Here is a 123167-nt window from a genome sequence, read left to right as displayed (position 1 = left end):
CACCATGCAAGAAGTCTGATTAATCAGAAGCTCTACAGCTTTAATTGGCAAAAATAACTGTTAAGGGCTTGGATTGTGTTGACTGCTTTGGTAACAATGTGACGATTATAATAAATGGCTGTAAAACAAACCTCAACTTGCAATTACAGAACAGTGGTGAAGCGTCGTCCAGTGTAATGCATCATAATAGGCATGCACAGCCACTCACTGAGATAGCATTCAGTGGCCTTTTGGAACCCATTGATTCCTTCCACTATTAATCCCAGTCATCTGGAATTTCGATGTGCACCAATGCTGGCATTTAATCAATATGAACGTTGGGTTATGCACAATGTATCATTGCATTGGTGAGAACATATCCCCATAAGTAAGATCAAGTTTCTGCTCGTGTCTCATTCAAGTACCCTTTGACCCCACCAGGAAAGAAGATTTATGAGACAGCTCCTATCCTTGATTTCACTCAGCTATGACCCAATTTTCAAACTATATGTATATTTAAAATAGCTCAAAATTATTCATACCCCTGGCAGAGTTAGATTTTCACTGAGTCAAGAACTTTGTTTCCGACAGGTAGTGAGAAAACCATCAACCAAAAGATAGTAACACATTGAAAAGGTTTATCCAATTTGAAAAAAAAAGGCTCGTCAAAACTTAGATTATGGAAAACTCTCCAAGTTGTCCCAGTAAAGTCTAAAGTCTGTAATGTCTGATGTAAACAGTTCATCAAATCCATGGCATATGTGATCATTAAACCTTGCATTACTGTAGTTTAGGAATCCCAACCTGTATTGTTTGACAAAATTTCCACATGGACATTTAGTAATTATTTTTCATTTATCATTTTAATAACTACTAAAGGCTACTATTACTGGAAAATTGTCAAATTTAATATTTACTCCCTCTTTAAATATAAATAGGTATTGATGCCAAATTAACAACCTATTCCTGTGTTCAAAGTGTCCACTCCTTCTCTATATATTTCACTACATAGGTAATGGGGACTTTTCTTCTTGTAACTCTGCACTGGAAGGTTTTTAATAGTATTGAGGAACCATTTAAAACATTTGTTTTCAATTCTAAAGAGTAGAAATGTTCAAATGCTCAGTATAAATTACAAGGTAATGAATTAGGCACCTTGTTGTAAGAAACTGAAAGAGTTTAGAACTTTTAAGGAGACAGAGCAGGTTGTGGTTTTCTAATTTGTTATTTCCAGAAAGAAGTATTCTTTAAAGCTAAGTTGCATCTATGTTGTTTAGAAAGGATACAAAGTCATGTAATATAATGCTCATTTGGAGAGACATCCATGTGGTCTTGTTGGGACATCAGTTGTTTAACCCTTGAAATGTTCTTCAGGTGGTAGAAGGCTGACTTTGTAATGGTCTTTATGTGTTCCAGAGGGCTTTGCCGTCTCAGACATAATATCTCTAATTAGCTGCATTTCATTTTACTTTGGACATAAAAATTAACAGAACTGTTCTGAGCTACACGCAGAACAAAGCTGAAAAGTGAAAGCTATTATATGAAAGCTCTTAACCTATTTATTTTTGTTTGTGTAAAAACAATCTGCTTTGTATGAGTAAGGAAAAATAAATGCCTCCACTGATGTCCAATCAGCCTCTACCAAACGGCATCACACAAAACTCGAGTCTCTCCACTGTTTTCTTTGAGCAGAACTGGTGTTTGGGGGGAAACAGAGGCGATTTTCATGTGCAAATGTCAGTCAGTCCGCTTGCAGCAATCACAGGCCCCGTCTTCTCCAGAGATTGGGGCTCGAGACACAGCCTGAATAATTTAGCAGCGCTGTGCCACCGTGCTTTGGGGTCACAGCCTTCTAAAGTGATGACAGAGAGACGTCGGCTGACTTCCCCCTCCCGTTCGCTCCCCATTACCACTTATTTACCGTTCATGATTCCACGCAGACAAAGCAAAAGGCCTCACTGGGGAGGGGAAATCATTGGCGCTGGATAAACTGTGTCATAAACCAGAGCACGGCCAAACAATGACATTTTCAGAGTATCCCCAGGTCAGAGGCGATGCCCACCTGTGCTACGCTGTGAAGGAACCACATGTGGCGCACATGATCACTCAAAACCACAGCCACAGACAAAAGACACAAGGACACTCCGGGAGACAAAAGGTCGAGAAGAGAGACACAGTGGGGACAGATGTCAGACTGAAATCCTTACCAATGTAAAGGTGTGGATTAAGATTCAGATAGTGATCGCAAGAACCCACCCAAATCTTCCCCTTCCAGAGAAGTAGAGATTACAGTGATTTTCACACCATGACAAGGGAAAGAACAGAGACGAAGAGGACAGAGTGAGAGAAATTGATCCGATCTTCCGTACATTTCCATCATTCGGAGAGAGATGGACTGCTTTCGGTCTGACAAGGGGGGGTCATCACTCGTCTGAGGTGGGGGATCTGACAGCAACATGACGAGGATGAATGGACTGTCTGTCCGTCCTAACCAAAACACATGCTGCTGGAGAAATTATACATTTATCTGCCTCGTGTTTTCTTTCTGTCATTGCAATCCCTTCTCATCCTGATTTCAATTAAGCTTTAGGTTTTCCTTTTCTTTTTTTTTCATTGTGATTGTTTTGCTCAGCATTCTACAATTTAATGTTTATGTTTCCTAAAGCACCTTGGAATTGTGTTTAAATGACGTTTTATTTGTATGTTTGTTTTTTCCCTCATTACAACCACAAGCTTCAACTTATTTTATTGTGATTTTAAATAGCAAAAAAAACTGTGCTTAATAGTATAATGTGAGGCAATAAAATCAACTGTTTCTTATGTTTTACGAATGAAAATCTAAAATGTGCATTTGGCATTTATATTCAGCCCCATTTATTCTGATGCTCTTAATTGACATCTAAGAGTGAAAATTGTCTTCAATAGTCACTTAAGTGGTCAATAGAGTCCGTCTGATAGTCTCAGTTTAAATCCAGTTTTTCTGTGAAGGCCTCAAAAAATTTGTTAGAAAAGAACAGTGAAGAAACAGCATCTGAAAGGCCATTGACACGTCAGGAGTAAAGACCTATAATCTGCTAACCTACCAAGACAACGTCGTCCACCTGAGCTGATATGAGATACCCATTGTAACTGTAGAGAAGCTGCACAAATCCACTGTTCAAATGGAAGAATCTGTTGACACAATTGGCACTGGCAAATATGACAAATCTACATAATCAAATATTTTTTAAAACTGGATTATAACAAAAAACAACAACAGATGACTTCTTAAAGTAAAAGAAGAGCGAAGGTGTGATGGGTGTGGAACCAGCAGCTGTGCATTTGTGATGCAGGAGGATGTTCCCATGGCAATGCTCCTTGTTGTAGCGTATTAGACCAGCTGTTGAGGAGCAGGACAGCTAGGAATCAGGGAGGGATTAGCGGCATCTTCGCTTTCTTTTGACTCAACCTCCTGTTTAATTTGTAGTCATTCACTGCAGCGATACACTCAGTCAAGTTGAATGAGTTCTGATCTAAACTGGGTTGTGAAAACTTGAGTTTTTCTCTGGCGTTTCAGTTTGACCTCATGTCTTAGAAAACACATTTCAAGGGCAAGCAGATTGGATGGGAGGACACCAGAGCTCTCTTTTGAATTATGGTGAGTGATCATTTGGTGAATGATGGCTGGTCGCTGTTGAGCAGCGTGTGATGAATGGTGCAGCGCAAGAATTAGACTTTCTCATTCCTCTGCACTCTATTTATCTGCCTTTCTCTGTAACACCAACCACATTTTTAATAGTTGCAATTCCTGCTTCCTTTTCCATCCATACACCAATATGTTTTCAAACTCACTTTATGTATTTTTGCTTTTATTGTATGGCCTGTTGCTGACTAGAGTAAGCAGTATGAATAATATGTTATTTTTATATCAATTAATTTATCAAATTATTACATGCATTTTGATAATATCATGTTCTGGTCATTTTTCAAGCCGGGCAACAAAGTCATGCGGACATTAGGACCCAGGCGGAAGTTGAACTCTGTTGCTACAACGTGGTTGTTGAGGTTTTTTTGCATTCGACTCAACAAATGTGTTGAGCAGAGAGAAAATTTAACAGTGAATGATGTAATTTTGACACTCCTGGTCCTGATATAAACAATAGGTACCATTGAAATGAACGATTTCAGCCTGCAGTGAGCTGCAAAACAATATAATTATCAAAATACCTGAGTGACAAAATATTTGTATCTCTCCTCAGAACCAAACTCAATATTATCTAAATTATATAAAAACATTTGTGAAAATTCCCTTCACTTACTAGACTTACTTTTATTTTGTTAATAATCTTGCGTCATTCTTTTTGTCTGTCCAATTCTGTCTTTAAAGGAATTGGATTTTCCAACCCGACCACAACTCTACAGGTAAGTTACTCATGACCTTTAAATTGTGCTGAATTATGAAGATAAGATACATATTTTTAGAACTGTGAATTTACTAGCCTATTTTCCCAGCACTTAGGTTTTGTTTCATAGTTTTAAAAAAGCCTTCCCTGGTTTGATTTATATGGCCATCAAACTTTATAATGCCAGTTACTTTATGGTTCGAGGTACATACAGATAAGTAGTTGAGAATATGTCTTGTCTATTGGATTGATAACATCCTATTTCATGCTTGGATTACACCATGGAGAGATTTTACTGCTAAGCAGCATATAGTGCTGTGACAGTCATGCTTCTTCTGACCAGGCAAGTTGTGTATTCATGCAGAAACTGTGACACATTTCTGGATATACTGTATTTTGACCCAAAGGTTATGGAAAATTGTCCAAAAATGACTTAAAATAAGTTTGGGATCTAGACTCCTATGATAAACTGAAGCCTTTTCAATAAAGAGATGATAGATGGTGCTTCTGAAAATGAAATGCTTTCATGTTCTGACAATAAACCATATTTGCACAATAAATGATTTCGTTCATATAATATGAATATTATCTTGCTAAAGCATAAAAAGTTTTGGTTGTGATACATATTTTGAAGTAACATGTTAGTATACTGTTCAAATAAGCAATTTATCAGCAAAGTATAAGCAATTAACCCAACGCTGTATGTCTAAACCCATAAAAATGCCAGATCAAAGCCACCCGATCTATAAACAATAAAGGAGTATTGGAAGGAAAATAAACTTTTTCTAAAATACACTAGTTTGAAAGTCACGCTGGATGTCATGCAAAAAAATGTACCATTGAAATAAAAGGATTTTCACGCCATGAATATTTCATAAATTCTCATGCCTGGATATGGAGATGTAAAGAGCTTTTTTTTTTCATTTAAAGAAGATGGGCTGTCACTGACAAGAAAGGGAAGCTTCCTTCCTGAAGCCCATGTGGGAGAGACAGAGTGACCATGGAGGGATGACCAGGAGAAGGGTTGGGGTGACCGGGGAGTACACCATAGCCTTGAGGCAGGAGTGAGTGTGGTTTTTTTAACCAACTGCCAGGGTTTCAATTTAACAGCAAGTTGCCCGCGGCACCCTGTGAGAGAACGACAGAATTAAAGAGACAACAAGGAACAGCAGCTGCCACACCTTTCTGATCAATTAAAAGGTGAAGCGAGAAGTGTTTTGATGAAAAACCAGGCGCATAAGTACATGGGAAATAACCTGGGTTTCTGTTGAAATGCAGAAAACATGTTGCTCTACACATGCTAACTGAACTATTTTTTTTTTTTTTTTTTAAGAATATGTGAGAGTCTTAATTTGACAATAAGGGCATTTAGCATCTCTTTGAAAGTCTTTGTTTCCTTTATTACGGCAAACACACCAGGAGACCAATTTTCCCCGTTTCTAATTGGCATTCCCTGTTGCATAATGTTTCTAACTGACTGATCAGGTATCAGAGATGGACTTCTTTGTATAAATGCAGTTTGAATAATTCATACTTGGCTGTCAGAGCGGGAGAGAAGGGGGCATTTTAGAAATCAGCTTGCTATGGCCCTGACCATGAATAATTGATCCAAACTGATTAAAGTTTGCCATGATTACCCCTCACCTCCCCAACAGATGAAGCGCCACACCTGTGTTTGCTGTCTCTTTAGTAAATCTCCTCATTCTCACCCGCCTCTCCATCAAACCTTTTTCGTTTACCCACCCCATTGTGTGTGAAGGAATGCACTACACTTTAGCACAACTGCCTGTTAGATATTATATTTTTTGAGAACACAAGCTTAATTTTATGCACAGAAACCAACACTGCGTGAGATTTTCTCCAGCTTCCTGATGCAAAAAAGTGTCATTAATCAATTCTATCTGCCGTCTCTTAATTTAATACATTTCTGCTCCTGCAGTACAGAGGGGAAAAAAAGACATATTTCTCCTCCTTTCCCCCTTCAGGCCTTGAATCTTTTGCCTCAAAGCGAGTGTTAATTGCTATTGGCATCTTGTCTTATACTTTGTAACAATTATGGATACTGCGCTCCAAGCAGATCTGCACTAATCAACCCGACCGCATTTGAAACAACTTCGACACAGAGAGAGAGAGAGAGCTGTTTCTCACTTTTCTTAACCTTCAAAGCCCACCTGAGGATGCCACTTTGATCTGCGCTACTCAGCCAGCGAAAGAGAGAAAGAAAGAATGAAAAAAAGAATGAAAGAAAGAAAGGAACCATGACAGAGAGCAACTTAAAGGAGGGGAAAAGCAGGGAACTGAAGGCAGTGGGAGAGAGTGACAGCTAATGACAGAAGCTACAAGTTGTGACCTTTAGAGCAACCACACAAGCATGACGAGCCAGGCTCAAGGTGACAGAGAAACCGCCTGCCTGTGGAGGAGGACGCTGGAGGATAACAAAGCTCTTTGGGTCTGTGGTTTAGGAGTCATGGGGCAGCAGTGGTAATGGAGATTAGTGCTACATGTGTGATCAATAACCCTGTAATTTTAACCACAGAGACATGGCAGAACCATGTCAACACATATAAAGCTTAACAGAGAGACAGATTAAGTTGTATGTATTTTTTGCGCCAACACATGCTGTTATTATTTCATTTTTTTTTCATCAGTTATTTTGGAATGATGTGTAAAGAAAAAATTACTGCATGAGGAATTCTTGTTAGAAAGTTAAAGTGGTTTGTAAAATAATTGTAATATTTTTGTCACCTTACAACCTCTATAATGTGTTTATTCATGTGACACACCAACACAGCGTTACAGAACGTAATATCTGAACTGATGAGACAAAAGACAAACCTTTTTTTGAGGATTTGCATGTCATTACATTGGGTGTTAAAAATATAACATAATTTTGCAAAAAGAAGAAGGAAATACAAACAAAATAGCAAAAGAAAAGCAAGAGAAAAATAAAAGCATATCAAGTTTACAAAAAGGGAAAAGTATAGAACTACATATTGGTTCTCCATGTTTAATAAGAATAAGAATTTATAAACTAGTAGGGATTTTTCTGGATTCTTGATCTGATAAAACTAGATGTTGGTTCTCCATGTTTGACTCTATAAAGCAGATGGTCCTCAGTGTTGATCTAGGTAATGAGTAGTTTCTCTAGATTAGTTTCTCTGGATTCTAAGTTTTTTCTAATTCCTGTTCTGGGTTGAGTGAAGCATTGATATGATTTTAATGATATGATTTTAAAATTAAATTGCAACTTGAGTCAAGATAACGCAGGTATTGAGGTCACTGTTTCACCTGTGCACTCCACGGTGTGTGACCTCCAGTCTACGGGGTTTTAAAAAGAAAGTAGAAGGGGTAGAAGAAATGGGGGTGTACTGGGAGGATGTGCCCAGCTCTAATCCCCGGTGAAGGTTTTCAACTGGCCTGGCGCTCTGTCTGTCCTGTCAGCTCTGAGCAAACACCCCATCCTGAAAAGGAAGAAGGAAGGGAAAAAACTCCCAGATAGCATCACACACGGCTGGCCAGGGCCTCACCAGCAGTCCGCCTGTCTGCTCTCCCCTCCACAGAGCCTTCATAAGAGATGGGAGGAATACTAAGAGAGCAGGCATAGATTTTCTGCAGGAGGCTGTGCGTGTGGGTAAGGGTTCGGGGGATTGGGGGCGGTAGAGAGGCGGCTGTGGGAGAGTGGTGGGCTTGACTGCTCGCATCAAACTCCCCTCCCTTTCTCTCACCCCCTCTTGTTCTCTCCTCCTCTTCTTCTCATCTCCTCGGCTCTGGAGGGACCCTCTGTTTGTCAGCCAGGCAGTGGAGCGTCTCCCTCTAACCCGACCTCCTCCCATTTCTCTATCTTTTCACCTCCTTCCCCGTCTCCTTCTCCTTTCTCGATTTCTTCTTCTCTCTCTGAATCTACACACCTCCTTTTGCTCTGTTTAGTTTTTCTTTTGCCACAATCCTTGATGTTTTCCCCCCTCAAGACTTAAAAAATAACTGCTTCTTTTCTCCTTCTCTAATGGAGAGTTTGCAGAAGAATTCAATGAAGACCAAAGATCCAATTATGACGGACAGTGACTGATAAGCTTTGATAAGTCTCTATGAGCAGAGATTAATGAGATTCAAAGGAAGAAAATCTGATGCAAAGAGTTCAGTCAGTAAGGGAACAAATACACATAAATGCTGAGAAATGATGACAGAAACATGCTGCGCTGCTAGTTCCTGTATATTTAGCAAGCAAATCACAGATTGAGGCTGAAAGAGAGGATGATGAATCGAGTTAATGAAATAAAATAGCTTTTCAATCATGCTCTAATTTATTGATGATGATTGTGTAGTCAGATAGAGAAATGGATCAGATGTGTAAAATGACTCAGCTATGGATCAGACTTGAATCACATTGATTATTTGCTAGTAGAACTTTAAAATCAATGTTCACATATCCATACAATCTGACTGAGCTTTAGCCAAAGAAGAATAGACTAAAATGTCAGTCTTTAGATGCGCAGTCCTGGCAGAGAGAATCCTGAGAACATTTCAAAAAAATGAGGGATCCACACAGTATTAGCTCAGAAGTCTAAATACATTTGTATGCCGCACAGTTCAGATTCTAAATTCTAAAAATGATATGAAAACAAAAAAAAACCCATGTATGACAAGTGTTAATCTTTTCTGTCTTAGTTACAAATCACATTGAATTTACATTGCCTTGTGAAAAAATACATTCAAGAGGATTTGAACAAGGCGAAAAAACACTCTATTCAAATATCAGTGATCATAAACTGCTTTATGTTTAGTTTTTTACAACTCCAGTAATAGCGATGTTGGATCTGAAGAATACCAGCTCGACATTAAAAAGATCTAAGGTAGGAGTTTCATTGTGAAGGTGCAAATGTTTGACAGAGAAGAAGAATTCGAGGAATAAAGACAATTCCTTTGGCCCTACCCAAGACTGAATCCAGAAGGTTTCAATGTTTTAGAGCTTAAATTTGTCTCATAGATCAGCTCCAGCGTGAATGTTTTCGCTGACAGATGTCCCCTTTCCTTCATCTTCATCTTTCTTCCAGACTTCTCTGTTCCTCCTCTCCATCCCCAGCCTCAGTTTTCATCATCAATCAGCTCAAGCGTGCTCCACATGTGTGCTGAGATCAGAGGGAGAGTGGAGGGTTTCTATTGATTTCTGACACTGTGGGATGACAAGTTTAGTCTCATTTTATCCTGCTTACATCTGATTTGTTGCAAACAATACAAAAAAACAATACAAGATTCGGAAAAACAAAACATTTTCAGCATGCTGTCTTTCGGTATGTGCTCCTGTATTTCACTCAACATCTTTTATTTCTTAGGAATACTTTTGTTCAGGTTTGTGCTTGCTGAAATGCCCAAGGCAGTCCATCGGGGCGCGCAGCTAAGCTGCCATGTCAGATTGCAGCAAATGCCGAAACAAGAAGAGGTTGACTCACAGTGGCACTCTGTGAATGTGGCCCCCCTGCGGATGAAGTCCATCATGCCTGCAGATGTGGCCTGCAGCTGGGGCAGGTGGATCACAAACTGCCACAACAAGGGAGGAACTTAAGATGGAGGAAACGAGTGACACTGGCAACATGAAACCTCCCAGAGGGCTGCTTCCTTACACCACAGGATACAAACCCGGCAGACCAGAAGCCGGCTCTGTTTCAGAACTGACAACATTTACTTGTTTAATCTGTGACTTCTGACCTCTTCCCTGCTCCGGCAGACGCCGCTTTCCAAACTTTTTCACATTTTGCCAAGTTACAGCCACAAACCTCAGTGTGTTTAATTGGAATTTTATGTGATAGATCAGCCCAAAGTGGTGTGGAATTGCAAAGTGGAAGGTGTCGACAGAATGCTTAAAATATTCTTCCAAAAAAAAAAAGAAAAGAAAAGAAAATCGTGGCATTAATTTGTGTTCAACCTTCTTCACTCTGACGTCCCTAAATCAAATCTGGGACGATCAATTCCCCTCGGAATTGACCAAATTACTAGAGTCATACTGTGCATAAATTAATCACAGTTTAAATCCAGCTGCTCTATCAATTGCTCTGAACAAACAGCATCAGGAAGACCAAGGAACAGGACAGGTAAGAGAGAATGCTGGGAAAAAGTTTTAAAGCAGAGTTAGGTTGTAAAACAAAATAACAAACTTACAATGTCTCAGAATTCATCATTTAGTCCATCATTTAGTATATTACAAGTGCAATCCTAACAAGACAAGGGCGTCACGATAAATCTGCAATGAGAGAGTTAGTCAAAATAGTAACTGGAACTGCAGAGAGCCAGCCCTTAGGTAGTCGAATCTATTGGGAAGCCAACTATTAGTTGTGTGCTCCATAACTCTGGCCTTAATGAAGCAGAGAAAAAAGTCCCATTTCGATTTTTGCTGCAAGCCATGTAGGTAAGACAGCAAACTTAGAAAAAGAAAATCTAAATGAACAAACTGGAATATTTCTTTCTACATAAAAAAAAAAAACACTGCATGTAGAGAAGAAATACACGCTACACTGAGCGCAGCATCTCCACAGTGAAACATATTGGTCGCAGTATTATGCTGTGGGCACGCTTTTCCGAGCTTTAACTAATTTTTCTTCCACTTCACAACTATGCACTGCAGTGTGTTAATCCATCATGTTAAATCTTAACCAAAAAAAACATTAACATTTATAGCTTTACCTGGAAATGTTTGAAGGATGTAAATCATTTTGCAAGGAACTTTAAAGCTCTGAGGCACACAAGTTGCCATGTTCGATTTTCAAATGGGTTTCTTGTCCTGGACCAGACCTGACAGATTTGTTTCTTCTGTTGGACTCGTTTGCTTACCCAGGTGTGTAGCTGTTTTTATCCTTAAGTGTTTGACGCATGTATAAATCAGCCTGATGCATAAATCAGACTCCTGGCTGGAGTCAGTCTGATGTGGACGTTAATGGCTGTCTGTAAACTGGCCTGCCAAGCCTTGTTAAACCCACACCAAAGCCCTTTGCATCCTTTTTATACCATCAACAAAACCTCCTCCTTCCCCTGAAACTATTTATCCACCTTTCAATTCATGTCGCTTTTCATCTAATGTTTTTGTTTTCTTTCTGTCTTCTTGTTCGACCCTCTGTGTCCTCTGAAAGATGCATTTAGATGTGTGGCAGCTTGCTTTTTTCCCCCCTCACAGCCCAATGATTATGTTGTGAAGCTCTCTTTGACATTTTTCCCAACATGAAAGGGGGACAAATTTCAACCGAGAGCTTCAAGATACTTCAAGAATCATCTTTTTCCTTAGTGTACCTCCTTATTCTCCCCATAAATTCTTATTTGCCTGTTGTGGAAGCTGAATATCGGGAAGCTGAACATCGGGAGTCTTTCTGCGTTTCTTTTTTCCATCATGTCTTATCAACGCTCTTGGTTTTCATGTTCTCCCTGGGAGAGTCTCTGTTTCCTGGCTGGAAGTCCGTGTCCTTCTTCTGGGTGTAGCTGGGATCGGCTCGCACCTTGCTGACACCGACTCCTCAGCAGACAGCTTCTCTCACATGGGCTCAGGTGGCTGACTGGCAGCTGTCCGCATGGATAAAACAGAGCAGGACACACACTGTACTGCAAGTCACCATCACTTCTGTTCTAACACCTTTGATACTGCCACCCCGCTTTGGTTTGTTTTCTTAATATATATATATATATATATATATCTTTCTTAAACTTTTAGCTTGTCAATTTTTTCCAAGAACCATGTTAAAAAGGAAAAAAAAACAGAAAAACAAATACACTTGTAACACATAAATTGTGGTCAAGTTTATCTTAAAACCTTTCCTCTTTTAGGCCAGGACGAATTATCACAATTCTTGCTAAAAGGCAGGGGATTGTTGTTATAAGTTCTTCAAAATTCAAAATGTTACTTTATGTTAAAGTTACTGTAACTTTTTGTGATTTGGGAAAGCCTAGAAGACTATGTTAGAGACAAAAATATAAATCTTGTGTTTTCGGCTCATATTTTATAATCTAATTTAATTGAATCAAATTTCTTAGTTACTTGTTTTGTTCATGTGCTTGTGATGTTTTTTTTTTTGTTTGTTTTATCAAAACAGTTTATATTGTAAGTGGGAGCTTGGATCTCAATGAGAAAACCTGTAGAAATAAAAGTCAAATTAAAGACATTTTGAAAGTTTCTGTTAAATTGTGAGTTAAATGAAGGAAAAAGAAGAAAGCTTGCAAGCATGATAGCCGAATTGTGAATTACAGATTTGGCAGGAACCTGTTGCTTTTTGGTGAGTTCTACAAATATCTATCACATTACAAGAGGGTAAAAAATGTGTGGAAACAAGACTTCATATAAAAAGATTTGGCCAAAATGGATCTTCCAACTTGACAAAAACCTTATAGAAGCAGAGGAATTATTTACAAAGTGGCTAATAGAAGTTAACCTCAATATTCTGGAGAGAGAAGCTCCCAAATATTGAAGTGAAGTGTGTGAGAGCAAGGTGAGCTATAATCTGGCCTTACAGAAACTACTGTGAGAAGCTTTTGAAAGCATGTCTACTATTAAGAAAACGCACGTAAACTTCTGAATTTGAAGAAAGTTAAAGAAATCTTTAAAACAGTCGCACTTTTTTCTGATATTTACCTATCATATATCATTTTGGTATTTCTAACTGAAAACAACAAAATATAGTAAAGTGTAGTACATACCCACTTGTACAGTGTATCCAAATACCTGGTTTTAACTGTGTCAATGGAGTAAATTTTATCCCATTCACCCCAAGATGATTTAATTACTGGTTTTAATAAAGACGACTTTGACTCAAACACTTGAAAAATAGTCAGCCACGGGAAAGGAGAATTCAGTCACGAGGGTCCAGAACAAGCCAGTGGCTGATGAAGACAAATGTGTAAACACATGTTGGCAGAATTGCTTTTTGGTTGAGCGTGAATCGGCCACACTCAGGAGGGCAGAAAGATGGAGTTGTGATTTATAGTTTTGTGCTGTCCCCGGACCACCACTGTCTGCTGCCTCCCACCACTGTAATTACAACCTGTGTCTATTAGAATAGTCCCGCTGCCCACAAACGCATCGGCTCAGCTGAGAGGACGGGAGGGGAAGAATCACCTCCCCTTAAGAAAGCGTTGGTATTCAACCTGCGTTCTCGCCAAAAACAACAGGAGTGCAGAAAGAACGCAGATGATTAGACAAAGGTCAAAAAGAAACATGCAGAAAGGCTGGGCGAACTTAAAACATGCATTTTAAGATCCAAACCTCCAGTTACAGCTGGTGATGCATGTAAATGTATTCAGGGGCAGCATATGTATATCTCATAAAAATCCTTTGAAAGTATAAATGTTCATTCAGTCAGGCAATCAAATGTTTATTGATTTATCCCACCTATCTGAAAAACAAAGAGCTTGTCATTATTGTAGTAGAGCTCCATTTTAAACCATATCAAGATCAATCTTGAGTTTTTGTTTGTTTGGGGGTTTTTTTATGAAGATTCTCTTGTAAATCTCTTACACTTGTTTCACGTTACATTTCTCACATTTCAGCATTCACTCCAACAATGCTATTCGGATACATTTAATGAAATGAACTCGGTTCACTTTAACTGGGACATCACAGCATCTCCTAGTGGAGGAATGCAGAGCTGTTTTTAGGTCTCTTGGAAAACGCTCTGCTGGCATGAGTTAAGTCTCTCACATACAGTGCAGCGCACATTCATTAACCCTTCTGGTGAAGATATGCATATTAATCCTATAAACACATGCATCATGAGTAAAACTGAGAAAAAGTCAGTCTTTACAATGACAAGGACAGTCTCATGGCAGGAGTAAAATATTTATTTTTTTGTGTGGTGTGTGTGTGTGTGTGTGTGTGTGGGCGTGTGTGTGTGACAAATTACAGGTATTTACACTTTTAACAATTCTTTAGAATTTAGTGAATTATAGATTTTTTATTTTTTTATTTTTTTTTGTAACTTGATCAGGGTTTCTTACTTATCCATTATAACATAAAACAGACTCCTGTTCCCTTCCACCACTGGTCACCAGACTGAATGAGGACCCATATTTGTTTTTGCCATCTTGCTCTTGACAATATGATGATGGTAGGAGGACTGAAAAAAAAAACAGAGTTTCCTGCTACAGGACTGCTGTAGCAGGAAACACTGACATACTTGGCTCACTAGTGGGGCTGCTCTTTCTCAACAAGATACCTTTCTGGAGCTGGAAGAACAGAATTCATGCTTGCTCTGATTTAAGATTTCTTGTAGGTTGTTTTTTGAGACATAATCCAAAGATTTTATTTTTTCCTTTTGTGATGTCAGACAAAAGTTGTGGGAAAACAAATTAGCCAGTTTAACCTGGTTGATGAGGATTGAGGCCAGACAGCTCTATGAGGACAAAGCAGCAGTATATTAGAACACACATTATTGCTCAGTTTTTCTTTTACATTACTCAGTGTGACGTTGTGCTACCATAATAAAAACTAAGTTTATTTTAAGGTTGTTCACACATTTTCCTGAGGCTAACAACCTATGTATGTTTCAGAGAATTGCTTTATGCCTCACTTCTTGCTGCTATAAAACAGAGTCGTCACACAGTTCACAATTAAAAGCTTGACCAGCCTAAACATCTATATTGTTAAGTTAACTTTCCAATAATACTTGTTTTTTCAAAATGGCCTCTTTCTTTTCTCTCTCCCTCATAAAGTGCAGGATTGTTCTCCCTATAAAAAGGGACTGATCACCTTTTACTTTTTTCCCTGGAACTCTGAACTGATAATGAGAGCTGGCGGTGGGCTCTGGTCACTGTCATTTATGCTGTAATTGGCCTGAAGGTGCAAAGGGCAGTCTTGCATCAAAGAGCACCAAGAACTAAGTGGCTTGCAGTCACAGAGATAAAAGAATACAATGCAAAGGAGGATTCTTAAACTTCTTCACTTGAGTCACTGTTTAAATGCAACAAACTGTTCAACAAACAATATATTTGGGGGTCCGAGCAACAATTGGTCAAGTGAAACTTAAAAAGTAAAAACATGGACATTTAAACCAAAGTTTCAATTCTTTAAATCTTGATGAGTTTATTACATTCTTCTACCATAACATGTATATTTTAGATTGGTTAAATAGCCTTGAATCCCATGCCAGTAGTATCCCCAAGTCATCAAAATGCACGAATATTTTTATGACCCCATAAAGAGTTATGCTCAAAACAACTGTTGTTGTTTTATATGTAAACCTGAAAAGGGGGATATCCCACAAAGATGTGAGATTTTAAAAAGTGAAGGCAGCAGAGCAGGATAACACCAGGTGTTGTGCAGCATCAACATCCACACTGTTAAAACAAATCTGTATCTGATGTCTTCATATACCTTCATTTAAATTAATTCTTTAATAAAAAACCCAGAAGCTGAGTTGCCCCTTATGCAAGTCGACTGATGAGGGCCCACTCACCATGGAGATAGCAAAATGGATTATGAAGGGCTACAGTGTTTGAACACATTCATGTATATATGAATAATTAAATTTACTTATTTAAAAATGTATGATTTTTTTAATATATGTAATTTCTGATTAGTTAGCTTTTATTAGTGGTAAATGTGTTTAACTCTGAATGTAAGTCTGTCTTTTCTGTCCTACATGTCTTTGTAGGTGTGTAACTGAAAAGTTATCTGACTATCTGAGTAGTTTGATATGTCTTATTGATGGTGGCATTCTGCTTCTACTGTTCAACTATCAAATCCACTACACAACTAATTCTAACTTGGCTTTTTGGAAGAGAGAAGAAGCACTGTAGTGGAAGAAAAATGTAAAAAACAAAAAACAAAAACAAAAAACTCTATTTCCTTCACTTCTGAAGGAAATAGACATGTCAGATTATAATTGATTATAAATAATCAACATTCAGTTTTGAATAAGACGTTTACTCTGTTCACCATTCTTGAGTTAAATGGTAAAACCAAAAATTCAAACCAATACAAAAAAAGAAGAAAAGTTAATCAGGGTGGAATAAGTCAACCACTGAAAAAACAAAACTACAGGAGGACACACCATGTATCTGAAATTAAAATGAATTGTTTTTAGTCTCTGATAATTCATATTCAACAAAGCCTCTCCTCTTTTTACTTGTACAAATCACTCTTGTCTTGCTTGAACCAAACAAATTTACCAAACCTGTTTGAAATTTAAAACGATTCGACATGACCCAACGTGCTCCAACAGAACAGATTCTGTTGTGAGGTTGGATTCAGGGTCTTGTGAATGCCTGCACTTACAGAAAAAAGATGGTAGGGAGATGTTTGCACTGATACATCATAGCTCATTAGTGTAATAACCATGCTCTCGTCTGATCTATGTGACCACAGACTCGAGTGGTTAAGGCTGAATTTGTGACTTATTGATTCACACGGCTTATTAAAGGCATGAGTATCTTGCTGTACAGAAACATGTGAAGGCAGGATTACTGGGAAATAGGAGTATTGATCAGATCAAGAAGTAGAGGCTTACATTTCAAATTTCTTAAAAGACCCAAGATTGAAGGGAAAGAGCAATGTTTTTTTCTGAGATATAGGGAAATATTCTGATAAGTCACACACTGATAAATGCTACAAAAGGCATTTATCATTGCTATCAATAAAGCACATTATTCAGGTGAGTGTGAATGTTGATTAGTAAGGCTCACAAAATTATTGTTATTGTTATTGCTCACAAAATTAATACTTGTGTATTTATTTTGCTGATTTTGTTGGTCCCGGTTCAAGAAATAACCCTTTGGCATCCAACAGCCAATTACTGTAAACTCCACAAAAACTTGTCAGTGCAGCAAATGTCATCCTTCAAATTAGGAATAATTAATGGCTGATTTTTTTTTTTTTTGTTTGTTTGTTTGTTTGTTTTTTCAAGGGTAGTAAAACATTTATAGCTCCAGTTCAGATTGTTGTTATACCTTTCTTCTAAAGTAGCGATTAAGCATCCAAGACTGAATTCAATATAATCTGTCAGGTAGTTTATGATGAATCGCTTTCAATTTGGTTTAATATTGCTTGGTATCATTTGTTAAAATCCAGACTTTTAGTGTGTACTTATGCCGTTTTAAAGACCACTTGTAGAGGTACACAAGATGCTCCATTTTGTGCCATAACTACTCATAATGATTTAGTGCTCCTGTCCTTAACTCATTCAATCTCAGGCTTTGTCAAGCTACAACAAAATGACTTGTAGAACGTCAAGTAAATATATTTCAAAAAGTGCTTAGTTCCTGATTCATTGTCTAATTACAGTTGCTGGGATTTTCCGGTAGGTGGCGCCGTCGTTTCACGTTCTATCTTGTTTTGGGCGTCATGTGTGACGTAATCAGGAAGAGAAAAGTCACTTTAGCAGTACCCTTCTCAACCTGCAGGAAGCTTAAAAGCTAAATAAAAACAAACCGTTTAACAGCGCTCAAAGCTTAAGTGAAAGGATACAGGTCGGTTTAGTCACTTTTAATAACTGATTCTTTAGCTTGTTATGTAGCTGCTACGCCTTTTAACAAAGGTCTTGTTCGATTATTGTCGCAGGGTCTCGATGTTCATCGTTCACCAGGCTTGCAAATAGATTTTTTTTGTTGTGGAGAATGTCGTCTTGCCGAACAAGATCGTGGATGTTTGCTGCTGCCGCAGTGACTGTATTTCTATTGGATACAGTTCTTTTCGCTGAAGCTAAGGTAAAAACAAACAAACAAACAAATAAACATAAAAAACAACAGGCTGATACTGGGTTACGATGCAGCAGAAGAGTGGATGAAAACGCAAAAGGTGCAGCCAAAGTAAAATGGAGATATGCTTAGTTATCGTGTTAGGTTCTGGACAAAACGTTTTTAAACATAAACTTTTATGAAACGTAGTTTTTAGTCAAGAGGAAGAACACGTCGTCCAAGTTTTTTTTTTTTTTTTATAACTTTTTATTATCCCATTAATAACTTGCATGCGTGTTGAGTTGATAAAAATATATATATATTTAGGAGGTTACTAGAAAACAACATAAATATGACAAGTGATTTAGGTTGAGATCCTGAGAATGTATCTTAAAAATAAAAGTTGATTTAAAAATATATCCTTATGGAAGTAATTTTATTTTACACTTAGAATTACTTTTATCTTTATGAATTTCCATAAATTTACTTCTTCTATCAGACTCATAACAGCCAAAGCAAAGACTATTAAATACGTTTTTAGAAACTAGTTTTACTACCGTGTTTGTGTTTGTCGATTTAAAAAAAAATACATATCAGTGATTTAATGTAAGTCATTAAAAACAAAAAAAGTAAAAGTTATTAATAACATTATTTGCCAATAAATATTTCTATTCACTGTATATAAGTTAGTAAAACCTTAAAGTTTTTTTGCTTAAGTATTTAATTTGTTTTTATGTAATTTAATTAACTGTTTTATGTTATAATTTGTATTATTATAGTATTTAAATATTTAAAAAACTTGTATTGATTGTTGATTTACAAAAAAATATTGTATAGATTCAGTAAAAAAATCTATCCTAACAAACTAAATCTATTAGTTTGTTAGTTTTTGTTAGTTAGCTAACCATGTTAGTGACCAATGTGCTCTATAGTAACATGTATTAAAAGAATATAAATTAATTTAGTACAACTGTGTAAAAACATTGATATTTTATGTAAGACTATAGGAAAGTCAAAGAAATGTTTTTATAGACGTGACCTCCACAAGTTTTCAGCACAGGCTGAATGTTGAATTGTAATTATATCTAAATAGATAAAGAAGGTTCCTCGGGTTATTCCTAAAGCTGAATTTGGCCACTGCCATCAAGTAATACTGCTGCTCACAGATCCTGTGTAACAATTGTCAACAATCCTGGCGTGGAATATTTAGCCTTTATTCCTCTGGCCCTGTTTCCGGTTTGTTGGTTGTGTACCATTGAACCAGTTTCAGTCCAGAATAATGTGTGTACCGGGACCAGTTGCAAAAGCTGTTGTGTTTGTTGGGATGTGGACCAGTTGGCCTCCAACTCTCAGGTTCATCTGTGATTTCTGCTGCTAGGGTTCAGCTCATTTGCCAACAAACATGAACATGCAACAGGATAATCAATGAAAATCATTTGTTAGGATTTTTCACATTGTTGTTGTTCTGTGATAGAAATTTCTTAATAGTAGAGGAATAATAGTGACATGGAGAACAGTTAAGTCCCTTTAAAGTTTCAATAAACTAGAAGTACAATCCTGACCCAGGTTTTTCTTACTTTCTGCAGAATTTTGAGGATGTCCGCTGCAAGTGCATCTGTCCGCCTTACAGGAACATCTCTGGGAATATCTATAACATAAATGTCACACAGAAAGATTGGTAAGAGGAGCCTTTTATTTATGTGAATTGGAAGTACACCAAGACCAGTAAGTCAGTTGTTGGTGAAGGTTTCTTGTTGCAGATTCGTGTCAAGTCCACAGAGAAAAAATTCAATATTTCTTGAAATAATGTGTGCCTTTTACTCTGTCATTAAATAGTTCTATTTAGTTTTATCCATGACAGAGTGAAAGGTAACTCTGTCCCACAGTTCGCAATTTAATTGATGTTGTATTCTAACGAGGATTCATGTAATTAATATACAACATAAACATGAGTATTCTTCCATTTTTTGACTTTTTCTTTGTTTTTTTTCTTATTTGATTTATGATTTTTCTCATCATATGCTGTCATAATCCATTATGAATGATATACTCAATGTTTCAGCTTCTACAACACCTGCAGATTTTGGGGTTATTGTAAATCAGTATTGATTTAATAGTTTGCATTCCTAAGCAAACTGTAAAGCTAGTTTATAATTTGTATTTTTTTATATGTTTCATTCCTCTAACAGATTTGTTTGTTTTTAGTTGAATTTTTGTTATCAAAAGTGGAAAGAGAAATAAATTTTTATTTTCTGGCTTATTTAATATCTCACACAAACCTGGCATTTTAACATGGGTATTTAGATTTTTGTAAATCTGTGTTTGATCATTTATTGCTTTTAGAATTGTATTTTATTTAGAAATGTACTAAACTGTTTTTCATTTGCTTTGTGTGATGTATTGAAGGACAAATAAGGCAAAAGATACATGAAATGTGCTTCTATCAGATTGATTACGGTAACCTGCTCTAGCAGTGTGTGTATGTTCTTGGGAAGGTTTAGAAGTTTGCTAATCTACAGGTGCATTGAAATCACCCACTAGTGCCAGAAAAAAAAAGAAAACACCAACCTGACAGGTTATATTTAACTTCAGTTCTTTTTATTTTACTGGAAACTTGCAGAATTCGTACATGTGATATATATATTATTATTATTATTTATTTTTATTTATTCATTTATTTTTTTGAATTTGTGAATATGTTTGTGAGTATGTTACCAGCTTTGCAAAATGAACACATATTGCAATAAATTTGCAGCAACTGCCTCCATGTTGTGGATCCCATGCCGGTTCCTGGCCATGATGTGGAAGCCTACTGTCTGCTGTGTGAGTGCAAGTATGAGGAGCGAAGCAGCAACACCATAAAGGTACAGAGTGGATTTATGCCAGATCTTTTCCAATCTTCAGCACGACAAACATCAATGGCACGCTTATTCTGTATGTCTACAGGTCTAGTGAAAGAAGATTTTTTTTTTGTCTTTTTAGTAAAAAGACTTAACATATAATAAATGGATTGAAGTATTAATGTTTAGTATGAAGTTTTTGTGTTAGTTGGTTCTCAGATTGGAGGTTTTCTTAGATCAGATCTCGCTCTTCCAATATTCCCCAGGTGACCATCATCATCTACCTGTCTGTCGTTGGGGCTCTGCTTCTCTACATGCTGTTTCTGCTGCTGGTTGATCCTCTGATCCGCAAACACGAACCCTACACTCAGCCTCTGCACAACGAGGAAGACTCTGAGGTAACAAGCAGCACACATAAAGAAAATTGTTGCGTTTCAGGGGTAATGTGAAGCTTTGGACTTACGAATAGTCCCTTCTTTTCAAATATGTCTCTGCTTATGTGTGTGTGTGTTTGTGTGTGTCTTCAGGAGATGCGTCCTCATGCAGACCCTGGGCTGGCCAGAGGAAACACGGTGCTGGAGCGGGTCGAGGGGGCACAGCAGCGCTGGAAGAAGCAGGTGCAGGAACAACGCAAGACAGTTTTTGACCGCCACAAGCTGCTGAGTTAAAACCTCGCTGCTGAACTTCAACCGTCCTCGGTGTCACAAATCACTCCTGGCTCAGTACTATTCCACCCTCACCAGCTGCACTATTTCAAAGCTAGCTTTTATTGATGTGCAATGCAACGTCTGTATAACTTAAAAACTTCAGACATGTTTATCTAACAAGCAGGTGGGTTATAATCTTGCACATCTTGTGATCTGAACTCTGTGACATGAGTTAAAATGCAGCTGTGAAAAAAAAACATGCTTTGCACATTCTTAAGAATAAATATATTCTCTGTTATTTTAAACTGCAGCAAAGCATGAAGTTTTGAATGTCTTTCGAAAATAATTTAACTGTTTTAGTGATTGATGTAATGAGTTTTCTGCCCGTAGTTCTCTTGTTGCATGAGTTTTAAAAGTTACCTCACAAAAAAAAGCACACTGAGTTAGTTCTAATCACAGTGCTGCGATGATTGCCAAATAGTCCTTATTTCTGATTTGGCATTTGTAATTTATTGGTCTGCTGCACTTGAGCATGTTCAGGTTTAATTTTGAGTTTTGTAACTTATTGGTGTTTTTTAACCTCAAGCTGTGCCTTTTTTCCTAATCTCTCTCACTTTGGGAAAATGGATTTTGTCAAAGCAAAACAAAGATTTGTGTTTTAAATTTCGGCCGTTTATCACTTTCTGGATGTAGCCGAGGCAGTCAGCCAAGTGATGCTATAAATTAGAAGCTTTGCAATTGTATGAAAACATTAAGGTTGAAGTTGCCATTTACAAGACAAGCATCCATAAATGCATTAAGGGTAAGTTCATAACAATTAGCCTTTCAATGAAGTTTTAAACAGATAACGAATTTGAAAACACATTTTTCTTATGCAGAGGCTTTAGAGCCACGCCTCTCTAGAACAAGCTGAGCTCAAACACAAAGAAAAGATTAATTTTGTCATTTTAGATATATTAACTCAAAAATCAAACATTTGTGCTTTTGCAAAGTAAACTTGCCAAGACCCTCAAATCTTAAATGTATATAATGAACTATTTTAGTCTGTGGTCTGTGCTGAAATTCAGTCATTTACGGGAGGGATCTCACAGTTTGAGGACCGAAAGCAACGACTTAATTTGCTGACTCTACCGGTGATGACGGTGGTTGTGATAGGAGAGCAAATGTTTCAGGTGAGAAAACATTCTTCTTACTCACATTCTGTATTTTGTGTCCTCCCAGACAGAGGACATGTTCATGGATGATATTATGAAATAAATAACAGAGTAGCACTCAACCACCCCAGGTAGAGCGCTAGCCTTTCAGAACTCTAAGCTGCTGGTTTTTTGTTGTTTTTTTTGCTGTCAATGCTCAAGTGTAATCCACATGTGTAACATAATCCAACATAACCAGCGATCGGTATTGTGTTCAGCTGTTTTGTGCTAAGTTTCTTGATTTTGTGTATCTTTCTTCATTTTTGAGATGGCAATTAAGATGACTGCAACGAGCAACACATTCCAAACACAACTGAGAAAGAAAATAGCATAAAAATAAAAAATCAATAGTGACGTATACCATTTAAAAAGGTTTGTTCTTTGGTCTAATATATGAATATATTTTATCTCCAGAAGTTAGTGTAGTAGAGCAACATTTACTTCTAAGAAGGGAAGATGAAATTGAGACCTTAAACTTTCAGTGGAGAATGTTTGAAAACTGTCACCAAAGAGCTGATTGGTGCGGCAGGATCAGGACGCCTCGTGGTTTTGAAAAGGGGATTTTTGCTTGTGTACCAAAGTTTCCCACTGGAGGATTTTTTTAACTGTCAAGAGTAAGGCTCATTTTCTCACAAAGCTTTATTTAATTCAACCTGCTTGTTGTCTTTACTCATTTAGTTTGTGTTAATAATTGTTATTGGAGTTAATTTAAATAATGCTGCTGTTGTTGCTTTTTATTTATTAATAGAAAAGATTGTAATGATTTAGTGCTATTGTGAGGCAATCCACAGGAAATATGTTTTTCTGCTGTTCAACAATCTCCACAAATTTCACTGTCAAATTTTTCTCTGCATAAATGGTAATTACTGATATGTTAAAAAAATATCCTCTATTTCAAAGATGTTCTACAAAATAATGTTAAGATATATTAAAGTTGTTCTGGTGGCATATGGTGACAAAATGCACAATTCACGTTTGCGTTATTTTTTTCCTTTAATTTCTTTTTACGTTTCTGTAATATTATCTCTACCCTCATGCGATCATTGTTCTCAGTGTCTTCACATTTAGCAGCTGCAAGTTCAATAAAGGAAAAACAAAGAAGCAATTCTCTTAACATTTTGTGATATTGATTTATTTTACTTTTGGGTTATATTTATTTATGAGCAATAGGGGGCGACAAAGTACACCACAAATAAGCTCTGCTGGCAAATTCACTAACATCTCAACTTACCTTTAAGAAAATTTCCACATTATATGAGATTTTATACTGCTTTATTGCTCCTGATGAAAAACTGCTTTTATTCAACATTCTAATTGTAAGGATCACATATAACATTTGCTGAATAAAAAGTTCTTTAAACTTGATAGGCTGTAACTAACCTCTGTACTGAGCCTATGAACAAATATATTTAAAATTAAAGAATCCCATTTAAGCATCCCACATAATCCATTTTATTTATAAAGTCATTAAACTAGAATGAAATACTGCTTATGCAGCATCATGTGTGGACATTGAAGTTTTTTTCAGGGTATTTGCAAAAATGTTGTACTGTACATATGAAATAAAATGGGAGTGGTAGAATCATGTTTTATTCAGAAGGACCAAAAGAACCTGAAGACATGGATGGAGGTAAAGAAAAGATAATCTTTGAATTAAACCTGACAGAGGTTTTAAAATAATTAATTAGGGGAATGACCCAAAACATAAAGTTAGAGCTACGTTAAAATAGTTCAGATTAAAGCGTTTTAGTCAGACTGACCATCATTTTCATTTGACTTCACAGTTAGCTTTATTTGGGGTTATCACACAAATTGGAAAAAGAAAATCGTTTGTGTTTGCAACATGGGGATAAATTAGTAGTTAGCTGTATTGCACATCTAAAGTATTCGTGTTGAAGAAGCTCTGTGTTTAGTTACAATGACAACTGTTGTCATGCCGAAGTCGTTTCATACATCTAATGTGTTATTTAAGAAAGTTTTCCACCTGCAGAAGAATGCACATCATTAAAAGCATGCTGGGTGACTTTCACATTATTTGGCCGCTTTGTTTTTATTTTTTGTTTTACAGTGTAGCGTTTCAGGCTAAGTTGCAGGTTCTTCTCCCGCTCGTATTGCTTTCTCACATCATTCACATTCGTCCTGCCCCTTCTACTACTGTCCTCCCCTTCTGACCCTCCCAACCATCCCCAAGCATGGCCTTCCAGTGCTTTACAGTCTAAATTTAAACATGCTGCACGGCCAACTGCTCCTCCAGCCAGTCTGGGCCTCTTTTATTTTTCTCCACTGAGGTGAGCTTTTTCTGTCCGGGGCCCTCGGCTTGGAGGAGAAGTCGGTGGCTCTGAGACGGGAGTTAGAGGGGAGAGAAGAAGGCGGCAGCTGGGGGGGAAACCACGCACACAAAAGGCTATTCTGGAGGCCTTCACTGAGGAAGATCTGCGCTGAACCAGAGTTTGGAATTTTACATCAACCCCTGATTTTATTTTTGTGGATTTTGTGGAAAGGTTGTGTAAGGCGAAGCCGTCAGGATGGCGACCAACGCGGATGCGGCCAAGCCGGTCATCATGAACGAGGAGGAACTAAAGAAGAAGCAGAGAGAGAAGCTGAAGCGACTTCAGGCCACAGGTGGCAACCCTCGACCTGCCAGGACCCTCTTCCTCTTCACCCTCAAAAACCCTTTCCGAAAGGCCTGCACCAAAATTGTGGAGTGGAAGTATCCTTTATAGACTGAAATATAAAGCACTAAACGCATTCATTAGGTTGTACAGTTATCGCGTCACATTTCCACCAGGGGATTGAATCAAGTTACTTTTAAATCTGTAATCAGGTGATCACTATATTATGAAGATTTCTGTAACGACCGTGGTTCAATATTTGTAAGCCTCTTGATTTTCTGTTAGAGCCAATTCATCCCAATCTGTCCCCATCTGGCACATAAAAGCAATCAGCTTCCTAATTAATGAGCTGAATGCCTTCAATTCTGCTGGTTTATGTGGAAAAATTACTGAAATACAAAAAGTCTGGTGAGATTTGGGAACCAAACGCAGGCTGCTGACTGTCAGGATGATGATTTATAACTCCTGTTGGGAGTTTCCTGCATTCAGCTTTGATTTTATACATTTTCATTCAGAATAACAGCAAAATATCATTGTTTATGTGATGGTGGCACTGGTTTTATGGCAGAAGATATTTATTTTACACCAGAAAAGAAATATCTCAAATTAGAATATCACATCAGATCAATAAAAGCACACTTTTTAACAGAAATGTGGGCTTAATTATAAGTGTGTTAAATACTTGTTTAAAAGTTATTTTCAAAAAAATACTTTTAATCTGACAGGCGAGAGCCATTGTAGCGTATATTCTGGTTTGTTGAACATGACTGCAGTTCATAAGATTGGGAATATTATAGGAATGCTATAAAATAAACCTTTTACATGCCTCGTTTATGGTCGGCTGTTTACTGTTGAACGTAATGCAAGAGGACAGATTCTATAAAAGGGGCAAATTGATCAGAACAAAGCATTTAGCTTTCATATACACTGACTTGTGCAGAAATAAACGTCTTACAGTCTGACTCAAAACATTTTTTCCCTGACGAACAGGCCCCGGTTTAAATGGCCTGTCATATTCTTGGGCTCTGCAGCTGTTCCTCCACATCACAGAAAGACATGATGCTGACCTGGCAGGGGAATTTTGTCGTAGAGCCCCCTATGGATGAGAATGAAGCATCACACCAGACAGGATTACATTCACTCCCAACAGCTATGCCAGAGAAGATTTAAGACCAGAGATCACTGCATCTCATCTGTTTGATATGCTTTGTAACACTATATAGATGTGACACAAAAAACCAGACCATTACTCACACATAAAGAAAGTTGTCTTTAAACTCATTGTTATGATCCTGAGCCTTCCTCACCCAGAACCTTTGAAATCATCATCCTGTTAACCATCTTTGCCAACTGTGTGGCTCTGGCTGTGTTCCTGCCCATGCCTGAAGAAGACAGCAACAACACCAACGCGAACTTGGTAAGCAGAACAAAGAACCTTTAAACGAGGAACAAGCCAAGAACATTTGCCAGGGTTTTAGTTATACTTGGACCTTGTGTTTCTGCCAAGTCAATGACTTTGCTGCCTGGTGAATCAGATTGCTATAGTTGTGTGTTGATTTGCTGGAGAGTAAGATGCTAAATGGCTAAGAGCTTCAGCGGCTCTTTGGTGCAAGAGCCAAGACCCATTTCTAAAGCTACCAGATACAATTCAGTTCTTTATTTGGCGTCCCATCTGCGTTTGTCCAGGGTCAATGAGAAGCTCTTTGTTCATCCTTGCATGATCTTATTATTTGTATTTTTGATCACTGACTTGTGAAGCAGTCAGTGCAAAAGCATACCAAGAAAAGTGGTGATCAGAAACCACACATATTTTGACAGTTTACAAGAATAAAGTGTGCATGTTTTCAATGCAGCCTAAACCAAAAGACTGCTTTTCAGTCTTTAACAACAGTATAGTTTGAGACAGATAATCTGTGAAAAATATTGAGCTCCTCTGCGCCCACCTCTTTGCACTGTCAATCACACTCAGGTACACGCTGCTCAAACTCGCCCCCTGGCTCTCTCCTAGGGAACTCCTACTTCCCCACAGTGGAGCCTGCAGTGAATGCGCAGGCTAGTTAGATGACGGCAGATAAACAGTTTTTCTGAAATTTTAATGGAGTTTGTTTCTCTGCCATTAGCACATTCAGCAGCATGTACACAAGTGTGATTGACAGCAAAATGATTTCCCCCCTGGCTGTGATTGGTTGGTGTATTTCTGCAAATGGCAGTAGGACCACAGGATAGAGGCAAATGAGCTCATTTTTTTTTCACAGATTATCTCATGTTATGCTGTCATGACATAGTGACAGTTTTAACAAATATGTAAAAAATTATATATATATATATATATATATATATATATATATATATATATATATATATATATATATATATATATATATATATATATATATATATACCAGGCCTGGGGTCTTTCTGCATGGAGTTTGCATGTTCTCCTTGTGCAAATTGAACACATATGTTGAATATGTTTAAAAAATTTTTTGAATTGTTATTGTTTTGATTTTTTTTAAGCACAGTTTTATCTGGACTCTGTCTTTGAGACTTGCATTGTGCTTATATGAAGTAGATGGCATCTGACACCTGCCTTCCTACATTAGATGAATACATTCTTCATAAACACGTCAGTCTTGTTGACATACAGTCATTTTACCTATTTTTAGTCCAATCCTGTTTCTTTGCCTGCCTTGCTGTGACCTGCCTCCTGCCAAAGCTTTCCTACTCCTCACCGTCATTCTTTAGACGGGAGAAAAGTAAGAAGATATGATTCACCCCCCCGCTGCTGTCAGAAGTAGGTCGAGTCAGAACGAGTCCAGAAATGTTTTCTCACGTAACCCAACACAGAAACACTAAAAAGTCGCAGCACTGAAACAAACGCAGATGTTCAGCTGACCACGTTTAGAAAATGCGTGACGTTTAGGAATTTGGCACAAGAATGTTACTAAATGTTTTGTTTCTGCCGAGTCGCAGCTCGGCGATGATGCCTGAATCTGACAAACCATGGGGGATTTACACCACAAATCAAATATATCCTTGTTTTATGAAGCCTGATTTTCTTTTTTTTATGAAGTCATGATACTTGAGGAAAACCAAGCTGCTCTGTTCTGTATGTTAAATGTCATAAATCACCTCCTGTCTTCGGTTTACACCAGCCCATAGTTAAATGTGTGTACAGGCTAAAAAACACAGAATTTTATTTTAGGGGAAAACTCAGATAAAATCTTAAGACATGACAACAAATACAAGTGTCTTTTTTAGGTTTTAAGTTCTGAGTCTTTGATATGATACTAAGAGAAATTTATGTGATAATTAAACCGTTTCAAATTGTCTGATTTCTTTTGTCTTATTGCAGGAAAGTCTGGAGTACATCTTCCTTATCATCTTCACGTTCGAGTGCTTCATGAAGATCATAGCGTATGGGCTGGTGTTCCATGAAGGGGCCTATTTAAGGAACTGTTGGAACATATTGGACTTTGTCATCGTTTTCATGGGGTAAGACGAGCTCTGTGCAGCAGCTTGATATGTCTTTTGCCAAAGAGCCTGTCCCCTTACTTTTACATAGGAAGTTAAAGGTAAAAATATTTATCTGTCTTTGTGATGCTTATTTTGTTCCAATATAAAAGACTGGATGTTTTAGATGTTTATGGTTTTTGTTATCTTCTCCTGCAGACTCTTCACCTTTGGCTTGGATACCATAAACATGATCGCAGGAGTGGAGAAGGAAAAGGGTGGGGGGTTTGACATGAAGGCACTGAGAGCGTTCAGAGTACTGCGGCCCCTTCGACTTGTTTCAGGCGTACCTAGTAAGAAACTGCATGTTTACGATGCATACAATGTATGTTTTCACTGTTTCCTGTTTTTGCTCAGCTAGGATTTGCAAAATCATTATCATTCCCAACATTTCTGAGATGATATCAGAGTAGTAAGTAATTTTTTTTTTTTCAAATTTATAAGTTTGCGCACACCAATATGCCTTTAAATTATTTTGGAACGCCCAAATGATGATGTTTTAACTTTTCATGTTTTTTTTGTCAGGTTAAAAAAAAACCAATTGAATCCCCAGCTGTCATGCTGTTGTAGAAGGAGATAGGTTTTCTGTCTCAAACATCGGTGTGTTTTGGTGCAAAATTTTGTTATCTAAGAAGAAATATAGAAAAATCTTGTGAAGATGCAGGCCAGTTTTGCTCATTAACGAACAGAGGTGGAAAAGTGTGCGAGAGCAAAGATACCTACAAACCTGATTCAGTTATCAGTTAGGAGGAATGGGCCCAAGTTCTTGAATTCTAACAAAATATATGGATGCTTCTAAATTTGAAAGGAGTCATATTTATTTTTATTTTTTTAGAAAGTGCCCCTCTCATTATTCTGGCAATAGAAAATAGAAGACCACCAGTAATCCTAAAGTAATCTCAAGCATGAGAAGGTTCAGTGTCTGCCCACTGTTTTTATAGACAGTGGGCTATATGTAGTTTCAATTAAACATCTGACACTCTTGAGAGAGATTTGCAGAAGTGCTTGAATAACCTGGTTCCGCTTTATCACTCATTTAGATAATTCAGTCGATAATTTCAATGTGGTTCAAGTTAATTGTGTGCAGACAAACCCTACAGCAAACGTTGTTCTCCTGTTAAATAAAATTAGCACTTTCTTTAAAAAGTCTTGCTACTTTAAACCTATTTAAAAGCTACTGAATATTTGTGCCAGTGTCACCACATTGGCACAAGTATTCAGGATTAGTGTTTCATTTGTTTGCAGCACAGCTCTCCCTAGACAGCGTAGGGAATCCGAGCAGATTGCAGAGCATCTCAAATGACATAAACACACAATAAGCAGTAGCAGCCAAACGTCTCTCTTTCACTGTGAGACATATTTGTGAGATCAACAAAATATCATGCACAACTTTCTATGCAGCTTTGCCAGCTGTACACCTGACATTGAGCTGCAGCTATGAGAAAATTGGTTGCGCAAATTGCAGTCGTGTGTCTCAGTGGAGCTGCAGCAGACATTAAGTTACAGACAGTACAAAGACGTGTTCTATCGGCTGATTCTGGACGTTTATGTTTTGAATCACAATAGAAAAACCGTTCAGAAAAACTTCTTGCTGCAAGGCAACAGTGCTACCAACTGCACCACTGTGCAGCCCTACATTCAAGCAATAATTTGCAATTGCAATATTGTAAATACTGATAATGTGATGATGAGTGCAAACAAATATATTGCCCAGTTTTACTTTGGAGTACTGGTAATAAATAAATGTTGGCTCTGTTTCCGGACACTTCACTGATCTCTTGTTTGGTTATACTTTCACTCTCAGGCCTTCAGGTGGTGATGAACTCCATCCTCAAAGCCATGCTGCCTCTGCTGCACATTGCCCTGCTGGTGTTCTTACTGGTCACCATCTACGCCATTATGGGACTGGAGTTGTTCAAATGCAAAATGCATAAGACCTGCTACTACACCGGCACAAGTATTCAACGAAGGACACATTTAGCCACATTACCCACAAGTCCCGACATCAGCTTCCCATACTGATGGCTCTTTCTTTCATCCACAGACATCTACGCAACAGCAGAAAATGAGCTGCCTGCTCCGTGTGCTCAGGCTGGATACGGACGCCGCTGCATAATCAATGGTTCAGAGTGCAGACCTAACTGGGAAGGTCCCAACAACGGCATCACTCACTTCGATAATATTGGCTTTGCAATGCTGACAGTTTACCAGTGCATCACCATGGAGGGATGGACCAAAGTCCTTTACTGGGTCAGTAACCTACAGCGGCATTCATGACTTCGCGTGTTATATGAGTTGTGACCGGTCTATGTTGACTGACGGTCTTGAGTTGTCTCTCAGGTGAATGATGCTATCGGAAACGAATGGCCCTGGCTCTATTTCGTTCCTCTCATCTTGCTGGGCTCCTTCTTTGTGCTTAATCTTGTCCTGGGTGTTCTTAGTGGGTAAGGCAGCTGTTGTGTTATTTCTACTCACACTTGTGCTTGTCCTGCTTCATCAGATAAATTAACACTTTCTTTACCCCTTTACTACTCAGAGAGTTTACCAAAGAGCGAGAGAAGGCCAGGTCACGAGGAGAGTATCAGAAGTTGAGGGAGCGTCAGCAGCTGGATGAAGACCTCCATGGTTACATGGAGTGGATCACTCATGCTGAAGTCCTTGATGCTGACAGAGAAGGCAAAGGTGAGCTCTCTGAACCACGGAGAGTGCCTTTCAGAATATGTCTTTCCAAATTTAGTTACCGGTATGTACATCCAGGGTTTAATGTATTTTACAAGGAGCTTGTGTAGTTACATAAGCTCTCAGTAAAATATAATAAAAAGTAGTTTATAACTGAAAAGAAGTAATGATGTCTTCACAAATATGAAAACTCATGTTTGGGAGAAACCAGGCACAGCTCCACTGAAGGTTTGGCAGTAATCCATGCCAAATCTTTCAGATTTTAATTTCTAAATATTTCTGAAAACTTCCCTTCACTTCATTGTGATGTGCTGCTTTGCCTTGATTTATCATATGAAGTCTCAAAAGTTTGCTGTTTTGTGACTCTTCAAACTTGTGACTATTTTTCAGGCCTTCTGCCTCTTACCAATGGAGACCCTGACGCAGACAGCCTGTATGACTTGGAAGGAAAGAGTCGTATCATCTACTATTAGTGAGCCTCTAACTTTGTAAATGTACCACCACTGGCATGGTGTTTTTATGGCTGTTTGGCAGTGATGACGGATTATTTTCATGTCTAGCCGGCTGGGCCTTCGCTGGAATCGTTTCTTCAGGATGAAGTGTCTGATTTACGTGAAAACCAAGAGCTTTTATTGGGCTGTGATGTTCCTCGTATTCCTCAACACGCTGACCATAGCCACAGAATACCACCAACAGCCTGACTCCCTGATGTCTCTGCAAGGTTAGTAATTCATTTTGTGTTTTCTTCAGATTTATTGCAAACATCTCGGTCTTAAAGTCTTTCTCTCTTCTTTTATCAGATGTAGTGAGCCGAATCCTGCTGGTGCTGTTTGTCTTTGAGATGCTGGTGAAGATGTACGCTCTGGGACCCAGAGCCTACTTCATGTCGCTGTTTAACCGTTTCGACTTCTTCGTCGTGCTCTGTGGTATTCTGGAGATGATCATGTTGTCTGCAGGAGCCGTGGCTCCCCTGGGTTTCTCCGTGCTCAGGTGTATTCGGCTACTGAGGATTTTCAAAGTCACAAAGTAGGTCTATCTTCTTCTAACGCCACTGCCCTGCAGGTTGGAACCGTACTCTGCCATCTCTAAACTGCTGTTGTAGGTACTGGACCTCACTAAGTAACCTGGTGGCCTCCCTCCTCAACTCCGTTCGCTCCATTGCTTCTCTGCTCCTCCTCCTCTTCCTCTTTATTGTCATCTTCTCACTCCTGGGAATGCAGGTGTTTGGAGGGAAGTTCAACTTTGATTACAACCGTCCCAGGCGCAGTAACTTTGACAACTTTCCTCAGGCCTTGATTAGTGTATTTCAGGTAAGGCTCATTAGGATGTCATTATTTAAAGCATCTCCAATGCAACATGAAGACATTTATTTTTATTTTTTTTTATAGATCCTTACAGGAGAGGAATGGACCAACATCATGTACAATGGTATAATGGCATATGGAGGGCCTGAGATTCCTGGGATTCTAGTTTCCATTTATTTCATTATCCTTTTCGTCTGTGGAAACTGTATCCTTCATGTCACACAATAATATTATCTTAATCTTAAAACATCAAATTACACCAATTAAGGGTTTTTTTTTTCATTTGTTTTCCTGAGCTTGTTGCGACCAGATATCCTCCTCAATGTATTCTTGGCCATTGCGGTGGACAACCTGGCAGAGGCTGAGAGTCTGACTTCGGCTCAGAAGGAAAAGGCAGAAGAGAAGATGAGAAAGAAGCTGCTAAGGTGAATAACATCAATAGATTGGAGCCATAAAAAACTGGGACAGAGTTGTGTCTGCACATTGCTATAGCTTATTAACTTTGCCTTTCATTTTGTCCCGTAGGTCCAAAATGCCTGAAAAGACTGATGAGGAGAGGGAGAGGATAGCAAAGAAACTGGCTGAGCAGAGGGCCAAAATGGAGGGAATGCCCACTACAGCCAAAGTTTGTATTCTCTCTGGTGTCATATTACACAGTAGGGAGTACAAATATATTTAGTTAACATTTATCTTTTTTTTTTTCTCAGCTCAAAATTGATGAATTTGAGTCAAATGTCAATGAAGTGAAGGATCCCTTTCCACCTGCTGATTTCCCAGGTAAGATGGAAAGGATTCTTTTTGACTCAAAACTTTTTCCGGTTGTATTACAATCTGGAATGCTGATGGGAGAAATTTACATATGTTTATTATCGCAGCTCTTAGTTGAACTATAAGCTTAGCTACCCCAGCTATTTCCTGTTTTCTGGTGATACAATGTTTGGGAGGTCATGGTAAAGATTTTTAGCCACTGATACTGATTACATGTATAGATGAGGTCCGATACTTCATTAAAATAATAATTTCATTAATCTTGCATGGTCTATCTGATCCAGCCTTACTGTGCTGCTCCAATACAGGGATAACTAGCACATCTTGCTCCTGCTGACAGTTTTAATGCGGCACATTTTGCTGACCAGCTATACATTAGCGCTAGCTTGTTTAATCTGTTTTGACATAAGATTATAAGCTATTTTAAGAGAGCGTCAGGTAGTGTAAAAACATTTTTAGAAAATGTTGTTTTCCTGCCTCACAAGCTTAGCACTTTGCCTTGAACGCTGTACAAATGAACTTCCTAAAGTTTCAGCTGCTACATAAATATGTTGTAGGTGATGACGAAGAGGAAGAACCTGAAATCCCAATCAGTCCTCGACCCCGACCAATGGCCGATCTGCAGCTCAAGGAAGAAGCCGTTCCTTTGCCAGAAGCTAGCTCCTTTTTTATATTTGGACCTCAGAACAAGTATGATGATTCAACCTGCTCCTAAGATTCACATAGCATTCCGTTAAATTTTGCAGTTCGATATCCTTAATTTTCTACTTGGTATCCAGGTTCCGTAAACTGTGTTACAAGATTATCAATGCTTCGTCCTTCACCAACCTCATCCTCCTCTTCATCCTGCTCTCGTCCATCTCGCTGGCAGCTGAAGATCCCATCGATCCAAAATCCTACAGAAACCAGGTGGCATGCAGGCGTAATGCAAAGTGCTGGACCGTAGCTACAGGATAACAAATGACTGACAGCTGTTATTCTTTATGCTTTTTCTCAGATCTTAGCCTACGCTGATATTGTCTTCACAACTGTTTTCACCATTGAGATTGTGCTGAAGGTAGATTCAAGATTTAATCTATCATATAAAATCATTAACACAAGTGAGCCACTGTCTTATTTAAAAAAGCTAACGTAACAATATTTTACATTTCGGTCAGATGCAATGTAAAATTGATCCAGAGATTACAGTAATAGCCAATAATTATCCCTAAGGAGGAAAATTGTCTAAAATAGGCACAATGTTTGTTTTTTAAGTGTAAATACATGCAAATATGATTCAGCACTGCTGTGTGTAACTGCGCTGTTCTCTGTGGCAGATGACTGTGTATGGCGCGTTCATGCACGAAGGCTCTTTTTGTCGGAACTCGTTCAACATCCTGGATCTGATTGTGGTCACAGTGTCACTCCTGTCTATGGGAATGGAGTGAGTTTACATTTAACAATCACTCAGTTAGGAAGAGAAACTAAGGGACTCCTTACAGCCGTTTATAATCCTAAAACCAGAACAGTGGTTCTGGTAAACACACAATTAAGAATTAAAGTTCTTAATTGTGTGTCGTTTGCAGATCCAGCGCCATCTCTGTGGTGAAGATTCTCAGGGTGTTGAGGGTGCTGAGGCCACTCAGAGCCATCAACAGAGCAAAAGGTTTAAAGGTAAATAAAGTAGTGACACTTAAAGGTAACAATGATCCACTGAAAGCGAAATAACTTCAATATCTCAGAAAACATGCACCTTTTGGTAGTTTTCTGTCATTCAAGACTTTTCTGAAGTTTCATGAGATGAATATAAGAGAACATAGAACAGTAAGAGGACTTGAGTGATGGAAAACAAATACATCATCAATTTTACAACTTAAACTATCCAGAGATCTTAGAACCATTTACACTGCTTGTGACAAAAAAGCTTAAATTATTGCAGCATTCAGCTGCACCAAATGTGTTTCTCTAATGCGTATGAGGCAACAACGCTCCTTTTTCACCCAATGAATGTGTCACCAGAACATTTAATATAAGTGAGCCATGCCATTGCTGTGCAAAACACAGCAGTAGTAAATGGAAGCAGCTAAAAGTCACATTTTTATGAAAAATAAATTTATTGTTCACTCTTCCTTAAGAGTGAACAATAAATTTTACTAAAAAAAATCCAACTCCAGTTAGTTTTCTCAACATGTCATCTTTTCACAAAAAGTCACATAAGTAGTCTTTTTTTTTTCCCCTCCAGGGGATCTTTTGTGGGCTCTAGTGTCCCTTATTCGAAAGTAGGCTGACAGGAAAGGGGAAAAGATATGCAGCAAACGTCGGTCGGGTCTCGAACCCACGACCGCCACATCGAGGACTGAAGGCCTCCAAATGTGGGTCGCGCTATCCCCTACGCCACCACAGCACGCCACCACAAGTAGTCTTTTAAAGGGAAATCAAATAAACGATTTATAATCAATATTTCCGCTCATGCACAGGAAACAGTTTCAGCTGTTGCTAATAACTGTGACACAATATGCAGGAGAAAGATTTTGAGAGAGTGGTTTACTGCAGCAAATGTTTAGTAATGACTGGGACGTCACAAAAAGCAAAAACATCATCCAACTTTATGCTCACAAACAATACCCATGGTTGCAACTGTTGGCTCGATACTGATTCCATTAGTTTCCATTTGTTTGTGTTTTTTTTAGCCAAAATTTATTTTTTCATGAAACTGGGACAAAATTACTTTTGAGAGCTTGAGAGTTTATGCTTACTGTATTCTTTTCTATATTGCCAAAAAAACAGTCACACAACAGTTTGTTATGTTGGGTATGGGTTTTATTTTGCCAAGAAAACAATCAGCATTTTCTTTAAAGCAATAGACAAACCCAGCATATAGCATCTTCTCTATAAAGTTAATTAACTTTTTTACTGTCATTTTACTTTTAGCTGTTCTCAGGATTTATTGTTTTTGCCCCTTCTTCTTTTTTCACAGCATGTGGTCCAATGTGTGTTTGTGGCCATCAAGACAATCGGCAACATTGTCCTGGTCACCATGCTGCTGAATTTCATGTTTGCCTGCATTGGAGTGCAGCTCTTCAAGGTAACTTATTTTAAAATAGTGCTTACTTGGTAAGCTTCAGCAAAGGCCACATTTCTAAATCGGTCTACAGCACCATGAAAGCCTCGCATCTTGAAGATTAAATTAGTTGCTCATCTCTTCTCTCCCAGGGCAAATTCTACAGCTGCACAGACCCGACCAAAGTGACGGCAGAGGACTGCCAGTAAGGCAAACACCGACTTACCATAGACTTGATTTATCAGAGCTGTAATGTTACCACTCTCTTTGCACGTTCATAGGGGATATTACATAAAGCATATGGAAAACTCCCTGCAAGACACAGTTCTGGCGAAAAGGCAGTGGATAAACAATGACTTTAACTTTGACAACGTGCTCAACGGGATGCTGGCTCTGTTCACCGTCTCAACGTTTGAGGGCTGGCCCAAGTGAGCTCGGGATATATTTTGATTTAAAAAACCGAGTCATTGTTTTGGTGATTTGTTGGTCAGGGAATTAAATTAACTGACTGTCTCTTATCTTTGTCCCGTTCCTTTTCTTCGTTATTAGGCTTCTTTATAGAGCCATAGACTCAGCAGAAGAAGACATGGGTCCAGTCTATAACAACCGTGTGGACGTGTCCATCTTCTTCATTATCTACATCATTCTCATCGCCTTCTTCATGATGAACATCTTTGTGGGCTTTGTCATCGTCACCTTTCAGGAGCAGGGAGAGCAGGAGTACAAGAACTGCGAGCTCGACAAGAACCAGGTTTGCTGTTCTGAGTGGGTTTTTTTTTGTTGGTTCTACAGAATCAGAAAGATGACAATGCCTTGCATAAGTACTGGAATTTTATCTGACAGAACATCACAAAAGACATGAGATAGCAGTTTGAAAGTTCAACAAATAGCTACTTTTTATCTCATCTTATCAGAGGACTTCCTTTCTTTTTGCTGCATCCGAAAAGAATGCAGTTTCCATTATCAATTGGAAACTGAACATTTCTTCTGTCCTTTAGCTTTCTTTTTCAACTTTTTTGTTCCACATTTATACTTGGATAAATTACACACAGGTGGGCTGACTTCTGAAGGCAGTTGATTAAACTGGATTTTTTTAGGGGTATTGGAATAAATGGGACTGAATATCAAATGCACTGCACACTTTTCAGATTTTTATTTGTCAAAAATCTTGGTATTCATGTATCATTTGTCTTCCACATCACAATTATGCACCACTTTGTGTTGGTGTTTTGTATAAAATTCAAGTAAGATGGCTATAAACTGGTGGTTGTAATCTGTAACTCAGGCGTGGACTCACAGATTATTTAATCTTCGACACTCACTTCCTGTCTGTCCTGTCCCCCCTCAGCGTCAGTGTGTGCAGTACGCTCTGAAGGCTCGCCCACTTCGGTGCTACATCCCAAAAAACCCTTACCAATACAGAGTGTGGTACATCGTCACCTCCTGCTACTTTGAGTACCTCATGTTCTTCCTAATTATGCTGAACACATTGTGCTTAGGGATGCAGGTGAGTTGGAGTGTTTCACATGGTCTTTGTGTCCCAGATTCGCAGAGCTTGGTTTTTAATTAGCTTCTGTTCTGCCCAAACTTAAACACCCACAATGTCATTCAAAATACTGCTCGATATTATTGCAAATTGTAGATTTTGCTCGATTTGACAACAATATAGGCCTAAAACCTGCGCAATATATCGCATTGAAATCTTCAATTGTGGCACTCATGTTTTAGTAGCTTTGTTGCGTTTGTTCAGATTTGTTCTTTTTATTGACTTCGGTTTTTGTTCCCCATTTTTTTCGTTGCATGTTCTGACAATTATTTCCTCCAGTTTTGGATGCTTTGTAACTGGAAGGATTTTCTCTCTTACTTTATTTTACTTTTGGACAGTGGCAAAAATATATTGTTTTTACAGCTGAGAGCGTCTTGTTAGGATCTCAAAAAATATCTGAACTTTGACCCCAGCTTGCAGAGGAGTTTCATTGGAGGCTTCATAGATGCAGAGCAGGACCAAAGAGCAGAGAGAGAAACCCAGACTCCAAATCTAGTTGTTCTCCCGCAGCAATAATATTGTGACCTCCCTAAAAAATGGCCTAAGTAATTTTTTGCTGAAAGTTGTTTTTTTGGGGGCGGGGGTTCTGATTCATCTTTTAGCAAGAAAGAGGTAGTGACTACTTTGCCAAATTTACTTTTGGAAAAGAAAAAAAATGACTTAGGTGATTACTTTTGGAAGGTGACGATATGCTATAAAAGATTTACCGTATGTGTCTTTCTGCCACACTGTCATAAATGTTTGAAATGTCGCACGTTTTGCATCTTCCAGAATCTGATCTTTTGAATTAAATTTCTAATCAAATTAAGGGGTTTTCCTCCCATCTGAACAGCACTGCAACCAGTCGAATTATGTTACCAAGCTGTCAGACACTCTGAACCTGATCTTCACTGTGCTCTTCACCGTGGAGATGATACTTAAGCTCATGGCCTTCAAAGTGAGGGTGAGTACTCTAATGTTTCCTGTTCTTATAAAGAGATCCCCAGTACTGATCCGTATGATTCGTCTCTCTCTGCAGGGCTATTTTGGAGATCCCTGGAACGTCTTTGATTTCATAATAGTCATCGGTAGCGTTGTTGACGTCATCCTGAGTGAAGTTGATGTGAGTATATGTGACACACCAGCACATATATTTCATGGCAAACTTAAAGAACTCTACGTTTTTCAGGTTGCTGTTGCAGGTGCTGTTTGTTGAAGTCCCTGGCGTTCTCAGCCTACAGTTTGATATGAGAAATTTATTTGTTGATCTGAGGTTTTTTGACGTTTTGCCTTTATCACGTTGCTTTGTTTCTAGAGCTCCTTTGTACTGATTCACTTCCATCCCAGCGGCACAATAATTTTTGCTATCACTCATTTCACTCTTGTTAAAAATTGCGCACATCGTGTATGTCCTCTGAACATCTGAAAAGAACACAACTCCAGTTAGGAAATTAATTAATTTAATGTTTTTGTCGCAGCAGAATTGTGTCAATTTTTGTCTTTTTGTTGCACCTCCAACTATGATTGTACTGTGCTGTCCTTGTTTGATGCACAAACTGGCCACAAAAATTCCCCTCCGCCCCATTTTTTTTTTTTTTTTTTTGCAAATTTCTCCAGTTCCTCTTCATCATTCTATCCACATGCCCCATCACTCCTCTCTCTGTCCTTCATCCTCCTCACTCCTCATATGTCTATCCTCCACAGGCCGCCCTGATCTCCAGTGGAGGACTGTACTGTCTTCATGGCTGTGCTGTAAATATCTGCACCGCTGCATGAGCCTTGCTGTGTGAGCACTCTGCTGCGTTCTCAACTAAAACACTACTCTCTCTTTCACCTTCGCACTCTCTCTTCACTCTGACGAGTCGCTGCTTTTGGTTGCGTTTGTTGATGTAAAAGAGTAAATGTGAGACAAACCTCATTCAGCCTCAAATATTCAGCAGCAAGTTAGTTTGTACAATTTGCATCAGCAAGTTAAGAGCTCATAACTGCTTGACTGGTAGAACGAACATGCTATTTTATTGATGCAAATTGTGTTGATTTGTTTCATTTCGCATGGGTTACAAGTTTAAATCCACCAAAATACAATATATGATATTAATAAAAGTTGGTGAATTAACAACGTTACCTCCCTTAAAAGTTGTGAATCTACAGTTACCAGGCCGGCTACTGATGTCTCAGCCTTGCAAAAATATTCATAACCACTGAACTCTTCCATAATTTGCCTTGCTACAACCATAAAGCTCAAGTGTATTTTAGGAAGATTCCATGAGACGCATCAAAACATAGTACGGTACAATTGCAATGTAAAACAAATATGAAACACAATTTTCATTAATGAAAATTAAAAAAAATTGTAGAGCATGTTCTAAAAGCACATTTTGTAGCAGCTTTGCACATCAGGAAACTTTTGTGCAACAGTTCAAGCTCAGTCAGGTTGAGCAGAGATCATTTTGTTAGACTTGCTACTGGTTTTTGCTTGGATTTATATCTGGACTTTGACTGGGTCGCTCTCATGTAGGAATATAGTTTGAGTGAAACCATCCCCTGGTAGCTCTGGTTGTATATTTTAAGTTGTTTTCCTGCTGATTGATGACGGTGGACCTCAGGCTCAAATCTTTTAACAGTCTGCTACACGTCTTTTTATTTTTTTCCAGAACTCCCCTGTATCACTTGCGTCATCAACTCTAGCCAACGTCAACAGAGTGTCCCCACCTGAGCTGTGGATTTCTGAAGCCCCTCCAGAGTTATCATGAGCCTCTTGGCTGCTTCTCTGATTAGCACTGTCTTTGAGCAGCTGGTTAGTTTAGGTGGACATCCATTACTTTAACTTTTCAGCTGACCAGGGTTTTGTGGGATGCTTTAACCTGAGATCTTCACAGAACAGCTGTACTACTACTTTTATTTAATTCCTAACAAGGGGACTCCTATGAATAAAGTGACGTTTAAAGATAATTAATTGGCCTGGATTTTCTTCAGGGGTATATCTCTGAATTGGGGCTAAACAAGGACAGCCAGAGATAAAATCCCCAAAAAAGTACACTGAACTTTGTTATTACAGAAGGACAATGTGTAAAAAAGTTAAAGAGTTGTGGATACTTTTGCGGGGAAGCATATTAAATGAGGACTGATTCATGCACCACTTCCTCTTTTCAGGAGACAGATCCTATGGAAGAAATTGCGGTAAGTTAGTATCTCCTCATTTAAAAGCCACTTTTTTGTGGTTTTCCTCTCCGAAGCAGCTGTCCTCTTGTCCACAGGCTTCTGAAAACGCCTCGGTCTCCATCACATTCTTCCGACTCTTCCGTGTTATGCGTTTAGTCAAGCTGCTGAACCGTTCGGAGGGCATCCGTAACCTGCTCTGGACCTTCATCAAGTCTTTCCAGGTTTAGTTCTCATCCTCTCATTTTCTCATCATCATTTCATTTCCATTTGCCGCAGTATTTTCTGACCCGTCTGTTTTCTGTCTTCAGGCTCTCCCTCATGTAGCTCTCCTCATTGTGATGCTCTTTTTCATTTATGCTGTGATCGGGATGCAGGTACAGCCGTCAGTGTTAATTCTGCTAAAGACAAAACTTTGTGGGTTGTTATTATGTATCTGGATCACGGGGGCCAACACGATGTGGATCTAATTTGCATGGCAACAACCTACAGATCTTTGGAAAGGTAGCCTTAGTGGACGGCACCCAAATCAACCGCAACAACAACTTCCAGACATTCCCTCAGGCCGTTCTGATGTTATTCCGGTTGGTACCTTCTCCAAAATGTGTTTCTGATATTTAAAGCCTGAGCCAATGTCTGACTGTTCAAAGTGTGTTTATGTATCCAGATGTGCGACTGGTGAGGCTTGGCAGGATGTCATGATGGCGTCGATGTACGGCAAGAAGTGTGACCCCAAATCTGACTTCCTGCCAGGAGAAGAGAACACCTGCGGGTCCAACTTTGCTGTCTTTTACTTCCTCAGCTTCTACTGTCTCTGTGCCTTCCTGGTCAGAAACAGCTTCATCTTTAACGCTCCTCCTTTCTTTAACCATTCTTACTTAAGCAAAAATCACAATATAAAAGTGAAAGTAGAAGTGGCTGTAGACACAGTTACCTGCTTTCCATCCTAATCCAGATCCTCAATCTGTTTGTTGCTGTCATCATGGACAACTTTGACTATCTCACCCGTGATTGGTCTCTTCTTGGTCCACACCATCTGGACGAGTTCAAGAAAATCTGGGCAGAATACGACCCCGAGGCCACGTGAGTCTGGATACTATTGAAACTTTCACGTTGCATATTTATCTATGTAAAATAAAAATGATGCATTAGTAGGAAATAAAATGTCTCTCTTATCTGAAGAGGGAGAATCAAACATCTGGATGTGGTGACGCTGCTGCGACGGATCCAGCCTCCTCTGGGCTTCGGCAAGTTCTGTCCTCATCGCGCTGCGTGCAAGGTACACTCATCCAGAAACCTGTGCTACATGCAACAGTTTACAGTTTAGGCCTAACCATTTATTTGAGGTTCGTGATACATAATGTCAATGATTGGTGAAAACAAGAATTAGGAGCAGAACTTTGAATTTATTGCAGTTTGTGCGTCAACCCCACAAGATCAATATGCAAACAGGCACAAATGAAACACTACTAATATCTGATGAAATGTTGGAAAGCTATTAATAATCTTCTAGTATATTTACACCTGGATATTTTGACCACTTCTTTTTTGTTAGTACAGTACCAACTTTCAAGGATAGTCAATACATCTCGTGTAGGTAAAGGGTTTTGAACAATTCCTCTTGGTTATGATTAGCCTCATTTGTCCGCGCCAAAACCAGATTTGCTTTATTTTTGGGATCCTGCTGAAAAACCTGGTTTTATCAAGGTTTTAGGTGAAGCTGAAAATCCCAACCTTTGTCTTCATTATTATGAGCACGGATGCACTAGTACCACTGGTAGCAAATCGGCCATCGTGATGCTCCCACCTATGGAAGTAAATATGTGCCATCAGAATTTGAATAAAAAATACCTCTGAAATTTGAATGTTGTATATATTTTTAACCTAAAAAATAATTCAATGTCATTATTTTTGCAGTAAAAAAAAATTCGGTGTAATTTTTTTTACATGGTTGCAATTTTCAGTTATTAAAAAAATTCACATTCCTATTTCAAAGTGATCAAATTTTCAATATACATATTTTTCACAGTTTAAATTTTCAGTGTTAAAAAATTCAGCATATAAAAAATTCAACTTTTCAAAATTCAAATGCAATATTTTCGTTGTCCTCCAATTCAACTTGCTCAAATTCGCCGTCTCAAATTCAGCGTCTAAAAATTCGCTGTCTCAAATTCAGCGTCTAAAAATTCGCTGTAAAAATGGCCAAGGTTACTTCAGGTCACAGACATTAGCAATGGATGTCCGAGTCCAACATCCACCTAATCACGTGACACAACCGTCATATTGAAGAAATACCAGCATCACCCAGGCTGGCGACCATGGAGGCGAACGCAAACCCAACGGTGAGTTTAATGCTTTCATATTTCTATAGTATATTTTATTTTGTGCATGAAGTTTGATACATTATCTTAAAGCCTGATTTAAAACACGGGTTGGGCCGTTGTTAATCTTACAAATTGTAGATTTATTTGTGTTTTATATAGTTTCTATAATTTTAATGAGAGAAGAGCACAGTAGGATTGCCATCCCTTTCGTAAAATACGGAATCGCCCCGTAACGAGACGCGATTTGTTCGGTATTTCTGTATGTCCGACAGTTACGCCTATCACACGCATATAAACATTTAGTGTAACAATAATTACAAAAATAAAACACAAGACATGTTAAGCTCAGCTAATGTGGCGGGAGCTAGTAAGGACCCCAGAACGCTTTGGACCATTGATGATGTCACGGTTGCCTAGAAACACTAGGGTGCAAAAGAGGGTTAGCAGTCGTGGTGAGCCGTTCTCAACCTGCGTCTTTTTAAAACGTCCTCAACCGATACTCTACCATGTCCTAGCAAAGATACAGGAAAGGGAAGACACACATGCCAGGCTGAACAGTGTCAGTGAGGATGAATACTAGCAATTTAAAAAAAAAAATTAAGAGGGAAACTGAAGAAATTATACTGTCTCTTTATTCTTTAAAACTTACGGTACTGCAGTTTTAGTTTCTCTAGTGAAATAGAATGACACTTTCCATCTGCTAGATCCTTATTTTAATTTCTGAAAGGTGGGAACCCTACAGCACAGAGCTTTCCTGAGTAAAAGTGATCATTCTCATGAAGTGTAAATTTCTTTTTAACTAATCCTTTTTCAACTGCTACTTTGTCTTTTATATATTTTGTGACTACAGGGTAGTCAGGATGCTATTGTTGAATCTGCAAGCCACTTACTTAATTTACTAACTGAAAGACCACGGAGTGGAGGAAGAGGAGACATGATGAAATTCTGGACTGGATGGGAAAATCTGCCAGCAAGTCTGTCTGTGGAGATTGTTCGTGGAAACTACAAAACACTAAGAATTCCTTGTCACTACTGGAATTACAATTCTTTCAGTGAGGAGTTTGTAGCATGCATTTCTCTCATGCAGTCTGGCTTTGAGTGATGACCTGTTAAAACAAAATAAATAAAAAACAATCTACATTTAAGCTGTAGCAGTTCTTTGTTTGTGAATCAGTTTGTTAAAACAAAACAGTTTTGTTGAAATGTAGAATCAATTCAATTTTCTGATTTTGTCAGATCACAAGTTCGATACATATGATCATATGTATTACTCATTAGAGCGACAACATTGCTGTTACTCTAATTACTCTAGTTTTGTCAAATTCAAAACTAGAGGAACTAGAATAACACAATGTTCAGAGTAGATATTTCATTTCTCTGAGTCAGTACTGTTTGTACAGGCAGTTTTAAATATGAAACTGAAATAGTTTTTTATGCAAAATTTTATTGGATGTACTTAGATGAGTTCATATATGCTTTAAGTATTAGAAAATAAACAACAAAAGACAAAACTTTTTCTGATTCTTATAATTCAAAAGCAATACAACAATGTACAAATGTACCTAATGGGTTCCTTTTGAGTAAAGAAAAAAAACAAACAAATTACAAATTTAGAACATTTTTGTTCTCTGACATGTCTACCATAAAAGCACTAAAATTCACCTCTGTGGTAACATGATCAGCATTTTGCTTTACATTTCATAAATGGTGAATTTTTAAACTGGCACGGAAGCGTATTGCTGTCACAGGAAAAAAAATTGAGCGCTATCACGTTATAACGTCATATGTATCTTATTAAAATGTGATAGTTATCTTGTTAAAACATGATTGCCTTCTGGTGATTTTGGTTGCTTGGTTACAAACAGCCGTTTGCCGTTATTCAGCTATTGTTATTAAATAAAAATCTGAACATAAAATGTTCAGCAAATACATCTGAGCCTCCGTTATAATCTTTATAACCTCTGTCAAGGCACCGTGGGGTTCAGGAATTGGATGATGTGTACCAAGAACCCAGAGCAGGTTAGGAGTCATGTTGCTTCAGTTCAAGTGGGTGATTGTCCCAGCCACTGCAGAAAGTATCCAGATCATCCTGCAGACATGGCAGGAAGACATAATGGCAACAGAAGAGGAGTGCTTCATTTGAAATGTCCAGGTATCCCTCTTCTTTAAGGTAGTGTAGCACGTCATAATAGATGCGTTACAGCCGTCCACAGATCTCTCCACAGTCGCTCAGTCCTTCAATTATGGAGTAATAAACGATTAAAAACTGCCCTTCAAATCTCATCATATTGAAGACCACACAAAGCTAATGTTACTATAGACATTCAAAAGCATCACATATTGAAACTTGTCATTTGTACAAACCTTTGATTGTGCACACTCTTCCCAGATATAAAACTGCTTCTTCCTGCTCCAAACGATCACGGAGTCTATCAAAAATATGATTCAGCAAATGTTCCTTGAAAAGAGAAAAAGAAAAAACATTTAATAAATTGTCAGTAAAATAAAAAAGTATTTTGACATCAGTAGGTCAGCATTGAGAAGTCACAGTAATCTAAATTAAATTATGATATTTAATCTAAAATAAGTTAACAGATGTACTTACAAGCATATATTTTCTTGAAAATGAGTTAAAATCAACTGAAAAAACAAAGGTGGTTGTTTATAGTGTTGCTAGATAACAGAACGAGATTTTAGGCAAAGTAAAAAGAATGTAAATTAATATTGTATATCAACAATTGTCAGATAAGAGAAGCAGTATTTTGGATGATGTTGTAATGAAGTCACCTGAACAATACGGTAGCTGATCAGAATGGGGTTGTGGTTATAATTAATGTCGGAAAGTGTTCACAGCCCTCTTTGAAGCACACAAAGCCATATTAGCGGTAGCATCTCCTGAAAAATTACGACTTTACTAAGACTGCCTGTCTCAGTCTCACCTAAGACAACATACAAACAACCCAGAATGTCGCCACCCATCAGTTCTCTTTAAAGATTCTAGACTTGACCCAAGTGGTATTTCTTTTTGAAATAAAACTGGGGAAATTGGACGTGGGACAGCGGGGAGGGGCTGGGGGTGCTAGGAGGTAGCGAGATGTAATATGCCGGCACTACACGGTGTAAGATTAACAACGGCCCAACCCGTGTTTTAAATCAGGCTTTAAGATAATGTATCAAACTTCATGCACAAAATAAAATATACTATAGAAATATGAAAGCATTAAACTCACCGTTGGGTTTGCGTTCGCCTCCATGGTCGCCAGCCTGGGTGATGCTGGTATTTCTTCAATATGACGGTTGTGTCACGTGATTAGGTGGATGTTGGAATCGGACATCCATTGCTAATGTCTGTGACCTGAAGTAACCTTGGCCATTTTTACAGCGAATTTTTAGACGCTGAATTTGAGACAGCGAATTTTTAGACGCTGAATTTGAGACAGCGAATTTTTAGACGCTGAATTTGAGACGGCGAATTTGAGCAAGTTGAATTGGAGGACAACGAAAATATTGCATTTGAATTTTGAAAAGTTGAATTTTTTATATACTGAATTTTTTAACACTGAAAATTTAAACTGTGAAAAATATGTATATTGAAAATTTGATCACTTTGAAATAGGAATGTGAATTTTTTTAATAACTGAAAATTGCAACCATGTAAAAAAAATTACACCGAATTTTTTTTTACTGCAAAAATAATGACATTGAATTATTTTTTAGGTTAAAAATATATACAACATTCAAATTTCAGAGGTATTTTTTATTCAAATTCTGATGGCACATATTTACTTCCATACCCACCACCATGCTCAACAGTTGTGTTCTTAGTTTGAAAGTCTTTCCTTGACTTCTCCAAATACATTTGTAGTCAAAGTAAGGAAACAAGTCGTTCCCCATCTCCTTTGATCACAACACATTTCTCCTGGAAACATTTGTCTTGCGTCACTTGGGCGGCACCCTCTCAGTCGCGGCCTTCTGTTCCAAAACACCAACATTTCCAATAAAGGCCGTGGGTGGTTACAGGTGGGTTTTGGATTTGTGCGCACTTCCCAATTGATATATTTATTGTAAAAGTAGTGACAAAATAATAACTAAAAACGTCTTGTAACTTTGTCGAAACGAAAAATAATCTCAATTTAGCCTTTGAAGGTATAAAAAAGTGGTTTGAATTTATGAAAAAGTGGGCAAAAAATCATTTTACAAAACCTCCTGTCTACACCAGACAGTTGCCAAACAACTATTAATTACTTAAATCTGGGATTTAATTACTTAGATAATTAAGTAATTATTTAATAAGTAATTAAATCCCATAATTGTTAGGGTCTAACAATTATCAACGTAATCTGAACAATTCCAAATATAAAATTTAATTACAAATTTTGGTTCTAAATTTACTTAAACATATTCTAACTCCCCAAAGAGCAAAACTAAATTGGTAGAAATTATAAACTACAAACATTTAGCATAAATGGCCACACCACAATTGTTTCACTCTGGACACTAATGTGACACTAATGTTTGATCAACTGGAGGCTCAAACTGATGTTTGGTTGTTCTTGAACATCCACGTTTCTTTCAGGGTACTAGTTTGCACCCTACTCACTCATCAAATATGGTTTTAAAATAGATAAAGTGCCTGCAAACTTGACCCCTATCTATGTGGATTAAAGGAGTTTCACATAAAGTCAAAGCTGTGCATCAAATTAAAATTTTTAAACATTTGAAATTTTTGCTTCAGGAAAAAGCAATTCCAGGAACAACCAATTCCTTTTTCCTGGAAAAGGAATTGCTCATATTCATAACTGGAAGCTCCAAACAGAGTGAATTATTTTCCCCCCGATGCGTTCTTGTAGACGAAAATGTAAAACAGAAGAAGACAGATTCTCGTTCTTCTGTCTGCAGCGCTTGGTTGGGATGAACATGCCCCTCAACAGCGATGGCACCGTCACGTTCAACGCCACCTTGTTCGCTCTGGTCAGGACGGCACTAAAAATCAAAACTGAAGGTGCGGCACATCAAAAAGCTGTTCAAGTCATAACAAGAAGAAATTCACTCCTTCAAATTTCACCCGTTACTGCGTTTTCTTTCTCAAACACTTTTTACAGGAAACTTTGAGCAGGCCAACGAGGAGCTTAGAGCGATTATAAAGAAAATCTGGAAACGCACCAGCATGAAACTGCTGGACCAGGTCATCCCGCCTATAGGAGGTCAGTCTGTGGACGCAGATAGGTGCTTTACGAAAAAATCCCCAACTGCTCACGTAGACAGATCTGTGATCTACAGATGACGAGGTGACTGTGGGGAAATTCTACGCAACATTTCTGCTCCAAGACCATTTACGAAAGTTCCTGAAACGCCAGGAGGAGTATTACGGCTACCGTCCATCGAAGAAGAGCGCCTCGGGTCCAGAGATTCAGGTTGCTTGAAGAGATCTTATTAACTTACTATCTTCGTAAACATGGGGAGGATCTTACTTTCAGTTTCTTGCCACTTTCTGTTAATTTTCTAGGCGGGCTTGAGGAGCATAGAGGAAGAAGCAGCTCCAGAGATGCACAGGGCAATTTCAGGAGACTTGCAGAATGAGGAAGAAACGGACAGAGCGATGGACGAGGCTGCAGAAGAAACCATTTATCAGGTAGGAGACCCATTTCCCAACAGAGCACAGCGATTGCTAACATGTAATCTTGCATGACTGTGTTGGTTGCTCTTTTACATTTTCCGACTTAAGTTAAGAAATCGGGAACACTTCATTTGAAGGGTTGTGCTGCATAAGACTGACATTACACTGTCAGTGTATTGTTACGTCATGAATATAAGACAACACCTGTCATGATCATGAAAGAGTCTTTGTGAATGTTTGACTGTTGGTTTGAAGCGTTATTCGTAAATAGTGAGACTTTTAATTCAAAGTTTATACTTTTAATGTAAGTTTTAATGCATAATGCGTAAAAATGTATAGTTACCAAGTAATGCTAAGTTCTAATGCACTTTTAATGCAACTTTTAATGTATATTTGCAAGGAAAGTGTCATTATTTACTGAGACACTTAATGACAACATTCATGAAAACTTGTTCATGTTTATGACATAAAACAACACTGACAGTGTATTGTTAGTCTTATGCACACCCCTTCAAATAAAGTGTTACCAGAAATCTTTCTGATTGAGATGATATGATATTTGTGGCATTCACACTCTGTAAATCAGTGGTAACTGCATTTCATCACTTTACCTGCTTTTGCGATCGGTGTCTCCAGCGTTCTCACGGCCTGTTCGGCAACCAAGTCGAATCCTTCTCTGCCAAGGCCACCGACGCTCAGAGCTCCCAGATGACCCACCAGCGGCCCCTCCAGTTCTCAGAGAGCCAGTCTGAGTCTCCCCCCAACTCCTCTGCCCTGGCGCCCGGCGCAGACTTTTTCCCCACAACAGCACCAAAAAGCAACACAAACAACAACGCCTTCGCAGAGTGAGTAGCAAAGCAACACACGCTCCGATCCTGCTGGATATGTGTGATAAAGATTGTTTTTTTTTTGTCTGATTGCTTTTAATGTTTATGTTTCAGATTTTTCTTTGACAGAGAAGCCAGTCCAGATGAGTTCTATAATCCCTCTGAGGACGAAGAACCAGGTACGACAGAGACGTGTCTGCACAGCCTTCACATACAGCGCTGTGCTCCTGAGTTCTTTCCCATTTTGTCACAATGCAAACACACACTTTATTGTGTTGCATCAATAAAATATGACAGACCAAAAGAAATTAGTACGTCCTTTTGAAGTGGAGGAACATGATTCCTACACCGTATAAAATCCTGAAAGGAGGAAGTGATTTTGTATCCAGCCCCCCTTTACTCTGAAACACTTTGAAAAAAATACAGCCATATATGGCTTAAAATGTCATATAATTCATGAATGAGTTCACCTCCATGTGGTTTAATCTAAGTGTAAATGCATAAATGTGAAAGATAAAATATAGCTAATGACAAATCAACCCTAAAAAATTTGTTTTTCAACATTTTATTCATTTTTCAGACCTAAGACACTCCTGGAACTTCACAGTGAAAACAAACAAAACACAGGTATCTTTTTCCTAAACTCATACGTGATATTGTGACATTTGTGATGTAAACGGAGTTTAAATTTCATATATGATTACATGTCTTCTGCAGTTCCCTTATGAGCCTGAGTGGATGGAGAGTCGGAGTCGGAGCTCAAAGACTGCAGCCGATCAGCTTGTCCAGGAGGTGAGGAGGGAAACTCATTCACTTTAATCTTTATCACTTCTGTAACGGATCAACATTTTTGGTCACGATTTAGGTTTGGTTTTAAAATGTTTAGGAACCAAAGCCTAAAGTCTAATATGCAGGAGAGAGAGTTGGATTGTCTATGTTATTTGCACAACAATATGTATAAGTAAGGGTTGGACCAATCCTCCTTCCAACCCTAAATACAAATACAATTCCAACCCCCATTTTTTTGTCGTTTTTATTTAAAAAAGTTTCCTTTGACTTACCAACTGTTTTCTAGTTTATGCTCATTTATAACATAAGCTCTCAATAAAATACGTTGAAGATTGTGGTTGCTATCAAATGGATTTAGGGACGTGTCCCCTTAAATATTCATAATACTTTGACATTTTAACATTTGACTTTTATAAAAATAAAAAAAAATACAACAAGCTGAATTTTTCCCAATATGAATAAAACAACAGCGCTTGTTTTTTTCCCCATCAGGCCCTTGAAATGGGCGGTCTGGCCTCCTTGTCCAAAGATCCTGGTTTTGTCTCCGTAACTAAGAAGGAGATGGCCGACGCCATGCATATCCCCATTTCAGAGATGGAGGGCGTGGCGAGGGGCATCCTCAGCGAACGCTCCGACAGCATCCCCTCCGTCAAAAAACGACGTCCCGTCCCTGTAGCTCCACCCATCCCTGCTGGAGGAGGACAAAAACCCAGCCAGCCAGAGCCGGCGGTCAGAAAGAAGAGACGCCCGGTTCCCACAGTTCCCAGCCGAAGGAAACAAGATGACTCCGAAGTTTAGGTGTGTGTTCATTGAGTTTATGTGGATAAAGTGACTTCAGCTCGTCCACGTTGTATCACCAAGCTTGTTGCCCCTTTGACGATCTGTATCTGTTAGCCTGACTCCAGGTCAAACAGCAGGTTGGGGAAATTGGTTACACAGACATCTTTCAGATGTATGACTAATAAAAACAGAAAAAAATAACTTAAAGGAAGCTGATTGATACACTTCTTTTACCTTATTATTTAATGAGGATATCCATTCCACAGGTGGGATAGCTGAGTGAATAAGGAAAGTGTCTTACTGCAGCCTGACTGAAGGGGGCAGTGATGGTGAGCAAGGCTCAGTGTAAACTAAACAAATGGCAGCAGCCTGTTTTTGTGCTGCACTTGATAAGATGTTGGGAAAGTACTGTGGTAAGTAGAAACAGCTAGTTTTGTCTTCCTACCAGAAATCAAAAGTATTTCAAAGGTTGGAGCTTCAAACTGACTGTGATTGAAATTTCAGCAGGTTTTCTGTTTAAAACTGTTCTCAGCGGTTTATTGTAGCAACGTTTATCCTAAGTTCTAGCTGTAATAAACTGTTTGCCGTATAATCTATGTAGTAAAAAGTCACCATACAGTTATGGGTTGTATGTTTGTCCCTTAGATTAGATTTGATCCCTGAAGGGTTTTCAGCATACCTGGAGTATGGTTGCTTTCACTTGAAACTTCAGAGCCACATTTTTATTCACGTCAGTGTGGACTTTTGCCCTTGATTCATGTTTTGTGCTCAAATTCAGTCTTCTCTATTTTTGGTTATTGATATTGTCCTCTGATGTGCCTGCGTTTAACTGTCACACATCAGGTTTTAACGTCGGTGTAAAGCATTTTCAGCTTTACTCTCCCTTTACTTTGGATTTTGTACAGTAGTTTGATGTTTTCACTGTTACACCCTCATAAAAAACAAAACATCTAATCCAATATGTTTGTCTGTATGAGCATTGTTTCGTCCCTGGATACAAATAAAGAACCCTGACATGTGGATGCTTGGTTGCCGTCTCTGGAGGAGGGGTGTTAAAATGTCGTCTTCTTAAACTGAAAACAAAGCACGAGTTTGAAACAGAACGGCAGCTGATTGTTGACAGCACATTAATAAGTACAAAGACGAACGCACATGATTTCACTTTAGATTTATTGAAGCAAAGCCAACCAAACAGACATAATCATCTTATTCATGCTGAAGTGGTTTCAGGTGATAGTCCAACTTATTAGGTACTTTTGACATAATATTAAGTCAGGTTTCAAAAAGGTTCGAAATCTTCCTATAGCACTTTAAGCTACAGCCATTTTTACTGCTTTATTTAGTTGTCACACAGGGAATCGATCCACCACACAACTAAACACTCCTGATTGAGCTTTTAAAAATAGTTGCACATATAAAATGTAATTTGCTTTTAAGCACACAGAGGACAGGCAAAGGCTTTAAGCAAACAAACTGAGAGCCATAAACGGTATAAAAAAGGAACTTGCTTATTTTAAAGGCATTTTATTAACTGGTTAGTATAAATCCTACAGTTCACTAAAAAGCTTTGAGTCTCCTTGTACTTTATCATAATTCACTACAATAATGAACAATAATGGTCAAATTCAGAGAGGGTCGTTTCCATTAAATGTACAGAAATCTTAGGTTTTACTACAAAAAACACATACCAGCAAGAAAAGGTTTTATGAATGACTAAACTATAAAAAAAAATACAACCAAAAAAAAAAACAGAACTGAAGACTTACTGAATACATGATCTGTAACTATATAGAACAGTACTGAGCAGGCTCTTGTTACTCATTTGGATTCGGGTTGGCATCAGGATACTGCGACAGGTCAAAGGTGAGAACTTTGCTGATAACACAATCTCCTTGCTGTGAAACAGAGAACAAGAATCGCTTTCATTTCTTCAAGTAACCACTTAAATGTCATAGACACTCTAAAAATAAAGTTTCTTTACTTCAGTCCTGCCAACTTGTTAAATAAAAACTCTTTGGAGGGTAAAAATGCTCAGCAGAAAACTGGTGAGGCTGGACATCCTGATGCTGCAAATTACAATTAGCATTTGTTTTATATCGCGGCATCTAATCATGTGTGTGACTACAGTTGTTTAAAAACATCATAAAAAAGGTAACAAAGTGGCAAGGTGGTCAAATCTTCAAGAAACTACATTTAAGTTGTTTCAAAGTGGAAACAAGAGGAAAAAGTCTCAGATAAAACCTTGATTTTTTTAAAAGATTAAATTAAGCCATTTTAATGTTCCCAGTCACTTCTGATTATCTGATTTATTGTTGGGGTTTTTTGAACAACAAAAAAATTACCATTTACAAAACATTTATGTATCACAACTTTTACTGTTATTGTTGGAAGAAATAATCTCATGTCATCCTAATTCGGTCCAGTTCAAGTTACAATGCTAAATGTTACAGAAACGTATCAAAGCGAGTCACGACGTCAAAGCTTAATGTTTTGGAGTTTTTATCATTTATCATATCTACAAGGTGTCAGTGTTGTAATGTTTGATGGTCAGTGAAAAGGGAAACCTACCTCTGGATAAACGCCTATCAGAGAGTCAGCCTTGGTGTAGAACTCCTCCTTCAGAGAAATGACAATAGCTTGGAAGTTTTGTACTGACTGGTCTTTGATGTAATTGGCCACCTTGAGAAGAAAGAACATATATATATATTTTAATCACAAGCATCACTGATGAAAAGTCGGTGACAGTGAAATCTGAACGCACTTTGCCAATATTAGTGTTGTCCAGAGCGGCATCAATCTCATCCAGGACGAAGAACGGCGCCGGTTTGTAGCTGCAAGGACGCAGAAGAGATGTTAAAGAGGTGGACAGGAATCTACTTTCATCCAGGTCCTAAAAATATTTAAATATCACAAATACACCAAGCAGGATTCACCATGCTCATTACTTAATAGCGATTAAAACGCCCGCTTGTGTTGCTTTTTTTTGTCAGACCTGTGGATAGCAAAAAGCAGAGCCAGGGCAGCAACCGTCTTCTCTCCTCCAGACAAATTATCCATGGGTCTGAACCTTTTCCCTGGCGCCACACAGTTATAATTGATACCATCCAGATACGGTTCCTCTGGGTTTTCTGGGCCCAGAAAAGCCTGCAAAACAAGAGTGATTCAGATCTCAGACTAACTAGTCACCAGCCAATATCTATTTTCTGTGCAGCACAATGAGTGGCATTAAATATTGTTTTCCAATTAAGAAAGATAATCAACCAGCAGGAAGTTAAGAGCTGGGTTGTCTACAACAGTAAACGTGGCTGATAAATAATACAATCTTTACTGCAGTGATTTTGCTCCAGTAAAAGCGAAAACACACCTGGGCGCTGCTGTTGCGTGACAGAGCTTTGTAGATCTCATCGATGTTGGTGGCCACAGACTCGAAGCAGGTATTAAAACGATCAAACCTCTCTTTCTTGATCTGCTCGAAGGCTTGCTTTGCCTTTTTGGCTCTCTTACGAGCGGCCTCAAACTCTGAAATCCAACAGATAACATCATCAGAACGAGTTCCTTTTTGGACCATTCTAGGAATCTCGTCCTCTGGTCCCGTCTCCGTTTCGTCAACGAGGATCGTGTCCTCTCACCGTCACTGGTCTCCTGGAACTTGTCCCTGACGCTCTCCAGTTTTTCCATGGCCTTCATGTTGGGAGCGCTGATCCTCTGCAGGATGCTCTGCTGCTCGTTCAGACGCTGCTGCAGCGTGTTTGTCTCTGCTTTTATCTCCTCTTCTGACAATGCATCCTTTAGGAAATTACAAAGATGTCAAGTGGCTTATTTTTTATTTTAATAACTGAAATATTACATGTCTTTTATGTATATAAAAAAAACAGCTATCTCCTAAGCTTTCCAAAGCTTAGGAGATAAAAGTGGTTTACCCTGAGAAATTTGTGCAACATTTTTTTCAGAGTGGGAACTGCTTTATTATAAGATACAGGAAGTTCTTATGGTTTGAAAAGATGAATCTCTTAAATTATTTGGAGCATCTACCTTCAGATCTTCAGACAAGTTGCTGTAGTCGATTTCTATTAGAGCTTCTTTAGCCAGAACGCTGCTGGACGTCCTCTGACTGCTGGAGTCGTCTGTCTGAGAGCTTCCCTTCAACAGCAAGAAATAACCTTAATTTCTTTTCAAGTCCTGATTTTAAAAAACAACAACAACAACAAAAAAAGCTGTCCATTAAAGCAAACATCTTTGCCATGTCCTCATACTTCTCCCTGGCTGATATCATCCATGGTTCCAGAGCGAAGCGGCAGCCTGATGTCCTGCATCTTGCAGGCCTGCAGCAGGTTGTGGCGGTCACTGCGCTTCTGCTCCAGTTTGGTCTCGATGGCGGTGACCTCCTTCTGGAGCTGGGTCAGCTCTCTGGAAGGCAACAAACAGATTTAGAAAATGCACACTAAAACATTTTTATTTCATCTTGGTTTTAGTCAGCACTGACTTGTTGGCGCCTCCCAGTTTTTTGCGAATCTCCTCCATTTCGTGGTTTTTATCGTTGACTTCAGATTTCTTGGTGAGATGTTGGTTCTTCAGGTCCTGCAGCTGGGCCATCGTCTCATCAATGATTTTCATGTGTCTGTGCTCCTCCTGAGTAAAACCACAGATCACATTCGTCTTGATTTCCAGCTGAATCAATATAAAACCATTAATGCTGACTTTGAATATATTTTTGGACCTTCTTCAGGCGCTCTATCTCAGCCTCGTCTTTCTTAACAGTTTGCTCCCACATCATGACTTTCTCCTGGTCCTCCTTCAGCTGGTTCTTCTCATAGTCCACCTGGATTCCCAGACGGGTCTTCTGGGTTTCGAACTCGAGACTGAAATTAAACGACACCAGTCAAAAAAAACGTTTTGCTACCAGAGAAGTGACTTAAACTCTAAACTGACCGCTTCTTTGCGATTTCATTCTGCCTCTTCACTTTCTCCTCCTCAAATTCTCGGATGTTCCTCACTCCGATCTCCTTACAGAATTCAACAAACACCTCGTCCTCCACCTACAAGACAAACTCAGCCGCTAAACTACAGAGAGTCGTATGTAAAGCTGGTTTGAAGCGGGCTGTGTGCTCAGTCAGTCTCACCAGGTTCATGCGGTCTCGGAGGTCAGTGATCTCTCGCTCACGGGATTGGATAATCCTCTTGATGTCATTGATGCGAGGGCCAAAATTCGCAAGTTCACTCTCAAGTTTGGATTTCTCCTGCAAACAAGAAGTCAAACAAAAACATCAACAATAACAACAAAAAAAACACCTTAAAACCAACAATCACTACTCAAAAGTCCCAAAAGACAAAACAAGAGGCTCGGGGCGTACCTGCATGTTGAGGGAGAGGTGCCTGGTTTTGGTCTGCTCCAGGTCGCTCTGGGAGTATTTGAGTCTCATCTGCAGGCCGTGTGCCTGAGACTGCACCTGACGCAGTTCTGCCTCCTTCCTCTTTGCCTTCATTTGCTCCTGCAAAGAAAATCCGAAAGTAATTTATGCTAAAACAAGGTATAAATGAACTAAATATGCAATCAAATTCTTCTGAGTTGGTTACCTTTAGCTCCTCTGTAAGTTTTTCCTTCTTCTCCTTTAGTTTGTCCACCGCCTTCTCGTCCCAGCGTCTGGCCTTGGCCTTCAGGTCGCTGGCTCCTCCGGAGATGACTCCTGACTTCTGGAACAGCGTGCCGTCCAGGGCTACAGTCTGAACACAGGATAATAAAGACACATCAGCAAACTAACATCTTAAAATATCAACAGTTTTCTCATCCCAAACCAGGTTAACAACCTTGTGTCTGTAAGGCCCTCCGAAAGCGATCCTTCGTGCGTCCTCCACATTCTCACAAACCAGAGCGTTACCGCAAGCGTACTGAAGGGCTTTTTTGATGTGTGGCGGCTCGTAGCGGATCACGTCAATCACCAGCTTGGCCCCGCGCAGCTCTCTCAGCTTTTCATCTGTTGGTTTGACCTTAAGGGAAAAAAGGTTTTCTGCTCATTGGGTGATCAATATGAATGATAATTACCTCCAAAATTGCTGCTAAATCAGCAGTCTCCAACTCCGGTTTTTAAGGGCTACTGTCCTGTACCTTTTAGATGCCCCCTCCTGTTCTACACACCTGAATCGTACTAATGGCTCATCATCAGCACTCAGACGAACCTGATGATATGCTGAAGAGATAATTCAACCCTTTCATTCAGGTGTGTTGGAACAGGGAGACATCTAAAGGTTGCAGGACAGTGTCAGTGAGCAATAGAGACCTCCGTTCTAAATCTTTGAAAATGTACTTGTTTATAGTCCAAAATAAAATCTTTACTTTCCACTGTAATTACTTTTCCCTTGAGGTGTTATCTGTAGTGTAATATTCACCTCAAGATAGTCAAGAGGAAGGAAGGTCTCAGGCTCTCCTCTCTGCTCCTTGATGTACTGGATGCAGTCTCGGCCGGTTTTCTCTGAGTCGACGATGATGGCGTCCATGTTCTTGCCCAACACTTTGGTAACAGCGATCTGATATTTCTTCTGAGTGGGCTGGCACAGGTCGATCAGGCGGCCGTACTGAAAACACAACAGCAGGTGGTTTAATTCAAATATGCTCAGTTTTGGACAGCATGGGTTGATTTTGTACATTAGTAAATTACCACAGATCCGGGGTAAAGTCTCTTGATGCTCTCCATGATTTCTGCCTTGCGCTGCTGTCGACTGTTCTCCTGTCTGTCGATCCTGGCATCTCCCAGCTGCTCCATCACCTGAAGCAAATGGAGGTGGTCAGTCCCGTCCAGTCATGCTTTTCATGTCAATCAAGACCACACAAAATATTTATTAAACGGGAGAAGTGGAGTTTTGTTGTGGTTACTTACACACACAAAACAAGCTGTGCTCTACTCTGTGGAGCTGAAAATATCTCTACTTTTACTCCTCAGGTTACATTTGGAACTTTGGGAAAACGCACCACTGGTGTGGCTATCCATATAATTTTGTACATAGCTTGTTTTAAGGAATTGCAACCGACAAAGTTTTAAAAAATTATAAAAACAATAAAATAAAATCCACTACATTGAGGGGAACTTGTAAGGCGCACCAGAATATAAGCAGCTGATATCTCCGCCGCTCTTGTCCTTAATAAATCTGCTGGATTTATCATAAATTGACCAGCCCTTCATCTCCAGCGCCAAACCATGAATTCGTTCACACGGAGCTTTCATGCAGCGGCTCTATTTCCATCCTGTACTGCCAGATCGATGGCCCTCAAATTAAAAGCTGCATCATACGAGTTTGAAGAAAATTCTCAGTTGTGCCTGCTGCTAGCACATGCTTATTCTAAATGAAAATTAGTGCTTTCTTCTTTGATTTCAAATTTTGGATTCATTCAAGTTAAAGCTAAAAATAGCAATAAGCATCAGATCAGACAGGTAAAAGTTGAGCTGAAAAAAAAAAAGTTTAGATACAAATCTATTTGAGTACAAATACATTTTTATAAAACGTCTTTTAGAAAAAATAGGAAATAGGTACCCACATATTGTACAAAATATTATACTTTTGTGTCTTTCAGCTCTTCAGAAAGAAGCAACATTTTGCTCATCCCAATGTAAAACCAACAGGATTTCAAATTTGCTGAGACCCAAAACATTTAAAGACACCAGTGAGACACAGGCAGTACACACTGGCAAAATGATCCACGTTTACTTTTTGATGCAAGATTCTTAGATGTACAGAGAAGAAAGCCGTTCTCTACAGTTAAGCTAAAGGAAGCCTGTAGTGAACCTAAAGAAAAAGATCAAAACATATCAACTTCAACAAAAGTACAGAAGATTAAAAATGTGAACATGTTCAATGAGTAAAGCCAACACTGCTCTGTCTTCTCTGTTTTATTTACCTGATTAAGCTCCATGTTTATTTCATCAATTCTCCTCTTGGCCATCTCTACTTCCTCTGTCAGCTCCTCCTCCATGCGCTTCTGCTCATCAAGTGACTGTCTGAAGTTTAGCAATATAGAAATGTGTGAGTGAAGGAGCAAAACAAATCATACCAACAGCTCAATGAACCGTAGGAATCTGCTCAGAGAGCAAATACACCAGCGACGTACCTGCTGGTGGCGATGTAGTCCTCCAGCTTCTCAATACGCTTCTGGTTTTCTTCTATTTCACGAATCTTCTGCTTGATTTTGGCCTGAGAAAAAAGGAGACATTTGCAGAGTTTCATTAGTTCCTATGCAAATCTTTTTTATCTGAGAATTAAAAGAAGCTGTTGTCACTTTTTTTTTTTTTACCTCTGTCTCCACTTTCTTCCTCTCCTCCAAATCAAGGCGGTCCTGGTCAGCCTTCTGGTCCCGGTTGAACTTCTCCAGCTCCTGGGCCAGAGTGGCAGCACGCTTACTGGCCTCCTCCTTCAGGCGATGGTACTGCTTCACCTAGGGGGAAGGAGGAAAAGGGAATCAAGCCAATTGTTGTTGTTTTTTTCCTGAAAGCAAATAATGATATCAATAACTTAAGAAAACGTGCAAATTTCTTTTAAGAATGAGGAGATTAAATAAGCTGGAAGGGCAGAAAGTATTTTCTTGCATTACAAGTATTTATTCGGCTTCAAATGTTATAACATGCATGTGAACAAACTTCTCATTTGCTAATGGCATCTAGTGGTTTGACAGACGTTTTATTGAATAAAAGGACTAAGGAAGCTTTAAATCAAGTCGGACCTGGTTTTCCTCCAGTGTGAGGTCCTGGCCCTGGCTCTGAGCCTCCTCCTCCATTCTTTCCTCAAACTCCTGCTTGGCCAACTCCACCGCTCTCATCTCCTTATCCAGCTCATCCATGTCAGCTTTGCGCTTCTTGTACATCTTCTGGGCGTTCTGATGAGATTTTTTCGCCGCTTCAAGCTTTTTGATTTTGTGCGCCGTGTTCTCTTTGGCCTTGATGTACTGAGGCCTCTTTTGATTCAGCTCAGAGTCCTTTTCTCTGCAAATAGAATGAAAATAATTATTTCGCACTGATAAATTTTAGGGGTCAGGATCCAAGCATGCACACCCAGAAGGCTACCAGAACCACATGAGGACATACTTGATTTCTTTCTCGATGGTCTGCTGCTCCCTCATCAGCCTGCCCAACTCTTTCTTCTTGTCCTTCAGCTCCTCTTCAACGTGGTCCATCTTTTTACGGTCCTTGTCAATTTCTTTATTCCGCTGGCCGAGCTCTTTGTTCAGTTTCTCGATCTCGACCTCATTGTGGTACAACTTGAAGAGCTGTAACTGTACACTGGCTCTGGCTACCTCGTCTTTAAGGCGTTGGTATCGCTCAGCCTGACAAGGACGTCAAGAACAAGAGAGAAAATAATGTGTTTAGCTTTGCGGTCAATTTTTGTTTTTAGAACTTATTTAGGTTGAACTTTATGGCAGATTTAGATTTGATTTGCAGTAACAAAGGTGGTCTTGGAAGGAATGAAATATGCTAATCAGGCTTTCCCTAGTAGAAACATTTTTTGATTAATCATATGCAGATTTATTCACATTTTTTTAGCACAGCACTCTATTTTAACACATAAAAGAAAATCTGCCGTAGGTCCTTTGAAGTAGTTCTGAATCCAACAGAAAATTAAGACATGCATTTGATTTTTACTCAACTCAAAAAAGTCAGATTGAAAATAGCCGAAGTTATTACATTTTGTGCATTTAATTTTCTATATTTGACCAGTTCAACCCTGATCAGTGAAAAGCAGAGGAAAACCGACTCATTTTGATCTCTAGTCAGCTGCTTGATTGGTGAATCTCTATTTAAAATAAATACTTTCCAATGTCCTTGACAAGACTGGGTAGACGAGATTAGTCAGAATAAAAAAATACAATATTTAATTTTATCATAAAAAAAAAACTAGTTTTATCTCTAAAACCCAATCAGGAACATAGAATGAAAATAACGTTCATAGGTCTTTTAGCCAAGAGCAAATTGTAGACCCGGTCTAAATTTGAGATATTAAAATATTAAATATTGAACAAAATTGAGTTTGTTCATCTTATTTTATTTCAAAGAGCTTACCTCCTCTTTCTCCTGCTTGGCTTCTTTGCGCTCTGCAGCAATGTTTTTCTTGCGGTGATAATTGAACTGTGTGTCTTCTTCTGCTTTCACCATCTCCTTCTTCCTGCGGTCATACTCTTGTGCCAACTCCCCGGACCGTGAGATCTCCTCAAACAGCGCTGTTCGCTCTTTGGGGTTCTTCATGGCAATGGACTCCACAGCCCCCTTTTGTGTAATAAAACAAAACAAAAAACTCAGGTGAATAAAAGCAGTTGTCCAAAGAATGAAAGACAAAAATATTACCGCACCATAGAAATATGGTGTTAGCCAGGAATGAAACACTTAATCTAATTCACTTATAATCAAGTAATACCAAAAGTATGTTAGCTTTATACAAATGGTTTGCTACTGAAACGCTGTGAAGGAAGAGATTCACTAAACACTTACCTGAAAGACAAGAAAGTTTCTGGCTTTGATCAAAATGCCAAGTTTTTCCAGCTCCTCGCTGTATTCAGGTAGTCCAACCACTTTATTGTTTATGCGGTACTCAGATGAGGCCCCTAAGACAAACCGTGTTCTTTAGTTACAAAGCAAACATGGTAAGAACAACACACACGTTCTTCTTACCAGAATTATAATTGGTTAAGTAGACAATATTTGTCATGTTGTTCAAACAGAAAGATATGTAATGACAAAAAGCTGTTTCTTCACTATAAATATTACCAACACACAGTATATCTTCTCAATTTGTACATAATGACTTCTTACCAATAATGACCCGTGTGAAGGAACGCTCCTCTCCATTATTCTCTTGGTACACCATGCTGACAAACGCTCTGTTGGCAGCTGGCTTCCCCACAGGAGCTCCATGGATTAGATCCTTCAAAGTCTTAACACGCAGGTTACTCGTCTTTTCTGCCAACACAAAGCTGATGGCATCCATGAGGTTGGATTTACCTGCAATGAAGTGCATTTAAATTTTAAGTTGTGTTTCCACACCCTAAATGGATTTCCATTTGCTTCTTTCATATTAATGCATCACAAAGTTAAAATCTTTCATAGCTGCCATTTTTGTCACACCTTGCGTGTATCTGAGGCTATCCAAAAATTATCATCTCAACCTAAAATAAAGCTGCATTGTTTTCTGATTAAGCAAAATATACAATTTGTCCAGGAAAGACCACTGTCATACTCAAGATACAAAAATATTTCACAACTTTTTGTAAATCTCAGCGTTTTAGTAACATTCACAAAACTAAAGTGCATTAGGATCTTCTACATAACACCCTAACGCAATAACATGCAATCCGACAAGCTATTAAACAGATTACAACAACAAGGAAGTGCAAAATATTTAGTACCCGTATTACAAAATACACGCTCCAATGTTAGCAAAGTGTTTTACAATAAACCATACCTAACTGCTACAAGAATAAACAGCACAACGAGATGACACCGTGTTTACCGTTAGCCAATGGTAGCAAACAGTTTACATTTTTGCCTTAGCTCTCCATCATAACATACCCGATCCATTGGGTCCGATAATTGCTGTAAACTTGTGAAACGGTCCGATGATTTGTCGTCCCTTGTATGACTTGAAGTTTTCTATCTCTATGAGTTTTAAGTAGCCCATTTTTCTTGTTAATTAGCTAATATTTAGATGAAAATCTGCACGGACAATGTTAAAACAGTTAGCTAATGATGCTAGCAGGCAGTCTGCAGCGAGCAACTTGTCTAACACAAACGAACTGAACTTGTAAATGAATGAACGCTCCTGCTCAACATGTAGCTCACTTGCACATAAGTTACATTATGAAGTAAACGCAAAGTCTCTAACATAAAAACCGCGTAAAAAATCCTTGTCAAATTAAATCGGAACACTTGTAACAACAGAGCGCCATTTTACAATCTAACAGGAAAAGCTTGAGCGCGCGAGACTCGAAACCTCGCATTTTCTCGCGAGGTGGAGTTAAAAGCAACGTAACTGTGCGTCACATACATGAATGTTTGTGTTTGCTAATGCCATTTAAAATATAAAAAAATATTGTTACCTTTAAATTCTACCAATATATTTGTCTAATTACGTAAGTCTATTTTTAAGTTTAGAGAGACTTGTACCAAAAAAACGTGTTACCATGGTTACTAGGGCAGCCAAACCCAAACATAACACGGTGACAGCAACAACGTTCGGTTGATGTTAACTGCAATTTCCTACTTTTTATGCAGCAAGTATCTTACAGGTACGAGTGAAAATATGGATTTATTAGTTCTTCTAAGAAATTTGAAATGTAATTTAAAAGCTTTCTACAAGAGAGACAGAGAAGCCAATTAATCTGGTTTCTTTTTATCTTTCTTTTCTGAATGAAGAAAAAACATTTTCATAGAAACTCCACGGGATAAAGACGGCATACAGTTTAACTTAAACTGAAAAAGCTTTTTTTTTTACCTCTAACATACTGTATGAATTACCTACTGAATTAATTTAATAGTTTTTGTTTTGTTTTTTATTTGGAAAAGTGTTTCTTGTGCTTGAATCTGTTAGTAATGATGTCATTTCTTTGTTGTTTTTTATTTTTTTTTATTTTAGCCTTTTACATGTCAACAGCCATTACCATCTATAATAAGTCTGAAGAATTTGAATTAATATGAGTTACAACAACATCTTAGTTCCCTTTGGGATCAATAAAATAGTTTTGAATGTAGTTTTGTTTTTCAGAACCTGACTAGAAGCCACAAAAATGTATAAAGTGGACTTGCCTGTTGATGATTCAAAAGACAAGGTTGTGGAGGCCCGAAGGGCTGCAGAAAGAGCTCGCAAAGCCCGATTCTTCAATCCTCGCCTGCGTGTGATAGGCCTTGACCTGGATGCTCTAAACCAGCAAGTCCTGGATAATAAGTACAAGCGAGGCTGTGAGAAACAACGAGACAGGGATTTTGGTAACTACAAACATTCTTCTATGTCATTTGCTTCTGTCAGACTGCCAGAGGGTAGCTGTGGCTACAATGTCGTAGCTTTCCACCATTGGTTTGTGTGTGAATGGGTGAAAAAGCTTTGGATTTGTCTGGACTAGACAAAGAGCTACACAAGAACAGTTAATTTACCATTTATGAAGAAACTAGACAATGATAAAATTACATTTTATCACTAATAAATACAGATCATTTGTATATTTTTTAACTTATTTCAGATAACCTGAAGAGATGCCAAGATGAAGTGCTTCTTCTGCAAGATAGCAATGAGAAAGAGAAGCGGAAAGCTTTGCAAAAGGACCTGAACGAGTTCTGGGATTTACAGCAGCAAATGAAGATCTCTCATGATGTTGAGGTGAAGGGGGCGTACAACCTCACGATTCCAGAAACTGAACTGGGTCCTTCCAGCATGTATGTATTTGAGGTAAGATTGACATAGGTGTGTTTGAACGAGCAACAGCAGTAAATGCAATAAAGGTGGGAAATCACCTTGCTTTTTCTTTGCTTTTGTTTAATGTACAGGAGAAGATCGAGGACGGAAGGAAAGGGTGAAAGAGCAAATGAAACAAAAGAAAAAGATTTGGATGCTCAAGTGGATGATAAGAAAATGAGGGACAAGAGAAGCATAGAGGTGAAAAGAGCAAAACATGAACATGCACACACAAACACACACACACGTGTTTACCGATGAGCAGAATTAATACAAGAGCTGCTATAAATCACACAAACGTGCTTCATGGTTTTCCACAAACAATCACATCTTCCCACACAGTCCTCTCTGCCAGGTGACTTTGATGAATGCTCATCCCGAAGTGCTGTGTGAGTGTGTGGCTTGAGACCTATTTTCTGTGGGTAATAGCTAATGCAGTTGTAAAATCGAACACATCTCCGCACGCTTCACAGAGACGCTGTATAACAAGCAGCTGGTGAATCAAGACCTAATGTGGGCCCAGCAGAATGCACTCAAGAGGAGCGTAGAAAGCTGCCTCGTCTCACTCTGGAGCGACAATCAAGCCTTGGTACGCAACAAACACACAAACGCTCACGCACCGTCATTTGATGCAAATGTTTGAAGCCGAACCCAGTGGGGATTCTAAGCTGTGACAGAGGTTTCTCGGCTGGGACTTTCAAATTAGAATTGCAAACTAAAAATGTTAAGTGATGCCTACACACACTTGACACAGGAGGGAGGCAGTCGCATTGTTTGGTACCAACCAGCACGCACGGATGAACTAATATGATGTATGCATGGTTGTTATTTGAAAGCCCCCTCTTAGTTGCTCCCTCATTTGCCTGAGCACTCTTGTCTCAATTCCCCATTGAGTGAAATCCTTCTAAAGCCGTTAGGTCATGGCATTTTTCATGATAATTATGTAGTTTTCCTAATAACCACTCATGTCAATGATTTACCAGCAAATTTATCTTCCTGAGAGGATCACTTGGGAGAAAATGCAGCATACAGGTGCTTTTCAATGAATTAGAATGCTCTCAAAATTTATTTGATTCAGTAATGTAATTCAGAATGTAAAACTTATTATATAATTTCACGCAAATTAATCTATTTTTGTCAACCGTGGTGATTTTTTTTCCCCCACAAATAATGAAAACCAGAAATTTTGTCATTCATGCAAACTAGAATATCACAGAAAACCAATAAAATTATTTAAAAGATTTTTAATGACAAAATGTTATGCTTTAGCCAGAAAACAGCTGTCCAGCAAACAGTTATTGACACCTACACAAGGAGGGTAATAAAAAGTTACATGGAAGGAAAATACATTATACCACAAGTTGTCTTTGCTCACACCTCCGAATCATTGGATTCAAGTGTTCTCATCCACTCATGCCCTAAAGTGTATGAAGTCCTGCAATTACATGCTCCCAACATCGTGGGAAAAGTTTGGGAATGCACCCTTCTTACTCCAAATGCATCAGTGCTCATAACAATGCCCATAAAGACATGGATGAAGGTGTTTGGTGTGGAAGAAATTGACTGTTCTGCACACTATCCTCAAACCAGTATGAATTTGGTATGAATAAGAGTGAAGATTGTCAGACAGCCCTTCTCATCTAATACCAGTGTTTGACCTTACAAATGCATTCATGCAAGATTGGTCAAAAATCAAAACACGTCATTCTTTGATCAAAGCTTTCAAACGAGCTAAAGTTGTTACAGCTGCAAAGGGTTGTGGCTGTCAAGCTTATGTGAGTGAACATTTTACAGGTTTATAAAGACTCCTGTCTTCTTTTTTTGTTTTGTTTGTCGTAATCTTTGAGATATCTCTAGGAGAGTGGTGAGGCCTCATCCTATGTTGTTCCACACAGGCTGAGGAGCGAGCTCTGAACCTCAGGGAGCAGCGTACGAAGGAGGCGATGGATAATCTGATAGACATATGGCACACTGGGACATCTGACATGTTGACAGAGTCTGCAGAGGCAGCAGAGACCCATTTGGGAGGAGGGAGACCACCACATGTTTTGCCAGACAAGTGGAGGGGGATGAGCCTCAAACAGCTCAACAACTTCCACGAGCAGAGAGAGCAACAGCGCCTCGACAGAAAGGTACGCCTGCAGTCCCAGTTACCTGGTGTCACTTCCATAAATGCATGAGTCTCCTCCCAGGCAGCGCACAGCATGAAAACCCATACATCCAGGGGAAGAACATGCCAAATTAGCTTTACATTAAATATTCGTTAGGTTTGCAACCAACTGCTCTAGAGCAATATATACATACCACACAACTTATGCCACTTTTTTTGTTGATAGAAACAACGTGAGGCTGATAAAATTAGGGATGCAGCCTGGGACATGCAACTCCTGAAGATTTCCAAAACAGCAGAGGAGAAGGAACAGAAAATGGCAGAACTAAGAAGACAACAGAGAATCCTGATGGACCAAGAAAACAAGGAGTTGGCCAGACTGCAGCAGACAAAGTGAGCTTACGCTTTTCACACACACAAACACACACACACACACACACACATACACACTTTTTTCAGGTAACTTGCTTAGAAATTGATAAATAATATGAAATGTATTATATAAATGAAAATTTTCTGCACACTGTTTGTACATTTCTGTTTCTGTTCCAGTCAGCACTATCTGAATAAGGAGCTCTATACCAACAAACCCACCAGGGATTATTTTGACCAGTTTAACGCTGGTTGCCGCTAACCAAGACCCACCACCAGCTTGTCCCCTGACAACAATTTACGTTTGTCAATAAAGAATTGAATGTTGTTTTACTAATGATTTAGTGTCCGTTGTCTAACACTAGGGGGTGGTATAGCTTCAAGAAGTTTATATTCCAATGATGACTTAATGGTTTTACACAATATGTTTTTAGGAACCTTCCAAATCTGTTTACATAATCCCAATGAAATTATGCATTTAATTCTGGACTGTGCCTCTAGGTTGCTGTGAAAAGTACTTGCCTCCTAACTGATTTTGTTGGATAATATTTTTCTTGCTTTGGATTTCAACATCAGCCAAAGATAACCTGAGTAAACAGAAAAAAATTAGTTTTCAAATTATGATTTTATTTAGTTATAAAGTTATTCAAACCAATCTCAGTCTGTCTCTATGTATAAAGTAGAGAGGACACAAAAGAACCCAGAACAACATGTTGAGCAAGGGAGAAAAAGAACTAGACTGTTCTTCAGTGATCCCAAAGTCTTCTTTTCAGATGAAAGTAAAATTTACATTTGATTTGGAAATAAAGGTCCCAGAGGCTGGAGGAAGAATGGAGAGGCACATCAGTGTCCACATTGCTTGAAGCTCAATGTGAAATTTCCACATCCAGTGATGGTTTGGGGTGTCATGTTCTCTGCTAGTTTTGGTCCGCTGAGTTTTCTAAAGTCTACAGTCTATCATCAAATTTTAGTGCACTGAATGCTCACTTCTGCTAATAAGCTTTATAAAGATGTTGATTTCATTTTCCAGCAGGACTTGGCTTTTGCTCACACTGCCAAATGTACCCAAAAGTGATTCAGTGAACATGGTGCTCCAGTTTCTGACTAGCCAGCAAACTTAGCTGCCTTAAACCCGAGAGAGGATCAATGCAATATTGTTAAAATAAAGATGGAAGACACTTTCAATGATGACCTGAAAGCCTCTTTTAAAGCAACCCGGGCTTTTATTACACCACCTTACTTTCATGCAATAGCGCATTGATGTAATAGTTCATGTTAAAGGAGCCTCAACCAATTATTGAGGGCATATAATTTACTATTTGTAAGTCATAATCATTAAAATTACAATAAATAAATGTAAATATTTCACTGTTATATATATGCATAATATATAACATTTCACCTTCTAAAATGTGACAAGAAATATTATACTTTTTCATGATATTCAAATTTTTTGAGATGTACAAGTAGACTTGAAATTGGATATATATATATTTTTTTTTTACCAAGTAAATCAAAAGCCATTTAATTTACTTGACAAAAATCAAATGGCTGTTCTAAGCAATGTGGGACCTGCTGTGTCAGTCAAGGGGGAGGGGGAAGGGGGGGGAGAGGGGGGGCGCCCTGCTACAAGATCCAGGATATTTAAAAAGAACCTGCTTTCACCTGCATTAAATGTGCCTTCAAAAGCTTTCTGTAATATTCTGATTAACACAGCTAAGGCATTTCAGTGGCTGGCATCCATTTCAATTGGAGTGCAGGACAGAAAACATGTGCATGGGGAGTGTTACACAGTGAGGGAAAAGTGCCAGAAAGGACATGCGCAGAGGCCGACTTGCCAAAGGGGGTCTGGATCCCATTCAAGCCCGCTTGCAACCGATGTTTATTTGTGATACTTCTCAGCTCATATGGGGCAAAAATTGGACCATTTATTGTACAGATTGTTCAAGGTTCTTTATTTGTCAGTCATATAACCAGTTACATTTGTAGATTAATTAAGCAGTTACAGTTACATCAGCCCCATTCGTGGTGCCTCTCCTCTCAACCGCGGTCGAGCACGCCCGGGTACATGAAGGCATCATCACCGTGCTGACCAACACACCACAAAGAGGCACACACCACCAACCCCTTCACATCTCACCTGATTGCTCTCATCTCCACTCAGCCATTATTTCAATCTGTCAGCTTTTTGAATTTAGAGAAGCACAATTTAAACAAACCAGTTAGGGTTTTTTTTTTCCCCCAAAGATTAGTCTGTTTAGCTATATAAAAAAAAAAATTAATAATCAAAAAACAGTAACAACAGTGGAAAAGCAACAAGCCAGCATCCTACTGGATTACCCTCAGAACATGAAAAGCAAAGAGTGAGTGGCAGTCGAGTGAGTATCTGTGTGTGTGTGTGTGTGTACACTCATTTCTCATTCAAAGTTAACATTTGCTCCAAACATTGACAAACACAAATGTTCAGCAGCACATTGTTATGTTAGGATATTGGCATATTTTGAGCAGGCTGATGCTCCTGTATGAAAATAGAGTTTTATTTGTCCTGAGCGTGTCTGTTTGACCTAAACCAGGGAGTGTCTGCACAACTCCTTTGGTGCCTCTAGTCTTTTCAGACATCTCACGTACTCCCTCGGAGGCTGTCATGATATGTTTGGCCAGTGGAAAGCTTCAATTCGAATAGAGAGGGCACTGATTGGCTTACTGCATTCCTGCTCAACATAACTGCATCACAGATATTCACTGCACTGCAACACATTGGTGAATTATCATGTGCATGAATCCTAATGTTGCTGTCTGTGTGATGTATCTACTAAAATAACACTAAATGTACAATTTTTTTTTGGGGGGGAGGGGATTAAAAATGATATGTTGGCAAACATCTACAGAACAATGTGCATTTTTTTGTTTGTTTTATCTTTTTTGTTCTTCAGCTATGAACTATTCTTTTGCTACAGCCAAGTTTTACTGCGATCATTTGTCAAAAACACAACGTTTGAATACTTTATCAAACTACAGTCACTGCTTTTTCACATATCCAAATTTTTATTTTGGGCCCTGGCTGACATCCAAGTAAAACATTATTTAGAAAAACAGTAAAGAAATTTTACATTTTAGAATGACCTCGTCAAAGTCCAGATTTAAATCAAACACAAATGAAAGGTCAAATGAGAATCTATGGTTGACGTTTACACATTGTCTGAATCAGATTTTTTTATGAAAAAAGTTTACAAAGTTTTGCTTCACTCTATTGTTATGTGGTAATATGTGATTATCTACCACAAATCCCAGTAAAATACAGATGTTTGTAGTAATAACAGCAGAAATTGTAAAAATTCAAGGAGTATGAATACTTTTCCAAGGAACTGCATGCTGCCTGTTTCCCTACACTGAGCTCCATCATCACGCTCCACGTTGACTTAATGCACTACTCTGCATATCTAAGTGACCACACCTCAAACCCCTGATATTTCGAAATGTACAACATTCCTTCCACATGTTTATGTGTTGTTCAACGCAAGAAGAGGAAAAGGGTTCAAATAAACATCAGCTTTTTAAATTAACTGTAAACGACACAAAAAATTAGGATGGGACGTTGGGTGTCACGTGGTCCACTACTTTGGACTCTCCTTTGGTCACAAATGTCTAATCAGTCAGATGACTGCCAGAGGGCATATGAATAGTCTGTATATGATTGTGCACTGGACCTCAAAATAAACATCAGCAAGTCAGAGGGGGGAACAGGACAGTATGGGCACATACGTGTTGACATTTTGGTCTGATGGTCTCTGGTGGAGGTTAATCGAGGATAGCGATTGCATTGGGCATGCCATTAGTGTTTGGGGCGATGGTCGCTGGGTTCAGCGGGGAGTTATCTGGCAGACCATGGAACCCCTCCGGACCTTCACTTGGACGACTGATCTGGCTGGCCAGAGATTCATCCAAGTTGAGCTCTGTGGTCAGAGCACTGCTGCCGTTAAAGTTCAGGGTGTCCTCGCTGCACATCTTGTTGTCTTCACACAGGGACGGCTGGCTGGCTGTCCGCTTCTCCTCCAGATCGCTGGAGCAAAAGAGAACATATGTGAAAAAAAAAGACAACTATGAAGAAATATTCAACCATCATCAATAAGCAACTTTACAAAGTAGTGAAATCATCAAGTATTACCTCATACCTCTAAATTATTAGTTATTATTAAGTAAATTGCCCTTTAACATATGTAGTTTCATCAACAACTACGCAGTTGCTGAAGACAGAAAGTCATGCAGCAACAGGGAGGTGAAAAATAGGTGGGTGAAACATATCCGCATACCTTTCAAGAGATCTGCAAAGCAGAGGCAGGCATCAGTGAGGAAATAGACAAAGAAATGAAAAAAGGGGTTAGGAAACAAAGCAAGGCAATGGGACTCAGGGCTTTGTTCTGACATTCCACAAACAGCCAGAGTGAAACTCAGATGACAAACCTGTACTCTCCAAACGTTTCCTCCTTCATCGGCCGTGCCTCTGAGTCCATCGGGCCGTCCTCTTTATCTTTCACTGAGGATGAGACAGATCGTTGGATTTTATTATCCGTAACATCTTAAAGAAGTTATGTGTCTGTTCAAGACATAAATAACAGCATTCGGTCAAACGAGCAAGATAACATCAAATGAGCGACTAGAGATCACAAAGATTTGGATCACTTTTCAAAATAGAATCTAATGATGTAAACATGGTTTACATTTTAACTTAGATCCTCTATTCTTTAAGTTTTAGATGATACAACACCAACCACTTCTAACATTGTGATCCAAACATCTAACATAACTGTATTTAGTCATAAGGAATCATGACATTACAAATTGATCAATAAAAGAGAAGCAACTTCAAATTGCTTGGAAGACTGCAGTTATTTCTCATTTAAATATCCTAGAGAAGCTCATCCATGCATTTATCTTTAGTCACATTGATTGCTGCAACAGGGTCTTCACAGGTCTGTCCAACAAATCAATCAAACAGCTGCAGCTGATCCAGAATGCTGCTGCTGGGGTTCTCACTAAAACCAGGAAGACCATCTTCCTGGTCGGTTCTCTCAGGTGGTTCTGTCAAAGGTGGGACAGCTTGATTTGGTTCAGAAATGTCTTTTTCCAGTTCAGGGTAAGGTACAAGATTCACATTTACATCTTAAAGCTCCTCATTTAGGCTTATGAGAGAGTGACAAAATGTTGGTTTGTTTAAGATTCCTCACCAGTTCAATTAGTACTATTTTGAAAGTTTATTTCCTAGTGCAACTCGGCCCTTTGGTTGTTAGTTTGAAGTTTAATTGACTTTGTTTCTCTCCCTTTGACATTTTAGGTATTTGTTTCCATTGTGTTAGTTAGTTAGTAGTGGAAAAATGCAAGTAACTCGTTAACTGTGATCTCTAATCTTGAGAAACATACAGACATTTCCAAAGAGCATGTTAAACTAAACTTGCCTGAGTATTTCCCTCCTTTACTCCTCTTGATGAAGCAGAGGATAAGCAATATCAGCAACAACAACGCAAGGGCACTCACAACACCGATGAACCAGCCCTGCGTTGCAATGCTGGCCTGCACCTCTGTCATTTCTTTGGGAAGAAAACAAAAGGGTGAGAGAGAAAGACAACAAGTTGGATTTTTTTCCATGGGAAAACAGAACAGGTTCAGAGGGAAAGTGCATCAAGGAAGAAGACAGAATAAATGAAGCAGTAGAATCTAGAGCACACTAGAAAGAGCATTATGCATTTTGACAAGGTGGCATCTCACCGGGGAAAGACAGCGCACACCAAATAAACACGAGTAATGGACTATTTTATATGGCTAACCAAGCTATCCTCTGACTAAAGTCTTTGAAAGCACTTCACAGACCGAAGGAAAGAACAGCAAGGTGCTCCCTTTAGAAGCTAGCTTTTTATTTAGACATGTGAGGCCCAGAGGAGAGAGCAGGGGAGATTAAAGACAAGAGGATGAATGAAGGCAGAGAGCTACCTGTTCTTTCTGTCTTAATGCCAGTCTCCCAGAATGAGGCGTTCCCATAGAAGAAGCGCAGAAGATAATCAGAACCAGGAACCAGGCCCCGAAGCTGGTAGAAAGACTGAGACGAGTTCACCCTCTCAGACTTTTTCCAGCCACCTATTTAGGTACAACATCAACCTCAGTTGCTGTTCAAGTTACCAATATTATGGACTGTCTGCTGTGTGTGTGTGTGTTTGCTTTATACCATTCTTTTTGAAGTAGTGGATGTAGAAACCAACATTCCTGTGTCTCTTCTGAGCTTCCCAGCTGACATTTACAGAGGTTTCCCCCACAGACAGGCTGATGTCCGATGGCGGAACTGCAATGTATTCAGACCAGAAATAGAGAAATTAGAAAACAAACAGGCAAACATAATCAAAAAACGTAATTTATTTCCATAATTCAATTCAATAAGTAAAAGTCCTGTTATCGAGATGTGCTACACGAAGCGGTTTATTTCAAGCGTTTCTGTTCATTTTGTACATCGCTTCATATAACCCGTATAAATGTAAGTCAACACGGCTAATGAAAAAGTATGTCCACGTTCTGTAGAGTATGTGCACTAACTATGTGTTTGAGGCTCCTTCTGCATGAATTGCTAGATTAGTTAAAGTAGATACTGATGTGTTTGGCAGTGTGGAAGGTGCTAAGACCTCCTTGAAAATAAAATCAGCATCTCCACAATGCTAGTCAGCAGAAGAAAGCATTAAATGCTCTAACTGTCCTGGTAGACTCCTATGCTGACTTTTGACTTGATAAACTCAGTGGACAAACACCAGTAAATGATATGGCTCCTAAATAATCGAAAACTTCACATAGAAACTTTATGAAGCTTGGCTGCTCTGCCTCTTCGATCTTCATCTAATCTTTTTGACATCACATAAAATGCACTGATGTTATTTCCGGATTAGAAGTGTCTCAACATAATGTATGCTACATGTTAGTGGATACCTCTGTTTGTGCTGGATTTGAAGTTCTGACTGCAGACACAGTTCATGTCTTGTGAGTCTACTCAAAACTATCAAATGGGCTTTGGTTTACACACCTCTCACGTCTGCATTTCTCACTGTTGCATCCTTACTGTTTTCTTCCACTCAACTTTCCAATTATACGAGTTTCATTTTTGAATTTACTAACTGACATAAATTAACTTTTCAGTGATAGTGTAACTGGCTGAGACGAAGATGTACGGGTAGAAATAAGTAACTAGAATACTACCTCCATCAAGTGTGGTGGCCCCCGTCATCATAATGGGCTCTCCCTTCCCAACTCTAGTGAGGCCCCTCAGGTAGAAGCGGTACTGGCTGTGGCGGTCCAGGCCCTTCAAGGTAAACTGGGTGATTGTGGGGTTATCTATCTCATCCTTCTGCAAAGGGCCGTCGTCACTCTCTGTAACTGATCGCAGCAGATTCCAAAATGATTCATCGCAGGTGACAAATGGCTGATTGATGCTCATAGTTAATATGCCGTGGCATTTTAAGGGTTTCATTGATTTATCTGGAACTGTGCAATTGTCCATCTTTCATGTTGTGTACAGACGAACTCGTGACTCAAAGGGAAGAAGTGTAATTTATGCTCACTGCGCTGGTACTGAAGCAGGTATCCAGTAAGAATCCCATTAGGGTGGGCTGGGGGCGTCCAGTGCAGGGTCATTTCTGTCTCTGATGGGCTGTCAAGGATCAGGGATGTGGGAGGACTGGGTACTAGCAGCAACAAAACAACACCTGATTACAAAGGGTTCAGCTTAAAAGGATTCATCTTTATTGTTTGATGAAAGCCCTCCATTCAGCCTCCTCGCCCGTCCCTCCTCCACCCGCAGCCGTTTATTCTCACCTCCCTCTTCTGTGTTGAAGGGCAGAGGCTCAGAGTGTGGTCCCTCCGCCTTATTGTTGAAGACTGCAACAAACAGGAGATATCTGGAGTACGGTCTAAGATTACTGATGATCTTCATTTTCTCGTTGGGACCAGTCTCCTCCACCACAGTGCTCTCAGCCTCCGTGGATCTCCGACTTTGGTGGTGGCTCCTGGAGCCCATCCTTCTCAGGTAAATCTGGCACCACGAAATCAATCACGTAAAACAGAAGTTATGGGTTCATTTTCAGAGGTCAATTTGAACAAAACTTTTATGAACTAAGGAGTAGCAGCACCTTGTATCCCAGCAGGTGTCCTCTCACCGACTCTATTTCTATAGCTGCCCAGGTCACGACAATCGTAGTGCTGTTGCGCACTTCGACACCCACGCCTATTGGAGCTTCCAGGGGAACTGGGAGATAATGTGAGGGGACAGATGTCAGGACAAAGAGCCGATGTCCACAATTAAACAAAAGCACATACAGTGCCTTGCAGAAGTATTCATCCAGCTTGAACCTTCTCACGTTTTGTGCATTTTATTGGGATTTCACCAGGAAAATTAGGTGGAAAGGTGAAAGAAAAAGGCACATCAAACACGGTTTTTATTATTTTCGTTAAAGTTAAATCTGAACATCTTAATAGTTTGGAGTGCGTGGTTATACAGCTGTTCCGAGTCAATACTTTGGAGTCCACATTTTCCTGCACTTACTGCTGCAAGTCATTTGGGCTTTCTCTCAGGCTCGCATATAGAGTCTGAACTTTTTGACCATTTCATGCAGTCATCTCCATCTACCTTTCTACTCACTCCGATCAGCTTCCTCACTGCAAGAGAAGATTTTTATCAGGTGATAATACTGATGATCTCTGATCATCAATATTGGCAACGTGTGACCATCTTGATCTGAATACCTTGTTCCACGTGCTCTGTCTCTTGACTAGTTCTTATGGTTTTCTTCTTCCTGCTCTACAAACATCCAGATTTCTAACGTATACAACTCCTGTCCTGTGGAAACCTTTTAAACTTGAGATGTGGATCTTTGCAGCTCCTTCATAGGTATAAACAAACATCAAGGAGCTTCACGATGAATTCTCCAAGTAAAACCTTTTGACAAGCTCGTACTTGTGCCACACTCTTTTCATCTTTAGATGATACAACTGAAACATCTAAGCTTGGGAAATAGTTTTCTTACCTAACTCTGTTTTAGGCGCCTTCTCCACATCTTGCTGTTGTTAATCTTGGTACTCATGTTCTCTCATAAACGTCTTAGGACTTCACAGTTGGATTTATACTAAGATTAAATCAAACGCAAGTGGACTTAATTGTTTATTTAGGGGCATTGACGTAAAAGCAGCTGAATGCAAACACGCACCCCGTTTTTTATTCTTCAGCGTTAAAATACTTTTCCTTTCAATTCACAATCATGCACCACTTTGTGGTAGTCTGTTGAATAAAATTCCAACAAAACACATTCAGCTTTGTGGATGGAGTCCTAACAAAATATGAAAAGGATTTTTTCAGGGCTCTGTCAGTGAAATGTATCTTTTGATGCATTTACCATCCTCCCCTGAGTAGCCAATAACGGGGTCTGGCTCCGGTCCACCACCAATTTCATTGATGGCCTGGACTTTTATTTCAAAAGCAGAGAAATTGCCAACATCCTCAACGATGACCGGAGGCTCGGTTGTTTCCCTCTCGTGCCACTTCGGTCCACTGCCCACTGATCGTCTCCACAGCACCTTGTACTTGAATTCAGGTCCATTGAAATCAAGTCTGTCCATTTTCTGCAAGAAAATAAATAGAGGGCATCGAACAAGACCTTTTTTGAGGATTTGTTTTTTTTAAATACCAGCACACTCAGGTATTAGTTGTACCTCCCAGGTGATGAGGAGAGTATTTGGGTTTATGGACTCACTCCTGACATTCTCTGGGTTGTTGTCAGGAGCTGTGTTGTGGGTAAATACGAACAAAAAACAAATCAAGTTTATTTGTATAACACATTTTGGCAACAAGGCTGTTCAAAGTACTTCACATCATGAAAAAATAAAAACATCTGATCTTAACATTTTTCAACAGAAATTGCAATATGTTACCTTCGGCTGTTGTGTTGTGGATTTCAGAGGGTTTACTAGGGTCACTCTTTCCCACCTCATTGATGGCGATGACCCGAAAACGGTAGGACACGTAAGGCCAGAGGGAGAGGACAGCGTGCTCCTGGTTGCCACCGACTCTCTTCAGCTCTTCCCAACCCCTCTCCTTCAAATCTTGGTCCTCAAACTCTATGACATACTCTGTGGAGACACAGGCGGTCAGGGAAAACTTCTCCTGATGGGAGACTCCGAGTGCATCAGTATTTGATTTCTATGATCTCATGAAATCATTAAAAGAAGATGGAGTACACTGGTAGTTTCAGGTTAATGCAACAGTAGAGATTAGAGAAAGATAACTGACTACATGGTTTGAGTCTCAAAAGGAATGAATATCTAAGTGAAAAACTACTAAGTACTAAACCTAGAACAGAGCTCTTGTGGTCATCTCCAGGAGTCCAGCTGAGAGAGATTGCACGCTGCCTGGGATCAGAGATCTGGAGGAGGGTTGGAGGGTCTGGACGATCTGAGGGAAACACCAGTAATAGTGTCATCAATGTATCTGTATACGCACTAAATCTAGTTTTTAAAATTGCTGTCTAGCCCAGGACACTCTTGTAAATGAGAGTTTTTTACATCTCAACTTTCTATCCTTGTAAAATAAAAGTTAAATCAAAAAGCAATATGAAATATAGCTACATAACATGCTGTCTTAGGTCTTTGCCAGTGAAATCTTCAGCTGAAGACATTGCTGGTTTGCAGTCTTACCACATAAAGTGAGCGTGGCGCTGGCTTCGACCTTGTCCAGAGAAGAGATGATCTCACAGGTGTAAATGCCCTCATCATCTTGTTCCACATTAGCGATTATGAATTCTGCCCCATCAAATGTGTATCTGGGAAAATGTATCAATCATTATTGTTATGCTTATTTGTCTCTCCCCTAAAAATATTTTTTCACATATTCGTTCAAACTGTCACTGTGTCATGAGAGTATGGTATGAGGCAGGTTATTGTGAAAGGGCTCCCAGTGCTAACTAGAAATAACTCATCAGAGCCAGGAGGCAGGGCTTAGTGCTGTCAATCACCTTTACATGAGGTGCTGCTCATCCTCGCTGACCTCACCCCCTTTTTTCCGCTACTCTGCAGCTAGCTTAGCTTGTCATGAATGTTCAGACTAGTTAGCATGACCACCAATAATGGCAGATAAGTAATTTTCTGTAACAACAAGTTGCTTGTCTGCCATTAGTAGAGTTGGCAGCAAACATGAGGTTGATTGACAGCAGTAAGACACTCCTCCTGGCACTGATTGGTTGTTTTTGGTCAGGACCATTGGATTTCTTCAGAGGGCAACAGTTGTTCAGTGAGGAGGTGGAGGAGATCGATCTTTTCATAGATTATCTGTTTTATAACATATTGTGACAGCATAGTGGCAGTTTTAGCAAATATGTAAAAAAAGCTTTTTTTTTGTTAAAGTTACAAGTTTTTCAGGCTCTTACCCTTCAACCACAAACCACAGAATCTTTTTATGATTTTTGTGTGACAGACTAACAAAAACTAGAGTTAACAGAAAAAAAGTGTTTGGTTTTTTTTATTTCCCTTTCCTTGTAAAAAATTGTGCTGTGTTCATTTGTTTGTAGCAACCCCGAGTAAATGCTTTGTAGAATGCTTTTGGTTGCAATTACAGCTGCAAGCTTTGCACATCTACAGAAGGAAATCTTTGCCCACCATTCATTTTAAAATAGCTCCAGCTCAGTCATATTGGACAGCGAGCATCTGTGAGTATACACTATCACATCTCGCCACAGATTTTTAATTGGTCATGGTCTACTACAAGGGTCAGCAACCTTTATAACCCCAAGAGCCAACATATCTTTAACTCCAGCTAAACAAAACTTGTTTAGAGCTACAAAACCAGCATGACAAAAATAAATGGAAACAAACAAACAAACAAAAGGTTTCTTTTTGCATTATAGTAATGCCCCAGTAATGGCTAAAAGAAGGCAATAGCAAATTGCTACAAATCCATGAATTCTTGAGATTCCTTCTAAAAATGCTTATAATTACCTATTTCCTTCGGCAATAATAAGTGAAACTAGAAAATCCCTGAAGAAATTTAACAGGGGGCTGCCAAAGGGTGTCGGTTGGTTTGGACCCAGCCTTATGATGCTAAAAATTAGCACCAATGCTAAGCTTAGCTAAAAAATTATAAAGTAGCATGTGGAGAATCATAAGAACATTGAATAATATGGACCTGCAACATTCAGTATGTTAAAATTAATGCATAAGCTAAAATTAGTCAAAATGCTAATGTTAACATGAATGCTGTCAGTAGCATGTGGGTATCATTAGCATGCTGTCTATGGAAGTACTTCCACAGTTGTCTTACATTCATTTCCTCCATTGAGTATATTAAGCATACCTAATGTATAAGAAATATCTAAAATGCTTATGTTAGGGAAAAGGCTCATAGTGGGAGGAAGTGAAATGCTAATATTTGCTAATGCTAATGCAAATGCTAATGCTAATGCATTGCTTTGCTGTGCACTAACCTGAGAGGTAAAGATAATACAGGCTAATATTATTGTAGCCCCTATGGCTGTGCACTAACCTGAGGGGGATCTTGAGGCTTTTATTTTGAAATTTACAGTAAGCTTCATTTCAAAGGCCAAACTAATCCCATGTGTAACACTGTTGTCGGGTTAAATCAGTTATAAAATGCCCAAACATTCTGTAGTTCTAACATTCAGCCTCCTTCTGGAGAAACTCAGAGTTCCTCCATCATTGTAGTTTTTTTATCTGCCGACTCAGCCCTCCTCTGTAGTAACAGAGTTATAAAATTATTCAACCAAAATCATTTATTTGTAGCTCTTCTCCAAGCAGGCAACATTTCTTGTCACTTTTTACAACAACAGCAGCAGCAAATGCCTGTAAGTTACATTTAATTTTACTTTTAAGATCTTTTTAAGTCAAGTATGATTCAAAGTTTTAAGCCTGATAGAATGATGAAAAACCTACTTAACTTAATGGTTTTAATAAACCATTGTCAATCTAAACTTAATATTTAACTATTAAATCCCTGTTTTAATCCCCAGCCTCCTGAAATATAAACTTCCAACGTCCGTCATGATTAATCATTCGCCTCCAATGATTAAGTGACCCAGTTGCAAAGGGTTAATAGTTTGAGTCATGCAGGGCTGACCTATCCGTTTCCATAGCAACAACCAGAAGCAAGACACCCCCCAGAACTACAGTGAGGTCATTGTTGTTATGACATCTTCTATGATATAGATCTATGTCATAGATCAAAGAACATCTAGAGTTTTGAATGCTTTCATCTCTAAACATCAGGTATTAGACTAGAAAATTCCTGAAGAAATTTAACTGGGGCCTGCCAAAGTATGCCCGTCTGTTTGGACTCAACGATCTGATGCTAAAAATTAGCATTGATGCTAAGCTTAGCTAAATAGTGGTCATTAGCTTGTGGAAAGTCACAAGTATGCTAAGTAAGCTGGACGTGCACCATTGAGTGTATTAAATTGAGTAAATAAGCTGAAATTAGCCTAAATGCTAATGTAAGCCTAAATACTTTCAGTAGCATGTGGGGTATCATTAGAATGGTCTCTGTAATGTACTTAATTTATTCAGTATACTAAACATGGCTAATAAGTAAGATAAAAATAGGTAATAGCTTATTTAAGCTAAAAGGCTAATGCTATTAGTCACTGCCTCCATGCATTGCGTGGCAGGCACCTAAATGGAATGCCTCTTTATTATAGTTAACTTATTCTTCCGAAAACGGTTTTCGAATATATCTCTCGGTTCCTGAACGGCAAAGGTTTGTTCGGAGTGCTTTTTCCATATTAACTGACTGGGTGTCTCACAAAGATAGAATTCTTTTTCCACCTTTCTGTCTCACACACACATGACAGTTAGCACATGAGGAACACATGAGGGCAGAGCAGCTGATTTGGACTACAAAAACGCATCACTGTAGTTCTTTCTATGGCAGAACTCCCTGGAATGAGCTGGCCTTTAGAACTACTTCAGCTTACATTTGCGCTAATTTCAGCTTATACACTCATTTTAACATACACAATGGTGCACTTACTTAACATACTCGTGACCTTCCACAAGCTAATGACTACTATTTAGCTAAGCTTAGCATTGATGCTAATTTTTAGCATCAGAACGCTGGGTCCAAACCGATGGGCATACTTTGGCAGGCCCCAGGTAAATTTCTTCAGGAATTTTCTAGTTATAATAATAATATTATGAAAGAGACGTTCTATTGGGTGTAGAGTAATAGGTGCCTGCCATGCAATGCATCAGCAGGCCCCAATAAATGTGTGCGCATGTCCTTTGACATGCGCACACGGAATGGACAGTTGGACCGGAGTCGGAGCCTTTTTGTTACCGTTTGTTTGAAACTGGTAATCCATGGTGGGGTGAGTAACCCATGCCTCGTGGTTGTTCTGGGAGCCGCCATCATTGGAACTGCTATTCTGAGGACGAATGCTAACCGAGTCCCTTCAGGCCTGCAACGTTAATAAAACTAATGGACTGTTTTACTCATTCCAGGAACTGAATGGTGTGGTTGATACCACCAGTTTGATTCATTCAGCCTTGTTTTTGTTTTTTATGTATAAGACTTGTTTAAAGGGTGGTTTTGAACAGTTCGGAGACCGAACGGTTGCACTAAGTGTGGTAATTAAAGTTAACTGTACATTGCCCTTGGTTCATTACTGACCAGTATGATTTATTAAATTGGTACGTTTTCCACTTTACCATTTTGCTTTCTTATTTTAGTATAAGGTCCAAGTTGCACTACATTTAGGTTTTAGTTGTAGTTATTTTAGGCTTGCTCTTGTGCTCAGTTATGCACTCTATTGACAACACACATTGTTGCCATTTAATACACTATTTACTTATTGTGAAGTACTTGATAGAGTGTAGGTCAGAGAATCTAGGCACTGTTCATAGGGGAAAACTAGAACAGTGGTTACATTTTTTTTAAGGTTTTCTAGTGGTCTTTATTTAACAACAGCTTGAGAGAAAGAAGACATGGTGCAAATGACCAGGGTTGGGACTTAAACCGGGGACAAGTGTATTGAAGACTATTATCTGTGTGAGTCTGCTCTACCACTGAGATATGTGGAACCACCTAGATTAAATTTTGGATACTTCTGCAAGGGACCTTTTACACTTTGTAAAGAACAGTGCAACCTTAGCAGAAGATATAAAGGCTTGTAAATGTGAAAATCAGTCATATCCCAAATGATCTTGGGCTCTAATGGGTAGATTTAAAGTCTCACTTTTCATCACTGGGGGATTCCATCAGTTTCTGGTTGTTCTTTCTCCACTGGATTTGAGGAATCCTCAGTCTGGTATCGTAAAGGCCCACACATGTAAAGATTGCTGTATTTCCAGGCTGCACCTTCTGGTTCCTAGGTGGTGTCAGGATCACTGTCCTGTCTGGAAGAGAATGTGAAGAAATAACGAAAGTAAGCTGAGTCAAGCTGCAGGAGGTTAAAGTTACATGACTTGAACTGTGTGTGACTGCGTGTGTGTGTCTGACTTACTGAACACCTCCAGCTCAGCGATGATTGATAAGTTGGAGTTTTGAACGGAGCAGACGTAGGGACCTTCATCATCATGGCTGACATTAACAATCTGAAGCCCTCCATTGGGAAGTGACTGAAGTCTGGTATCATCCAGAAGGTACGATTCTCCCCGCTCCCTGAACACATCAGAAAGCTGGTAAGCTGAGTACAAAATTAGGCCTTTCAGCTACGCTAATGAATTCACCAGTTTAAACACTCCTTTGCCCGTTTTGCATAAAAAAACAAAGCCATGTTGGATATGTGCCTAGCTAACAGATTTCACAGTCCAGATGTGTCAACATTTGGCTGTTAATTTATGCATATGAAGAGCTGCCTATGCATTAACATCAACTTTGCAAAATTATATATAAAAACCTGCCAAACGTCACTGGAAAATTTTAAATAAAGTTGTGAGGAATTTGCCTCACCATACGACTTTAGGTTTAGGAGAGCCAAAGGTCTCACACTCCAGCGAAGCACTCTGGCCTTCAGTAACAGCGTACACTTTCCGGTCATCTGTAATGATCTGCGGAGGCAGTTCTGAAAAAACACAGAGTCATGACTATGGAGGACCCAACCTGCCAAAATGCATCTGTAAACAAGTGAATAAATAAATACACGTTTCAGTAAAGTAACACAGCAAAAATAAAGAGTTTAAAAGACTTATTATGGTATTCCATGTTTCATAAATTAAAATGTATGTTTTATTTCAAACTATAAGAATTGATTTGTACATTTTAATTGAAATTTACAATTAAATTGCTCACCTGCTCATTTAATCAGTTCTTTAATATTTACTTCTTAATTTATTTTTACCCCCATTTCTTTATGGTGAATGTTAAGCTTAATATCGTCATTTTAATTTCTTTAAATTTATGATGACTTATAATTTATTTTCTTCTCTACTTTTTTCCAAATACTTTTCACTTGTGACGATGTTGAAATAAAATATTTGGTAGGTGGGTTTGGATTGTTTTTTTTTTCTCCTGTCCCCCAATGTAATGTTCATATTAAAACTGCTGTCATTTAAAATGGCGTTTACCCTTGGTAAACCTATATATCTATATAGGTTTATCTTAAGGTTACAAATTTTAACAATTTGTAACCTTAAGCATGACTATAAAAAGCAAAAACCAATTAAAAAAAAAATTTCACAGCACTGTTTATGTGTATATTTATTGTCAATTATCATATCTTTGTTTCTCCAGATATGCACACAGTTTATACAGATAAACTACCAAGAAGTAAAAAATGAACCCTCACCGATGATGTATACATAGGTGTTGGTGAGGAGGGTGCCGTGTTTGTTGGAGGCCCGGCACTGGTAGACAGCTGTGTCTTCAAAGTCGACAGTATTTAGGATCAATGATGCATTTTTCGCTATCACAGTATGTCTGGAGTCAGTTCCTGTTAAGCAGTTTCACATCTCAGTACACCTAAAGTGCAGGAAGTTGTTTGCTGAAAATGGTTCAGTGGGATGTCTCCACTGACCTGAGATCTCCTCTCCGTTCCTGGTCCAGCTGATGGTCGGAGAGGGTGTTCCCTCTGCTGCACAGTCTAGCCTCACCGTTTCACCCGGAGCATAGATCAGACTCTCTGGGATCACTTTCCAATATGGAGCGGCTGCAAAGGACATATATGGTGCACACGAGGTTAAACTAAAGCATTGTAGCCTAGAGAGTTTGTCCTAACAACAAAAAAAAAACTAATAAAGAAATACATAAAGGTCACACAGACTAATGTGTAGTGTATATTTCTGTTACTTTTAATAATTATAGGTCATAATAAATGAAACTCCAAAACTAAGTGTCTCAAAATATTTGAATTTTGCACAATTTTAAATTATATCACTATAGTGTGAGTTTTTCTTTTCTGTAAGGTTTTAATTTATTTAGATACACCTGCCAAATACCGATTCCAGAGAATGTGGTGGTCAAAAATGTGGCTCTGCAGTCTCATGACTGTGTGTCAGTGGAGAAGAAGAGAGTGAGACACACCTTCTACTTTCAGATGGTAGGTGTGTTTGGCATTCCCCTGTGTGTTCTTGGCTATGCACTGGTACTCGCCGCTGTCACTTTCAGAGATATCACTGAGGCGCAGCCGTCGGTCAAACATGTCTTTGAATGTCCGGGATTCATCCAGCTCACCTTCCTTCTTCAGCCACGTAATTTCAGGAGTGGGACTGAAGAAGGGGAGAGTCAAGAGGCGCATTGTTAAAGACTGAATGTAAAGACAGACATGGAATGAGGAAGATATGAAGCAGAGAAAGGAAAAGCAGAAGAAAAGTGTAAACACCCAGCAGAAAAGGAGATATACACGGCATGAAAGAGAAGGAAGGACGAAACACACAAGCCAAAAGCAAATGGAGTCCAGAGTAGGATGGAAAAATGGGATCATTGGCAGTAAAGATTGATTTTGAAGAGCAGCTTAATTTTTTTCTTTAATGGAAGCAAATGTGCATATGTTGTCAGGCGTATATGAAGATACTTACAGGCCTTGAACAATGCACTCAAGTTCTATCGTCTGGCCCCTGAGGGCCTGGTACGTGCTTTCGCCTTCAGTAGGCCTCATCATGTGTGGTCTACGGTTCCGCAGTACCGAATTGGCTGGACAAAGAGAAGCGGAAATGCATTTAGACAAAGAGAAAGACTCATGCATATGTATGGGCAATTTTCAGATAGCTGTTCTGCTGACACTGCAGCCTCTTCAGTTCTGCTGACACGCCCTTGCAGTGAGAAACGGGGTCCGGAGAGTAAGCCGGACAAGTCCACCACAATAGCAACGGATGCAGATTTACAAACGGGTCTCATGTTAACACATGTTCATCTTTCTGACCTCTCGTTGAGCCACAGATGCCTGTGGCAGCCTCTCAGTGTGAGCTGCATCTCATTACAACTGGGCCAAGAAGATATCGACTCCCTGCTGATTGTGGGACGTCCAGCAGATTTAGCCAATGCTTTGGTCAGGAAAGCATGCCGCAACATTTTGGCTTAACAAATAACAAACTGCAAATGTCCATTTGAAATACACTTTCTGGTCATCTGGAAAGTTTGGACACACAGATGTGTCCAAACCTTTGGTCTGTACTGTATATCATAAAAACCGCTTAAGGGGAGAAAAACGGTATATCTACCCAGAAAATTTAAGCACTGTTTAAAAAGAAAAAAAACAGTTGTAGTCACTTCTCATTTAAAACTAGAAAGTACCATATATTGATGAAGATATCATCTGAAGGTTTGCCTTGTTTAAACCTTAAACATTTAGTGTTGTTTTGTCCTGACTGCTGAAGTGAGAATGAACACCACAGTAAGATCAGCGCTTAGATATGAGCTTGTAGGAACTTATGAGTCTGATAGGGGATTTAAAGAGGTCTTAAAATAAATTGAATTAAGCTTCTCCACTGTGTGGAAATTGGTTTACAAGTGGAAGACATTTAGAAAAGCAGCCAGCATGATCAGGTCTGGCCGTCCAAGCAAGTTTAACCGGAAAGCAAAAGACAAAATGCTAAAAGAAGCCTGGAAAAAAAAAAACTTAGACAAATTCATATATTTAGATCATAAGTATGATATTTAAACCTCTGGTCTTGTTGGTTTGATCCCCTTTTTAAATTAGCCTCTAGTTTCAAGACATGTTTCTGCCTCACAGCTTCAGCTCAGCTCGCATCCACCTCTGCTGGAGTCGACCTCGATACTCACAGGGGTTAACCTTCAGAGTGATGGGCTCCTGGGCCAGAATGGTGCGTGTCACCATGTACTGGACGTTGCAGGTGTAGTCGTCCCTGCTGTCATCCATTGTCAAATGAGCAAAGTAAAGGTTGCCGTCCTTTCCAACCACAACCCGCTTACTCAGCTGGATGTGGTGCATCTCTGAAGAAAAGGAAGAAAAACTAAAAGATTGAAAGCGGTTACAGACACAGTATATCTCAGTGTGAGGTAATCTAATAACTTGGGACGCTTAAAAGGCTTGTTTTTGTAAAAGGGAGCGTGAAAAAACTGCAAGAAAGATGGCAAAGTAGTGTTGAGAACTTATCCTCCCAACTTTGCAATACACTCTGACATCTTTTAGTAATGCTTTTTGAAATGTATCATGCCTTTTTCACAGATATGATACAAGTGGACTGCAGAAGATGAGCACGCACAGTAAGAGTCCCTTTTAGTCAGGCACGTGTAATAAAATTGGATATAACGAACTCACTCTGATCCATCCATTGAATGATGGGCTCCATGGAGCTCTGAGGGGGGTTACACTTCAGCACGATGCTGCTCCCCTCATCAGACTTCACAGTAACCACCTTCTGCTTCTGCTGGGTAGGGGGGACTGCACCGAGGTAAACAAGGAATAAATACACAGAGGTGAGTTTGTGTGGATACGGGTGGGAAGCAAACAGCAACCCAAAGAGAAGATTTCCAGAGGCAATCCTCATCACATGTCATCTTAGACAAATACCAATGAGGGAGTCTTATTTCTGAATTTCCATAACAGAGAAGACCGCAGGTCGTTCTTTCTTTTCTTTTTCTTTTTTTTGCCTTTAAGACACATAACAGTGAGATATGTGAGTCATGCGTGAATGATCTCCATCTCTCTCTCCTTTCTGCTCAGTGTTCGTAACCCCACAGGAGCCACTGAAGAGCGCATCACATGACATCAACTCAAGAGTGTTTCTCAGGAAACCGTTGTCAGGGAAACTGTGAAGGAAGGAGGTCGCCCAGGAGAGAGCCAGTCAGGCAGGTGGATGGATGTTCAGAGGTCCTCGTTGGCTCAGAGCTCGTCTGCATCTGTGTGTTGATAATTGGATTCCTGAATGTGATTATAACGTAGCTCGGGAGTGGGCTATTTTTGTTTTATAGAAAGACAAATGGGTAACGTTAAAGCAACCAAAGGGCCACACACTGAAAACACAACTATTTCAAAATGAATTATCCAATACATCCATACATCCTTAGCCACAGCAGTAAAGAGACCAGAAGGAAAATCCGACACCACTCTGTCGTTTGGTTATCCAACCTACCAACACTCAAGATACGGGAACTCATCCACCTAACGCAAAGACTGGCCTCTGACACAAAGGAAGTTGTCCACCTTTTTCTGACTGTGAACCACTGCCTCAGATTTAGAGGAGTTGACTGTCATCTCAGCCAGTTCACTGAAAACAACAGGTTATGAACTGTAGACAACAGCAGAAAAACCTCATCACTTCCTAAAAGGAAAGAGGCAAATCAGACCTACTCCCCTCACAACAAAAAAATTGCAACCAGGATCAGAAACACTAGACAAAGTCCAGCTCACAGAATGGAGACACAAGGCCTGGAATGCCCTTTAGAAGCATCTGGACACCTAACGCTCCCATCAGCAACTCCCCACCAAATCCAATTGACATACACTGTTGTCTCCCAGATCCATAAAACAAATGTGGCCTAGAAAACCAAACCTCATGGACCTCCTCAGCAACTTGATGTCAAATCAAACCTGGGCCACACCTCCATGATCTGGACTCTCGTTCTGAATTCATCAGTCAGAGCAGACCTTCCCAGTGAGGATGATTATCAGATGTCAGAACTGACAATTATACCTTGTCCAACAATGCACTAAATATATAACACAATGAAATGAGACACATAAATCAATGTAGATTTCAAAAACACAGGTGTATCATATGCTTGCCTATATAGTACTCTTTTACTATAGAGTAGTGGGGGCAGACTGCTGATCTAGAGAACATTTTTGTCGATGCTCAGCTTTAAGAACGGGATAAGGATCTCTCTTTCTTTGTGAACACTTGATATGGTTGGCCTAGGTCAATAAATGGTTTTGCCTCATTTTACTTTTGTGTTTCATATTTTCCTATCTACTGTGATGAGGAGAGATTGTATCATTCTTGAACTGCAGTCGGGGGGACACAGGACCATTTCAGGGTCTGCAAATGGTCACTCTTGATTTACAATGTTTTGTTTTCATTTAAAAACATCAGTCACGTGGAGGTTTCTTAAAGTCTGGCTCTGGTGATAAGAATGCTGCTTCCTGTTGTGTGTGCTCTGAGTGACTCAGCCTGAACTCTTCCTACAGACTGACCTCTGTGCAAAAGGAAGATAATCCTCTGATTGCACTCTGAGCTCTGAAAATCCACTTCATAAATCTACAATGGTGAAGCTAAATTCTGAATTTCTAATGCTAAAAATATATTTCCTATGAATTGAGTGATTTTAAAGGGAACTTCTTACCATCGGTTTTGAGGATGGCTTCCTTTGACACAGCCGTCCCGAGCTCGTTGGTGGCATAGCAGACATATTTGCCTTTGTACGGCTTCAGGGTGTCCATACTTTTACTGAGTGTGGAGAAGGCGAACGAACCAAAGCTTTTCATAACATTAAGCTCTGTGTCAGCACTTGGGTCAAATGGCTTTCCATCCTTAGTCCAACTGAAACTGAAGCAGAAGGAGAAAGAGACAGTAAAATGACGATCATTTAAACATCAAAGTCACACAGTCATTTTCAAGTCTCAGAAAGCAGTCATTTATGCACAGACGATGTCAGTGGAATTGAGACCACAAATGGATTTCTGTGAAATGTACACGGGATGCCCCAGTGGAGCTCAGAGGCCTGCGCTGTGTGTAATTGCAATATTCATCTCTTTTCCCCGGCAATGGGAGCAGTTTTCCACTTCAGAGCAGCTAAGACACTCGGAGAGAGGAGATCGCCCGAGGGCTTAATGACATTTATCCTCTGATGAAACAAGAACTCTGATTGGGAGAAGCTGTGCTTTCGTGTAATGCTAATATGTAGATGTCAGCCGAACAAGGAGAGGGAAGGTCACTGTTCTCGGCTTCCTAAAAAGATGAGCGGAGCTGCTCTACAGATATTATGCCATCAGACTCACAGTGTCTACCGAAAGAACTAATACTCCTTAAACATTTTTTTTCATGTTTTGTCACATTAAAATCCCATGATTCAATGTATTTGTATTGGCCCACAAGAAGCGACACATAATTTGCTTGGGAAATAAAATAGATGGTTTTCAGAATTTTTAGAAATGTACGCATTTATATTTAGCTGCCTTTACTCTAACACCCCTAAATTAAAATTAGCTTAATAAAAGAAATCACCTAATGTGTAAAGGGTCCACCTGTAGAAACTACTTCCATCAATCTATGATCAAAGTCTGTGATCTTCTGTCCTGACAAAAACATACATTACATTGTTCAGCAGATACTTGCTCTACAGCTTCTTCCTGTTCACCCCCTTGTTGACTTTAATACTGATGTAAGTAACATTAGTATGCTCTTTCATAATTGTCTCACTCCCTAAGAGCTTTTTTTTTTCTTATCTGTAGTGATCCAGGATTTTGGTCGACATGTAAAACTCTACGCGTGATGGAAAACAAACTCTGAACACCGTATGCCCTCTGTGAGACACGGTGGTGGCAGCAGAGGGAAGCTAAATACAGGATTATCCTGGAAGAAAAAAAACTGCTGGAAGCAGCAAAAGATTTGAGACTGGGCTGGAGATTCAGCTTCCTGCACTATAAGGACTTTAAAGACAAAAGCTGCATGGTTGAAGCTATAATTACCTAAAGAGTGGCTGAATACAAGGGCAAGTCACATTATAGATATTTACTGAAATTTAGAAAATTATATATTTTTTCTTGCTGCTTTTTAATTACAAACTTCTTTGTAATAGCCTGTCACAATGAAATTGAGGGTGTTGATTTTATTATAAAATTAAACATTGAAAAGTTCAAGAAGCATGGATTCTTCTGCAAAGCACCAAAGACTCGCTGTGTTTATGTGTTTGCACGGATCTGGTTGTGCTGACTAACCTGGGCATCGGGACGCCAGAGGCTTCACAATTCATGATGAGGTCCTCGGTGCTAAAAACTGTGATAGACTCCGGGTGTGTGGTGATCTGAGGAGGCCTTTTGTCTGCATGGACAAGAGTTAGTTCAAACAGGGTGTCTCGTTCAGTACACGAACAGAAAAAAAGGGACTGGAGAACGATGCATGTTGCCACAACTCGAGTTCTGATGTACTGTGTGTTTCCAAGAGTTTTCACACACATCACAGACTGACCAGATACTAGCCACTATCTGCTTGACAGACGCCAATTAGTATATTGAGTCAATATCATTTGGCAAAGCTCTGAAACACAAAGAGATGAAAATGGGCCAAGAAAAAAGAGCAGGAGAGCAAGGAGAGAAAATGTGTTTTCAATGAAAGGAAATTGATGCGTAATGTAGGGAGGAGAGTTAATGGAAAAGAGGATATATGGCACAGTGTTTTCCCCGTGAGACTAAGAAAGTGAAGAGCCTGTGGGGAGAGGGAACAAGGATAATGAAAAAAAATGTGTTCATTAGAGACTCTGATTAAGACAGGGGTAGAATCTGTGTTTGCTAAATAAAAGCTGAGAAACTGATCACTGAGCTAAAGGCTTTTTTCTATATTAGGTAAGCTTGTTCTCTTTAGTCTGATTCAGAAATCTGTACCTGTGAAAATGCCCACAGGATCTGCAGAAATTGTTAATTCCTGCAGATTGTTAAACATCTTTTGTTGTTCCAAAAGATGTTTAACAATTTGAAGGGATGCACATTAATCCAGAAAGTCTAAACTTTTACTTAGCTTTAACAAGATGTACCTTCTTCTGATTTGACCATACATGTATACTGTAGTGATTGTACAAACAGAGGCCTCATTATAGAAACTGTAATTACCACAGGTTGTTACCATGACCTCCAAAATATGGGGAGTATGTTCTCTTACTAAGCTGTTAAACTCAAAAAAGTTGGTCTAATGTCTGACAGTATATATTAAAGCGTTGAAAGATTTTAATTGTAAATTTAAATGTCGATTTTAAATGTCAATATTGCAGTAAATTAATTTGGAATTTACAGCAAAATTTGTATTTGCAGCTACTTTAATTTTACAGCAAATCAGAATTGCAGTGAAAATGTGAAAATAGTATCAAACTCCGTCTCAAGTAGTGTCAACAAAATCGGATTACTCTGCATTATAAAACAGAGTGAAATTTCAGGACGAAAGCATGAGAAAGCCTTTTGACAATCTAGTTCACAAACGTTTATTGAGATGACAGACCCTTTTTTTGACACAAATACTTGCTTCCTGAGGAACGGGGGAAACTATTGATTTCGAGCAAGCCACTCACTTTTGTAATTTGCACTAATTAGTTTAAGAAATGGACTAAGTGTCGTGCAAATGTTAATACTGATATGAGAAATGCACCCAGAGCGACTAAGAAAAACTATGACGTCACTATGAAAGCTTTGAAAATATATACGTAAATCAAAATGAATAAAATAGGGGGTTTTTTTCCCCAGCGAAATAAAAGTAAGTGCTTGATAGTTTGGGTCATTTTCAGCTTGACTTAAAGGAAAAGACAAAGGTTTTAAAGAAAGGCGATTCCAGTGAGCAGTAGGTAAACGGATGTAGCAGGGAAAGGAGAACGGAGGAGGAGAAAAGGAAAAGACACTGAAGTCAGAGAGCTGGGAGAGGATAGAAAGTCCAAAAGGAAAACAAATGGCAGAGCAGATAAACAAATGAAACAAACAGGCTAAATTCAGAAAGAGACAGATGGGAAGAGAGCGAGAATTTAATGAAAGAATTCCCACTCATAGAGAAAATAATCCCATTTTCTTAGCTGATCAAATTGAAGTGAAGTCTGTAGGCACTGCTCCACTATTGGCAGAAGAGAAAGAGGAGGAGGAGTGAAGTTGCTGCTTTGTGCTTTAACTCCTCTATTTCTTCAAGGCTTTGATCTGACAGCCCTGCTGCCAGCTCCTCAAACTTTCTCCTGCTTGCTCCTAGAGGGGAAACTACCTATTGAGAGCCAATGAGACTAAAACACAACCCCCACAAACGCAAACAGGCTCGTGTTTTTTTTTTTCCGAAGCTGGCCTCACGCGGATCGGCACGCGAGCGCAACACGGCTAATGCACGCTCCGATGCCAGATTCATTCAAATGCACCGCTGTCAGCAGGATGGAAAATAGCATCTCTGGCATAATGAAAGTGTTTACAATGAACTTGAGCAGTACATTCATTAATATAGGACAAACAGCAAGAGAGTTAAAAGCACTTACTGTCCCCTGTGCAGTTTGTCCGTCCACAGAGTTGGGCAGAGTGAAAGAAATGAGAGGAAATATTTTAGTTACAGACAGACAGACAGACAGACATCAATCAATCAATATGTTAGAGGTTCCCCAGACACTAATCAATATGTTAGAGGTTCCCTAATTGAAAGGCAGGAAAACCTTGACCTTTCCCATCCCTATGTTTGACCCACGTCCATCGCCCTTTTTTCCTCCTCATCATCATCCCTTCATCGTCTTTGGCCTCCTCACCTCTGCGTCACCTTGTTCCTTTGGGAATTAGATGGCAAAAATCTCTACGTTTCATCATCTTTTTCTTGAAGGGAGCATGTGGGCTCGGCTCGGGCGAGGACTCGCACTCGCTTTGTTTGTGTTCTCACCATTTCAAAGTGTGTGTAGGTGGTGAAGGATTGGGACTTGTACTGATAAAAGTAGGGAAATAAAAAATAAAAAAACAAGAGCAGCAGAGGAAACAATATTTGGTGGGTTGGCCAGCAGCAGGAGCAGCAATGGCGGCAGAGGAGATGAAGATCAATTTCCCTCCGGGCCCAGAGCTCAGCTGTAATTTTAATGCCCACATATTGCATCGAGGCGATGGAAGAAATAGGATGAAGGGGGGGGGGTGAAAAATGCTCACTGGATTTTAGTTGTGTGACCAAGTTGTTGATTTAATTCCCTTCAAACAGGTTTCACCAAGGAAACCAGATCAATAGAGGGACTAATCAATGCAGTATGAAGGGATCAATTACAGAGTAATTACACACGCCACTTGTCCAGATGAGCGCTAAGCAGCGATACCCCTGAAAGTAATATTCAGAGCTTTTTTTTCCTCTAAATACTGAAGCTACTGAGGAGGAAACATGTTCACATAGTTCATCTACTCTAATTAGTCACGATTAAAGATCATTATTGGTGTGCGTTGATGAATCAACAATGCAATTAACACAACAAGCTAATCTCATTCCAGCATTCGACTATTGTTCTGGATGTCATGATATTAATCAGTACTCACAGTTGGAGGGCATTTCGATGGCTGCCCGGCCGGGCAGGACTGCGAGGGAAAGGAGGGCTAGGACAAGGGGGAGGAGGTGGGAGGAGCTCTGCCCCCTACTGCAAACCTGCTGTCGCTGCATGTGAGGCATCGCTCACAGTGCCATCAAAGTCCCACCTGCTCACAGTGCAATGCTCACAGAGGCAACCACGCGCACGCCGAAGGTGAGCAGGTGTCAGGATGTGCTTCACGTGCTAGAGGTCTTGGCTTCGCTTCATATGTCTCCGGTCCTGCTGGCCTTCTGTCTCTCCTGTTTGGGTTTTAAATCAGTGCCTTGTCCTCCTGCAGGAAACTGTCTACAGGCTGAAACAGATAAGAAGGGTGGAGGTGGGGGAGGGAGAAGAAGAAGAAGAAGAAAAAAGAGGGCAGGGCAGAGAGGGGGGTCATGTGTTAGAATGAGAGAAAATGACCCTGCAGCATGTGGTCAGACTGAGAGGCAGAGTCAGGGCCGGATTTAGGAGGATGGGGGCCCCTGGGCTGGAGTCAGGATGGGGGCCCCTGGGCTAAAGTCAAAAAATAAATATATATATATATATATATATATATATATATATTGTATGTGTTTGTTTTGTTTTAGAGGATGAGCAGAAAATGACCAGACAGTAAGTTTTGACAACCTACAACTTTAATAAGCCAGTTGTCACAAACTACAAACAACTCTGAACTCTTTTCTAGAAAGACTAAACCACATGTTGGGGTTGAAACTAGAATGTGATGCTTGCATCACAAAATAAAAATCACTGAATAGTTATTGTTGCCTGGACTTCAACACATAAAACAGATTGAGTGCAAGAAATGCAATGCTCAAATATACTTTTACAAAGCAAAGCGAGTAAAACAATATTTATACAAATATCCCCAGCATTTACAAGTTCATATAAGTACAAGTGGAATATATCAAAACTCAAACTTTTTCTTTGGTTTTAAAGTTCTTGGTAAATAGTGGAGGAAATAAATGTCAAAAAAGTGCTTCTCTGCCAGTCAGACAGAACATGGATATAAACAATATCTTCTGGAAAAAAGAGATCAGGCATACTGTAGTTTTCAGAAAATATCCTGACCCAGGTAAGTCCAAAGTGCTGCCCTCTGAAGGATTTTTTAAAGTTTAGGCATTTGCGTTCAGTTGCGTGCTTCCAGTCACTGAAACCAGTTTCAAAGTTTGACTGAGTATTAGCATTGCTGAAAATGCGGCATGCAAAACAAAATGCAGCTCCGGTGGATGGAGAGTAGAGCAGCCACGGTCTTTCGACGTACTCACCATTTAACATCTTGCGTTTAAAGTGAGATTTGGAGAAGTGACGCTTTTGATGCTTGTACACCCGTTCTGATGCTTGAAAGCCAACATTCATATTTTGACAGCTCTCCGGTCCTCGCTCAGCCCAGTAAGCTCGCACGGACTCGTCAATTTCCCCCCAATGCGCAGGATCGGTACTGTACGGATCCACAGTCGTCTTTCCATCTGCGGAAGAAGATCCCGCTTCCACCAACTCTGACTCCACAGACGCGAGTCCAGCCACCGACTCAGTCACGGTTAAAGGTTCTGGCGGGATCTTAGTGCCGGTGTTAGCATAGCTAAGGGTTTGAGGAGCGGGGATAATGACGTTTCTGCTCCATCTCCGCTAACAGGTTTAAAAAAGCCTGTCAGTTTAGGCATTTTGATTGTCGCCTCTTTGGCGCGATGCTCTTTTTCTTTTCTCTTCCTTCTTTTCTGCGCTCCACTGTCATATTTTCTGTTGTCCGCCATTGTAAAATAATATTCCCTTGACGCTCCTCCTCCCCAATGCGTAAGATGCGTCAAAAGTGGACCAATAACAAGCAAGCATTCAAGATGGACGTTTGCCAGAACAAATTGGAACATTTTTCATCGGTGCTGTCAAAATCATGCAGTCATTGATTAAATTCTGACACTATCCATTCACAAAAATATAAAACATCCTTCGGGGCCCCCGAAATGCCGGGGCCCCGGGCTGCAGCCCCGGTAAGCCCCTGCTAAAATCCGGCCCAGGGCAGAGTTATCAAGGGATGGTTTTAATTCAACCTTGTCTTTACAGCAAGGTTCTGGTAAAATTCTATAAGAAGTTAAAGTTTCACCTGCATTAAAATTTTTATAAAACAGACGAAGCGATAGTTCATCTGAACAATAAGACCCTCCACATGTTTGCAATGGGTGGTTATTTATGAGGAAGCCGATGAACGTCGCCATCAGAGATGGAGAACTTTAGTCGCTTTGTTGCTACAGTTTTCAGTTTTGAACAGTTTGGAGTACACGCAAAAGCTTGGTCTCTTTATGAAGATGACGAGCTAAATTTTCTGTTTTTTTCAGTCAAAAATACTTTAAAGGTTTTACAAGCAGGGTCATTAAAGCATTTTCTGACTGAAAACATGCTTTGTTTTCAGTTTCATACAGCAAGGTCATTTTGAACAACAAACCTCCTCAGTTTCAGTTTCTTGTGTACATAATTGTTTTGGAGTTAATTACCCACCACGTGGAGCAAGCCTGCTGATTGTTTACACTGCTCGGTATCACACACAACAAGCTGTTATGGCACACCATGATTAAGACGCGCGCATGTGAGACAAAAGAAAGTGGCAATAATAGACACATGGAGGGTAGAGAGGGGCTGTTTGACAGCTCCACAGGCTGAGCGGAGGGGATGTTTGGCTCAAATTACCTCCCTTTTTTGGCACTGCCACAGCATCTGAGAGAGGGGTGACCTTGAGAGAGAGAGAGAAGGTGTGAGAGAGAAGAGGTGGAGATGATGAGAGAGCACGGAGGGTGGGAAGAAGGTGGGAGATTGGTGATTATTTTTCATTTTCTTTCATCGAGTGGGTAATGGCTGCCACAGTAATTACTGTTGATATTTTATTTGTCACTCAGGGGAGAAAGTAAAGGAGAAAGAGCCGAATGAGAAATGTGGGATTCTTCTATTACAGGGGAGATCAGATCATATTAAATTAAAGAACAAACAGGAGCTAAACCCCTAAAAAGGCAGTTTAAGCTAACAGCTTTAGGATTAAATGAGGCATTGCACTCACTCGCCTGCCTTTCAGAATAATTGTATGCAGCGACGAGACGGAGGGGAACTGGGAGGAGGACTTTAGGACTGACAAAAAGTGGATAGAGAGGTTGTTGAGGAGAACAGGAGAAGAGAGAGAGAGGTAAGGCTACGGAAGGAAAAGAGGAGGAGAGGAAGGCAACTTATCTCATCCTTCCAGTCCACATTCACACATGATGCAAGATCCTGGTGGATGGTCAGTATGGAGGAGAAGGTATTTTTCGAGCCTGAGCAACTACATGACTTTGCCAGCGTCCTTGCTGTCTTTTTTTGGGTCAGATTATGTCTTCAATCTGGAGTATCAGGAGTCAGCATCCACCACGCTGGAGATGATACAACTGTAAGTACTCTACACCAAGCCATTTATGAGTAAAATTTAATGACAGTTTGACTGATGATGAAGAACCATAGCTGATTGCTGTATTGTATGTCTTCATTTTAAAAAAATACAATTAATATATTTTATTTCTGTTAAATGATTCTTTGTGAGGATCAATCCAGATGTTGGTACCAAATGCACAGCCAAAGTCAGTACAAGCTGTAAGACGGGAAGTCAAGAGGAAAGTAGTCAGTGTCAACTCCCAGATCAACACCTTCCTCAAATGACTCGCTGAATTTGAATAGAGGACTTCCAACTAGGTAAGCATTTTACCAAATGTTTATTATTTTATTGTCTTTTCCTCCTATCCTGCATGTTCTGACTTTACTTTAGCCTTTTTAATATGATTTTAATGATTATTTATAAATGGCCTGTGATTCCTACACAATAGCCCTTTAGAGTAGCCTGCATCTTTTCTGTGTCCGTGGTAAAAAGTGGATGTCGCTGCATCTCTTACTAAATCACAGAAATGTATAAGTGTGTAGTCGTTTAAGTGAGGTGTTTTTTTTATACTATGCAGTTTTCAGTTTATTAGGCACACCTTTGCAGTGATCCGTCAGCACCAACAAAATGACTAAAAAGATTGTTATGACATGTTGTATTTCATCGTCTCCTTGGGGACATTTGCAGGGTCTCAATACAGTACGCAATCGTTTGAATTGGTGAAGACTGACTGCCATAAACAATCCAAAAACCTGAAGAGAAGCCAGTCCTGCTCATTCTTTATGCAGCTTCTATTATCACTTAAGTTTAATTGATTTTTTTTAAAAGAAATTATCAACTTAATGCTGCTTTATGCCAATGATTTTATGCATTTGGACATTGTCACTTCAGTTTAATTTGTCAGCCTTCCTGTCGATTTGAAAATGTAGATAACTTCCTGACCATCTCATGACCTCCCACATCGTCTGTCTTATTCTTTACAGTTCAGCTTCCACAAGATGGATCTCACCGGTTTTGTTTGACAAATGGAATAAAAGTTCTTCTGATGTAGGAAATGCATCTGATATAACAATATTTATTGATATGAATGCCTACCATACAGTACATTATCACACTTGCACTGTTTTTGTGATGTATTGTGTAACAGAGCACATTTAAGCTACTGTTAACTGCTTTCTGACAATGCAGCCTCTGCTGGTTTTTGACTGTTCACCATTTGAATGATATACGTGTTCATGTTGGTGCATACCTGATGTGGTACATAAAATTTGTAGTGCCCAATTTTTTTAGTTGTTCTTTTGTTGTACAGTGTGCAACAAATAGAAAAGGTTATGTAAAGATTGTTACTGTTATTGGATCCAGATGCATTCAAGTGTCCATATTGAATGAAATACAGTTCATATTCAAATGAAGTTAAGTATATTCTATATATTTTTTAAAAGTCAGTCTTTTAATAGTTTATGGCTGGTACTTGATGCACACGTTCATGTTGCTACATACATGTGCCATAAAAAATATTGACATGACCTGTAGTGTGTTCTATGGTTTTGTTGTTTTATAGCACATTATATTGTATTGTGACATTGTTCTTTATGACATTGTGAATATATAAATGGATTTTATTTCAACAAATCTGCTGAAAATAAATACCTGTTTTTATTCACAGTACTTGGACTAAAATTTCTTTTATGAAATTTTTCGGTTTATGGTAAAATATTCTTGTATTAAAAAATGTAAACTTTAATTTACAGTAAAACTGACATTATGTTGTGAAACAAGTTTACAGTAGACCAGCTTTACTATAAAATACATTTACAGTTTTATGCTATAAACTACATTTACAGTAAAGCAGTTATAACTGTAAATCACACTCACAGTAAAAATTAACTGTGAAATATCATAACAGTAAAGGTACCGTAGAATGGCAATTACAGCAACTTACAGGCAACACTGTTGCCAGTAAGTTGCCAGTAAGGTACTGTAGAATGGCAATTACAGCAACTTACAGGCAACACTGTTGCCAGTAAGTTGCCAGTAAGGTACTGTAGAATGGCAATTACAGTAACTTACTGACAACACTGTTGCCAGTAAGTTACTGTAAAATTACAATAAAAAGTCTAACAGTGTAAGCTTTAAGTCCCAGGGTCATTATTTACACTCACCAAAGGAAAGTCCGAAGCCACCACATTACTGGAATCATGTATACTGGTTTTACCATAAATAGAAGAACTATGATTCAAATGACTCAATTAATTTCAATGTCCACCAACCTAATCAGAATTTTGAAGTATATGTATTTATTAAGCAACCTTTAGCAGGGTAAATGACAAGCATATAAATTGGGTTTGGGGCCTATGGTTTTTACCAGAGCAAGAGAACAGAGCAAAAGAACAGAGCAAGAGAGCAGAGTAAGATTGACAGAATGAGAACAAAGGAAAGTTTGAACACTGTAATTGTTGCTGAAAAGAAAATTAAACCATCCTGAATAATCAACAAGTTTGGATGTTAAATCTTCTTTTGCCTGCGTACAGAAACTGGACCCCAGTGCCTCTTAGTGGCTTGAGGAACTTTTATTGGATGTTTGGTTTGACAAATAATCGCCACTACAGGAGGCTCAAACTGATGTTTGGTTGTTCTTGAAGATCCACGTTTCTTTCAGGGTACTAGTTTGCACCCTAATCACTCATCAAATATGGTTTTAAAATAGATAAAGTGCCTGCAAACTTGACCCCTATCTATGTGGATTAAAGGAGTTTCACATAAAGTCAAAGCTGTGCATCAAATTAAAATTTTTAAACATTTTAAATTTTTGCTTCAGGAAAAAGCAATTCCAGGAACAACCAATTCCTTTTTCCTGGAAAAGGAATTGCTCATATTCATAACTGGAAGCTCCAAACAGAGTGAATTATTTTCCCCCCTGATGCGTTCTTGTAGACGAAAATGTAAAACAGAAGAAAAGAAGATTCTCGTTCTTCTGTCTGCAGCGCTTGGTTGGGATGAACATGCCCCTCAACAGCGATGGCACCGTCACGTTCAACGCCACCTTGTTCGCTCTGGTCAGGACGGCACTAAAAATCAAAACTGAAGGTGCGGCACATCAAAAAGCTGTTCAAGTCGTAACAAGAAGAAATTCACTCCTTCAAATTTCACCCGTTACTGCGTTTTCTTTCTCAAACACTTTTTACAGGAAACTTTGAGCAGGCCAACGAGGAGCTTAGAGTGATTATAAAGAAAATTCACTGGAGATTACACCATTCAATTAAAATCAATACCATTTAGATCAAGTCAACCCTTTCCTCACAACCTCCCTACACTGTCATCTGTCTATCAAAAAAGGCTTTGGGGTGCAGTTCAACTCATACCCACCTGATGAAATTGGATCTTGGCAACAGAAGTCCTTGTAGTCCTTGGTCAGAGTCTTATCCTTGAAACATAAATCCTCCTTGGAATTGAAACAAAGTGAACTGTCTGTTACATCCAACTGCACAGTTCCCCGTCACTTGGTGACCCTTGTTCAATTCCCCAAGTCCGTTGCGATGTATTTTGAGATCGTTGGGTTGAGCGCAGAGTGTTGAAATCCAATGAGGAACCAAGGCTGTGGGTAGATGGATCCCGTCCCTTTGCGCGAAGTACTCCTTGTTCCCCTCGGTTCCAGGATGTGGTCCTCTGCTGGTCTTCTTACTGCACTTGTGTTGAGTCTCGGTGCCGGGGACGAAGAACATCGTATCACTCCGTCTCCAAGGTTTTATACTTTTCCCCTACTTGGTGGGCGTGCACCAGCAGAGAGAGAGAGGGAAAGAACATTGTGCGCATCTACCTGATGACGCAACCAGACCCCAACCATCAACTCAGGCCTCCGCCCTGGTGACTGTTGATGATTGTGAAATAATTCACTTGTGACCCAGTCCTGTTGGACAACAACTCCTTTCTCGAGAAGTTAGCTGACTCTGAACGGTCAGGAAGTCATCTGATGCAGAACGGCGAGCTGCATCCTGTAAACTCACACCCTCAGCTTGAAATTTGCTGAATTCACAAATTAGTTGAACTTGCACCCACATCCTCCTTCTCTACTGTTCTCCTTATGATTCTGTAATACTTTTTTAACATATAATTACCTTTAATCATTCAAGTTTTCTCTATATAAAACATCAATTCACTGCATTTCAACAACCATAGATTATTTGATTTTGGTTCATCGTCACAATATATTAAAATACAGAGAATACACATTAAGTAATCATCATTAATCAACATACAAGGCTGCGGCAGTCTCTCAAGCCTTTTATGATCTGTTTTTCTGCATGAGCCTGGACAGATCTCACATTGACATACCAGATTTCTTGACACTCTATTTTAAATTTAGCATAAACTACCAAACACAAAACATACCACCAGAGAGTCCACAAAGGTGTAAATCAATCTCTATAAATTTGTTCTGTGGAGGTTTCAGAAGGGTGACATGGCTCATTTTCACTGAGCTATATGGCTCGAGTCCCTGCAGTTCTGTAGGTTGTTGCAGTTGCCCATTTGTGGTACACAATGTGTTGGAGCTATTTATTCTCTATTTCTTTATCCATTTGAATTTTGTTAGTTAATTCTTAAATGTATATTTTTTGTATTATTTACAGTATTTATTTGCAGGTTAATAATTGTTGATTCTATTTAATTTTTTGTTTTATTATTTTTCTTATTCATTCTTTGAGTTAGACAGGAAGTCATGTGGGTCAGTCCACTTTTCTATAAGTATAGGGGCCTGGTAAAGGACCAGCAGGCATTTGGGTTTGGGGCCTATGGTTTTTACCAGAGCAAGAGAACAGAGCAAAAGAACAGAGCAAGAGAGCAGAGTAAGATCGACAGAATGAGAACAAAGGGAAGTTTGAACTCTGTAATTGTTGCTGAAAAGAAAATTAAACCATCCTGAATAATCAACAAGTTTGGACATTACATCTTCTTTTGCCTGCGTACAGAAACTGGACCCCAGTGCCTCTTAGTGGCTTGAGGAACTTTTATTGGATGTTTGGTTTGACAAATAATCGCCACTACAAATTCAATGAACACACACCTAAACTTCGGAGTCATCCTGTTTCCTTCGGCTGGGAACTGTGGGAACCAGGCGTCTCTTCTTTCTGACCACCGGCTCCGGCTGGCTGGGTTTTTGTCCTCCTCCAGCAGGGATGGGTGGAGCTACAGGGACGGGACGTTGTTTTTTGTCGGAGGGGATGCTGTCGGAGCGTTCGCTGAGGATGCCCCTCGGAGCGACAAGAGCGGCGGAGATATCAGCTGCTTATATTCTGGTGCGGCTTACAAGTTCCCCTCAATGTAGTGGATTTTATTTTATTAAAATCCACTACATTTTAATAAAAATGTAGTGGATTCAGACAAGATCTTCAGACAAGATCTTCTTGTCTGAAGATCTGAAGGTAGATGCTCCAAATAATTTAAGAGATTCATCTTTTCAAACCATAAAACCGACAAAGTTTTAATTTTTTTAAACTTTGTCGGTTGCAATTCCTTAAAACAAGCTATGTACAAAATTATATGGATAGCCACACCAGTGGTGCGTTTTCCCAAAGTCCCAAATGTAACCTGAGGAGTAAAAGTAGAGATATTTTCAGCTCCACAGAGTAGAGCACAGCTTGTTTTGTGTGTGCAAGTAACCACAACAAAACTCCACTTCTCCCGTTTAATAAATATTTTGCGTGGTCTTGATTGACATGAAAAGCATGACTGGACGGGACTGACCACCTCCATTTGCTTCAGGTGATGGAGCAGCTGGGAGATGCCAGGATCGACAGACAGGAGAACAGTCGACAGCAGCGCAAGGCAGAAATCATGGAGAGCATCAAGAGACTTTACCCCGGATCTGTGGTAATTTACTAATGTACAAAATCAACCCATGCTGTCCAAAACTGAGCATATTTGAATTAAACCACCTGCTGTTGTGTTTTCAGTACGGCCGCCTGATCGACCTGTGCCAGCCCACTCAGAAGAAATATCAGATCGCTGTTACCAAAGTGTTGGGCAAGAACATGGACGCCATCATCGTCGACTCAGAGAAAACCGGCCGAGACTGCATCCAGTACATCAAGGAGCAGAGAGGAGAGCCTGAGACCTTCCTTCCTCTTGACTATCTTGAGGTGAATATTACACTACAGATAACACCTCAAGGGAAAAGTAATTACAGTGGAAAGTAAAGATTTTATTTTGGACTATAAACAAGTACATTTTCAAAGATTTAGAACGGAGGTCTCTATTGCTCACTGACACTGTCCTGCAACCTTTAGATGTCTCCCTGTTCCAACACACCTGAATGAAAGGGTTGAATTATCTCTTCAGCATATCATCAGGTTCGTCTGAGTGCTGATGATGAGCCATTAGTACGATTCAGGTGTGTAGAACAGGAGGGGGCATCTAAAAGGTACAGGACAGTAGCCCTTAAAAACCGGAGTTGGAGACTGCTGATTTAGCAGCAATTTTGGAGGTAATTATCATTCATATTGATCACCCAATGAGCAGAAAACCTTTTTTCCCTTAAGGTCAAACCAACAGATGAAAAGCTGAGAGAGCTGCGCGGGGCCAAGCTGGTGATTGACGTGATCCGCTACGAGCCGCCACACATCAAAAAAGCCCTTCAGTATGCTTGCGGTAACGCTCTGGTTTGTGAGAATGTGGAGGACGCACGAAGGATCGCTTTCGGAGGGCCTTACAGACACAAGGTTGTTAACCTGGTTTGGGATGAGAAAACTGTTGATATTTTAAGATGTTAGTTTGCTGATGTGTCTTTATTATCCTGTGTTCAGACTGTAGCCCTGGACGGCACGCTGTTCCAGAAGTCAGGAGTCATCTCCGGAGGAGCCAGCGACCTGAAGGCCAAGGCCAGACGCTGGGACGAGAAGGCGGTGGACAAACTAAAGGAGAAGAAGGAAAAACTTACAGAGGAGCTAAAGGTAACCAACTCAGAAGAATTTGATTGCATATTTAGTTCATTTATACCTTGTTTTAGCATAAATCACTTTCGGGTTTTCTTTGCAGGAGCAAATGAAGGCAAAGAGGAAGGAGGCAGAACTGCGTCAGGTGCAGTCTCAGGCACACGGCCTGCAGATGAGACTCAAATACTCCCAGAGCGACCTGGAGCAGACCAAAACCAGGCACCTCTCCCTCAACATGCAGGTACGCCCCGAGCCTCTTGTTTTGTCTTTTGGGACTTTTGAGTAGTGATTGTTGGTTTTAAGGTGTTTTTTTTGTTGTTGTTGATGATGTTTTTGTTTGACTTCTTGTTTGCAGGAGAAATCCAAACTTGAGAGTGAACTTGCGAATTTTGGCCCTCGCATCAATGACATCAAGAGGATTATCCAATCCCGTGAGCGAGAGATCACTGACCTCCGAGACCGCATGAACCTGGTGAGACTGACTGAGCACACAGCCCGCTTCAAACCAGCTTTACATTCGATTCTCTGTAGTTTAACGGCCGAGTTTGTCTTGTAGGTGGAGGACGAGGTGTTTGTTGAATTCTGTAAGGAGATCGGAGTGAGAAACATCCGAGAATTTGAGGAGGAGAAAGTGAAGAGGCAGAATGAAATCGCAAAGAAGCGGTCAGTTTAGAGTTTAAGTCACTTCTCTGGTAGCAAAACGTTTTTTTTGACTGGTGTCGTTTAATTTCAGTCTCGAGTTCGAGACCCAGAAGACCCGTCTGGGAATCCAGGTGGACTATGAGAAGAACCAGCTGAAGGAGGACCAGGAGAAAGTCATGATGTGGGAGCAAACTGTTAAGAAAGACGAGGCTGAGATAGAGCGCCTTAAGAAGGTCCAAAAATATATTCAAAGTCAGCATTAATGGTTTTATATTGATTCAGCTGGAAATCAAGACGAATGTGATCTGTGGTTTTACTCAGGAGGAGCACAGACACATGAAAATCATCGATGAGACGATGGCCCAGCTGCAGGACCTGAAGAACCAACATCTCACCAAGAAATCTGAAGTCAACGATAAAAACCACGAAATGGAGGAGATTCGCAAAAAACTGGGAGGCGCCAACAAGTCAGTGCTGACTAAAACCAAGATGAAATAAAAATGTTTTAGTGTGCATTTTCTAAATCTGTTTGTTGCCTTCCAGAGAGCTGACCCAGCTCCAGAAGGAGGTCACCGCCATCGAGACCAAACTGGAGCAGAAGCGCAGTGACCGCCACAACCTGCTGCAGGCCTGCAAGATGCAGGACATCAGGCTGCCGCTTCGCTCTGGAACCATGGATGATATCAGCCAGGGAGAAGTATGAGGACATGGCAAAGATGTTTGCTTTAATGGACAGCTTTTTTTGTTGTTGTTGTTGTTTTTTAAAATCAGGACTTGAAAAGAAATTAAGGTTATTTCTTGCTGTTGAAGGGAAGCTCTCAGACAGACGACTCCAGCAGTCAGAGGACGTCCAGCAGCGTTCTGGCTAAAGAAGCTCTAATAGAAATCGACTACAGCAACTTGTCTGAAGATCTGAAGGTAGATGCTCCAAATAATTTAAGAGATTCATCTTTTCAAACCATAAGAACTTCCTGTATCTTATAATAAAGCAGTTCCCACTCTGAAAAAATGTTGCACAAATTTCTCAGGGTAAACCACTTTTATCTCCTAAGCTTTTGAAAGCTTAGGAGATAGCTGTTTTTTTTATATACATAAAAGACATGTAATATTTCAGTTATTAAAATAAAAAATAAGCCACTTGACATCTTTGTAATTTCCTAAAGGATGCATTGTCAGAAGAGGAGATAAAAGCAGAGACAAACACGCTGCAGCAGCGTCTGAACGAGCAGCAGAGCATCCTGCAGAGGATCAGCGCTCCCAACATGAAGGCCATGGAAAAACTGGAGAGCGTCAGGGACAAGTTCCAGGAGACCAGTGACGGTGAGAGGACACGATCCTCGTTGACGAAACGGAGACGGGACCAGAGGACGAGATTCCTAGAATGGTCCAAAAAGGAACTCGTTCTGATGATGTTATCTGTTGGATTTCAGAGTTTGAGGCCGCTCGTAAGAGAGCCAAAAAGGCAAAGCAAGCCTTCGAGCAGATCAAGAAAGAGAGGTTTGATCGTTTTAATACCTGCTTCGAGTCTGTGGCCACCAACATCGATGAGATCTACAAAGCTCTATCACGCAACAGCAGCGCCCAGGTGTGTTTTCGCTTTTACTGGAGCAAAATCACTGCAGTAAAGATTGTATTATTTATCAGCCACGTTTACTGTTGTAGACAACCCAGCTCTTAACTTCCTGCTGGTTGATTATCTTTCTTAATTGGAAAACAATATTTAATGCCACTCATTGTGCTGCACAGAAAATAGATATTGGCTGGTGACTAGTTAGTCTGAGATCTTAATCACTCTTGTTTTGCAGGCTTTTCTGGGCCCAGAAAACCCAGAGGAACCGTATCTGGATGGTATCAATTATAACTGTGTGGCGCCAGGGAAAAGGTTCAGACCCATGGATAATTTGTCTGGAGGAGAGAAGACGGTTGCTGCCCTGGCTCTGCTTTTTGCTATCCACAGGTCTGACAAAAAAAAAGCAACACAAGCGGGCGTTTTAATCGCTATTAAGTAATGAGCATGGTGACTCCTGCTTGGTGTATTTGTGATATTTAAATATTTTTAGGACCTGGATGAAAGTAGATTCCTGTCCACCTCTTTAACATCTCTTCTGCGTCCTTGCAGCTACAAACCGGCGCCGTTCTTCGTCCTGGATGAGATTGATGCCGCTCTGGACAACACTAATATTGGCAAAGTGCGTTCAGATTTCACTGTCACTGACTTTTCATCAGTGATGCTTGTGATTAAAATATATATACATATATGTTCTTTCTTCTCAAGGTGGCCAATTACATCAAAGACCAGTCAGTACAAAACTTCCAAGCTATTGTCATTTCTCTGAAGGAGGAGTTCTACACCAAGGCTGACTCTCTGATAGGCGTTTATCCAGAGGTAGGTTTCCCTTTTCACTGACCATCTGTGTGACTACAACTGTAGTCACACAGATGATTAGATGCTGCGATATAAAACAAATGCTAATTGTAATTTGCAGCATCAGGATGTCCAGCCTCACCAGTTTTCTGCTGAGCATTTTTACCCTCCAAAGAGTTTTTATTTAACAAGTTGGCAGGACTGAAATAAAGAAACTTTATTTTTAGAGTGTCTATGACATTTAAGTGGTTACTTGAAGAAATGAAAGCGATTCTTGTTCTCTGTTTCACAGCAAGGAGATTGTGTTATCAGCAAAGTTCTCACCTTTGACCTGTCGCAGTATCCTGATGCCAACCCGAATCCAAATGAGTAACAAGAGCCTGCTCAGTACTGTTCTATATAGTTACTGATCATGTATTCAGTAAGTCTTCAGTTCTGTTTTTTTTTTTTGGTTGTATTTTTTTTTTTATAGTTTAGTCATTCATAAAACCTTTTCTTGCTGGTATGTGTTTTTTGTAGTGAAACCGAAGATTTCTGTACATTTAATGGAAACGACCCTCTCTGAATTTGACCATTATTGTAGTGAATTATGATAAAGTACAAGGAGACTCAAAGCTTTTTAGTGAACTGTAGGATTTATACTAACCAGTTAATAAAATGCCTTTAAAATAAGCAAGTTCCTTTTTTATACCGTTTATGGCTCTGTTTGTTTGCTTAAAGCCTTTGCCTGTCCTCTGTGTGCTTAAAAGCAAATTACATTTTATATGTGCAACTATTTTTAAAAGCTCAATCAGGAGTGTTTAGTTGTGTGGTGGATCGATTCCCTGTGTGACAACTAAACGAAGCAGTAAAAAAATGGCTGTAGCTTAAAGTGCTATAGGAAGATTTCGAACCTTTTTGAAACCTGACTTAATATTATTATGTCAAAAGTACCTAATAAGTTGGAGTATCACCTGAAACCACTTCAGCATGAATAAGATGATTATGTCTGTTTGGTTGGCTTTGCTTTAATAAATCTAAAGTGAAATCATGTGCGTTCGTCTTTGTACTTATTAATGTGCTGTTAACAATCAGCTGCCGTTCTGTTTCAAACTCGTGCTTTGTTTTCAGTTTAAGAAGACGACATTTTAACACCCCTCCTCCAGAGACGGCAACCAAGCATCCACATGTCAGGGTTCTTTATTTGTATCCAGGGACGAAACAATGCTCATACAGACAAACATATTGGATTAGATGTTTTGTTTTTTATGAGGGTGTAACAGTGAAAACATCAAACTTGATTGTACAAAATCCAAAGTAAAGGGAGAGTAAAGCTGAAAATGCTTTACACCGACGTTAAAACCTGATGTGTGACGGTTAAACGCAGGCACATCAGAGGGCAATATCAATAACCAAAAATAGAGAAGACTGAATTTGAGCACAAAACATGAATCAAGTGCAAAAGTCCACACTGATGTGAATAAAAATGTGGCTCTGAAGTTTCAAGCGAAAGCAACCATACTCCAGGTATGCTGAAAACCCTTCAGGGATCAAATCTAATCTAAGGGACAAACATACAACCCATAACTGTATGGTGACTTTTTACTACATAGATTATACGGCAAACAGTTTATTACAGCTAGAACTTAGGATAAACGTTGCTACAATAAACCGCTGAGAACAGTTTTAAACAGAAAACCTGCTGAAATTTCAATCACAAAGTCAGTTTGAAGCTCCTACCTTTGAAATACTTTTGATTTCTGGTAGGAAGATAAAACTAGCTGTTTCCACTTACCACAGTACTTTCCCAACATCTTATCAAGTGCAGCACAAAAACAGGCTGCTGCCATTTGTTTAGTTTACACTGAGCCTCGCTCACCATCACTGCCCCCTTCAGTGAGGCTGCAGTAAGACACTTTCCTTATTCACTCAGCTATCCCACCTGTGGAATGGATATTCTCGTTAAATGATAAGGTAAAAGAAGTGTATCAATCAGCTTCCTTTAAGTTATTTTTTTCTGTTTTTATTAGTCATACATCTGAAAGATGTCTCGGTGTAACCAATTTCCCCAACCTGCTGTTTGACCTGGAGTCAGGCTAACAGATACAGATCGTCAAAGGGGCAACAAGCTTGGTGATACAACGTGGACGAGCTGAAGTCACTTTATCCACATAAACTCAATGAACACACACCTAAACTTCGGAGTCATCCTGTTTCCTTCGGCTGGGAACTGTGGGAACCGGGCGTCTCTTCTTTCTGACCGCCGGCTCTGGCTGGCTGGGTTTTTGTCCTCCTCCAGCAGGGATGGGTGGAGCTACAGGGACAGGACGTCGTTTTTTGACGGAGGGGATGCTGTCGGAGCGTTCGCTGAGGATGCCCCTCGCCACGCCCTCCATCTCTGAAATGGGGATATGCATGGCGTCGGCCATCTCCTTCTTAGTTACGGAGACAAAACCAGGATCTTTGGACAAGGAGGCCAGACCGCCCATTTCAAGGGCCTGATGGGAAAAAAAACAAGCGCTGTTGTTTTATTCATATTGGGAAAAATTCAGCTTGTTGTATTTTTTTGATTTTTATAAAAGTCAAATGTTAAAATGTCAAAGTATTATGAACATTTAAGGGGACATGTCCCAAAATCCATTTGATGGCAACCACAATCTTCAACGTATTTTATTGGGCGCTTATGTTATAAAGGAGCATAAACTAGAAAACAGTTGGTAAGTCAAAGGAAACTTTTTTTAAATAAAAACGATTAAAAAATGGGGGTTGGAATTGTATTTGTATTTAGGGTTGGAAGGAGGATTGGTCCAACCCTTACTTATACACATTGTTGCGCAAATAACATAGACAATCCAACTCTCTCTCCTGCATATTAGACTTTAGGCTTTGGTTCCTAAACATTTTAAAACCAAACCTAAATCGTGACCAAAAATGTTGATCAGACTGTCTGCTTATGATACTGCTGCAGATATGTTCAGAGTGGTGGAAAATAGGTATGGCGACAAGTCAAGCATTGCTTTAGAAATTATTGAAGAGCTTGAGAAGACTCCACCCCGGAAAGCAAACCAGCCAAGGAAAGTGATAGATCTTATTCAAGCAATTGAAAAGGCTCTAGCTGACTTAACAGTTAGGTAATATTGGAGCAATGAAAAATCCTCTGGTTATTAAATCTCTAGAGAGTAAACTACCTGATGTTATAAAGAGAGACTGGCTAGTTTTTATGGTTAATCCTGCCAATGCAGTTACACCAGATAACCATTTTGATAGTCTTCTCAAATTTTTAAAAACACAGGAGGAAGTTCTAGAGAAATTGGAGCAACTTGGAGTGAGTGAAAAGGTTGAGAAGAAGTTTGAGAAACGACATGCTTTTACTCGATCCACAAGAAAGAATCATGCCTGTATTGTGTGTGGAGACGCAAGACATGGAGATAAAATATTCTTCTGCAAACAGTTCAAAGCAATGGATTTACCTGAAAAGCTCAACATTGTAAAGACGTTGGACACATGCAAAAGGTGTCTGAGAAAGCATGGAGATGCTGATTGCATCAGCACTTACCTTTGTAGAGATAAAGATTGTAAGAAAAGAAGCTTTTCAGATCACCATTTCCTCCTTTGCCCAAAGGGTAAGTTTACAAAGGTTGAGCCTGGAAGGTGAAAACATAACATTAGTTGTTCATGGTGTTGGGGGAATGTCAGTCAAAGTTAGAACAAAAAGATACCTGTTAAAAGTGAGAGTTAAGACCACAAAAGGCACAGTGAAAGCTCACCAACTCATTTGTTATGGACTTAGTGAAATTGCTAAAGTGCTTAAGGTCATTCAACCTCAACAATTGCAAAAGTTTTTCCCAGATGTTGGCCTGGAGGACCTTAAAAGACCAGATACCATTGAGCTGCTAATAAGCCACAGAGAAGGCAGACTGGCCCCTCAAAGAGTCAAGGTTGTTGGAGTCTTGGTCCTGTGGAACAGTCCACTCGGCATGACCGTGGGAGGAGCTCATCCGGATCTTTGTGAAGACATCGATGTGGCAGCATACAGGTCAGAAATGCACTTTGCTCGTTCTATGCGCATTGCTGCTGTAAAGTATAAAGAAGCCTGCAGTTTTGAAGAAGTTAAAGCAGAAAGCAAAAACACAAATACCAATAAAGAGTTCATTGATTGGTAGAAGTGGGAGAGCATAGGAGCAGCTTGTGAACCAAAGTGTGGTGGATGTCGCTGTGGGACATGTCAGCCAGGTGGGAAAGATATGACATTAATGGAGGAGAAAGAACTTGAAATAATCAAACAAGGTCTTACCTATGTGCAAGCAGATAACCACAGTGATGCTCCCCACTGGGATGCAAAGTATCCTTGGATTGTAGAACCCGCTTGTCTTCCCAATAACAGGAAAAGTGTTGAATCAACTTTCTTAAGAACAGAAAGACGATTAAATAAAGAGCCTGAATGGAAAACTGTCTATGCAAACCAGGTGCATGAAATGGTGGAGAGGAAAGCAGCAATAAAACTAACAGAAGACACTCTAAACTGGAAAGGACCAGTATGGTATGTAAACCAACAGGTGGCGCCAAATCCACATTCTGTGACCACTCCTGTGCGTTTAGTATGGAACAGCAGTCAAAGATTTGGAGGCCTAAGTATGAATGATATTCTGCTGAAAGGTCCTGATGTTTTAAATCCTATTTGTGCTGTTCTACTCAGGTTCAGAAGGGGACTGCATGCTGCCCTGGGAGACATTAAAAAGATGTATAACTCTGTGTGGCTAGAGGACCTGGAGAGACATCTACACAGGTTCCTCTGGAGAGACGGCTCAGAAGAGGAGATCGGTGAGTTTGCCATTACCAGAGTTAACATTGGGGATCGACCTGCTGGATGTATTGCCCAAGTAGCGATGCAAGAGACTGGAAAACTGCCCATGTTTGACAGCTGTAAAGAGGAGCGGAGGATCCTGGAAGAAGACTGTTATGTCGATGATATTTTAACATCTGACAATGACCCAGAACTTTTGCATAGACACATTAAGAATGTGGAAGAGATCTTACAAGCTGGGGGATTCTGTTTGAAACCATGGGTCCTATCAGGTCAAAGTGGGAGGAAAAACATGTCCTTATCTAGCAGAGACAAAATCCTTACACTCCCTAATCAGCTGGAAGAGGACGATAATAAGGCTTTGGGAGTGGGATATCTGGTGGAGGAGGATAAATTGTATCTGATGACATCAATTAACTTCTCAAGAAGGAGGAAAAAAATGAGGATGGGACAAAACCTAGAAGAAGGAGAAGTGAGAATAAAAACTCCAAATCCTCTCACTAGGAGAGAACTCCTTAGCCAAATAGCTAGTCTTTTTGATCCCATTGGGCTAGTCACACCCACCAAACAAAAAGGAGCCATTCTAGTGAGAAACGCTTTTCAAGAAACCAAAACTGCAGGCAAAGCAGGTGATACTTGGAATCAACCACTTTCTGATGGGCTAAGAAATGAAGCCATTGAATTGTTCCAGGAGTATGTTCGCCTGGGCCAAATTAAATTTCACAGGAGTTTAACACCAATCAGTTGGATTGGAAAGCCCATTGGACTAACTTTCTCTGATGGGAGTGACAAGTTATGGGGCAGTTCTATACTTCAGATGGGAGACAGAGCAAGGGATCCAAGTGAGACTTGTAGAATCCAAAGCAAAACTAACTCCACTCGACCAGAAAGGAGAACCTGTAAAAGCAGAAATCTGTGGCGCTGTGTTTACAGCTCGTCTGAGGAAGTATGTTGAAAAGCAAAGTAGGATGGAAATTGGAGGGTGGTACCATCTTCTAGACAGCCAAACTGTGTTAGGAGCCATTCAGCGTGACAGCTATGGGTACCAAACTTTCTTTGCTAACAGAATTGGTGAAATACAGAAAACTGGGCCTGTAGCAGATTGGTGGTGGATTCCAGGTGAGCTCAATGTTGCAGATATTACATCAAGAGGAGCATGTCCTGAGCATCTCCAAGAGGACTCACAGTGGCAAAATGGACCAAAATTTTTGGTGCAACCTATTGACCAATGGCCGAAAAGATCTGCCAAAGACATTGCTATAAATGCAAAAGAAGGGGTTGAAAAGCTCCAAAGAAAAGCTTTCTCAGCAGTAATAACTAGAGCACAGTCTAAGCAAACTAAAGAAAAATTGTGTGATGAGGAGGTAACAAAGAATGCTCTAAAAGTTACAAAGTGTAAAGAAAGGGGCAGGGAGCTCAAAATCTCACCTCTTACATTCACTGCCAAGCAGTTAATTCAAGAGAGAAGATACAGCAGTCTTTCTAAACTAGTCAGAGTTATTGCATGGGTGAGAAGAGCTGTTGAAAACTGGAGAGAGCTGTAACTGTACACTGGCTCTGGCTACCTCGTCTTTAAGGCGTTGGTATCGCTCAGCCTGACAAGGACGTCAAGAACAAGAGAGAAAATAATGTGTTTAGCTTTGCGATCAATTTTTGTTTTTAGAACTTATTTAGGTTGAACTTTATGGCAGATTTAGATTTGATTTGCAGTAACAAAGGTGGTCTTGGAAGGAATGAAATATGCTAATCAGGCTTTCCCTAGTAGAAACATTTTTTGATTAATCATATGCAGATTTATTCACATTTTTTTAGCGCAGCACTCTATTTTAACACATAAAAGAAAATCTGCCGTAGGTCCTTTGAAGTAGTTCTGAATCCAACAGAAAATTAAGACATTCATTTGATTTTTACTCAACTCAAAAAAGTCAGATTGCATAACTTTTAAATGCATAGAAGTTATTACATTTTATGCATTTAATTTTCTATATTTGACCAGTTCAACCCTGATCAGTGAAAAGCAGAGGAAAACAGACTCATTTTGATCTCTAGTCAGCTGCTTGATTGGTGAATCTCTATTTAAAATAAATACTTTCCAATGTCCTTGACAAGACTGGGTAGACGAGATTAGTCAGAATAAAAAAATACAATATTTAATTTTATCATTAAAAAAAAACTAGTTTTATCTCTAAAACCTTACCCAATCAGGAACATAGAATGAAAATAACGTTCATAGGTCTTTTAGCCAAGAGCAAATTGTAGACCCGGTCTAAATTTGAGATATTAAAATATTAAATATTGAACAAAATTGAGTTTGTTCATCTTATTTTATTTCAAAGAGCTTACCTCCTCTTTCTCCTGCTTGGCTTCTTTGCGCTCTGCAGCAATGTTTTTCTTGCGGTGATAATTGAACTGTGTGTCTTCTTCTGCTTTCACCATCTCCTTCTTCCTGCGGTCATACTCTTGTGCCAACTCCCCGGAACGTGAGATCTCCTCAAACAGCGCCGTTCGCTCTTTGGGGTTCTTCATGGCAATGGACTCCACAGCCCCCGTTTGTGTAATAAAACAAAACCAAAAACTCAGGTGAATAAAAGCAGTTGTCCAAAGAATGAAAGACAAAAATATTACCGCACCATAGAAATATGATGTTAGCCAGTGTAACAGAGAGAAAATTGTGTATGAGTGTGTATTTGAATTTTGCTCAAAATAATAATAATAATAGTGTGTATGTGTTTGGGATTTTCGATTTATGTGTTTGAGCCATCTAGTGGTGTGATGAGTGACTGCACGCAACGGGTCCTTCAGGCGCTCTCAGCTTCCCCCACCAGAGTTCTGAGGAGCGCTGGTGGAGGTAGGTGCGAGAGAGGCAGCTCTTTGCTAATTTTTTTACTTAGGGTAATATTTTTCTAGTTCAACAATTAATAAAATACTGAGAGATTATTTAATATTTAGAAATATAATTTATAAAGTTTTCTTGTGGTTGGACTGTAAAGATATGACCCTATGAGTGAGAGCAGCGCCAGTTGGTGTTTGTGGCTGACAACCGGTCATAACGCTAACTGCGTCTTTTGTTTTTTTCAGCTGTGGACCAGTTGTGTGGAGTCACATTATTTCTGTTCGTAACACATTAGGTGAGTTCAATATATATATATATATATATATATATATATATATATATATATATATATTTAGGAAAATAAATGAATAAATAAATAAATAAATCATTTTTGTGAATGTAACTGACAACTGTCAACTGCTATGGCAGTTGCTTTATTGCTATTATCAGTTATTTTACTGTTTGACTTGAAGAATAAGAATGTTTTGTTTTGAGGAACTGTTAACTGTGTTATTGTTTAAAATCTATACGATCACATCTAAAAATAAAAATAAAAAACCAGAGTTCTGAGGAGCACTGGTGGAGCTGTGGACCAGTTGTGTGGAGTCACATTATTTCTGTTCGTAACACATTAGGTGACAAACAACGAAAGGGTTACACCAGGAATGAAATACTTAATCTAATTCACTTATAATCAAGTAATACCAAAAGTATGTTAGCTTTATACAAATGGTTTGCTACTGAAACGCTGTGAAGGAAGAGATTCACTAAACACTTACCTGAAAGACAAGAAAGTTTCTGGCTTTGATCAAAATGGCAAGTTTTTCCAGCTCCTCGCTGTATTCAGGTAGTCCAACCACTTTATTGTTTATGCGGTACTCAGATGAGGCCCCTAAGACAAACCGTGTTCTTTAGTTACAAAGCAAACATGGTAAGAACAACACACACGTTCTTCTTACCAGAATTATAATTGGTTAAGTAGACAATATTTGTCATGTTGTTCAAACAGAAAGATATGTAATAACAAAAAGCTGTTTCTTCACTATAAATATTACCAACAGACAGTATATCTTCTCAATTTGTACATAACGACTTCTTACCAATAATGACCCGTGTGAAGGAACGCTCCTCTCCATTATTCTCTTGGTACACCATGCTGACAAATGCTGTTGGCAGCTGGCTTCCCCACAGGAGCTCCATGGATTAGATCCTTCAAAGTCTTAACACGCAGGTTACTCGTCTTTTCTGCCAACACAAAGCTGATGGCATCCATGAGGTTGGATTTACCTGCAATGAAGTGCATTGAAATTTTAAGTTGCGTTTCCACACCCTAAATGGATTTCCTTTTGCTTCTTTCATATTAATGCATCACAAAGTTAAAATCTTTCATAGCTGCCATTTTTGTCACACCTTGCGTGTATCTGAGGCTATCCAAAAATTATCATCTCAACCTAAAATAAAGCTGCATTGTTTTCTGATTAAGCAAAATATACAATTTGTCCAGGAAAGACCACTGTCATACTCAAGATACACAAATATTTCACAACTTTTTGTAAATCTCAGCGTTTTAGTAACATTCACAAAACTAAAGTGCATTAGGATGTTCTACATAACACCCTAACGCAATAACATGCAATCCGACAAGCTATTAAACAGATTACAACAACAATGAAGTGCAAAATATTTAGTACCCGTATTACAAAATACACGCTCCAATGTTAGCAAAGTGTTTTACAATAAACCATACCTAACTGCTACAAGAATAAACAGCACAACGAGATGACACCGTGTTTACCGTTAGCCAATGGTAGCAAACAGTTTACATTTTTGTCTTAGCTCTCCATCATAACATACCCGATCCATTGGGTCCGATAATTGCTGTAAACTTGTGAAACGGTCCGATGATTTGTCGTCCCTTGTATGACTTGAAGTTTTCTATCTCTATGAGTTTTAAGTAGCCCATTTTTTCTTGTTAATGAGCTTATATTTAGATGAAAATCTGCACGGACAATGTTAAAACAGTTAGCTAATGATGCTAGCAGGCAGTCTGCAGCGAGCAACTTGTCTAACACAAACGAACTGAACTTGTAAATGAATGAACGCTCCTGCTCAACATGTATCTCACTTGTACATAAGTTACATTATGAAGTAAACGCAAAGTCTCTAACATAAAAACCGCGTAAAAAATCCTTGTCAAATTAAATCGGAACACTTGTAACAACAGAGCGCCATTTTACAATCCAACAGGAAAAGCTTGAGCGCGCGAGACTCGAAACCTCGCATTTTCTCGCGAGGTGGAGTTAAAAGCAACGTAACTGTGCGTCACATACATGAATGTTTGTGTTTGCTAATGGCATTTAAAATATTAAAAAATATTGTTACCTTTAAATTCTACCAATATATTTGTCTAATTACGTAAGTATATTTTTAAGTTTAGAGAGACTTGTACCAAAAAAACATGTTACCATGGTTACTAGGGCAGCCAAACCCAAACATAACACGGTGACAGCAACAACGTTCGGTTGATGTTAACTGCAATTTCCTACTTTTTATGCAGCAAGTATCTTACAGGTACGAGTGAAGATATGGATTTATTAGTTCTTCTAAGAAATTTGAAATGTAATTTAAAAGCTTTCTACAAGAGAGACAGAGAAGCCAATTAATCTGGTTTCTTTTTATCTTTCTTTTCTGAATGACGAAAAAACATTTTCATATAAACTCCATGGGATAAAGACGGCATACAGTTTAACTTAAACTGAAAAAGCTTTTTTTTTTTTTACCTCTAACATACTGTATGAATTACCTACTGAATTAATTTAATAGTTTTTGTTTTGTTTTTTTTTATTTGGAAAAGTGTTTCTTGTGCTTGAATCTGTTAGTAATGATGTCATTTCTTTGTTGTTTTAATTTTTATTTTAGCCTTTTTCATGTCAACAGCCATTACCATCTATAATAAGTCTGAAGAATTTGAATTAATATGAGTTACAACAACATCTTAGTTCCCTTTGGGATCAATAAAATAGTTTTGAATGTAGTTTTGTTTTTCAGAACCTGACTAGACGCCACAAAAATGTATAAAGTGGACTTGCCTGTTGATGATTCAAAAGACAAGGTTGTGGAGGCCCGAAGGGCTGCAGAAAGAGCTCGCAAGCCCGATTCTTCAATCCTCGCCTGCATGTGATAGGCCTTGACCTGGATGCTCTAAACCAGCAAGTCCTGGATAATAAGTACAAGCGAGGCTGTGAGAAACAACGAGACAGGGATTTTGGTAACTACAAACATTCTTCTATGTCATTTGCTTCTGTCAGACTGCCAGAGGGTAGCTGTGGCTACAATGTCATAGCTTTCCACCATCGGTTTGTGTGTGAATGGGTGAAAGAGCTTTGGATTTGTCTGGACTAGACAAAGAGCTACACAAGAACAGTTAATTTACCATTTATGAAGAAACTAGACAATGATAAAATTACATTTTATCACTAATAAATACAGATCATTTGTATATTTTTTAACTTATTTCAGATAACCTGAAGAGATGCCAAGATGAAGTGCTTCTTCTGCAAGATAGCAATGAGAAAGAGAAGCGGAAAGCTTTGCAAAAGGACCTGAACGAGTTCTGGGATTTACAGCAGCAAATGAAGATCTCTCATGATGTTGAGGTGAAGGGGGCGTACAACCTCACGATTCCAGAAACTGAACTGGGTCCTTCCAGCATGTATGTATTTGAGGTAAGATTGACATAGGTGTGTTTGAACGAGCAACAGCAGTAAATGCAATAAAGGTGGGAAATCACCTTGCTTTTTCTTTGCTTTTGTTTAATGTACAGGGAGAAGATCGAGGACGGAAGGAAAGGGTGAAAGAGCAAATGAAACAAAAAGAAAAAGATTTGGATGCTCAAGTGGATGATAAGAAAATGAGGGACAAGAGAGCGAAGCATAGAGGTGAAAAGAGCAAAACATGAACATGCACACACAGACACACACACACGTGTTTACCGATGAGCAGAATTAATACAAGAGCTGCTATAAATCACACAAACGTGCTTCATGGTTTTCCACACAAACAATCACATCTTCCCACACAGTCCTCTCTGCCAGGTGACTTTGATGAATGCTCATCCCGAAGTGCTGTGTGAGTGTGTGGCTTGAGACCTATTTTCTGTGGGTAATAGCTAATGCAGTTGTAAAAACGAACACATCTCCGCACGCTTCACAGAGACGCTGTATAACAAGCAGCTGGTGAATCAAGACCTAATGTGGGCCCAGCAGAATGCACTCGAAGAGGAGCGTAGGAAAGCTGCCCTCGTCTCACTCTGGAACGACAATCAAGCCTTGGTACGCAACAAACACACAAACGCTCACGCACCGTCATTTGATGCAAATGTTTGAAGCCGAACCCAGTGGGGATTCTAAGCTGTGACAGAGGTTTCTCGGCTGGGACTTTCAAATTAGAATTGCAAACTAAAAATGTTAAGTGATGCCTACACACACTTGACACAGGAGGGAGGCAGTCGCATTGTTTGGTACCAACCAGCACGCACGGATGAACTAATATGATGTATGCATGGAATTGGTTGTTATTTGAAAGCCCCCTCTTAGTTGCTCCCTCATTTGCCTGAGCACTCTTGTCTCAATTCCCCATTGAGTGAAATCCTTCTAAAGCCGTTAGGTCATGGCATTTTTCATGATAATTATGTAGTTTTCCTAATAACCACTCATGTCAATGATTTACCAGCAAATTTATCTTCCTGAGAGGATCACTTGGGAGAAAATGCAGCATACAGGTGCTTTTCAATGAATTAGAATGCTCTCAAAATTTATTTGATTCAGTAATGTAATTCAGAATGTAAAACTTATTATATAATTTCACGCAAATTAATCTATTTTTGTCAACCGTGGTGATTTTTTTTCCCCCACAAATAATGAAAACCAGAAATTTTGTCATTCATGCAAACTAGAATATCACAGAAAACCACTAAAATTATTTAAAAGATTTTTAATGACAAAATGTTATGCTTTAGCCAGAAAACAGTTGTCCAGCAAACAGTTATTGACACCTACACAAGGAGGGTAATAAAAAGTTACATGGAAGGAAAATACATTATACCACAAGTTGTCTTTGCTCACACCTCCGAATCATTGGATTCAAGTGTTCTCATCCACTCATGCCCTAAAGTGTATGAAGTCCTGCAATTACATGCTCCCAACATCGTGGGAAAAGTTTGGGAATGCACCCTTCTTACTCCAAATGCATCAGTGCTCATAACAATTCCCATAAAGACATGGATGAAGGTGTTTGGTGTGGAAGAAATTGACTGTTCTGCACACTATCCTCAAACCAGTATGAATTTGGTATGAATAAGAGTGAAGATTGTCAGACAGCCCTTCTCATCTAATACCAGTGTTTGACCTTACAAATGATTTCATGCAAGATTGGTCAAAAATCAAAACACGTCATTCTTTGATCAAAGCTTTCAAACGAGCTAAAGTTGTTACAGCTGCAAAGGGTTGTGGCTGTCAAGCTTATGTGAGTGAACATTTTACAGGTTTATAAAGACTCCTGTCTTCTTTTTTTTGTTTGTTTGTCGTAATCTTTGAGATATCTCTAGGAGAGTGGTGAGGCCTCATCCTATGTTGTTCCACACAGGCTGAGGAGCGAGCTCTGAACCTCAGGGAGCAGCGTACGAAGGAGGCGATGGATAATCTGATAGACATATGGCACACTGGGACATCTGACATGTTGACAGAGTCTGCAGAGGCAGCAGAGACCCATTTGGGAGGAGGGAGACCACCTCATGTTTTGCCAGACAAGTGGAGGGGGATGAGCCTCAAACAGCTCAACAACTTCCACGAGCAGAGAGAGCAACAGCGCCTCGACAGAAAGGTACGCCTGCAGTCCCAGTTACCTGGTGTCACTTCTATAAATGCATGAGTCTCCTCCCAGGCAGCACACAGCATGAAAACCCTTACATCCAGGGGAAGAACATGCCAAATTAGCTTTACATTAAATATTCGTTAGGTTTGCAACCAACTGCTCTAGAGCAATATATACATAGCACACAACTTATGCCACTTTTTTTGTTGATAGAAACAACGTGAGGCTGATAAGATTAGGGATGCAGCCTGGGACATGCAGCTCCTGAAGATTTCCAAAACAGCAGAGGAGAAGGAACAGAAAATGGCAGAACTAAGAAGACAACAGAGAATCCTGATGGACCAAGAAAACAAGGAGTTGGCCAGACTGCAGCAGACAAAGTGAGCTTACGCTTTTCACACACACACACACACACACATACACACTTTTATCAGGTAACTTGCTTAGAAATTGATAAATAATATGAAATGTATTATATAAATGAAAATTTTCTGGCCCTTTCTGCACACTGTTTGTACATTTCTGTTTCTGTTCCAGTCAGCACTATCTGAATAAGGAGCTCTATACCAACAAACCCACCAGGGATTATTTTGACCAGTTTAACGCTGGTTGCCGCTAACCAAGACCCACCACCAGCTTGTCCCCTGACAACAATTTACGTTTGTCAATAAAGAATTGAATGTTGTTTTACTAATGATTTAGTGTCCATTGTCTAACACTAGGGGGTGGTATAGCTTCAAGAAGTTTATATTCCAATGATGACTTAATGGTTTTACACAATATGTTTTTAGGAACCTTCCAAATCTGTTTACATAATCCCAATGAAATTATGCATTTAATTCTGGACTGTGCCTCTAGGTTGCTGTGAAAAGTATTTGCCTCCTAACTGATTTTGTTGGATAATATTTTTCTTGCTTTGGATTTCAATATCAGCCAAAGATAACCTGAGTAAACAGAAAAAAATTAGTTTTCAAATTATGATTTTATTTAGTTATAAAGTTATTCAAACCAATCTCAGTCTGTCTCTATGTATAAAGTAGAGAGGACACAAAAGAACCCAGAACAACATGTTTCGCACATGTTGAGCAAGGGAGAAAAAGAACTAGACTGTTCTTCAGTGATCCCAAAGTCTTCTTTTCAGATAAAAGTAAAATTTACAATTGATTTGGAAATAAAGGTCCCAGAGGCTGGAGGAAGAATGGAGAGGCACATCAATGTCCACATTGCTTGAAGCTCAATGTGAAATTTCCACATCCAGTGATGGTTTGTGGTGTCATGTTCTCTGCTAGTTTTGGTCCGCTGAGTTTTCTAAAGTCTACAGTCTATCATCAAATTTTAGTGCACTGAATGCTCACTTCTGCTAATAAGCTTTATAAAGATGTTGATTTAATTTTCCAGCAGGACTTGGTTTTTGCTCACACTGCCAAATGTACCCAAAAGTGATTCAGTGAACATGGTGCTCCGGTTTCTGACTAGCCAGCAAACCCGAGAGAGGATCAATGCAATATTGTTAAAATAAAGATGGAAGACACTTTCAATGATGACCTGAAAGCCTCTTTTAAAGCCTCTTTTATTACACCACCTTACTTTCATGCAATACCGCATTGATGTAATAGTTCATGTTAAAGGAGCCTCAACCAATTATTGAGGGCATATAATTTATTATTTGTAAGTCATAATCATTAAAATTACAATAAATAAATGTAAATATTTCACTGTTATATATATGCATAATATATAACATTTCACCTTCTAAAATGTGACAAGAAATATTATACTTTTTCATGATATTCAAATTTTTTGAGATGTACAGGTAGACTTGAAATTGGATATATATATATTTTTTACCAAGTAAATCAAAAGCCATTTAATTTACTTGACAAAAATCAAATGGCTGTTCTAAGCAATGTGGGACCTGCTGTGTCAGTCGGGGGGGATGGGTGCGCTGCTACAAGATCCAGGATATTTAAAAAGAACCTGCTTTCACCTGCATTAAATGTGCCTTCAAAAGCTTTCTGTAATTTTCGGATTAACACAGCTAAGGCATTTCAGTGGCTGGCATCCATTTCAATAGGAGTGCAGGAGAGAAAACATGTGCATGGGGAGTGTTACACAGTGAGGAAAAAGTGCCAGAAAGGACATGCGCAGAGACC

General features: G+C 39.4%; 6 protein-coding genes and 2 pseudogenes across 11 annotated transcripts; 5 read left to right on the top strand and 3 right to left on the bottom strand.

The window, feature by feature from the left end:
- The first annotated feature begins 17667 nt into the window (after positions 1–17667).
- Positions 17668–23796, top strand: tmem9 (transmembrane protein 9). 2 transcript variants are annotated; one of them, XM_044116656.1, is made up of 6 exons: positions 17668–17795; positions 17887–18032; positions 19589–19680; positions 20758–20866; positions 21109–21240; positions 21370–23796. In XM_044116656.1, the coding sequence occupies exons 2-6, from the start codon at positions 17943–17945 to the stop codon at positions 21508–21510; spliced, it is 564 nt and encodes a 187-aa protein (XP_043972591.1). In that variant the 5' UTR covers positions 17668–17795; positions 17887–17942; the 3' UTR covers positions 21511–23796. The 2 variants fall into 2 exon arrangements, with proteins under 2 accessions (XP_043972591.1, XP_043972581.1); XM_044116646.1 differs by having other exon boundaries at positions 17691–18032.
- A 1125-nt stretch (positions 23797–24921) lies between these two features.
- Positions 24922–52641, top strand: LOC122836924 (dihydropyridine-sensitive L-type skeletal muscle calcium channel subunit alpha-1-like). Its single transcript, XM_044126911.1, has 45 exons — positions 24922–25392; positions 26606–26711; positions 28650–28789; positions 28967–29100; positions 30612–30764; positions 30852–31057; positions 31148–31251; positions 31344–31489; positions 31877–31958; positions 32047–32207; positions 32287–32512; positions 32589–32796; positions 32875–32995; positions 33101–33215; positions 33316–33415; positions 33498–33567; positions 34116–34248; positions 34338–34467; positions 34556–34615; positions 34875–34981; positions 35124–35211; positions 36515–36622; positions 36751–36803; positions 36880–37026; positions 37148–37349; positions 37947–38105; positions 38977–39087; positions 39163–39246; positions 39828–39875; positions 41277–41303; positions 41381–41506; positions 41594–41659; positions 41775–41866; positions 41950–42109; positions 42238–42365; positions 42465–42561; positions 48506–48608; positions 48709–48810; positions 48887–49020; positions 49113–49238; positions 49860–50068; positions 50165–50229; positions 50631–50677; positions 50768–50842; positions 51332–52641. The coding sequence occupies exons 1-45, from the start codon at positions 25208–25210 to the stop codon at positions 51635–51637; spliced, it is 5550 nt and encodes a 1849-aa protein (XP_043982846.1). The 5' UTR covers positions 24922–25207; the 3' UTR covers positions 51638–52641.
- Positions 52642–52772: 131 nt separating this feature from the next.
- On the bottom strand, positions 52773–63575 carry LOC122836932 (structural maintenance of chromosomes protein 1A). Its single transcript, XM_044126924.1, has 26 exons — positions 63163–63575; positions 62407–62595; positions 62086–62198; positions 61660–61863; positions 60688–60926; positions 60327–60585; positions 59901–60041; positions 59718–59800; positions 59508–59607; positions 58273–58380; positions 58004–58189; positions 57425–57604; positions 57194–57340; positions 56971–57108; positions 56740–56856; positions 56549–56655; positions 56337–56478; positions 56103–56248; positions 55873–56026; positions 55652–55759; positions 55249–55405; positions 54984–55138; positions 54612–54763; positions 54381–54450; positions 54188–54298; positions 52773–53514 (listed from the first exon to the last, which is right to left on the bottom strand). Exons 1-26 carry the CDS (start codon positions 63269–63271, stop codon positions 53434–53436), a joined length of 3696 nt encoding a protein of 1231 aa, XP_043982859.1. The 5' UTR covers positions 63272–63575; the 3' UTR covers positions 52773–53433.
- Positions 63576–63712: 137 nt separating this feature from the next.
- LOC122836939 lies at positions 63713–67853 on the top strand (annotated as a pseudogene).
- Positions 67854–70527: 2674 nt separating this feature from the next.
- Positions 70528–101541, bottom strand: LOC122836861 (neural cell adhesion molecule L1-like). 5 transcript variants are annotated; one of them, XM_044126822.1, is made up of 29 exons: positions 100958–101540; positions 94175–94516; positions 93154–93159; positions 90881–90983; positions 89287–89489; positions 87263–87385; positions 86764–86934; positions 85560–85674; positions 85066–85250; positions 84560–84691; positions 84332–84475; positions 83497–83608; positions 83048–83205; positions 82781–82940; positions 78237–78361; positions 77893–77994; positions 77475–77672; positions 77256–77326; positions 76940–77165; positions 75680–75795; positions 75366–75582; positions 75113–75235; positions 74751–74927; positions 73738–73851; positions 73506–73649; positions 72974–73105; positions 71982–72054; positions 71831–71842; positions 70528–71580 (listed from the first exon to the last, which is right to left on the bottom strand). In XM_044126822.1, the coding sequence occupies exons 2-29, from the start codon at positions 94302–94304 to the stop codon at positions 71319–71321; spliced, it is 3834 nt and encodes a 1277-aa protein (XP_043982757.1). In that variant the 5' UTR covers positions 94305–94516; positions 100958–101540; the 3' UTR covers positions 70528–71318. The 5 variants fall into 5 exon arrangements, with proteins under 5 accessions (XP_043982757.1, XP_043982764.1, XP_043982772.1 ...); XM_044126829.1 differs by lacking the exon at positions 100958–101540 and adding an exon at positions 96886–97560; XM_044126837.1 differs by lacking the exon at positions 93154–93159 and having other exon boundaries at positions 100958–101541.
- A 1743-nt stretch (positions 101542–103284) lies between these two features.
- On the top strand, positions 103285–108557 carry LOC122836894 (structural maintenance of chromosomes protein 1A-like). Its single transcript, XM_044126874.1, has 17 exons — positions 103285–103459; positions 103543–103728; positions 104128–104307; positions 104392–104538; positions 104624–104761; positions 104876–104992; positions 105077–105183; positions 105254–105395; positions 105484–105629; positions 105706–105859; positions 105973–106080; positions 106326–106482; positions 106593–106747; positions 106968–107119; positions 107282–107351; positions 107438–107548; positions 107820–108557. Exons 1-17 carry the CDS (start codon positions 103355–103357, stop codon positions 107898–107900), a joined length of 2256 nt encoding a protein of 751 aa, XP_043982809.1. The 5' UTR covers positions 103285–103354; the 3' UTR covers positions 107901–108557.
- Positions 108558–108690: 133 nt separating this feature from the next.
- Positions 108691–117414, bottom strand: LOC122836911 (annotated as a pseudogene).
- On the top strand, positions 115313–121704 carry LOC122836902 (RIB43A-like with coiled-coils protein 1). Its single transcript, XM_044126884.1, is given in 9 exon segments — positions 115313–115438; positions 118192–118292; positions 118295–118411; positions 118663–118868; positions 118967–119081; positions 119356–119474; positions 120787–121023; positions 121228–121394; positions 121552–121704. Coding segments are annotated over 8 exon segments (1122 nt in total). The 5' UTR covers positions 115313–115438; positions 118192–118213; the 3' UTR covers positions 121634–121704.
- Positions 121705–123167: the final 1463 nt, after the last annotated feature.

The sequence above is a fragment of the Gambusia affinis genome, linkage group LG01, assembly GCF_019740435.1.
Source record: "Gambusia affinis linkage group LG01, SWU_Gaff_1.0, whole genome shotgun sequence".
In the NCBI taxonomy this organism is placed as follows: domain Eukaryota; kingdom Metazoa; phylum Chordata; class Actinopteri; order Cyprinodontiformes; family Poeciliidae; genus Gambusia; species Gambusia affinis.
This window is presented reverse-complemented; position numbering and strand designations above follow the sequence as displayed.

What these genes read in the sequence shown, in the direction of transcription:
- tmem9 (XM_044116656.1), top strand. Translation starts at nt 17,943, where the DNA reads ATGTCGTCTTGCCGAACAAGATCGTGGATGTTTGCTGCTGCCGCAGTG. An exon ending in TTCTTTTCGCTGAAGCTAAG is followed by an intron (nt 18,033 to 19,588) that starts GTAAAAACAAAC and finishes TACTTTCTGCAG; the next exon opens with AATTTTGAGGATGTCCGCTG. An exon ending in ACAACGAGGAAGACTCTGAG is followed by an intron (nt 21,241 to 21,369) that starts GTAACAAGCAGC and finishes GTGTGTCTTCAG; the next exon opens with GAGATGCGTCCTCATGCAGA.
- LOC122836924 (XM_044126911.1), top strand. Translation starts at nt 25,208, where the DNA reads ATGGCGACCAACGCGGATGCGGCCAAGCCGGTCATCATGAACGAGGAG. An exon ending in CCTTCATCAAGTCTTTCCAG is followed by an intron (nt 41,507 to 41,593) that starts GTTTAGTTCTCA and finishes TTCTGTCTTCAG; the next exon opens with GCTCTCCCTCATGTAGCTCT. An exon ending in CAGAAGAAACCATTTATCAG is followed by an intron (nt 49,239 to 49,859) that starts GTAGGAGACCCA and finishes CGGTGTCTCCAG; the next exon opens with CGTTCTCACGGCCTGTTCGG.
- LOC122836932 (XM_044126924.1), bottom strand. Translation starts at nt 63,271, where the DNA reads ATGGGCTACTTAAAACTCATAGAGATAGAAAACTTCAAGTCATACAAG. An exon ending in GAAACTTTCTTGTCTTTCAG is followed by an intron (nt 61,864 to 62,085) that starts GTAAGTGTTTAG and finishes ATTACACAAAAG; the next exon opens with GGGGCTGTGGAGTCCATTGC. An exon ending in CCAAGCAGGAGAAAGAGGAG is followed by an intron (nt 60,927 to 61,659) that starts GTAAGCTCTTTG and finishes CGTCCTTGTCAG; the next exon opens with GCTGAGCGATACCAACGCCT.
- LOC122836861 (XM_044126822.1), bottom strand. Translation starts at nt 94,304, where the DNA reads ATGCCTCACATGCAGCGACAGCAGGTTTGCAGTAGGGGGCAGAGCTCC. An exon ending in CCACAACACAACAGCCGAAG is followed by an intron (nt 77,327 to 77,474) that starts GTAACATATTGC and finishes CCCACAACACAG; the next exon opens with CTCCTGACAACAACCCAGAG. An exon ending in CCACTACTTCAAAAAGAATG is followed by an intron (nt 73,650 to 73,737) that starts GTATAAAGCAAA and finishes GTACCTAAATAG; the next exon opens with GTGGCTGGAAAAAGTCTGAG.
- LOC122836894 (XM_044126874.1), top strand. Translation starts at nt 103,355, where the DNA reads ATGGAGCAGCTGGGAGATGCCAGGATCGACAGACAGGAGAACAGTCGA. An exon ending in AGATAGAGCGCCTTAAGAAG is followed by an intron (nt 105,396 to 105,483) that starts GTCCAAAAATAT and finishes GGTTTTACTCAG; the next exon opens with GAGGAGCACAGACACATGAA. An exon ending in ACTTGTCTGAAGATCTGAAG is followed by an intron (nt 106,081 to 106,325) that starts GTAGATGCTCCA and finishes AATTTCCTAAAG; the next exon opens with GATGCATTGTCAGAAGAGGA.